The sequence below is a fragment of the Mustela nigripes genome, chromosome 1 (assembly GCF_022355385.1).
Source record: "Mustela nigripes isolate SB6536 chromosome 1, MUSNIG.SB6536, whole genome shotgun sequence".
Taxonomy (NCBI): domain Eukaryota; kingdom Metazoa; phylum Chordata; class Mammalia; order Carnivora; family Mustelidae; genus Mustela; species Mustela nigripes.
Window position 1 is genome coordinate 192,929,615 of NC_081557.1, and position 144,179 is coordinate 193,073,793.

General features: G+C 34.3%; 1 protein-coding gene across 2 annotated transcripts; it reads left to right on the plus strand.

Moving 5' to 3' along the window:
* The first annotated feature begins 26,200 nt into the window (after positions 1-26,200).
* PCDH10 (protocadherin 10) lies at positions 26,201-87,152 on the plus strand. 2 transcript variants are annotated; one of them, XM_059378401.1, is made up of 5 exons: positions 26,201-29,699; positions 31,233-31,291; positions 31,843-31,949; positions 39,664-39,969; positions 86,688-87,152. In XM_059378401.1, exons 1-5 carry the CDS (start codon positions 27,069-27,071, stop codon positions 86,753-86,755), a joined length of 3,171 nt encoding a protein of 1,056 aa, XP_059234384.1. In that variant the 5' UTR covers positions 26,201-27,068; the 3' UTR covers positions 86,756-87,152. The 2 variants fall into 2 exon arrangements, with proteins under 2 accessions (XP_059234384.1, XP_059234393.1); XM_059378410.1 differs by lacking the exon at positions 86,688-87,152 and adding an exon at positions 66,571-67,164.
* Positions 87,153-144,179: the final 57,027 nt, after the last annotated feature.

The following is a 144,179-nucleotide window of genomic DNA, read 5'->3' on the forward strand; positions in this document are numbered from 1 at the left end:
TGTGATCTACTTGTGTCAAATAAATAAATAAAATCTTTAAAAAAAAAAAAAAAACTCTTGCTCATCAAAACATATACAGAAGGAGAACAAGACAACCATTATATGAAAGGAAATATTTACATAACATAAAATAAAAATTTTATTTAAATATTCTGGACTCCTACCCAGAATAATTAAAAAAAAAAAAAAGAAATAACAAGAAAAGATAAATTGGAAAACGGGAAAAAGAACTGAACTGGCAGTTCATAAAAGTACAAATCCAATAAATTTATGATACTCATTGGTAATTAGAGATACTTAAGTGAAAACTGTCATGGAATTTGCTGCACACCTATGAAATTATCAGATAATTAAAATTTCGGTCAATGTCATGGATTATTAAATATGTGAGAGCAACGGAACTCAAATAAACTGCTGATGAGAGATATATTGCTACAGCTGCTTTGAAAATATGTTATCATCTAGTAAGCATATATCTCACATAAAACTGTGCAGTTACATGAGGACAAATATACAAAAATGTTCATAACAATAGTGTTTTTGATAGACACAAAAATATAACAAACATATGCAATAAAAATAAAATTTACAAGTTGTAAAGAAAACAAATTAAGCACAGCCACTCTCAATAATATCTATGATTCCTATACAGTATTAACTGAAAGAAGCATTACACAAACTAAAATATGTGATAATGTTTCATTTATATAAATTAAAAAAATATATAATACCATTATCTCACTACATGAAAAGCAAAATTTTAAAGAAGAGTAAGGAAGTGATTCACTGTAAGTCAGAACAATTCTAATGAACACGGAGAAAATCATTAAAGGAAACAGTGTACTTTCAGATTGCTGGGAGTGTTCTATATCTTGATATGGGTGGTGGCTACCTAAGTGATCACTTTATAATTACTAATTATATTGTACATTATGTATTATATATTTTTCTGTACTTTTGTTATATTTCAAATTTTTTTAGCATTTTAAAAATTTGACCATGCCCAATGCAATGGGTTGAAAAGTGATGTTCCAAAAATCTTCCCACCCAGAACCTCAGAATGCGAACTTATTTGGAATAAGGATTTTACAAATGTAGTTAAGAATCTCTAGAGACCATGCTGGATTAAGGTGGGTCCTACATCCAATAACAACTTTCCTTATAAGCCACAGAAAAAAAGAGACACTCACATACAAGAAAGAAGGACTGCCAAGACGGAGGAAGCAACTGGAGTTACACTGTGATATGCCAAGGAAAACTGTTAGCCACCAGAAGCTAGAAAAGGCAAAGAATTCTTCCTTAGAGGCTTTGGCAGAAGCCAACACTTGATTTTGGATTTCTGGCCTCCACACCTTTGAGAGAACAAACATACATCGTTTTAAGCCAGTAAGTGTCTGGTAACTTGTTGCAGCAGCCTGAAGCACTAATACATGCATCCTACAGACAATATTATACAGAGTCCTTTACATTTTGGGCTGTGGAAACGGCCTTGGTTACAATTCTGACTGAATCACTTATAACCCTTGGACAATTCATAATAATTTGTAACCTCAGTTTTCTCATGTGTAAAATGAGAATAATATTATTAACCTTAAAATGCTGCATTAAAGGGTAAACAAAAAAAGATCTCAGTACATTAATACATGTTAAGGGCCTGGACAATTACACACATTTATGTAACAGTGTGCCACAAATAATAGCCTATTCTTCAGAGAAGACCACCATGAGATGAGAGATGAATTAAACAATTTTAGTAATACTATAAGATTAAATTAAATCAAGTTGTCTTATGTCTTATTTCAGGAACACCTACCAGCTGGTCCCAGAGAAGGCTTAACTACATGAAATAAAGATTTTTCTAGTCATACAGGTTTTTACGACTCTGGTCTCTTTGAAGTTACTCACTATTGTGGTTAAATACATTCTGCTCATATGCATCAGTCTTATACTGTTGGTCAATATGAAATGATACTAGACAAACAGAAATAATTTCAATACATTCAGAGAATCAGGTTATTCAGCAACCTAGAAAAATCCACTTAAATGAAGACTTTTTAGGAAATAAACTATTGGTCCCTCCCTAAAAAGTAATCATACCCTTTTTCTATTCTATAAACTTATTTGAACCTCTACAGCAAAGCACGGTTCTAAAGGACAAAATCATCTAAAAATGTAGTCACCAGGGTGCCTGGATGGCTCAGTGGGTTAAGCTTCTGCCTTCGGCTCAGGTCAGGATCTCAGGGTCCTGGGATCGAGCCCCTCATCAGGCTCTCTACTCAGCAGGGAGCCCGCTTCCTCCTCTCTCTCTGCCTGCCTCTCCATCTACTTGTGATCTCTCTCTGTCAAATAAATAAATAAAATCTTTAAAAAATAAATAAATGAATAAAAATAAAAGTGTAGTCACCATCTCAATGGACATTTATGGTATCATTTTCATATAAACAAAATTAATTCTAATTATAACATTATCACAGTTATCATAATTGTTCTTTATTTAAATTTTTAAACAAGAGACCAAATGAAACCAAAAATAATGAAATGTAAAACACAACTACTATTTCCCTTAAGGAAATATTTATAGTTCAAGAGAATTAGTAGTATTAATTTTATTAAAATATGATCATCAGCTTCTGCTTTGGAAACATAATTAGAACATGTACCTTTGGCACCTTTGGCACTGGTAAAACTGTTTTGAAATTTCTCATCTTTAGGAAGTTTTTTTTTCCACGAAAAACTTACTCATTGATTCTCCATTCTGACTAAACCTATCCATTCCCCTTCACTGAGCTTCTTACCTTCCTAACTAAAAATGCAAGTATTAAGTTGAATGGTGGTTCAGAGTAGAAATCCTGCCTATTTTTTTTTAAAGACTTGTTGCTTATTTATTTTTAGAGAGACAGAGAGCAGAGGCAGCAGGGGAGGGAAAAAGAGAAAGAGAAAGAACCTCAAGCAGACTCTGTGCTGAGCACAGAGACCAAAGAGGGGCTCAATCTCTTGATTCTGAGATCAGGACCCTGAGATCATGACCTGGGCTGAAACCAAGAGGTGGTCCACTTAACCTGCTGAGCCACCCAGATGCCTAGGTGCATCTCTCTCTAGGGAGATCCTGAATAATTAAGAAGAAATAGGTAAACTGTGATTATGAGTTGACATAGGGTCTCTTACGAATAAAACTCTTAGATCTAGTATTTAGCAACTCCGGGTCTCAATTTAAGTCATTTAATCTTTCAGACCTAAGTTTATTCATTTATAAAATGGAGATTATTACACCTACAGAAAAGGCTTAGTGCATATAAAAGCATTCAATACATTAATAGATAGCATCACTTAATAAATTTTAATTGGTCCTCAGCCTCAACACATCCTCCATTTCTGAGTCACCTTTTACGGAGTTAGCTTCATTCTTCACAAACCCTGTATTTTTGGACTACTGTCCTATCTTCTTTCTTATCTCTCATCCAAGCTTTTTTTTTTTTTTAAGATTTTATTTATTTATTAGACAGAGATCACAGGTAGGCAGAGGGGCAGGCAGAGAGAGAGGAGGAAGCAGGCTCCTTGCCGAGCAGAAAGCCCAATGCGGGGCTAGATCCCAGGACCCTGAGATCATGACCTGAGCTGAAGACAGAGGCTTTAACCCACTGAGCCACCCAGGCGCCCCTCTTATCCAAGCTTTTTGAAGGATTTTTCTGTTTCTCTTTAGTTCCTCATCTGCCATTCATTGCTCAACACACAAAAATCTGACTTCAAAATAAGGCTTTTTTAATATACATGCTGTGATTTATACATATCCACATTTCGAAATGCAATCTATATGCCAGTGACTTAACATAGAACTGTGAGATGCATACTCAATCTTCCATTCCCTTTATCTATTTAAATATAAAAAGTCATTTTTTTTTGTTTTGTTTTTAGCTTTCCATGTTACCATACAGAGTAAAAGATAATATTTCCAAGGCATCCTGGTAACCTGGTGAGATACAACTAAATTCTTGTGAAAGAGATATAAACAGAATGGGGTGAAAATTTGGCTAAGTCTCCTTAAAAGGGAGGAGTTATGTCTTCTTCCATTTTGCTACTGGATACACCATTGTGATGGAACATTTACACTAGAAATATTGAATCCTATGGAAGGGGTGCCACACCTTGGAATGGCAGAATGAATATCTGAAATAAGTCTGGATGAATGACTTTTTAGTGTTCAATTCAGCCTAAGTTGGCTTCCACTATGCTTCTTTCACAAGTGAAAAAAGTTAAGCACCTGTGATACGGGAGTCTTCCTGTGTGTAAAGCTTAACTAATTCAATCAATTCTATATACTTTAACCAAACCTTTTTGATGAGGTCCAGTCCTCATCAGATTGCTGATTGCTATTTAATATTTCAAAAGATTGCAGATTACAGGTTATTATTTAACATTTCCAAAGATCCTCAAGGTTAATGCATCTGAAACAAAAACAGTTGTCTCTTCCAAACTTCTTTTTCATATATCTCATAAACCTACATTCCCATAAATCTACATTCCTTTGGATGTTTCTGCTCTCATTTGTAATATGAAATAGTCAACAATATTACCTTGAATTGACTTGAATTCATCTCCTTCCAGAGTTTACCCCCATTTCAATAGTACACTCTTATCTCTAGCTCAATTATAGAAATTTAATGCTACATATGAATATGGTCACTGAATTTCATATATTTGAGCAGGACAATTTATATTGGCCAATGATATCAACATTTTTATAAGCATTAGTGATGTCTGAAACATGGACAACAATAGTGGCAGTTTTTCTAGAAACAACAGATTCCAATATTTCATAGGATGTCTCACCCATACACTTTTTTTTTTTAAGATTTTATTTATTTATTTGACAGATCACAAGTAGGCAGAGAGGCAGGCAGAGAGAGAGAAGGGAGGAAGCAGACTAGCTGCTGAGCAGAGAGCCCGATGCGGGGCTCGATCCCAGGACCCTGAGATCATGACCTGAGCCGAAGGCAGAGGCTTTAACCCACTGAGCCACCCAGGTGCCCCTCATCCATACACTTTTAACATTTGGAACTTAGTACTTTAGAAAATCAATTGAACACTCTGGTAGGACTGGTGATACGTTTTTCCTGATGAAGGAATTCAATCAGTATATAAATATATGTATTTTTTTAAAATATTTTATTTATTTATTTGACAGAGAGATCACCAGTAGGCAGAGAGGCAGACAGAGAGAAGGGGAAGCAGGCTCACCACCGAGCAGAGAGCCCGATGTGGGGCCCAATCCCAGGACCCTGGGATCATGACCTGAGCTGAAGGCAGAGGCTTTCCCCACAGAGTCACCCAGGCGCCCCTATACGTATTTTTTAAATCATCTTTATTCCAGTAAAAGATCTGATTTGAATTCTGTTGTTAGCAAGTAATTATTTCTCATAAGAACATTTCACAATTTCAGCTAACATAAAGTTATTAATGTGAATTCACTACAATAATCAAAATTTTGAATTACCGAATTGTTTTACAAATTAAAATTATTCTACATGACTTCTGGTTGAACATGGTTTCCCTCTGATGCCTCTCAAAACTGTATTAAAATGACATGTAAAAAAGTAAATAAATAAAATAACGAGTAAATTAATTTTTAAGAATTACATATACAGGAGAGAATGAGAAGAAAACACAGTGGATGAGAGATGTCAGGAAATTTTTTGGTAAAAGAAAAGTAGATGGATACTTGATAACTGACATAGCACTGCAAACAAAGCCAATGCTAAAGTGTCTTCACAGGAAGAAAGTCATGTCCCTCCTTAGACACCAATGAATTGTTCAGGAATTGGAGTTATCAGTAGAGCAACATGGAGAGCACATGGGATAAGACTGAAAATAAAGATTTGTTAAAAGATGGAATAGATCACTTCTCAGATCTTTCTAGTCATTCCCCCAGTCCTAAACATACCCCTTCCTTCCCTCAACACACATTAACTTTATGCAATTGGGAAGTACAAGAGGCTGTTATTTCTGGGTCACCAAAGGTGACAGAGGTAAATAAAAATAAAAACAAATGTTTTAACACGAAAACCTGCAGAGTCAAAAGTGGCATTTCCAGCCCATTTTACATCTTTCTGCAAGAGATTAGAAGATCCTGCTTTGTGCAAATTAGTCCCAGATAAGTGATCACAAACATTCATTTTTAAGAATCCCTGATTAGATTCTTCCTACTGTGAGGGACACATATTATTCTCACACTGACCCTGGTACACTGAGCATCCAGTGAACTCTTTTATTCTGATCATTAAAGCAACGTTTTAGTTCTGCTTTAAAACTGAATTGATGGTCAACAAGCACCACACATAAAACAATCCTATAAATTAAAAACATTGAACAAAAATAACAAACAGAAAATAGGATCTGAGAAGAAGAGTATATAGGAAAAGAATAATAATTCAGAAAAAAATCTTTTTTATTCCTCAGAGAGGTATTAAAAGGGTACATTAAGAATAAAAAAACCTCTTATGAGTTAAATATATAATAGCAGACATAAAAATATCCAAAAGAAAACCTGGAAGATTAAATTGAGAAAAAAATTAGACAGCAGGAAAAAGATCACAAAGATATAGAAAATAAATAGGAAAATATAATAAAGGTAAGACACTGATTTAATTAAGTTTTAGAACAACAAAATAGAGAAAGAAATAGTATCAAAGTATGTCCCCAAACTGAAAGATAACATATATATGTATATTTAAAAAGATGTATTTTTAAAAACACACACATTTTAGAGTGGAAAATGGCCCAGTGAGTACTCAGCTCAGTGAAATGTGTTTTTGTTTTGTTTTGTGTGGAGCAGCACATAGGTTGTATCATCCTGAAATTTCAGAATACCAAAGATAAAGAGAAAAATCCTAAAATCTTCTAGAAAGATAAATAAGCACAACAGGTCACATTACACAGAGCTAGATTTAGGATCAGAATGTCAGATTTTTCAAGAGCAACCTTGGGAGCTAGAAGAAATGAAATCTTCAACTTTTGACAAATAAACATTTCTGAACTAGAATTAGATCTTCAGTCAAAATACAATGTTCAACAATGTTTTTCAGAATTCTATGACCTCAAAAATGTGACTCCCAAGACAAACCCCTTTCTCCTTTGTTTCTGGACAACACATTCACCTAAAATTAAGGAAAAACCTAGAAAGAGGATAAAGATACACATAAAAGATAAACTGAACAAAAGAGAACACACAGGAAATCTCCAGATGATGGTGAAAGGAAATCCTGGGATTGATAACTATTTCTCTGACCTGCAGCTCAGCTGCTGCAGAACAGAGTAAGATGCTGGCAGTGAAAAGAGAAAACAAAACAAAACAAAACAAAAGAATCTAAAAGATTATCTGATATGTAAGTACTGAGGGAATTTTATAGCATTTCTGGAGAATTTGGAGAGATAGGTATATACAAATTAAAGACATAATTTATCATCCCCTCCATATAAAATCCATTGCACAAGAAAGCAATTATATTCATAGCATATGGCATTTAACTCAGATATAAACAAATTTCATACTTATAATAATGTAATCACCAAATAATATTTTAACCAAAATTATAGTAAGATTCCAGTGGGATAATGGAAGGTATAGAAGCATGTTTTAATATGTATGAATGCATTGTTAAAAGAGCTTCTACTCTGGGACATTCCTAGCTATATGCAGCCTAAAATTGAAAGGTCAAGAAATAAAAATATCAATGGAGTATTTAGATACATAGCTAGAAATATCCAAAGAAAAAGCTTATAAAGTTCAAAATACTTGCCCTTGGTGACTGGGTATCTTGGATGGGGAAGGTGGGAGCAGACAATTCCCATTTTTTGCACACTGAACTATTTAGTTAAAATGTATGCAAATGTATTACATTTAAAAATTATAATTAAAATTAGTTACTTTTAAGCAACTGTAACCTGAAACATGCTAAAATCTAAAATATTTCTTAGGAACATAAATGTTATGATTAATAAATAAGTTGAAACTGTCATATCAAAGTGATTGAAAAAGAATGCTTTCAACAACAAAAAAGGATGTTTTCAACTATTTTTAAGACTTTGAAAACTGCTTGATCTCTATGTATGTATACTTCGCATATATGGTTTTTTACACTATTTGTTTCATATACTCTTTTCCACTGGGCCAAAAAAGTTCAATACTACACCAAAATTTTCAAAAATTCCAAATTAATCAAGTGTGAATTGATAGATGCTAGACAGCAAAATCCCAAATGCTGGCATAAATTTTGCCTTTGAATCAATCTCAACTAAAAAGTAGCAAAACTGAAAATAATCTCCAAAAAAATCCAGTATTTTACAACACAAAAAAATCATTGGTAAGGGGAAAAAAAAGCAGTCTTCATCATCTATTCGAGTTGAGGTAGGAAACACAAACAAAATGTTGCTCATTCTATTACTTGTGCATTCAATTCTGCAATTTATGTTCTCCCTGTCTTGTGTTCATTTTAAGAAAAGTTACCCCGCTTTTTTATTAAAGTGAGAGGGAAAGGAAAACATTAAAGGGATTGGCCTGGTATAATGCATTTGCAAAGGTGAAACCTTAAAGTGAAATCTAATGGGGCACAGGATATCAAATGAGCTTAAGGATTTAACTATAACCAGGGAATAAAAGGTTATTCACTTTGCAAAATCAAAGCAGTCTCTGACGAATCTAATTAATGAATAAAATTATTGTTTCTTTTACAATAGACCTTTAAACTATTTCTACTCAGCAGTCTCAAAATGATCTCACTAGGAGCTACTGGAGTTATGGAGCTGAAATGGCAGCTACTGTTTTTCTTAGTTTCCTTTATTCCATAAAAGGATTAGTAACTTACATTGGGCTTCAAAACACTTCACTAGCAACTCCCCTTGGCTTTGTTTCTCCCCAAAAAGTTTAATCTAATTTAGAGTATTCAAAGGGGGAAAGAATCGGGTTAATTTTATAAAGTAATTAAAAGCATGATGCTTTTTATTCAATTGCTTCTAAATTAGGACTGCCCTTTCAAAAGAAATATTAAGCTGAAACAGGTAAAGTTCACCTTCATAAACACTACAATTAACTGGGGACAGAAGGATCTATATGTAAGCCAAGTTCTCCACACCTGTGATTTACCAATATCCACAAAATAGATTAAGCAGCTCTCAAACTACATTTTAAACTATTCAGTAGAGGTCAAAATATTAAATCCCTTACTCTTAAAGATCAATGAAATCTATTTTCATATTTGAATACGTCTTTATCAAAAAAACATATTCATGCTTTTCTGGTAACAAAATAAGTTAGATATTGGCCCTAGATTTGACCATAGAGAGACTTCAACAAAATATTACTTATACAAAAGTATATAGTCTGGAATTTTTTAGTGAGTCATTTAGAATGACTACACCTAAATCAAATGAGTAGAGAGAAATGTAAAAAGGTAAAAAATCCTCTGATTCAATTAACTAAAGGCAAGCTCCCTCTGACTTTTTACAACTCAAGATTCTTCTGTGGATACAAGTAGGCTAATTAAATAGGTAGCTTTGTGCTGCTTAATTACTCACATTTCTCCCAGAAAGATATTATATGAAATTTAACAATTATTCTATAGAAACTAAAACACATATTTATAATATGTGATAAAATTATTAGAAACAAGACATCCACAAGCACATATGAGATAATTACATATATGGTGTACTGTACCGAGCTCAGTGTACGTAAATGCAAGAATGATTTAAATATGATTCTTTTAACATTTAGAATTAAAAATATATTCATTAACTGCGTTATCAATCTGTAAAATAGGAAAATCTTTATATAAAAAATAGGTTTGCAGCAAACCAGGTACAGCAAATCAGTAAGCTAAATATATATGAAGCATCTTTTTAAAAAATGTAGATTAAATACAATCTATAATGGTACAATTTATTTACCAAATTCTAAAAATATAATCTATACAAAATAATTTTCTTTATGAAAGAACTTTAAAAATAACTAATCAAGGACTTCACAAACTTATTAAATACATAAATGTAAAGGATTATTACCATTAATGTAATTTAGTATTAACTTTGTATAAATGTGAACCACTGTGTTGAAATCATTCTGAAATATATTAAAAATGTCTCTTTCTTATTAAAAGGACTACAAGCAAAAACATTTAACTTTTTCTCCTTGTCTTCATTATGTACATCATCACATGTGTAGCACTTAACTGAATTCATACAGATACCTCTCCCTGTTTTCTGATGTATCTGGTGTATCAGAAATATATAGTGATACTTCTACCCATATCCTGCCTGTCTTCCATCTCTTCTTATCTCTATACAGCTATAAGCCAGAAAGAACTAAACCGTGGCTCTCAAATCAGGTATTCAGACTAGTGGTATCACTTTACCACTTTTCTTTCATATGAAATTTTTTAACTAGAAAGTTTTTGTAAGCACTGAGCACAATGTGCCAAACATATAGGACTTCATTTCACATTTTTGAATAAGTGAGTAAATAAGTATATGAAGTTAGTAACAAATAAATATGTAAGCTTGGAAGATAGGAATTTTGCTAAAATAAAACTTGGAAATTGAGGCAGCAGGAGAAAATCTTTCAGAGCATTAAAGCAAGAGTGAGCATTTTGTAATCACAGAGTATGCATTCACAAAGGAAAGTCTTATGCAAGACTTCTGCTTGCATAAGAATGATATTTTTGCAAAGAGCAATGGAGGCAGGCTCTTGGAGCAGTCAAGTTTGATAAAGTTCTTTGTTGTCAGTTTCCATGTGAAACTTACGTGTTCAAATGACAATAACTACATTTTCTTTCTTGCTTTTAATTTATTTTTATTATTGTTTAGCCACTCCTCATGGAAAATAAGGGTTATGATAATGTAACCAACAAATTCTCCTAAGGTCTTCTGGGAACTCAAGATCTTAAACCACAGTTTTACCTTCAGTGACACATTCTTAAATACTACCTTCCATTACTGCCAAAGGGGGAAAAAAAAAAAAAACAGGAAACCTCCTCTCTATCCAAACAGCCCCTTATACCTTTTCTTTAAAAACCTTTTTGCCATTAGAATGACAAAGTTATCTTAGTGGTTCTCCCACTAATTTAGTGTTTGGGGCAAATCCCCTAGTGGGAAAACATTCAATTTCATGGCTAATGAGAAATCTACTTTAAAGCAACTCCTGAAGGAAATCTTAAGAAAGAACAGTTAAGGTTGTGTTTTTCTCTTCCTATGGCAAAACAACCATAGTCACTTAATAATAACACACTCTATGTCATCTCTGAATTCTATAACCCTCACAAATTTCAAAGGTACTTAATTTTAAAGATCCTCTTAACCTGTTCAGTTTTTTCTTTTCTCCATAGCACTTTTCACCTTCTGACATGCTAGATGATTTATTTATTTAATACATTGATTTGTTGTTGTCTGTACACACAAACACTAAAATGAGGGCAAAACATTTGTCTATTTTATTCACTAATATATCCCAAACACCTTGACACATGGTAGATGCTGAATATGCATTTCTTTAAGGAATAAATGAATGAACCAAAACTTCCTGCCATTTTTTATTTCATTATATTTCATATTGAAGCATAAAGATGTATTAACTTCTGGGGAAGGCCCTATATTAAATAAATTTGAGTTCATGAACTTGAAATCTAGATTATCATACAGATCTATGTAAGCACAACTGAAATAAATGATTTTTTCCTAGGCTCTAGACAAACACGCAAAATAAGTCCGCTGTACTCACTGCAATATCTATCCGCATCTTGAACATGTTTATTCATTTATTTATTTTTATTAAACCTAGGCATCTGTAGTGGGAAAGATTGAGATCTCAACTAATATAATAATAAAACATTCTCAGAAAGACATAATCTGTGGGAATATGATAGCTCCAAGCATAATATGTCTTTCATGTGAAAAGATATTCATTCTTAACATAACTATTTGACTCAAAAGCTATCTGAAAGAGTAAACTATTCAAAAACAGGGAGGCTAATTCCTGGGGTCCATTGTATTTCTCCAATCCAAATGGGAGGAGATTTGGGGTTTATTTTCATGATTTCCATTTGTTTTTCAAATGAATTTAGCTCAATACATTTAACTAAAGTCTTCTTACATTTCTGGAAGCCTATGCCTACCTCTGGACTCCAAATGCTTAAGGTTATTCAGACTTCCAAATGCTAGAGAACCACATCTTATCAAAAAACAATAAAAACTGTTGGAAAGTACTTCAGAACCACTCAAGTTTTGAGAACTTATCTTTTTGACCTTGAAAAAAATCTGAAGAAACTGTTTCTGAATTCCTCTACATCTACTTATTTCTTATTAGAATTAATAATATTTCAGTATCAGCTTGAGAGAACCAAATGATCCTAAAACAACAGCCCAGCATTAATGTGAGCATTTGCAAGCAAGCAAATTTATTTGAAAATTATAAGTTACATATAGGCCAAAAATTGCAAGATAACTGACTGCATTAAAATAAATAAATTATGGTAGGAAAGGGACAAAGCAAGCAAGTAAACAAACATAAAATATCCCCACAACAGAGAAAACACATATACAAAGTAAATACCACTTATTGGTTAGCAGTATAGTAGCAATACTGGGTAAAGTCAGCCCTACACTACTAATTATTGACTTGACCCTCAGCAAGTATCTCAGTCTACTCCATTGTCAATTTTCTCCTTTATATGAAAGGATTTGGGATTAAATAAAATGGTTTTAGGTTAAAAGGGAAAGAGATTGTTTTACAAAGTTCAACATGTAAAACAAAGCAACAGGAAAATCCAGGGCACTGGAGTTTGACCTGCTTGCCTCTTTGGCTCTCACCTCCACTCTGCCACATCTTCCAACCCTGCATGTCTCTGAGTAACCTTCATAAATCCTTTGAACACACTTTGTGAAAATTTCCGGAAGGAATGGTGTCAATGGACCACTTTAATGCCTAATGTTCTTATTCTCCATAAGATGGGTATGGGTATTGATCATCAATTTAAAGTTTTTCTGTTTCTCTACAACATGTATAATTTTATAATCATAGTCATGAATATAATGCTTTCAGAGTGGAGATGAGGCATAAAGAATAGCAATTCTCTACTTCTTCTCAAAGATAGATATCACACCTCAAGAAAGTAAATCAAGAAAGTATTGAATTTTTATAATTAGCAATCAAAACACATTTGCTTGTAACTTTTAAAACAGAAGATGTAAAGACAGAATAAAAAAATCTCCTCTCACTGGTTTGATATATAATTCTAAGAGAATTTTCAGTTTTAAAATTCTGATGTTAATATTAAATCAACTGGTCAGTGAATATTATCTGTTTCTAATGTACCTTTAATAACATTACCAAAAAAAAAAAAAAAAACTTTATATCTTTCAGAATAAACTTAAGCTTTAAAATACTTCCCAAGAGCATATTCTTATTTGAGGAAGTTTATCTGATATTTTTATATCAAAAACAAAAAGATGAGGGGAGTTTAGAATGGAAGTTAGAATTATGAAAAGGTTAAATATTAAATTGTTAACCAACTGAGATATCTCCTATCTACCTGCAATACAACATAGAATTTAGCTGTGTATACTGCCACCTATAATTCACTGAAATAAAACACATTCTTCTCAGATAAAAAAGAAAATTTGCAAATGTTGCTGAATACAATACAAATTCAGCAGGGATTCTGTGATCATCAGCAATTTAAGAGAACAGCACCCTATTAAAAAGATGTTCTTAAATGCCATAATGTTTAATTTTAACCTATTTTATTCATAATTATTTAAGTTAGAATAAACTATAAAATCAACAGCATTTCTATCCTTATATCTAAAATTCTTCTTCATATGTAAAATTTCAGAGCACAGAAATAGAGGCATTCCTGTTAAGTCTTCAATCTATAATCAGATCTCACGCTCCCATGAGTGTCCTTATTTTAAACATAAAAATGCTACATAAGTCATAAGAAAGTCAGCTAAGTCTAAGCCACCAACTTTAAGAGTAAGAAAAAAAGGAGCATTTGTTTAAATGAGCATTTATTTTAAATTTGTGAATGAATTTTCCCATCCTAGATTAATTCAGGTGTGCCATTAAAAGAATCATGACAAAGATCAATAGATTTTTTTTTTTTTTTTTTGAGATTTTATTTGCTTACTTGACTGATCACAAGCAGTCAGAGAGGCAGGCAGAGAGGCAGGCAGAGAGAGAGAGAGAGAGAGAGAGAAGCAGGCTCCCTGCTGAGCAGAGGGGCTAAGGTGGGGCTTGATCCCAGGACCCTGAGATCATGACCTGAGCCCACGGCAGAGGCTTAATCCACTAAGCCACCCAGGCGCCTCAAAGATGAATAGATTTTTAAAATAAACCGTGTGTTCTAGGTTGATATTTACCCTTTTTTTTCTTTTGCTTTTCAGAGATAAATCTTATGTATTTGATTATAGAAAAATAGTTAAATAAGAAATGATATACTAAAACATGAAAGAAAAACAGAAACATTTCAGACAAATTTTAATTTGAATTTCAGTAAGAAATAATCATAAAACAACCAATATCTTAGTTTTCCGATCAGAAGACATCATCCAAGCTATCTATGCATGTTAGAAATACTCTCCACTCGGAGGGTGGGGGCCCCTGGGTGGCTCAGTCGATTAAGCGGTTAAGCATGTGCTTCCAGCTCAGGTCATGATTCCGGGGTCCTCAGATGGAGCTCTCTGCTCAGCAGGGAGTCGCTTCCTCCTCTGCCTCTGCCTACCACTCGCCCAGCTTGGACTTACCTGCCTTGCTCTCACTTCGCGCACGCGCTCTCTCGCTCACTCTCCAAAGAATAAAGAAAACAACAACAACAACAACAAAAAACTTTCCACTCAGAATCTGAAAAACAGGTTATTAGTTCAGGATTCCCTAACTGAGTAACCTTTTACGAGTTTCTGGGATCTCAACACCAAAAAATGGGTATTTTTCTAACCCTGGTAATGAAGAAAGGCTAACAATATTAATTCCCCTCCTCCTAATTCCCCTCCTCCCACATCAGTGTCAAAAGGGAACTCACATTGCAGTAAGGAGAGGTCCAAAAAGTTCAAGCCTCGATTTCCCCTTCCAGAATCTCCATCTGTTGCCACCATTGGCAGTTTTGGTTAATTGGGGTGGGGATGCCAGGAGCGCCTCAGAGGAGAAGGCTACTGTTCTCCGTTGGAGGGCCTCACGTAGTGGAAGAGCACAGTTTCTGCTTTCTCTCACGTTTTTGTTCCGGAAGTGTTTTTTTTACTTGCCTTCAGGAGTAAACCCGAAGAGCACAACGTTAAGCCCTGTTGGAAGAAAGGTATCTGAGCTACATAAACCTGCCGCGTTTGAAAGGATTTCAGTCTAAAACCGAAACCAAGTCTCAGAGGTTTTGGAGATGGAGAATCTCACGCATGCGCTCTTAGGGAAAACTGGGATACTGATTTGCCGTAAAAGCCCCATTTAAAAAAGAGGAAAACTTATTTCTGGGCCAATGGACAACCGCGAAGAATCTCTCCCTCTTCTCAAGCCAATAAATTTACTGCTTAGATTCTGGCTGGACTCCCCACTCTTTGCACACCTTGTCCATTGCAGCGACCTGCGGCCCTCAGGGTCACAAAAGCTTGGTTAAGTTTTGCCTTCAGATTTGTAGTTCTTTTGCTATTCCTGAATAAACTAAATTTCTGGTAATTCGAGTTTACCTCTTTTTTCAGTTGACAGATGCTATAATAAATCTAATTATCCCATGGTTTTATATCTTTTAATTAATGCTCAAATCCTGCAGGTAATTCAATTTCATTTATCATGAAATATGAAAAAAATAAACCTTTCTTTTCACAACAGACATCAAACTTCTCCTTTTTAAACCAAGCAAACTTATAATCACCTGATGTGCCATCTATCCTTTTCCATTGGTACTTCTTAAAAATTTTCCTATACCAAAAACAGTTTTAACTAATATGCTTTTTTTTCCCCCTAAAGTGTATACTTTACCTTTACACTGAAATCTTTCATTCTGGTCAACTAATCCTGACTTTATTAGTCTGTGAAAAACCTCACAGGATTATTCTGAATCTTGCATATGTAAAATTGTTATCAGACTAATTACAGAATTATTTCCAAACTCCATAACATCTAAACTACAATATGGGTCTGGCAATTATGGAATAAGGAAGCTGGGGATTATGAAAGATATATATATAGGTATATATATCTATATATATATATATCTGTACACACTAAGGCAACTGATAGCCTTTTCTTGAAGTGACATAATTCCATTTAGGGAGATTAAAGAATAGAGAAGCTTAGAAGCAAGACAGTGTCCCCTCTGGCTTGAAATTCAGTGTATCACTTAGAGTCTACAAAATTAATCAACATTTTTTTAACTTAATCCTGAAATACTCTTCTAAAATTATAGTATCTTCTGATTCTGTCTGAGGCAGCAAATGTCCTCCCATCTCATCTATGCTTACCCTTAACATCTAACATTCTAATCACAGAGGACTCCTTAGTTTGTCATGACCTTATAAAAGGAATAAAATAATTCAGAATATTGGCCATTTTACTTACTCTATTCATATTTGTATATAAGGTCAACACAGTATATATGAAATAGGGTGAAAATTAGAAAATAAAATCATAATGATACATCACTTTTGAGTAGTAATTGGAGAGAGAAGAAATGTATTTCATTAGTTGTAAGCACTTACATGGTGAACTTTCCATCTTGGGTTTCTTTGCAATAACCAACTTAAAAAGACCTTTCTCAAATACAGATTATTAAAAACATAGATTGTGGAATTGAGCAAAATATCTTAGAAATATCTTTTAAGATGAATAATAGTAGAAATTTAAAAGGTCAATCATTCATTTATTTAATCAGCACATTTTTATGAAGTACCGGTTATGCTGCCAACAAATCCATCAAAAATGTGACCAGTTAGCTGAATGTCTGTTAGGTTCCTTAGACTTAAGTAATACTTCTCTCTCTTATCTGTCCAGCAGAATGAAAATATGTTCTTGTTAAATTAGATACTTAGGTATTCTGAGTAGGAAAGGTTAAAAAATGGTTTGAGAAAATCAGCAATCAGCACTTCATCATTAGATTAACAACAGCCCCAAGGTCCTCAAATATATATGCTAATGAACAAGCAATAATATTACATTTTATCATAATTCTAAGGCTGAACTTTGGCTATTAGCCCAAACCATACCAAAAGCATTACTCAGGTATGTATGCTGAATGAGGATATCACCCTTGTCTACTGACCTTAAATTTGGCCAAGTTCTTGCGGTGGTGATGGAGAGGAAAAAAATCCAATGAAACAAAATTAAGGCCTTCGGACATGGCAGACTTAAGGAACTGAGTCCAGGGTCAGGATATTGCCCCATAATTGCAAAGATTATTTTGCTGTTTTATGATCCCTACAGAAAGCTTTTTGCTCTCACTGCCTTCACTTCTCCACTGTGCAAACCCCTCTACCCTGCTTCAGATAGTTTTAAATCATAACAAGAGGCACTTGGTTGGCTCAGAGTGACTGACTCTTGATTTTAGCTCATGTCATGATCTCAGCGTCCTGTAATCAAGCCCCAGGTCAGGCTCTGTGCTCAGCATAGAGTTTGCTTGAGATTCTCTCTCTCCCTCTCCCTCACCCTCTGCCCACCCCCACCCGTGTGTGCTCTCTCTCTCTCAAAAATCAATCAATCATAACCAAAATGCCCTTTAATGAAAATCTTTGCTTAACTAATTGGTTTTATTGTAGTCTTTTCTTTATTCGTTATGCACTTGGTGGTCATAGTCATATGGTCATATAAAACTATATGTTTTAACAGTTTTTTTTCATTCCGTTCAATGAAGTTATTCAAACCTTTTAACGTATGTTCTTTATATTTCAAATTGAGTATGAATCCTTAAAAAAATATATCCATGATTTACATTTTTTCTATTCTTTCAGTATTCCTATGACTGTGCTCCTATCACACTAGCACCCATGCATATTTTTGTTTCTAAAATTCTAAGAAGCTGCTGAAGAGAATACAATACTAGTAACAGCAATATTAGGCAGAAAAATTACAAGGAGAAGGATGCTGAGGAGAAAGTCAGATACGATTGAGGCTTGAGACTCAGAATTGAGTCTAATTCTAACAAACTCATTCTGTCTTAAGTAACTGATATTCACTAATTTGTTTTTAATTTTGAGAATTTTAGTACTCATCAGCATGAATAGAATAGTAGGTATAAAGGCTTTACATTAAAGAACTGGAAGAAAAATAAGTGAGCCTATCAAATAAGTGTACTTTAATCCTAAAATTTTGATAAAAACAGAAGAAAAACAAATTTGCACAATGAAAGAGCATGTTCTTAACAAAATGATTTTTAAAATCTGTCTACATGTCAATATTATATAAATTAAAAACATAGAAAATTTAAAATTATCTGGAAGAAAACAAATAAAAGTTTTAAAATAAAACACGACTATGAGAAAAGGTCATTATTGATTTTTATGTCTTGGTACCTAATTAAAATGTTGGTTTAGTCTTTTTCTTGTATTATTTGCATCCAATTTTCAAAATTATAATTTCCTGTAAAATAGAAACAATGTGAAATTGTTTTTGCACCTCAAAGTAAATAGTTTGTGTTTCATGAAGGAGATAAAATAGTTAGGAATCAGTGCCAATTATTCTCAGTAAGCATCCTATTTAAGGACACTTTCTTCCAAACATCTTGCTATAATAATATTTAACATTTATTGGGAGTCTACTATGGGCCAACAGTTTTACATTTTAGTTAAGCCTCACAATGATTCAACAAGGTCAATATATATTATCATATTTTAACAGATGTTCAGCATGTTAAATACACTTTCACAGAATTTCAAAGGAATTAAGTAAAGTGTTCAAGTTCTCAAATATTTTGAGAAGCAGGGATTTGAGCCTAGTTTGACTTGATTCTCAAGTTTATGTTCTTCATAATTGACTATACCATTGCCTTTCACAGTTGGGTACTTTTAGAAATGAGTAAGATATAGAACCTACCCTGTAGAGTCTACATTGCACATTCTCTGAGTGACTGGATACACTTCTAAAAGAAATATGATATTTTCCCCTGTCAATACTTATTATCAAAATAATAATACATATTTTACTTACAGCAGGTAAATAAGATTCCATAATCATCTTCATTTGATTATTTCTTTCCATATTAAAATTATTTTAAAGTTGTTTCCTTTCATTTTCTGCTGGCACAAAATTGTCAAATAAATTTCTTTAACTTTAAAATAGAAAGTTATAACAATCTTTTCCGAGCAACACTGAAGAAATTAGTATAAAATGATATTAGAAATTTTGCTCAAAGAAAGTTTTCCTTTTAAATTAAAGACAAGTTCAGAAACCTATACAAAGTAAACACTAATATTTGAATTGTAAAAAAACTGATATACTTCTTGGTATTTTCCTAGCTTTTAACAAACTCTAATAAACTAAGACAATACTTCTGGAACCATTGATTAACATTGTATTTTTCAGGACTGGATGAAGCAGAGCTCCCTTCCTTTTGGACATATTTGTTTTATCAATTTCCATTTTCAGTTATTAAAACCTACAATTCACATGTCAGACACTTTTGCATGAGAAAGAGGTGGGTGCTAGAAACCATTCACTCTTGTAAGAAAACATATTCAAGCTTGGGTTTCCTGACAATACTCCCTCATACATACACACACACACACACACACACACACAAAATAGCTCCTTAAATTCATTTATGAATTTCTCCATGGCTCAACTTAATTTACTAGCCATTTTGACTAGGATAAAACCAGCACTATTGCCGTACAAAATCTGGATAAACCTCACCTCTAAATTAGCTCTTTTTTGTTTGTTTGTTTCACCTCTTAAATAAATCTAACTCAAACTAGAAAAACATCATGGTATAGGAAAGTGAGCCTCAACATGAGCATCAAAAGGCCTGAATGTGAATTTTGTATTCATTCAAAGAGTTACTTAAACTCTGAACATCCTTAGTATCTTTACCTATAATGTTGAAATGATAAACTCATTCTAAATTCTCATTTTGTATACTTATAGATATGGGGAGGGATATGATAACTCATGTAAGAACGCTTGGAAAACATTGGCTGTTGTTAAAAGTCATTAGTCAAGGGGCGCCTGGGTGGCTCAGTGGTTAAGTGTCTGTCTTTGGCTCAGGTCAGTGTCCCCCAGTTCTTGGTTCTTGGATTGAGCCCTGCATCAGGTTCCCTGCTCTGTGGGAGGACTGCTTCTCTCTCTCCCACTCTCCTGTTTGTGTTCCCCTCTCTCTCTATGTCTCTTTTAGTCAAATAAATAAAATCTTTAAAAAAAAAGTCATTAGTCAATTTCATCTAAAAAGCCTCCAAAAACTGTAATAAAATAAAGCACTTTACAGTGTAGCATCCTAGGCCCATTGAAATAAGACATCAGGAAAATCAAGTTTCTGATTTATAAAAAGCTATACTAAGTAGGGTGGCAATCAAACCAAAATAGATAATTTTTATTAAAGTATCTATTTACTGTTTACTATTATAATTCCAATTATTAATTATTAATGTAATTCTCAAGTTATGTTTGATATTCTTTGCCTGGTGTCTGTCTCCAATAACATTTTCAAACTCTTCAGAAAATAATGCTATGGCTTATAACCCTAATCACAATTTGGGTAATCTCATTTTGTATTTATAAACTCAAGGGGCTTTCCCTGAAGAACACAATTTATACTTACCAGACAAATGCTAGCATTATGCTGACTGTATCATTGTCAAATAAGAAGTAAACACACTGGGGAAGAAAAAAACACAGAATTCTAAACATCTTTTTTTCTTACTTATATAAACTTAATCAGGGCTTGCAATTACTTTTTGAAATTGTTCTGAATCGATCTTAATGTTTCAACCTTCATTTCTACCATTGGGCTCCATCAGTAAAACCCACACATCACTTATATTAGCAAAGCAGCTTGCCTTTTAAATGTGATATCTTGTAGTTCTTATTTACAATCCTAATCACTTCATTGATTTCAGTAAACTTGCAGTAAGAGTGATTATTAATGCTGTCAAAAGCAGAAGCTGTGATTCAATTTTTCTCTTTTTCTTTTTTTATAAACCTGGATAATTAAGATTAAGCCTAATAATGTGGCTCTGGAGGCCTCTGGGTAATTAGAAGTTTCCTGTGGTTGAGTACATAATACAGCAAAGACAGTCTTCACTTAAAATTCTACCCATGCCCTAAAATACTTATATAAGCCAAAAATGGTTAAATAAAAGTGCTAGGAGTAGACACGCATCATAACACAGAGGTAACTAAACTTTATTTTTTCCCAGACTCAAAAAACAAGCACCACATAAAATTTAATCTGATTTTTTTCCCTGTAATTTATGACACCCATAAGATCTATTCTGTCTACTAAGACCAAAATAAAATCAAGGTATATGACCTTTTTACTAACTCAGGTGTGTCTTTAACACACTAAGGAATTAAACAATGTTCTGGAAAAATAGGATAAAACAAATATGAAGAAGGTAAGAGACATTTTGGAGAAACCAGATTTTTCAATATCAAAAGCAATAAAAGGAAAAGGTAAGATGAGATTATGCATTTTGATTTTCAGAGAATGAGGTCATGATGTAATAAAGCTTGTCATTCTAAATTAGATCTATTTATTTGCATTCTGAAAGGTGTGGAACAAAACGTAAGTTTCCAAAGGACTATTAATCACTCAAAGACACGATATGTGAAGGAGCTGCTAGAATATTAGTATGTTCAATGTTCACCCTCTGTCCCCTACTCAGAAAAAAATATATATATTTGGAACCCATATCAGACACCATTGCCTAATTTAAAAATATTCCTGGACCTCTTATTGATCAATATCTCTTATAGAAAGAATGAGAGTGTAGCATCTGAACTGAAACAGTATTATTAGAAAATGATATCGTGAGCATTAGGATGTATAATTCATGTTGCTTTCATTTGCTCAGACCATTGTAAAAATCCATAAATCATTTTCTTCTTCATGTATTGCTTAAGTGCAATTTGTCATTTTGCATTAGAGGGCTGCTTCAGCTCATCAGTGCTTTTAATTCACTGTTTAGAGTTTAACAAAACGCTGGCCCTGTCTGATAACTGAAAAGACATTGAAATGTGAAGCCGCACCAATATTAACTAGGTTAAACAAAATGGAGAAGAACATTTCTACTTTGAACATAAGTAATGTTTTAATGGAATAGCTAGTATTCCCAATCCCCAAAACATGGATTGGTTTGTTCTCTGTTGACCAGAACATTATAACACAGTACCTAAAGAGTCACCTAAATGCTTATAATAGCATAAGTTATAAATCTTTTCTAGAAACTCTAGTCAACATTCTCTTTCTAAAGTAGATGATCAAAACTAACACAATGTCTTGCCCCCAAAGCCTTGCCTTCCTACCTCTTAAGTTAGGTTATACTACTACAAATAAACCTGTCTCATGGATACCCATAAGAAATGCAGTAAGGTCCAGGTCCTCTAAGTTTGCTCTCTGCACTCTCCTTGCTGGGAAGATAAATGCCAGTATCATGTAGCTCAATCCTGGTTGGGTCGAGTGTTTGAAAGACTTCTCATTGACAATTTAAAATTTTCTCTTCCATTTCTTAAAAAAAAAAACAAACAAAAAAAAACCTTCTCAAAGCTCTGGGCACACTGCAATAATAAGAGGATTTAGAAACAAATTGCTTTCAAGTCAAGTTAAATCACTGCAAACACTCATTTATCCAAACGCTGGTTAACAAACTTATTTCCCTCCCGCCTTTTCCAGAAAAGGGTAGAGAAGAAAGCAACCCTGTTACCTAGTTTTGAAGTTTGTAACTATGTACATAAAACAAATTTGTGGGATCCTTAGCCCCCCACCCCCAGTTTCTGATGTACTTAGAGGCCAATGCAATACATGAGTGTGCATTATCAGTCTCATACACCAAGCAGGACTTTTATGACAATTGATTTTGATACATCCCTCGAAATAATAACTACTTTCCCCTTCTAGTTTAGGATGCAATTTGTTTTAGCCCATATGGTTGGCTCCCCTGGAGGGGGTGTTGCGGGTGGGGGATAACGTGTGCTCACTAGGTGCTAGGTGTTACTGCTCCCTCTGCGGTCCATAATGGGAGGAGGGAGGAGAGTGGGATGCAGTACCACAGTATATTCTGCACTTCAAAGAGGTCGTGAACCCCTCTACCGAGGTTCTCATTTTTGTAATCATGGCCTCACTAAATTCCGGGGTTCACCGAAGGAAATGTAAAAGGAAAAGGAATTAAGAGGCCTTTTTAAAAGGCTTTTGTTTTGTGGGTGGCGGGGTGGGGCTGTGTAATGGTTCCAGGGTAAAGAGGCGGGGAAGGCTATTGATGCCAGTATCTGAATCTTGCCCTGAATAAAATACTCTCTCAAATGCCCTTGGATGGAGCTACCTAGAGGGAGGAGGACGGCTGGGCTCGGGTATGTTCTCCCTGGCAGAAGACCCCGTTGTCACCCCGAAGGTCCCGGGCAGCCTCAAAGACTAGAAGTCAGAGAGGCGAGACCTCTAGGGGACCCGGGCCGGCGTCGCCGGCGCGGACACAGGCCTTCGCGATCCAAGAAATCCTGCAGAGCCCCCAACAGGCGAACCCTGCCAAACGAGAAAGCGCCAAAGAAAAATTCTCTGGCTTGTCCTATGCTGCTTTCGCCGCTAGGAGACGCCTGTAATCCACGTTTGCAGAGAGAATTCCCGGCTCAAACACAACAGCTACCAAAAAAAAAAAAAAAAAAAAAAAAATGCAGCTCAAGTGTTACAGTGGATGTAGTGATTATTTACAGGCAAATCTGGCCATCTTTCCACGTTCTCATCTTCACCTCTGGAAGCTCTGTGGCTCTCAGCGAACGCCCCAAGTCGGCTCAAACTTCATCTACATTTTGAAAACACAAACCCTCTTCCTCAAACAATTTCTGGATCTGCATTGTCATTCAGCCACATGTCTCTCACATGCTAACACGCGTGCACTCGCGCGCACACACAAGTGTTTCCAAACGTATAAATGAAAACATTAGAAAATTACCGTCATTTTAAAAATGCTCCAGAATTCTGATGAGTCAGTTGGAAGAGCTCAAAATATTTCATTTCAATCCTGCAGATCTACAGAAAAGGAAGGGGGGTAGAAAATACAGATGCAATGCCGTTGTTAATATTCAGATACACTATAATCTCCTTTTCATTGATCCACAGGTTCTTTTTATAAACTGCCACTCCATTCTCAGCAGTAGACACGATGCTAAAAATCATTTTAACTGCAGCGGTTTTCTCTTGGCTATGGCCAGTAGTCAATTTACTGCAGCTGAAAAAGGATTAGCCATTTTTGCTGGCATCTTTTCCTTCTAACCGCTCAAAGGCAGGACCCATCTCCTTGAAAGAGCCAAGAGTGGGGGTGTCAGGGCACTAGACACGCACTCAAGGGACTCACAGAGCCATGCCTCAGTCTGTAATCACGCCTGTGGACACTCGCTCTCCTTAATTCCCTGCCACGAAGAAATGTCGACGTACCTCGGGGTTGGGTAAAGGGCTCTCCTTTTCTCGCAGGTTGTGGCGGTGTTACTCTCGGGTCATTCATTACCAGGAAGCCGCAGGGGACCATTCTATATTGTGGCATAGGAAAAAGACTGAACAGGGACAGCTTTAGTGAATAACAACCCTCTACAGCCCATTAGTTAATATAAAAAATATGCTTTAAAAATCTTTTTCTTGGAGAATTGACATTCATTCCACTCTCTAGATTGAAGAGTTCGCGCTGTATTTTAACTTCACAAGAACTGGATGCATGGATGCGCTGCTCTGCCCTCGCGTCACGGCAGTGGGCACTCAGAGCTCCTGAAGCGCATCCTTCGAGATCGGGGTGTGTGGTTTGGCGCTCCTTTGGGGCTTTGCACAGTCTTGTGCACCGGGCCAAGGAGGATGGATGCGAGCACCATTAAGTGTGCAAGCGCATTTTCCGATACCCGGAGCCCCACAGACTAGGGCACTGCATGCGCTCGGCTCCTGCCCACCTACCCATCCTCCCCCCAGCCCGTGTTCTCAGCCGCTCCGCTGTTCCCATCCAGCGGTCTTGTCTCAAACTGGGCAGCAATCGGTGCCCCGGTTTAGTATGGGGGTGAGGAGGGGGATCTCCAAATGTCAGAAAAAGCAGAAAATAGCCTGAGCGCGCCGCCGCAGCGCAGCACTTGGCGGGGTGAGGCGCAGGGATATCCAAGGCGCCGCGCAGCGCCCAACGATGCTCCGATGCCAGCGAGTCGAGCGTTAGGCTGGCGTGCTTGAAGGCAGTGCTCAAACGAAACTCCTCAGTCATTGATCAAAGCGCTCTCAGTTTGAACTAGGTCCCCAAGGGAATTAATCTATTTAGTAAGAATGTCATGGATATACACCGAGGAAGGGAAGAGGCAAGTCTGAGGGGTCTGAACATCTATAGTACCTGTCCTCCCACATCCCTTAGCGTGAATCCCTGGGCGTTTCAGGACCCACCTCCACCCCACACTCCAACCGCTTCACTCCTTTCCACACAGCCCCTTCAGACCCTCACGCTTAGTTTTACACAATCAATATCTAAAAAAAAAAAAAAAAAAAAAAAAAAAAAGTCAAACTCTGCCAGAGTCCCTTAATTAGGTAACCCCTGTAGTTAGTGGCCCCTCTGCAACTTTTTCCCTTCCCGGTGATTTATTTCCACGATCAGTAGTAAAGGAAAATACCTTAAAGGAAAAAGAATGTTAGCGTCATTGGAAACCCCGATCCGAAGAGAGGACACCGCTGCTGTTGCTATTATGTTTTCGCATTTGCTGATGCAAACAGGGAACCTCTCTATTCCCTCTCCATTACCTGCGGCTGGGGACTGGGAACTTTCCGCGGCAGAGTCCCCAGCCAGCGCCTCGGGACCTGCGGGGCTGTTCTCACTCTCACACTCACACTCACCCCGACAGCCAGCCCGGACGCGGGTTCCATCCCGCCCCTCCTGGCTGCCGAATGACGCACCTGCTTGACAGCCAGTTTGGCCAATTAGCGGCGACTCGGTGGGTGGTGCTCCTCACCGATTGGTTGGCAGAATGAGGGCGCTGCGCAAAAACAGAAAAGCGGAGCGTTCGGAGCTCAGAAACTGCCAGCCGAGATCACAGGCTGTAGGGCTGAAGCAGGAGGAGGGAAAGACTGGAAGGAAGAGAGACAGGTTAGAGGGAAAGAGGCTTGGGAAGAAAACAGCAGGAAAGAAACTGGTCATCACACTTATAGAGAGGCAGATGGTGGTGGAGATGAGGACAGAGAGACACAGAACTATGAAAGCCAAAAAATACAGATAGAGCGAAAAGAGGAGAAAATGCCAAGAAGAACATCCATCCGGAGAAATGAAGAGAATGAAAGTTTTATGCTGCAGAGCCGTTCTATGTTTTTCCGGCACAAAATTCTCTTGCTGTTTTTAAGCCCTTTTGCATTTGCCAGCCGTTGACATTGAGGCATGTTCAGCGGTGCCAGCAGCATCTCCTCTTCCTTCTCTTCCTCTTCATCTTCCTCCTCCTCCTCCTCTTCTTCCACCTCCTCCTTCTTCTCCTCCTCCTCCTTTTCCTCCTCCTCCTTCTCCTCCCATCAGCAAGAAGACAAACCGAGGACAGTCTTGAAATATCGAAATTTCCTCCTTGGGATTTGCCAGCGCCGCGTTGCGCCAAGACTGTCGGAATAAAGGACGCTGACTATTGTATTATTATTTTATTAATTGGTCAGTGGGAAGATTACAGATGAGGAAAGGGGATGCCTGTCACCCTTCCTGCGCTAAGATTGAAAAATGAGGCTGATTTGGGGGAAGCCCTAAAATGAAGCAAAAGGAATAAGATTTTTAAGGACAGAAAGCCACAGGAGCCCCCCACATAGCGCACTTTTATTTGTATTTTTTTTTCAGATTTTTTTTTTTTTTTCGTGGTGGTGGGGGAGGTGATTGGGTGGCTGGCTGGCTGCGGGAAGCTGCTTCCTTTCCCTTTGGAGATGATTGTGCTATTATTCTTTGCTTTGCTCTGGATGGTGGAAGGAGTCTTTTCCCAGCTTCACTACACAGTGCAGGAGGAGCAGGAACATGGCACTTTCGTGGGGAATATCGCTGAAGATCTGGGCTTGGACATTACAAAACTTTCAGCTCGCAGGTTTCAAACGGTGCCCAACTCGCGGACCCCTTATTTGGACCTCAATCTGGAGACCGGGGTGCTGTACGTGAACGAGAAGATCGACCGCGAGCAAATCTGCAAGCAGAGCCCCTCCTGCGTCCTGCACCTGGAGGTCTTCCTGGAGAACCCCCTGGAGCTGTTCCGGGTGGAGATCGAAGTGCTGGACATCAATGACAACCCCCCCTCCTTCCCGGAGCCGGACCTGACGGTGGAGATCTCTGAGAGCGCCACGCCGGGCACCCGCTTCCCCCTGGAGAGCGCATTCGACCCAGACGTGGGCACCAACTCCTTGCGCGACTATGAGATAACCCCCAACAGCTACTTCTCCCTGGATGTGCAGACCCAGGGGGATGGCAACCGATTCGCGGAGCTGGTGCTGGAGAAGCCGCTGGACCGAGAACAGCAAGCGGTGCACCGCTACGTGCTGACCGCGGTGGACGGGGGAGGAGGGGGAGGAGGAGGAGAAGGAGGGGGAGGCGGCGGGGGAGGGGGCCTACCCCCCCAACAGCAGCGCACCGGCACTGCCCTACTCACCATCCGAGTGCTGGACTCCAACGACAATGTCCCCGCCTTCGACCAACCCGTCTACACTGTGTCCCTACCAGAGAACTCGCCACCCGGCACGCTCGTAATCCAGCTCAACGCCACAGACCCAGATGAGGGACAGAATGGCGAAGTCGTGTATTCCTTCAGCAGTCACATTTCGCCCCGGGCGCGGGAGCTCTTTGGACTCTCCCCGCGCACCGGCCGGCTGGAGGTGAGCGGCGAGCTAGACTATGAAGAGAGCCCAGTGTACCAAGTATACGTACAAGCCAAGGACTTGGGCCCCAACGCCGTGCCCGCGCACTGCAAGGTGCTAGTGCGAGTATTGGATGCTAACGACAACGCGCCGGAGATCAGCTTCAGCACGGTGAAGGAGGCGGTGAGCGAAGGCGCCGCGCCGGGTACAGTGGTGGCCCTGTTCAGCGTGACCGACCGCGACTCAGAGGAAAATGGGCAGGTGCAGTGCGAGCTGTTGGGGGATGTGCCGTTCCGCCTCAAGTCTTCCTTCAAGAACTACTATACCATCGTGACTGAGGCCCCTCTGGACCGAGAGGCTGGAGACTCCTACACCCTAACAGTGGTGGCTCGGGATCGGGGCGAGCCGGCGCTCTCGACCAGTAAGTCGATCCAGGTACAAGTGTCAGATGTGAACGACAACGCACCGCGGTTTAGCCAGCCCGTCTACGACGTGTATGTGACCGAGAACAACGTGCCGGGCGCGTACATCTACGCGGTGAGCGCCACAGACCGCGATGAGGGCGCCAACGCCCAGCTAGCCTACTCAATCCTCGAGTGCCAGATCCAGGGCATGAGCGTCTTCACTTACGTGTCCATCAACTCTGAGAACGGCTACTTGTACGCCCTGCGCTCCTTCGACTACGAGCAGCTCAAGGACTTCAGCTTCCAAGTGGAAGCTCGGGACGCCGGAAGCCCCCAGGCTCTGGCTGGTAACGCCACTGTCAACATCCTCATCGTGGATCAGAACGACAATGCCCCTGCCATAGTGGCGCCCCTCCCTGGGCGCAACGGGACTCCAGCGCGGGAGGTGCTGCCCCGGTCGGCGGAGCCGGGTTACCTGCTGACCCGCGTGGCCGCAGTGGACGCGGACGACGGCGAGAACGCCCGGCTCACCTACAGCATTGTGCGGGGCAACGAAATGAACCTCTTCCGCATGGACTGGCGCACTGGGGAACTCCGCACCGCGCGTCGGGTGCCGGCCAAGCGCGACCCCCAGCGGCCTTACGAGCTGGTGATCGAGGTGCGCGACCACGGGCAGCCGCCCCTGTCCTCCACTGCCACCCTGGTGGTGCAGCTGGTGGATGGAGCTGTGGAGCCCCAGGGTGGGGGTGGGGGCGGTAGCGGGGGGTCAGGGGAGAATCAGCGCCCCAGCCGCTCTGGCGGCGGGGAGACCTCGCTGGACCTCACCCTCATTCTCATAATTGCGCTGGGCTCGGTATCCTTCATATTCCTGCTAGCCATGATCGTGCTTGCCGTGCGTTGCCAAAAAGAGAAGAAGCTCAACATCTACACGTGTCTAGCCAGCGACTGCTGCCTTTGCTGCTGCTGCTGTGGCAGCGGGGGCTCGACCTGCTGCGGCCGCCAAGCCCGGGCGCGCAAGAAGAAACTCAGCAAGTCGGACATCATGCTGGTGCAAAGCTCCAATGTACCCAGTAACCCGGCTCAAGTGCCGGTGGAGGAGTCCGGGAGCTTCGGCTCCCACCACCACAACCAGAATTACTGCTACCAGGTCTGCCTGACCCCTGAGTCCGCCAAGACCGACCTGATGTTCCTTAAACCCTGCAGCCCTTCACGGAGTACGGACACTGAGCACAACCCCTGTGGGGCCATCGTCACCGGCTACACAGACCAGCAGCCCGACATCATCTCCAACGGAAGCATTTTGTCCAACGAGGTAAGGCTGAAGCGAAAGGACCACCATCTCTCATCTCCTCCATCTGAAAGCCTTCTCTAGCCCGGCCCTTGTATCTCTGGTGCACTGTGTATTTATATTTAGGATATTAACTTATTTGTATCTTTGTGGGGGCAGGAATTGGGGGGAGGCTATCCCACCCCTTCGTATGTAACCTAAACTTCGTGTTGTCCCTAATTTTCTGCGCTCCACCCCTCCACATTTACTTTCATTTCCTCCCCTTGGTGCTTTGCCACCTTGGACCCTCCTTCTTCCCTCTGGCATAGTTCCTTTAAAATCCTAACCCCTTCTCAGTCCTTCCCCTTTTCAGAATTCTGAGGGGAGCGAGGGAACTGCGATGGAGGAACTTTTTGGTACTGGCAAAGGTTTTTTTGCGTTTGTCCCAGGCATTAATAAAGTTAATTCTGTTTGCTTTGTTTATCGATGCTTTCAGTCGCGTGTAAAGTAAGCTATAGATTGTTTAACTTCGCACAGTTGTCTAAACTCAAATGCATGTTTTAGTGAATAAGTTATCAGATCCTTGTCCTCTGAACTCGGGTTGCAGAAAAGCCTTCAGTTCTGCTCTGGACAGCATTTACATACGCTCCTCAAGTCCAACGCCCACACAGTGTGAATTTGAATGAAGTTGCTTTGGCACAAATCCCTGTAAGCGTAAACTAACAAAAGGCTTAAACAATTGTTACCTTAAATACATCTTTTAGCTAATAATCACATTTTGCCACTGTTCTTGATAAATCACTGCTGTTGGCTTTCTTCCTCGAAGAATTTGGCTTGTCAATTCTGATTTCTTTTTAAAAATGGAGAAGTGGCAAAGTTGGAAGGAGGGAGGGAGGGGGAGAACAGAGTTGATTTATGTACAAGAAGGTTTGGAGCAGAAAAGGTGTGTGGATGGTGGAGGTGGGGAGGAAAATGCAGAGGGTGTTTGGAGGGGGATTATGAATTCCTTTCCTGGCAGGTTATTTTATTTATTTGAGTCTTAGATATTATTAATTGACTTTCATGAATATTTGTACAGCTCATTTGTATCTTAAGCACATTTTGAAAATAAACAACAAAATAATTCCATAAAATATCCAAACTTTTTCTTATTGAGCGTGCTGTTTTTCTTGTGTCAAACCAGTATGCACCTAAACACTTTTTTAGGCCACTGGAGAGTATACCTAGGTTGATTCTATTAGGGATAGAATAAAATAAACTCTATTAGTTTATGAGCCCTAGCTATGAGGTCATTTGCATTCTCTCCTTAATGACACACACACATGCACACACACGTTTAAAATTGGCCTTTTATTTTTGCAATTTTTTTTAACTTTTACTGAAAATCTAGACTGACATGTCTCTGCATTTTGCCCTTACCTTACCCAGTAATCACTAGGATGAGGTCTTAGAACAGCTTGAAAATACATAAAACTCCACACAATTACTTAAATTAGACTCAGTTCCTAATCTCAGAAGAAGACTATTAGTTAAGCCCTTAGCATTCAAATGCTCTTGATTTATTTATTTTTTTTCTAGACTAAACACCAGCGAGCAGAGCTCAGCTATCTAGTTGACAGACCTCGCCGAGTTAACAGGTATGGACTTTTTTTTTTCCCCTAGCCGTGTGTGGACAGTTTACTACCTACTAAAATTAGGAATTAGGTGTATTGTCCAATATTAAAATATAAGACGTATAAAGCATCTCCAGCTAGGTCAGAACATAAATACTGATTATGTTGGGGTTCCTAGACAATACATTAAAAATATGGATATAATTCATCTATATAAAACTTACTGAATATATTTAAATATTTTAATATTTTATCAATTTATACTCCTACACTGCTTCTGATAGCCTCCCTTTTCCAGGTGGATATATACTCTCTTTTATGAAAATGATATACACATATGCATAACGCTAATCATAGAATGACTAAAGTGACATGTCTTAAAGGCTCAAACTGACTGTTCTGCTCAGTTTTAAAGAATTAGGCTTAAAGTGATGAAAACTAGCTTTCTGCAGAAATAAAGCCAACTGAGAGGTTTATGAATCTGCAGCACCATTGGTGACCATGTGGTGGCAGAAGAATGTTTTCTGTGTTTCTTCACATTTTTTATTCTAATATTCACGTTTTTGTACTTCTAGTTCTGCATTCCAGGAAGCTGACATAGTAAGCTCTAAGGACAGTGGTCATGGAGACAGTGAACAGGGAGATAGTGATCATGATGCCACCAACCGCGGCCAGTCAGCTGGTAAGTGTGTTCAAAAGGCAATGCTGACTTTTAGTTTGTTGTTGTCGTTGTTAAAAGTAAATCTAGAAAGAATGATGTCCCGGGTAATTTTCTGTAGGTTCATGGTTGGTAAGTCCACAGGAAAATGGTGTCATCCTATGTTGATAATTGTATATTCAAGGGGCATTATAAAAATCTAATGTTCCTTTGGGTAAAGTTAGAGATGCGTTGTGAAATATGATAGAAAATGAGCTATTTCTTTCTTATGCAATGTTCTTTAGTGTAATCATATTGCATAAAAAAAACCCTATAGATTTCTCACCTGGTCAGGCCTCAGTCTTCAGTCAAGTAAGGTATTATTAGACTTGTTTATGGATGAGGTAACTGAAGATGAATGAAATTAATTGACCTGCACAAAATCACAGAGAATAAGTGGTGATTGGGAAATAGAATCCAAATTTATTCCTTTTGAGAGCAATGCATTTTGTAAGCCACTGAGTATTGAATGAGAGAAGGAATGGTGATTAAAAGTCATGAATAGGCTGAAAGCAAGATTTCCAATGCTGGGTTCTTAGCTTTCAGGTCATTAGTAAACATTTCATAATGTGTATTTTCTCAGGCATCCTAGGCTTCCCCATATTTTCAACAGGGTCCCTGACCTGTCAAGTGTTGACTCTCATGTGTATTTGTATGTAAGGCTAATGATACCCCCTGATGGGGTTGCAGTATAATGCATATATTTTACATTGTTTATTTTACTTTTTTCTATATAAATTTAACTGTTAAATTTTATAAGATGCTGATAACTCTGTTTACTAATCCGTAAAGAAAACACTTTTAAAAATAAAACATATACCTTATAATGATGAAAATGATTTCACAATGGTTGAATTTTTTTCCCCCTTCATTTGCATTTCAACTAAGAAAGGTGCTTGTTGATTTTTTTTTTACTTTTTATTTTTTGATTGAGTTTTGTGTTTTTCTGACACATAAAGAAATAGAAAGGCAAGTTAACCTTTATAACTTATAAAAATGTCTATCACTGGGCCATCTCTAGATTCAACTCTGTTCACTTGATTTTGAGCTTCATTTTGGTTAATGATGTAACCACAGAGAGATAGAGCCCTCATTTTCAAGGTAACCTTGGTCCTAGAGAGCACACATTCCTTAACACACTTGGTGGACCTCTGAATGGTGCTGAGGCAGTGTGTCAAAGGGCAGTACCCGCCCATGGTCTCCTGGCAGCAGTGGTTACTGCAAGCCTCTCACTTGGCTAATGTGTGCTGTGTCTGAGGCTGCCTTAGCCTTGGGAAACACAGGCAGGAGGAGGGGGGAAAAAAGGCTGCTCAAGGGTCTCTTTATATTGCTGCAAGTCATTAATATGCAGACCTAATGAGACTTGAGAACTGCCAAGAATCCCCGGAGGTCCCTGCCCCTTGCGGGCCTTCACGCTAAGTGAACAGAGCATCTATTTAGTGTCTGGGAACCTGACAACAAACCAGATCTTGCCAGAAGTTTATATTTGAGTACAAAGTCCCTTTCATTTTTGGCCTATATATGGCATATGATTTATTGTTATCTTTAAAAAGCTATATGTTTAGAATTGTTCATTCCCATTCATTTTTCAGGGTTTCTAATTTAAGTTAGCCTTTTTAAACTTTTAAAACAAAATGTTTAATATTTAAACAGTATCTGCTGCATGTTTCCTTGGGTGCATTTTATTCTTTTCCCACTCCCCCACCCCCTGCTTTGTTTTTTTCTGTAGCACTCCAGTCTCAATGAACATTTTAATTAGTTTAGTCCGTCAGACATAATGAGCTATAATAACCTAACCAAAGAAAGAGAAACGAATAAACATCTGCAAAAAGTGCTAAATTTGTAAGATGGTTGGGAATAGATTCTAATCAATGCGCCTACCCAGTACCTATTTTATTTCTCAGAGACTCAGTGTTGCCATTTTGGTAATGTTTCTTTCAAATTATTTGAGATGTCAAAGATTTAAAAGGAAAATGAAAATGCCAAATTGTGTCCTGGAAAACATTTTTAAAAAGCAAGGCAGTTTGTATTTTTCTTTATCAATTGCAAAAAACATTTCCCTATCCCTTTACATTCTTAAACATGAAAAGTGTTACAGAATTAATTTATTTTTGTATTTCTTTGGTGGTTCCAGGGCAGTTGCAACATACTGAGCACAATAATTGCTGTTTTGAGAATTGTAATGACACATTTGTGTTAAGAAGTAATCTCACCTTTGTGTATTGAATAGCAATCAGATTTAATGTCTAATTTTATTGTAAGAATGCTTTTGAAGTGTTTTCTTTTTTAAGTATAAAACCCTAAATGCAGAAAATTGAAATACATTTACTTTTATGACTTTCTCCAGTTCACACTAATGTTGTGTACCATAAACTTTATAGCAAGCAGCTGTAATATTTCCTTAAAGTTAAACCCATTTCAGGTGAATAAGTAGCTCTGTTTTATTTTCTTGTAAAGCCAGGTATTGATGACCTTCCAATTTTGTAATATTTAGGAAATATTATTCACAGCACATCTATTTCCAGGTTTACGATATGGAAAAAATTCATACCATGACAAATTTTACTTAGGCAATTTTTAGGGGGAAAACACCAGGTTATCAAGGAAAAATAATACTAGAAAGTCATAGACCCTGACTTCTGTCTTTCAGTCTGTACCTCATTCCATATTACATACATTATATATACTACTGAGCTTAGTGCTTCACCTGTTTAAACTTCTTTACTTACTGTTTTTTCTCAATTTCTTTTCCTATGTTAACATTATTTTGTATTTATTTATTTAGATATGTCTTCTATTTATTCTTCTATGAATAGTTTTCTTTTTTGTTCTTTCTTCCCTACCCCCATTGCTTTTCTCCTTTCTAAGCCATTTGCAGTCACCAATCTTGTTCATAGAAGGGCTTTAAACACGGAGGCAGCTGCACAGAGAATCACATAAGCTTTTTCAGTTTTCTACTGCACCTGGCTCCATGTGTGAAATTCTTCGGCTTGACCACTGCTCTGTGGCATTTTCTTTCTATAGCCTTGTCAAGGTGCTTTCCGTTTTTTTCAGTGCACTATTGATGTATTGGTTAGATATGGCAGAAGTCCAGGGAGATGTGGTAAATATATGCATAAAAGAGGAAAATCACAAGAGGAAAATCTGATTAATCACAACTCAAATAGCCAAAAAAATAAAAAAAAGTCAAAGTGTACTTAAAAGAAATATAGTTTCACTTTTGTTTAGTATCTTATTAGATTAAAATAATTTTTTTGTGATTTGCAACACTGATATAAACAGTTTAGTTGTATATTCTTAAACATTTTAACATTATTGCAGATACATCTGAGGAGATTTATTCAGTTGTAAAAATGGTTTTTGCCTCATTTTTAAATATTTGCAATATGCATACCCCTGGAATTAATTGCTCCTTCTTAAAAAGCATATTGAAGAAGATAACCCTAATAAGTGATTCTGTTAATGTTACTTGTTGTGGTGTACCTGAAAGTTGTCAAGTCACTCGTTCTTGTAAATTCTTCTTTCAGCGACAGTTAGCTTCTAAGTGTGTTTATTTTTTAATTAATTCTTGAGCTTGATACATGATACAGGTCAATATTAGGCTATACATAAAAACAAATAAAATGATTTGAATCGTCAGTATCTTCAAACTAGTAGGTAAAGTATATCATGAAATGTGCTCAGCCATTGCACAACTGTTACATTATCAACAAGACAATTTATGATTTATCGAAAGTACAAATTTCTCTTTCCCAACTCCAGTAAGAATTTAGATGCTTGTTGATTAGTGTCTGGACTTACAAATAAAATGAATTTACATGATTGTTTTCAAAAGCTTATTCAGGTTTCTGGTGAAAACCTGAACTACAATTGATGTTACAGAAAGATTTATAATTGGAAAAATATATGACAAAATATTAGATAAAATAGAGAAAAATATAAACATTTTAAATGATAAGTAGGGAGAAATTTTAATGTACATGTTTTGACTTTTTCACGAGTGAATTATGCTGATAAATATCTGACTATGAGCTATATTTTCCTAAAAATTATAGCAACTTTTGTGGTTGTAATTAATATCTCTCCATTTTTTTGGTGCTAAGTGGTTAAAGGAGGACTGGAAATTTCTTCAAAAAATTCAGTATTGATTTTCTTTAAAATTAATTTATCATGTTATGAAAAATTAAACATTTTTATGAAACTTTGGTGCATGAGGAAGAAATGTACCCATAACTTCATATTAGTACATTCATCAGAAAACAGCACAAATTGAATACAATTATAATATTTTTGAAATGACAATTCATTCTCAGTGGTACTATTACTGCCTCTGACTATAAGGAACAAGTTACTTGCTGGTTAAAAAATATGTATTTTAAAATTGGTCTAAATATATCTTTGCATTAACAGGCAGTCTATCACGTCAGCTGTCATGCCTTGTAGAACAGATTATTTCTGAGAAGTTGTAAAAATAAATAACTAGGAGAAGAAATTTCAAATTATATATATATATATATATATATATATATATATATATATATACATATTTCTTAGAAAATACCAAAACTTCAAAACTGAGGTTTGGTTGGCCTGTATTTTTCTGCTGTACAAATCTTATAGGTTCTATAGTAAGGGCATTTGAATAAGAAAAACTAAAATCAAGTTAAATTTATTTTCTCTTGGGACTTCAATTTGAGATATTAAAAAATTCCAAGAGCAATGTGAAAGGCATGCATTTTAATATGTCACCTGCCCTATAATACCAGGCATTCCTGTATATCATGTAATTTATCACAATAAAATTGAAATATAATTCTGTTTATTTGGTTATTAAAGAGTATGTTTAATGGGCCTGGGGATAAATAAAAAAAAGGTAAATACTGTTAGTCTTTTAGAGACTCCCTGAAGTGAGGAATGATTATAGGAACATTTATCGGTTCTCAAACTATATATCTAAAAGGCAAATGATTTGAAATTTATTGATGTACTGTTTTTTATTTTTCTTTTAATTTTGTTGGTATGTCTCATATTTTTTTCCTCATGAGAAATCGGTACACTTGTTTTATAAGTAAAACTGGTGAAATATATTCATGCACAATTTGTGGCACCAAATTTCTCATTCTGGTCGTATAAAGCTGTGTGTTATTACTATGGGAATCACACTTTAAAAGTACTAATTCATAAATACACTAAGAACATTATTTACAAGTGTTTTCTTTCTTCTGTCAAGTAAGATTATTCTTCCAACAAAACTTTATCATATTTCACATTTTTCTTGTTATGCACACGATATATTTTCTGTACAGTTCCTTAACTCATGAGAATTTGATTACATCATCTAAGGGAATTTTAACTAGCCTTTAATAACTAAAGAAGCCAAAAACCAGAAAAATCATTAGCTTCAAGGAAAAAAAATGGGCAGAGCTGCGTACACACTATCTATAAAAACCAGTCCTACTGAAAGTAACTTCTAATATAATCAAACATTTTAATAATGTTGAGAGACTAGTTTATTACAATCTTTCTATAAGAGAGATGATCATATTTAAAAATATGAGAGTCTGGGTACAGGTGCTCAAAAAGACTTAGAAGATTATTAATGGTTCTGTGTAATATATTTAAAATGATATTTATCAGTCCATGTGAGGAAAACTTGCATTAACACCAAATTTGCATTGTATACCCATCTTTATTAGGGTCTAATAATACAATTTGATCTTACTATTTGAATTAATTCCACCAACTTCAAATTTAGTGCCTTGAATTTAATTTACAAACAAATGATTGCTCATAATAATTGGACTTTTAACAGTAGTTCCATCTATCAAAAATTCTTCTTTTCTCTATCACACTGCAAATACAGAGCAGTTCTAGTACAGTATACAGTATTCAAAATACAAATCTCTCTGGTTCTATAGCTTCTGCCGATTTTGTATGTCAATTTGTATCAGGGACATTGTCCTTCCCTTACTCTTTTCCTTTATACATAACTCCTTGAAGAAATTGGATAAAAAAACTGAGCTACTCTGGTGTCTAGAAAAACATTGACTTGTTTTACATGCTTTTTTAGTCTGGGTCCTTATCCTGGTTTCAGCTCACGTTTTAAGTTCCTCAACAGTTCACTGATCAGTAATTTATTTCCCGGTTTATGCATGACAATTATCAATGGAACATTATAATCGAAGTCAGACTCGGCATTATACATAGTTTAATTTAAAATAAAAAAGTCATAAAGTGACTAAACTATTAATAAAGTGAGATTAATATAGGATAAGAAGCTTTGTTTTATTTCTTTAAACATAATTTACATAGTTCACTGTTCTGAACTCCAAAATACTTGTGGATAATCCAGAAGATTAATACTCTGAAATTTTTTTTCTATATTTTATTCATACAGATGTTACCATACACACACAAACAAGTAAAGCAGTTTGTGACACAATACCATCAGGAATTTATAAACTAAAACTGACTCAAGAGTTCAAATCGCTCATGGTATTTATAAGAAGAAACAATCAGATGGGTTCATTAAACAAATATTAATCTGTCAGTTAAAAAAAGAAATCTATACTCATTTGAGAGTTTCTTTTATACAGAATAATCACACTCAAATTACTTTAAATTGATCCTGTTTAAAAACAAGCACAGTAAATGTGTTGGTATGTTTAGAAAAATATTAAAATGTGATTTGGGTTTATGTACTTGTTTTTCTGCGTGGGGTATTTAACAAAATAAATATCAAAAAGTATTCTATAATGCTCAAAAATTGTTATGCTTTGCTTAAGAAACTGAACTTTTTTGAGTCATAATCAGGTAATGTTGAATAATCTTGTTAATCTGTGGGAGACAGTGAAATTTGAAGATTTCATTTGAAATCTGAATATTCTCGGATTAGTAGGGAAACAGTTCTTTTGTTGACTAGGACAAGTGTTTTTCCAATATGGGACAAGTAATAAAGCATTTGTCAATAGTATCTGTACCTGACTCAAAATACACTTGATTACCCTGGTTTCACTAATTACAGTCGTTTGTTCTGGGTTTGTCTGCTGTGGTAAGTGATAAGTGGTTTGTAGTAATATGGGCTACCAGAATGTCATTAAAATATACCTTTTAGGGTCATTTTCTGAGAACCTTAGGAAGCATGCTTTTGGCCCCTCATGTAGTGTTTCATTCTTGTTATTTATGAGTTTATCAATATGAGTGCTGTATTTCTGTTGAATTTCACTTTTTTATTTCATATCCAGATTTCATAATCTATATATCATCATTTGTGCTTCACATAATTCGATGCTTTTGTCTCTAAAGAAGAAAAAATGTTGGATGACTTATCATCATTAGAGATTATGGATTATAAAAGAATTACCCTGTACATTTTTCTCTCTTATGAATTTCACCAGAGATTAAAAAAAAAATTGTCCTTTTTCTACTCACCATTCCCTAGTTACTTAAATAATTTAGGGTCAGACTTTTCTCCCAATACTCAGAGAATTTTAGAAACATCTATCTCAGGGTCCTCTTTGCTAGAAGTCTAACTCTTTGGAAAACAGTACAAAGACATATTTGGTTCTTATGAGGTTAAGGCAAGAAAATTTGGGCAAACCACATTCACCCAGCACTCTTTATGTTACCTGTAAACTCTCACATTAATGAAACCTGAATCTGGAGTTTCTTTTTTTTTTTTTTTTTCCCCTGGTTAAAGGTATGGATCTCTTCTCGAACTGCACTGAGGAATGCAAAGCGCTGGGCCACTCAGATCGGTGCTGGATGCCTTCTTTTGTCCCCGCTGATGGACGCCAGGCTGCTGATTATCGCAGCAATCTGCATGTTCCTGGTATGGACTCTGTTCCAGACACTGAGGTGTTTGAAACTCCAGAAGCCCAGCCTGGGACCGAGAGGTCTTTCTCCACCTTTGGCAAAGAGAAGGCCCTTCACAGCACTCTGGAGAGGAAGGAACTGGATGGACTGCTGTCTAATACACGAGCGCCTTACAAACCACCATATTTGAGTAAGTATTACATAAAAGGCTTTATCAAAGTATTCCCTTTGAGGGAATAAGTTCAACATGCCATTCTTCTTAGTAAAAATAGAGTTCAGGTTGTTTTCCAAAACAAGATAAAAGTGACTCTTGGATGTAGGCAGCACTTTACTATGGAAAAATGAATATACGTATCAGGAAGACAGGTTCCTGTGTTAGGACATGGTTGTTGACAACAATCAAACATAACTTTTGATGCTGAAAACATTTTCAAATGTGTTTCATATTTCCTTTGAATATTGATCTCTTGTTTACTTGATTTCCATGTTTTTTTTTTTTTTTTAAAGATTTTATTTATTTATTTGACAGACAGAGATCACAGGTAGGCAAGAGAGGCAGGCAAGGAGAGAGAGGAGGAAGCAGGCTCTCTGCGGAGCTGAGAGCCCGATGTGGGGCTCGATCCCAGGACCCTGGGATCATGACCTGAGCCGAAGGCAGAGGCTTTAACCTACTGAGCCACCCAGGCGCCCCGATTTCCATGTGTTTTGAAGGGCTTAATTAAGATGGAAGAACATCTCTTGACACTTGAGTCACTATGAGATTTTATTTATTTATTTTTTTGATGCCAGCATTATCACATAATCATCCTTTTTCCATAGTGACATTAAACATTTTAGGCTACGTTAGGAAATCAGTGCAGCCATCACTTTGGTCATTCAATGTAATTTAGAAATATGTTGATATGGAGTAAGTCTCTGATCAGACTCAGAGGAACTATGTGAAGGAAACATAGAAATAAAGCAATAATCTTCATTTACTTAAAATAATATGTTCTTCTAACATGGAGACATTGAAACCTGTATTCAGCTCTTTCAATATTGGGACCATATTCTCTAAGTGGATTATTTTATACAACCATTGTGTAAATAAAAATGCTTAGAGATTTTGTAGTGTATTTCCTTTGAGGATCTTGGCAATGAAACAATCCTATATTCTCTACTACATAGTTATCTTTTCCTTAGTTAATGGGTAAATGCCACTGACAATTCAATAGGTTGGTCGAACCATATAAACTAATGTTTGATAAAGGTGAAGCTCATAAAAACTCAGTCAAAAGATGACTTTTATCTTAAATAGCAGCTCCAACATACATGATGTTTTCTTTCTTTCCTCTTCTAGTGTAAAAAGTCATAGAATCATAAGCTAGGAACAAAAATGAGACAGATTGCTGATGTGTCATTTCTTTTATGATTTATGGATGGGAGGAAATCGAAAAAATACTGAAAGGAAAGAAAAAAGCTAGAAGAACATATATTTTAGCTCTTGTGAATGTAAAGATGAAAGGCATTTCATTGAATGCATTGGGGACAAGATTGCTACTCTAGACATTGATAAGTCCTATGAATAACGGAATAGATCTGCCACAGGATATATACATTGTGATGGCAACAATGATTAAACTGTTTTATGAAGGATTGCCCCTAACTTTTCAAATTACTCAGAAATACCATTACCCCACACATGATATAGTAAGTATTTTAGCATTTCAGAACCAAATAATTGCTCCTAAACTATTAGGAGTATAAATATAATTGTATAAATACAATATGTATGCTGTATATTGTATTGAGTATAAATAGTTGTTCCTAAACTATGCTCTCTATAAACTATTGATACTTGTTTTGCTTTATCTTTCGAAGTTAAAAAATACAAGGAGAGCACATATACTTAAGGAAAGTGTTGAAATGTCAAACATAGTAACTATGATGAAATTTGGATGCTTGAGTCCTAAAGTCTAGCTCACACATCTGCACACATTAGTGATTTCAAATAGCCTAAAATAGTTATGTGTGTTGCTAGAAATCAAAGAATGCATATGTTATTTAATTAAGAAAATTAAAATTTGTTTGCACATGATGCAGAAATGGTAAAATAAGTTAGGTTTTAAAAACTATTTTATTTTTTCTGTGTTAGCCAACTCACACCACTTAAAATTTAGGGTTTGGGCTGAAGTGTGACCTGGCTGAAAAATAAGCAGAAATAGAAGTATTTTGTTGTTTTTACTTATACTATCCTTAGTTCTTCATAGAACTTCAGATTTCAGGGTTTAATGCTGTCTTATCTTAAAAATTATATCATGGTTCTGATTTAATAGACATAGACAATTTTATGGTTAATTTGATGGTATAAACTACAAATAACATCCCTGACCATTTTGCCCTCCAAATTCACATGAGAATAGTTGTTAATACTTGTACTATTTATCATCAGGCATGGAAATATTCTCACCTTCTACATTGAAAAGAATGTCCCTTACATAATTAAACTAAGAACTTGGCACCTATAACTTGTTTTTAACCAGAATGCCTAAATAATTATTGGAGTAGTAGTTTTCTTTTGTTGGACATGCATTTATTTTTTTAGTGAATATAAAGTTTACTTAATCTGAAGAAAGTAGCTGAATATTTTTGTAGAGCTCTAAAGATAAAGCCTAATGAAGCTACCACTGTCATTTATAAAATTATCAGGAAATGATAATGCTTAATAATACAAATGAAATCATTGTCTATATCCAGGAACTTCCCATTTCTATACTTCTGATTATCAAATTTAAAATTAAAAATCACAAGGAACCACTTCTACACAAAAGCACGTGTATGCAAATGCTAAAAAACAGTTTGTGTTTTTTAAAATGCCCAAATACAACTATGTTTCCTTTTTCTTTTTTTTATAATGTGTAGGGAAAGATCCACAAAGATGATGCATTTAATGAAATGGAAGTTATTTTTTAAATCAAGAATAGCAATTCAAACTTGTTAGTCACAAGCACTATGAGCATGCTTGCTCTTATTTTTGTTATAATGTCGTAGTTTGTTAATACTTTGATGAAAACCAAAGGGATACACTGAAAGATTAAAGAAATAAATACAAACGTGTAAAAAATGGTTGTATTCAAAACTCAGTGTTTTGATTTATCTTAAAGTGCGAGTGAATTTTAGCGTAGCTTTACCTTTTCAAAGTCATAAAAAATACTAAAATATCACCTTAACTTTTAATAAAAATTAATCACTGTTTTTGACACTTATTAAAATAAAACATGAAAAAAATATTACCTGGAGTTTAAAAATAATACCACATTTTATTGTGAAGAATTCAAGAATTTCTTTAGTATTATAGACATCTTATTTAAAATAACAGTATTTCAAATGACACAACGTTATACAGAAAAAAAATAAGGAGCATAAAAATGATTTAAGTTCAAGAATAAAATACATAAAAGCTATATTATTAAGAAAATTTAGAAAAACCCAATAGTTAACACAACACCTAAATATGACTCTTGCAATCATTTTTACTTATGATTTTGACTTCACATTTTGAACATCATTGCTTACAACTTTTGTTAGTAAATAAGCATATCTTTTGGTTCTAATCAGCATAAACAGTACAGTAGTAAAGGTGTAAGGTTCATTGGAAACTTGCTGATTTCTTGTCAATAAACCTAATCAGTGCCTAAGAATTGACAACAATCAAAAGACAAATAAAATGAAATTTCACCTAAAATACATTTGTGAAAAATCCTTCTTTCATTTATTTAAAGGGTCATACAGTAATAAATTATACTGAACGAAATGAAAAACATACATTGACATAATTTTTTAAACCCTTAATCCATGAAATTTTCGAGACTCACAGGGCTGTAGGGAACTATTTATTGAAGTGTCATGGTTCATCCTCTGTTCACATTACACAGCATTTAGACTAGTCGGTGTGTGCCAAAAAATTACTGGTTTTCTCCTGACCTAATTTTATTTTTGCCTACTTTTTGAGTCCTTTTGAAACTTCAATTCGACTCAATCTTAACATAACACAAGAAAAGATGTCGGAACTTTGAACCATCCCATTTGAAAAATTGCTGACATTTTACCTAGACTTTTTTCAATAAACATCATTTTGAGAAAGTTCTTTTGGGCATCTATGTTATTTCTATGGTGCACTTCAAGTTTTTAGTTGATTAAAATTGTAGAGCATGTTTTAAAATAACAATCCCTTCATTGTCTCAATCTGCCTTCTGTGCGTTTTTGTAATTTAACTCAATAGTTTGGTAAGAGCATACATAAGATTCAAAATAAAACAACTTTTCTTATTGATACACATTACCCTCATATTTACGAATCCTTGTATATGTTTTCTCTGGGATTTCTATATTCCTGTAACGTCATAAACATAGCATCAGTTTATCAAATAATGAAGTCCATAAATAAGCATTATTATACAGGGCCTTTTTAACGTCTGTCTCTAGGTCCATACATCACTAAATGAATGGACATCTTTTTCAGGATATTGTTTTCCTAGTACATATGTTAATTTTAGTACATATGTTCCCTTTTTCTCCAAGTTGTGTTACTTTTTAATAATATCTTATTTCTGAGACTTTGGCTTCTCTCACTCTTCTTTATAAGAATAGCTCTAGATTTGTGAACCTAACTTTCTCACTTTTTTAGTTTAAATCTTTGTGACAAATCCCTGGTCTTTGAATCACACCAGTCCTTCTGTTTTTCATTAAATTCCTTTGTTTAGTAATTAAAAATTGATCTCTCATAATTAAAGTAGTTTACTCACCTCAGTTTTGTGAGCAGGAAATAAATGATAACTCAGGGTCAGGAAAAAACCCAATCCCAGTTCATATTCTCTGTATATCTACTGTTAGATTTAATGTTCACTGAATTTTATATTTTACTTCTTTGAAAAATGATAATCTATTCATGATTTGTATTCTTACTGCAGTTAGCTGATGCAACAGCTGCCTGGAACCTTCCTGTAACTCCAGATAACGGAGATATTATCACATTATCTTATTTCTTCTGTAGTTGTTCAGTAATGGTCTACCTCAATTAATACGACTTCAAGTGAAAGCTATAAAAATCCTTCTGAGGTGGATGTTCATTTTGCATCTACACATCTGGCAATTTCTGTAAGCATTTTGTTCACTTTCAGACATCAGTGCTTCTCAGTGACTTATCACCTGTCATTTAAAACCTGTGCCTTTGGGTGCATTGGAACTGGTTGGTATCCAATACTCTCTTGGCGTATTTAGACTCATTATCCAGCTATGCATGTTATAAATGCTAAAAAATTACGTGATAAAAAAATGAATGAATGGCTGAATGAGTATTTTGAAGTACCCAAATAATCTTTAATGCTGTCATTATACTATCATTCACACACACGTCTGTACACAGTTTTGTTTTGTTTTTTTCATCTCTAAGCAAACTTTATTTTCTTCCAATTTTTAAAATATGTTTTAAATTAGTTATCCTTCTCTCGTGGCTATTACAATACTACAAGTTTTTATAATGGGAAAGAGATTGTGAACTCATTCAAAATAATGATATGCACATATCCAAGGTGCTTTGTAAAATATGATGGAGTTTTTCAATACTCTGAGATTTTAAACACCTTTTAATTCATTCTAAAAACTTATATTCTAAAAAGGTGTTAAATTTGTTTCATACTTGTTAACTCTCTTAGAATTTAAATACTCCCTTTCGTACCAGATCTTTGAGATAATCTTTCCTTGACATATTTTACTTACTAGCAGCTTTCATAGTTTAGGTCTTATCTTTCACTTCTTTGTAAAGCTAATAGATACAAATTTTCATCTAGTGTAGTTACTTATTTTTCTTATATAATTCCCATGTAGGAATTATTTATTTGCATGTTATTAATTATATTTTTGAACTGACAGATACTTGGCTAAATAAAAAATATATTTAAGGTTTTTAGAGAAGATTTAATTGAAAGAAGTAATTAATATCTTTACTCAATATTTTATAATCCTTAGTATATGAGTCTCCATCTACTATTTAAAGAAGTTTATTTCATGTATACTTTGCATTTTATTGAGCTAACATTTAGCATGTTAATATTATTTATATACCTCATTTTATATTACAGATCATTTCCATCTTCTTTCTTATTTTGTAATTGGAAGTAAATCCATATAAGCACTTGCCCATCATGTGAGCCTAACAAAGGAAGATTATCAATTAAAATATAAATAGAATTATTCAATGAAAAGGATTATCTACTTGGGATTTTTTCCCCTGGCTCATCATACTGAAGATGTGTGGGTCAAAATTCAAATGCATTAAGTAAAGTAAAGAATCTGGAATATATAAATTCAATTGCTTATAAGCATCATTAAACATTATTTAATACTCAATGTGCCAGACAATTTTTGGGTGAGTCTGCTTCTTCTAAAGTCCTTTTAATAGGAATTAGATAGCATCATTTAGACAAATATAGCTTGGAAATTTGGACTGTGAGGTTCATTGTTCAGGATTAAATAATACTATCAAATTAGGACTAAAATCAACATAATGGGAGTCAATTTAATGTTTCCCAAAGTATAATAAAAATCTTGGAAGTTTTCTATCGAGATCCAATAAGACTCCCTAATTACTTCATTAGTGGTCCCTAATCACCTACATCAGTTTAGGTGAGGACAGTATGGAGGATTTGAAAACACTGAATCCCAAATGTAATTACACACCAAAGGACATGGATAAGGACAAATTATAAACTAGAAATTTTCACAGATAAAAGTCAGGGTTTTATTTCTGAATCTTTCATCAGTACATTTATGACATTATACTTGTACATTATACCTAGGCACATACCATTTTCTTTTTCGTAGGAATATCTTTCTTTTAGCTATGAGATTGAAAAGATTATATGCGAATTTAATTTCAACAACATTTCCATTATCTGTACAGTAGAGTGTAATTACAAAACTTCCATAATCTGTAGAGTGTTATTAAATTATCAGTGACAAAAAAATGATCAATGATAGCTTTTAAATCATTGAATTGGACAGGTGATTGTAAACATATTTTCTGTGTTTCATTTCATGATTCTGTTGTGTGGATACATTTGTGCATATAGATATCTCATATAGAAACATTATATTTTTAATATGATTTAATTTTTAATTTAATCTCCCTATTATTTTAGCATGATTAAGTAATGGTTCCTTCATTATCAGAAGCTGCTAAACATCAGAATAGTGGTTTTTGAGAAACAGATAAGTGATGTAATAAATTTTGGTCTGTTTCTTTATTTTTAAGATACTGATTGTACTTTTTGAGGACCAGTGTATTATAGTAAAATTAATCATGACAGTGTGGAGGAAATAGAGGCCTATATCCTGAGGAAAGCATTATTGTTACTGTTTGTAAATATGTTATAATAAGTAGGACTTTTTTCCTCTTTTCATGCTGCTATTAGACACAATCCTACCCTAGATTTCAGTATTACCTGTGTTGGATATTCAATGGTGTATCTTACACGTACTAGACAAGTGAGTTAGTTTGTCATCTAGTGGTGTAAGATTCATTTTATGCCAATGACTGTATTTCAGCTGCCAGTTAGATAAAGACTGCATTATTCATAAAAAGTGTTATTTGTAAATATTCTTTGTTATAATTTTCAAATAAGTGTCTTAAAAAGGAAAAAAGACCCAAGCCGGGGAGAAATACATAAATAAAATCAGTATCAAATATATATTTCTTGAGTTTAATTTTGAATCATGCTAGATAAAGAATAGCCATAATGAAGGGAGTCTTTGTGAGCTCACTAAACATAACATTGGTTTTTGTCTCAAAGTGCGACACCTGGTAGAAAGTTCTGAGTCAACAATGACAACAGTATATAAAGTGTACATAATAAGTTTCTGGGATACACTTGATCGTGTATATAAGATAAAACATTTCCCATGTAGGTTTAATCAAAATAGTGTTAGGAATTGGTCCATAGATATGAAGGTGAATGTTAAATAGTTTAACTGTTGCTGTCGTTTCATTCTTACAAAACATAGAAAATCTGGAGGCTGACCTATAAAATTAATATGAAATTATTGTGTTCTTTCTTCCCTACTGTTAATAAACCTAATGCCAAAACTAGTCCTTTTGCTAGTCACTGGTGGTGTGGGTTTAAGATTTATTTGCCAGAGAAGTACTCATCAGATGATTATATTGAAGGTCATGAAATCAAGATATGTTTTGGTAGCTGTATCTTGATTCTTGAATTACCTCAATCTTTTTGATAAGAACAAAGGTAATAGAAAACAATACTATGTAGAACCCACAGAGTTCTACTAAATTATACTTTTAAACATAAAAATGATGGGTAATTTCATGCATATACAAAAATTGAGTAGTACTAAACTCTCCATATTCTCCAGCCTGAACAATGATCAATTCTTGGCCATACTTGTTTCATCCAAATGCTAAAACACCATCTTTTCACTCAGATTTTTCAAGCAAATCCAGAGATCCTACAGCTTACTCCATTAATATTTCAGCATATGTTTATTAAAGATTAAGTTTATTTTTAACATAACCACAAGAACAGTATTTCTTTAAGGAAAGTTCTTACTATCATTGGTTGTCTCATTATTATTCAAATTTCCATAGTTGTTTCATAAATATTATTTACTTTTACATTTATTATTTATAATTTTCTCATAAATATTATTAATATTACCTACATTTTATTAACTTGATTCATAATTAAAATAAGCTCCATACATAGCAACCCATTTTTAGTTTTTTATTTTTAAATTTTTATTAAAGTATAAAATACATGTAGAAAGGTGTAGAAATCACAAATGTATAACACAAGTTTTCACAAAATAAGCTCACTTGTATAATCAGTGATCCCAACATTAACTTGGTACCATGTCTAGTAGTCAAAAAGTCCTAGTACTTCAAAAAGTACCTCAAAAAACCCTGTATTCTGTCCTCTTCTACTACCACCCCAGGAAGTGTCACTATCCTGACCTCAAACTAAAAATGAAGTTTTCTGGGTTTTTAAATTTATATAATTGAATAAATGAAATAGAATATTTTTGTTTCACTAAAATATAATAGCCAGATATTCTCTCTGATAATATAGGGAAAGCAATCAGCAGAGCCTAAAATATACCAATATGTAAACTAAAAAGACAAGTTAGTTAGCATGTACTCCCCTTGAACATGATTGCTCTTAACTATTTTTGGAATTCTTACCATGTCTAGTCTTTCACAAATGCTTGGTACCTGTCTTTATATCTTTCTTATTTGTGGAAACATTATCTGTTAACTTAGTGGTATTTTATAAAAGCAAATATTTAAATATGTTCATTTGAATACCAGATTATATGTCTGTATTTCACATTTCTTTGAGTCTAGGTTAGAGGATTGTGGCAAATTGGCACTCAGGATGCTAAAAGGAGACTTACTAAAATAAAGAGATTAACCTTTTGGAAAATGGCATATCTAAAGAGAGTTTAAAAGGATTGAGGGACTGTGAATTGAGAAGAAAAGGGGAGAGGTGACTTAACAAATGTTAAGTGTTTAAACAAATACTACATAGATAAGGATCAGTTAATCTGTCTTTATTGAGAGCAGAAAGGAAAAAAATGGATCTATATTGCATCCTGAGAGATGTGAATTACACATTATGGGAAATATCCTGACCCTGACATTGGTATTTGCTCCTGAGAGATGTGGAAACGCTTTACCTAGAGAGCTTTACAAACTACAAACGTAGGCATATGTCAGCTGTGATTTGGTAGAATGGCACTTTCTAGCCCTGATATGTATTTCCTGCGGAATACGCCTTTCCCAGCACTGGGGCTGGTGAAGGAGTGAAGAGGATGAGGCTCGGTTTTACTGGAGGACAAAGGAAAGGCAAGTGAGAAAGCCTAGGTTTTTATACATTCCCTTCCCTTTCTGTTTCCGTGTAGATGGCTTGTATTCCTGAAGGATTTTGAAAGGGAAAAAACTGGATTCGTAAAGCCTTTTTTGTCCCCCTCACATTGAATTGCAAAGGATGGTTAAATATCCAGGACCAGAAATTTAGAAATCATAGTTTTAGAAGGAAATTTGCGGACATGTGTATAGGGCAAACGTCGAGTATAAAATGTCTATTACATTTATAAATATACAGAAAGATACGCAATATATAACATAGATCATGTCTTTTGAAAGTATGTGTTACAACTTAAAAATGTATATAATAATAATAAACAAAAGGAAGACAGATGACTAGATTTTAAATATCTGACTTTGTCAAATACTGAATCTTCATTGAGCTGCTTTATTTCTCTTATAATCAGAATTCTCCACTTGTGGTATCATTTTATCTTCTGCTGAATTTTAAGGAAAATCCTTGATATCAGTTACTGTGAAATGGCTCAAGATTAAATAAAAAAAATGAAACAGACATTAATAATGATTCAACGTCAAGTTGCCTCTTTTTTTTTTTTTTTTAAAGATTGTATTTATTTGAGAGAGAAAGAGATAATGAGAGAGAGCAGGGAGAAGGAGAAGCAGGCTCCCTGGAGCAGGAAGCTTGATTCCAGGACCCTGAGATCATGACCTGAGCTGAAGGCAGATGCTTAAACCGACTGAGCTACGCAGGTGCCCCAAGTTGGCTACTTCCTTAAACCTAGTAGTAACATGTGCTTTCTTAATTATTTTGAAAGATATTGCAACACACTGTATATGATTATTATATTTTGGTTACTTTGGAGAGTAAATTAAAATGTAGCATTGGCCTGAAAACAGAAATCATGAATGAATTACATACTTAAGAAAAATAAAATGAAAAGAAAAATAATCAAATGGGAAATTGTATTAGCTAAACATTAAGTCTAAATCTAATAACAGTAGTAGCTACTATTGAAGGTCCATTTTACAGGCAAGAAAAGATGAAATAAGACACGATAAAGGCACTGATTTCATAAATACACAACCAGTGTTATAAGGTGATAGTTATTTTTATCTATCAAGGGTAATGAAGTAATTTTTGAATTATATATAGGAATAATTTGTGATTATATAAATATACTTAATTATATAGAACCAAAGGGGCTGTTTGGTATTAGAGAATGTAAAAATGCCTTTTATTGATAGACTGGAATGAATTCTATCTCCTTTGAACTTTACTAAGCTAAGTATTTGGGAAATCAGTATTTTTTAATTATTTATGGGATGGTGTGAAGATAATTATTTCTCAAATTATAAGAACAAAATATTGACTCATTGAAATACTGAGAAAGGTACTTTTTTTGATGCAGGCTTACTTAGAATTATTTTTAGGAAGTACTTGATATTAAATGATTTAATTTTCATCTCTCTCATTTAATATCGAGCTTGGAATCTAGGGACATAATTCTTGGGAATTTAAATTACTTGCTTTGTAGGAATTCTTCATAGAAATTATATTTTCATAATGCTTATAGGGAAGTTGTGCTAATATATCTAAAATGGGGAGATATAATCTTCCCCTTAAATAAAATCATTTAAGATAGTTTATAAAAAATATATTATATTGCTTTGAGGTTAATTTATTCTATTCTAATTTATTCTAATTTAATTTAATTCTATGCCCTTTATTAATCTTTCAGAGTTTTTCATATTTCAATTACTTCCTAATTTCAGAAGGATGTTGATAGGTCCTATTATTTGTAATACTATTATATATTGTAAAGTAGTGCCATGGCAGTGTAGAAGTATAAGGAAAGTGTTTAGCTAGCTGTTTAGGCATGTCTTCCCAAGCTACTGACAAAAACAGGGTGACCCACATTCAAGAAAACTTATTGTTGAGATCCTGTTATATTCCAAGCATAGTGGTTTTCAGTTTTGTTCGCCCTAGAACTATATTACATAAATGTTTTCTAGGCCAACTATATAGGAAAATGATTATGGCTCATGAACTCATAACCATCACATGCGAAAATAAGATTAATATCTTAACTTAAATACATATGTAATAACGGAATCAATTGAAATACTTGAGAGATATCCAGGAGGAAAACAGAAATATTATGAGAAGTTTGGTTGAAAAAGTAAAGGGCATAAGGTCAGGTTCATTGTTAGTGATCATATATAGCCTTATGCATCATCATTAAGTAGAAGGATACAGTATCTTCTGCATAGATCGACATACTCAGATCAGGTCATCTCAGTGTCACCTGCTCTGTGCCAATCTAGAAGTACGCAAATATATATTTAATTATTGATATCTCCCCACCCTATACCTCATGCTAACTACCAGCCCTCTTTAGAGGTAATTTTGGGGAAAAAAAGAAAAAAAAAAAGAACCATATTATGACACTAGTAAAAAGTTCTCAACTCCCTCTTTAAGATGTGCATGAAGCACAACCTTACTTACCTCATTGGATTGTGGTCTTGGCAAATACTTGAAAAATATTCTAGTTTTGTTTTCAGGGTAAGTTTTCCCAAGCGTCACCAATTTTATCGATTTTGACTTTATGATAACTCAAAATTATTTTCAGCAAATACCACTTTCTGATTTTGTTCTTATGGTATATGTGTACTTCCTTTGGACTTGTAGCCCATGATATAATTACAAGAGTAGGTCTTTATATCTGTCCTCCTATCAGAGATGTGATGTGGTATAGTTAAGAGCTCCGTTGTAGGGCTGATCTGCCAGGGTTCCAATACTGATCCAGCCAGTTATTAGCTGGGTGACTTCTATAATTTCTTTAACCTTCCTGTAACTCATTTACCTCATCTGTGACATAGATCCTCAAAAGCTCATTGTAGAGATTAAATTATTTAACATATCTGAAGCAGTGAGTGCTTGGGCCCAGAGGAAGCACTCATTAAGTGTTCAAGGCAACCATATATTCAGTTAAAATTGGAACAATGACATCAGCCTGAGTATGGAGAAAATTAAAATTCTGGCTCAAATAGAACTAATTATGCTTTCTTTTACTCCCAGAGAAAAATCAGACTCCAAATGTTCTTTTCACAATATATCACTATTTTACATCTGCAGTATATATTCTTTCATATAATACATATTTTTTAAAAGTACAGTATCCCTATTTTTCTTTTATATCTATGAAATCAATGAAACCGATTGAATAGAACCAAAGGTGTAATGACCACCATTTTATGGTGATGTTAGTGACAAAGTGTGATTTTAAAATGTCATGTTCTCATTATTTTACTTACCTTGTGCATTTACAATGAGTAAAGATACTTGATCGTGTACGACAAACAGTAAAAATAATCTGACAAAGAATACACTTTTGAGATGATAGATTCTTATTTCAGTATAAGCAGCAGCATATTATATTTGAAAATAAAGAATTTATATTTCTTCAGGCCAAAAACAAAAATTTTAAGTGATACGAATAAATGCCCATATCTAATTTGACACAATCTAAATTTTGACAATCGTACTAACACATTAGAATAAATTCTGGCCTTAGGCAGGGCATTGTTACTCCAAAGAGTTCTGATATCCTTGTGTCAGAGACGCAGATGCCCAAAGATCATCACAAAGTAAATGTGAAAATGGAGTCTTTCTATAGGATATATGATAGATATCTCTGTCTGTCATAAATCAGTATTTGAACATGCAGAAGCTCAGATATTTTCTTGCCTCTTTTTCTTCACTAAAATCCCATTTGATAAACCTAATTCTCTGAGGCAGCATTGTATATTTAGGTTTTTGTAACTTTGTCTTTAAAAGTCACATAGAACTAGCAAGTGATGTCAGATGCTCATTTGAGAAGTGCCTAAAAATCTACCCAAACTTTACTTTTTGTTTATGGTTTTTTTCACTGGGCTCTCTGTGTACATACAGTCCATGAGTATGATTCTATGTATTTTCTGTCTCCTGCCTTCCAGGTTGGTTTTGCATGTATATCACTAATCTGCCTGAATAACAATAGCCCTAACAACTAAGTTTTAGTGCCTGATTACAATTCAACATTCTATATTCCTTTTATGTGCATATTTCATATGTTTTCATATGAAAATAAAAACTTCTCATCGTTTTATAAAATGATGAAAATTCCTGCACTTAATAGTACTGTTGCCAAACTATGGGGAAAAAAATGAAATTTTAAAACAGATTTAATTGTTTTTTCATTTACATATCTATGAATGAAATCACAGCGTCAACTGCAATTAAGCATTTTCTCTCTTCTCAAAATGCACTGTTTTTCAATGATTCTACTTTAAGTTTCTCAGCTCATTAACAGATACAGATACAAGATATTTACTTTACTATAATAAATGCCTTTGGCTATCATTGGAAAAGATCTCTCAGAGTGTAACCAAGGAAGGATTTATAGAATTCTACTTTGCCGCCATTATTGGAGCACTATCTGAATGATTTTAACTGATAGAGAAAAAAATGTGTTCTTGGAGTACAGAATTGAACAAAAGTGCAGAAATAGAGAACAAATGTATATGAAGAAGTAAATAATATAGGTTGCCAAATCTATAACATAAATCCAGGGGGAATAGTTAGAATTAGTTTGAAATAGTTTAGGGAATAGGGAATAGTTTGAAAGTTATGTTTTGGAGAAATTAAGACTCATTTTATGTAATAATACCAATAGTAATGGTAGCTAACAATTCTTAAGAATTTATCAGCCTAGCACTCGTGATTCTAAAAACTTTTCAGATATTAATACATATAAACCTTACAATAACCAAATGAAATAAGTATTCTGGCCCATTTAAAGATTATAAAATTAAGAAAAAGAAATGTTCAGTAGCTTGTCTGTGGTCTGATGGCTAGAAAGAGAGAGCTAGACTTTATTTGAGACCCCCTGATTCTAGAAGGAGCTTTTGTTTGTAACTCATTCACTATTTGAATCCCAGGCTTCAGAAAGCGAGCACTGTTTAGAGGGCATCAGAAAGGATGTGTTGGGTGGTGTTTTTGGTTTTGTTTTTTTGTCAGCAGAGTGTTATTGGCATTGTCAGGCTTTGTGGCAATAAGAGCCTGGTGGACGACGACAATGAAAGGATTACTATTAGAGAAATTTTGAAAAAAAAAAAAGAAAGAAATAGAAAGTATTAGAATTCTCAATGTAGCAATAAAAGATAAAGAAAATAGTTATCCAGGACCATTTTGAAAACTTTAGACTGAATGATTGGGAAAAGTTTGCACCCCCACTGTACTACTACTGAGGATCCCGTGCTGGAAGGCAATACATGTTTTTGTTTTTATTTTCTAAGATTTCATTTATTTATTTGAGAGAGAGAGAGAGTGTGTCATTTATTTATTTGAGAGAGAGAGAGAGAGAGTGGGAGTGCGGGTGAGGAGCAGAGAGGGAGGGGCAAGCAGACTCTGTGCTGAGTGCTCAGACTTAGAAAGGGCTGCATCTCACAACCCTAAGATCAGGAACTGAGCCGAAACCACTGAGCCACCCAGGCACCCAGAAGGGACTACATTTTGATTGGAAAACTAATAACCAGCTAGGAGCATCCCTGAAAGTACGTATCAGTAAGATGGAGAAGATGAAATATGTGTACTTTATTAAATTAATATTTAATATTTTTGGAAGTGAAAAGTAGATACAAGGAAAGATGATAACAAAATATTAGTAGGTTGAGGTTATTTTTGGATAGGAAAGATCTGATCAACGCATGTGACTTTTAATCACTTAAAATATGTTATTTTAAATGTCATAATTAAAATTGGCCCTGTGTTTTCACTATTTCTGTGAATTGCCAACCAGATGTTCCCAGGATGAGACTTAATTGTGTGTCTCTGTGAAAGAATAAACCAGAAGCTATATTTTACTTAAAAAAATCAATTTCACAGTTGAAAAGTAAATTTAATGTTTGTTTATGATCATTATCCTCCTTATATTTTTGTTTGTTAAGATGTTTGGGAAAAAAATGTTTCGTGCTTTTCTGTAGGTATTTAGCTTTTATTGCTACTGATACTACTCGAGGCTTGAGATTCCATACAGAATCACGTCTTTGAACAGCTCCTTTCACCACTTTTTTCTTTCACAATTAACTTTGTATTGAGTGATCAGCTCCAAAACACCCAGGTAATCATGTGATTGCAAAATATTTTATTAAATTTGGGAGATTTAGGGTGATGGAACGCAAACTATTTCCAGATTCATAAAGTATAAACTCTCGGTCTTCACTGGGCTCTGTGAGGAGATGCAAGTGTACTTTCTTTTGCATTCCCCAATCCGAGTCCTTTCTGACTAGTTTGCCAAAATTAACGAAGACCCTTCTGTTTTTCCATCTGGCTTCTACCGCCAAGTGGAGTATTAATTTATATTTATAGACATTTGACTTCAATAGCCTCCTCTGAAAATTTTGGGAAGCTCCCTGTTGTGACCACAATATTGTTCTGTAGCTTAAAGTTTGTTTTATGTTTAAACCCTGCCTACAGTCTTTGCTTCGTGTCATTCAATGATTGTCACCTTCTTGATACACCATTTTCCCCAGGTCCTTGTGCTTGGACACATTCTGTTCTCCCTCTGGAATTCTCTCTCTTCTCTAAAAGCACTCATTACATCCGTGTGGCCATCTCTTACTCATTTATCAAAATTCAACTCATTTTACCTTTAATAAGCAGCCTTTCCAGACAAAGACAGATACACCTTCTTCTTATAACTTCTAGATTTTTATACATGATTCTCTTTTTAAAATATCTTGTAAAACAATTGTTTTTACTATTGGATTGTTAAATCTTTTAAAGCAGAATCCATGTGTATTCATTTTAGAGTCTCAAGTCCCAGAATTTTGTCTGGAGCAAAGTAAACACCCATAAATGCTTATAGACTACACCAATGAATCAACAAATGAAACATCCTAAAGCTAAAGAAAGCAAGTGCTATTTTTTTTTCTCTTTAGTTATCTAGATAGGCATCTTCCCAACTTACACAAATTAATATAATGATAATAATGTCTTAATACCAAAACAAATAATCAAACAAACCCCCAAACCTAACCATTTTCATTCTTAACATAGACTTCCCTGATTTCACCATCTTTCAAACTTCCATAATTTCCATGTCCTTTTATTCTGGCCTTAACTATATTAGTCCTTTTATTCTTTTTTTCTGATTGATCACTTTCTCTTTAAAAACTCCTTAAGCCTCAGGGTGACTGGATGGCTCCCTTCGTTAAGCATCCAACTCTTGATTTCAGCTCAGGTCATGATATGAGAGTGCCTGCAGCAGAAAGTCTGCTTAAGATTTTCTGTCTGTCCCTCCTTTTGACCCTCCCCCACACGCAGGATCCTGCACAAGCACACCTGCTTTCTCAAATAAATAAATAAATCTTTAAAAAAAAAACAACCAAAAACCCTAAGCCTCATGTTTCACCATCACCTACTGCTAATCTCACTAATATATTTTTTCAATGGTCTGTTGTGTGTCATTTGCAAACACGTATGTAAAAATTTAAGTAAATATAAGGTAATTAGACATGAGCATAAATGGAAATCCATTGTAATACATGTTTACAGGCAGGGACAAGAGATTATTCATAGTACAGGATAACTATGGCTACAGGTAATTTATCTGACTTTCCTTTAGCTTTGGGGAGTTTCAGTGTAAGAATTTTTAAGTGTTGGATATTTTCACTCATCATCATTATTGCATAAATTATTTCCAGATTGGTTCTTAGATAGTTATTTTTCTGTGGTCTTGTGGCAACTGAATATCTCAGATTTTTTTTTTGAATAAGACAAAATTTTTATTTGTGTGTGTGTGTGTGTGTGTGTGTGTGTGAGAACTTTATTATATATGCAGGTAGGTTTGTACAGTTATCATGTTTTAATAATGTTATAGATATATATAAACATACATTGTTAATACTATTTAACTAGAATCTGTTACAAGCCTCAGCAAAGGTTGATTATTTAAAATTTGAACTCTTTCCTAGATTTATTGTGATATTGTTCATAAATAGTAAGTGCATAGCATGACTTTTATTTATTATGTGGTTAAATATTTATAGTAATTAAGACGAACTCTATTGAAACACAAAATGTAAAGTCATGAGAGGTAATATAACTATTTAAGGATCCAAATCTTGTCACTTAATTAGTACATAACTAAACTTTAATAAGCACGATATAATCTTATTTCAATATTAGCATTTCTGAGATTTTTTTAAAAGGTGAGTTTGGTTCACTATCAGTTTTCAAAGATTTTATTTATTTATTTGAGAGAGAGAGAGAGAGCATGAGAGAGCAGGAATGGGGGCAGGGAGGCAAGGAACAGAGGGAGAGGGAGAATCAGGCTCCCTGCCCAGCAGGAAGCCCAGAGCATAGGCTGAGATCCTGACCTGAGCCCAAGGCAGATGCTTAACTGACTGAGCCACCCAGATACCTCGCCTATCAGTTTTCAAATCTTTATTTATCTGATGGTAGGTTAAATTGAAAGGGCAAGGGAGAGGTGGTTAAATGAGTTTCTAGGGAATAACTAAAATTAAAATGTACACAAAGGCTTAGATTTTAAAGTACTTAAAATTATGTTTATTATGCAAAAGAAGAACATTTTATCTAATATGCTATATCTATCTCACAAAAACAAAGATTTCATTCAAAACAAGGTTAAAATTTAATCCTGATACAAGGAACTAATTTAAATGACCATTAAGTGTCCATCTATGTATGATATTTAATTCACTAAATATGAATTTATATTGTAGATAATGGAGTTTCATTTCTCTTTTTCTAAATTTTATTTGTATATATTTTCTTCTTTTGAATTTCAAATCTTAATTTAAATTTATAAAATTTTTTGATATCTTAATTTTAAATCATTTTAGATGGAAAGACATATAGAATATATGAATTACAGTGTTATAAAATAATTAGAAAACATAATGCAACATTTTTCTAGGAAACACTGTAATATTGGCCTCAATTTTAATATTGACATCTGCGGTGTCATGAAGCAGACAACTTAGGGTAGGTGTGCCAGGTTTAGCAAATAAAAGACATGACACCTGAATACTGCATGGGACATATGTATACTACAAGATGTTCATTATTGATTTGAAATTCAGATGTACTTGGGCACTCTGTATTTCCTCTGCCAACCTTGCTCAAGGGGTTTTGGAAGTGCATACGTAGTCTTGGGTTTCCTAACCTGTTTTAGTGTGAGTGGTCAGCCTTCCAACCCCTCTCTGAGCCAGTAGTTCCTGTTTTTAATCTGCTATTTGTTTTGACGTAGAAGCAACTGAATCATGTTAGGGGAAATCATAACATTAACAATATTAAATAAACGGCCATTTTTACACATAGTTTCTAAGTCGTGTGTATTGTGTGTGTCTTTCTTGAAAATAAACGTGTATAAATTGTATTTTAGTGACCAATCTAGAAGATTTTCCACTTATTTCCATGGCTTAATTATCTAAGCTTTTACTTAAATTATTTTGAAATTGTATCTCTGTTTCAGTAGGTTAGTGGTGCTTAATTAGATGTATGTCTACATATTTTTTGAAGGAAGGTCTTATGTATTTATTTTTGAAGTTTTTCCTTTCTTTGGTGGAATTTATGCTTGGTTTTCATATAAAAGACAAAGTTGCACACATCACTAATAGTTGATCGAATATCACAGTACAATGATGTTTGTTGCGGAGAGATCTATATGATCCCTATACCTGTAGGAATGACCAATCCCATTCAGGCATTTTTTCATGCCTTCTGCTTTGAAAATTAATGCTAATTTCAACCTTACAGCGAAATAACTAATTTGATCTTATAATGTTGTTTTGAAGGAAATTAGTTGAAATACAAGTGTCTAAATGTCAGTAAATGTTATCACTCATGATTCTCAAAGAAAAAAAGAACTATTTATTCTTTAAAGGAACATACAGATATCTTGTTAGAATTCTAGATACATAGAATAATGTTATTTATTTAACTTGAATGGAAGTATTCTTTGTCATTACTAAAGTCAGATAGTTGAGTGGATTGTCTTCAAAACAAATTTCAAGGATACTTCTGCATTGCCAGGATAAAAAATGTGATTTTCAAATCAATGTTCATATTTTAGTGGATTATGATTCCAGGAAAATTTTAACGATATCATAAACATAAAGGGCCACATATGTTAGAGTTCTATTGCCTCATTATATACCAGTGTAGGGTGGAAGCATTTAAAACCTAATTCAGTCTCCAAACTCCATTTTAAGACACCAATGAGGTAAGGTGGTTTAGTTCATCAAAGAGAGCCTGATGGAGTGGCCAGAGTGTGCTGGGTAGGGTCATGTCCTATTATTTTTTCCCTTCAGAAAAAAATTTGTTAAGCTGCTGAGTCATAATTTTCCACATTTCTAGATGAGTTTGGAATAGATACCTTCAATCTATAAAATTTTATGCAATATCTTGCCATAGTAGGTTTTTACTTTTCCCCAAACATTTTAACTTTAAAGTGTAATGTTTTTAGCATTTAAAAACAGGTATTTAGAATATTGAAAACTCTTGTGTTTAGATGGAAAAATTATGCACGATTATTGTTTTTAGCTATCTTGCTTAAATCAATTTAGATAATGATAATAATCAAAGTGTATTGTCTAATTAAAGGAGCTGATACACTATCACTGGTTTTTGCTGTAGTGTTCAAATCACTCTTAATTAGTCTAGTTAATTGGAGTCAAAGATTTTTTTTATATATAATTTTTTATTTTTTAAGTGGGTACGAGAAGAATAAATGAAAGAAAATGGGATTGGGAGGGAGACAAACCATAAGTGACTCTTAATCTCACAAAACGGAGTCAAAGATTTTTAAACCAAACAAAACCATGATTTTACATCTATCCTGTCAAAAATATTAGTGGTACTTGTGTGGTTGCAGTAACCCACGGTCCAGAAACTTTCTAGTGAACCAGTTGTAAATGTACCAACACCTTTGTGTGAAGGTAATTTTAAATTACACATCCCACATACACACAAACACATGCAAGTATATAGAAACTTCTAAAAGCTTATGGATTCTCTATCTAGAAGGAACCCATGATGTTTTAGGGGATTCATTTCCTCATGCAAAGCTATGTGAGAGTCATGGTATATTGTCACAGTTGTGGAATGTACTTCTGGACAAATGAAGCTACTATTTTCAAGGTTGTTAAGTCTTTTAATTAACTATAAAACTTGGCTTGAAAATAAACTTTGAGCAATAAATTCTGAAATTTTCACTGATAGTAAATTCAGTTCTTTGCACAGTGCATACACTTGAACTTGGGGGTCACATTACAGCTTACAAAAGGAATTCCTTCTTTGCACATACTGTTCTTAGCAAATTCATTTTTAATCCGTAGCCTCAAATTACTATGCGGTCTTCATCATAACTAAAATAGAGCAGTATGGGTTATGCTGACTATTGTTCAGTAACAAAAATTCAATGGAGTACATATTAAAGATCTAATTAGCTTTATTAAATGATTCACAATCAGATGGCATCCCTTCTAGCAAATACAAGAGCCCTCCAAGGAATTTTACAAAATGGAAGGTTTTTATAGAAGAAAGGTGGGGCAAGAAAGTTGTTAGCAAAAGTAAAGGATTGTTCCAGGCAAGGCTGCTTTCCCTTGGGGGAATAAGATAGGGAGGGGTCTTAACATGCAGATTACCTCATCTTCCTTTGGGGAAGGGAGAGGGCACTTGTGTCTGACTCACTGGTGCTAATGGTTCATCAAAGAGTTTTTTCTGACTGGTTAATACTACATTTCTCCTGGAGACTGAAACTGCATTTAGATTAGGTATGAGGCTCCAGTTTAGGAATTTGATCTAAGTGATGTCATTTTGAAAGATGAAAATGACAGGCAGTGGTTTTCTTTTTAATAGTAGTTAAGGGTGCTAGAATTGCTAGAGCTAGAATCCAGTCTCTGGAAAAAATGGGCTCAACATCCTAGGCTCCTCTCTTAGAAAAGATCCATTTTACTCATTCATTCATGTCAATTTCTCTACCACAAAACTACACTTGCCAATTTCTTACCTCTTTAAATACACATGAATTTATCTTTTAACAAACATTCATTAATTGCAATTCACATTGTAAGCACTACATACACATATAGACTGACCTGAACACTTGGCTTTAATGTGTATCTTTCTTGCGTGTGTGTTCTGAGGGATTATTTGAGTCATTTATTTCACAAAGTTTTCTTTCTAAAAGACTAATCAAGTTTACATATGGGAACCACTTCTCCAGATGAATTCTTGTTTTCCAAATATATTCTATAATTCCTTACTGCTTGACGGAAGGAAGAAGGGACATTTAGCATGAGGATGTTGTGAATGTTACAAAATAAATGTAAGAATACAAGTTTATGCTGCACTAAGCTAGTACTATTGGACAAAAGACAACATATATTAACTGAAGGCTTTCAGTCTTTTTATAATTCATAATAAACTATACACTTGAATCAATTTTTTCATTATGTATATCTTTTTTTTTTTTAAATATTGTATTTATTTATTTGGCAGAGAGAGATCACAAGTAGGCTAAGAGGCAGGCAGAGAGAGAGGAAGGGAAGCAGGCTCCCCGCCAAGCAGAGAGCCTGATGCGGGGCAAGATCCCAGGACCCTGAGACCATGACCCAAGCCAAAGGCAGAGGCTTAACCCACTGAGCCATCCAGGAGCCCTCATTATATATATCTTAAAATTTAAAATCTTTCTGTCATTTTTTTGTGGAAAGGAAACATCTACAATGTGAACCATGTACAATTATATTTTAAAATATAAAAGCAAATCTAATACTCTTCAAGGGGGAAGGAAGGTAAAAGACAAGTCAAGCAGTGACCCACATTTAGTAGTTACCGCTACTATGCTTATTGCTGGACTTTACAGTTAAACAATAACAACAACAACAACAAAATTAGCAAGATTATGAAAGAGAATCCTCGAAAATATCTCAAGAATAAGATAGAGGAAAGTTAAAAGAATTGATTATTCAACTGGACAGACCTCTAATGGAGGCTTGCTTTTAAACGATATTTCAGTTTATGATATGCTTTTACTCAAGGAACAGAGGGCAGGTGTTTCTGACTTCTCTAAGGGTAATGGGCTTTAACTCTTGTCTGCTAGATTCACTTTACATATAAAGAAATATCCTGACCGTGAGGCTCATTAAACATTTTAATGTGCTTTGGAGTAGGTTACTGATCTCAGCCTCTGGAAGTTTTTCACTGCAGTGGAGTCTCTGGGATATTTGAAAGCTGTTCTTTCTTTCAGTCACAGAAATAGGTTAGGTCCCTTCTCATATTTATATATTTCTTTAGCTTCTGTGCTTCATACTTTCATAAAGTATAAAAGGTACTTTGCTTCCTATTATGCAAGTACATAAATATGAATATTTAAATTATTATGTTGTCATTTTAATATATTACACCAAACTATTTTTCACCAAGGTAATTATACTATTATACATGGTATAAAATAGGATATCAGTACTGATATTTTTACTATTGTCCTTGTAACATACATGCTTATAGACATTGATCAGAATTTGTAGAGTCCCAAAGTTTAATATTATACTTTACAAATTATCAAAGGCAGTAATAGGAGTCCACAATATGAGGAAAAATATGCATCCTGGAACTTTCATCAAAAAATATGTTAAATATATGCGTACATATGTATTAAATATATACACATGTATGTGTGCTAAACTACAAAAATGTAAATATTTGAGTATCTCTTTTCCTTAAGAGTGATTTTTTTTCATCCATAGTTCAAACAATAAGATAAAGCCCTTAAATGTGAGATTTCTGTGATTTACTTTGAAGAATAAATGCAGTGAATGAGTAAGTAGAAATAAAAAGAAAAACTAACAGTTCTTTTCCTATTACTTTAGTTTTGACTGAAAAAATCTTTCATCTTTATCAAGTGGCAAGTTCCCTACATATGCTAATGAATAGCTAGGGGGAAAAAACTGCATTTATGAATTCAAAAGAAAAAGCAGAAAATTTCCAAGTATGCTTTCATAATTCCAAAACACACGTAGAATACATCAAAAGCATAGAGATTCAATGTATTTGACCCATTCTCTATACCTTGAAATGCTTCAGCAAATGCATAGCCTTAACATTTAACGCTGTGGAATAGCTATCTTTGGCACTGACTCTAAAATGTAATAACATTGCTTTTTTATATATATGTATATATTTGTGTGTTACTTGTCCAACATTAACCCAGACAACCCCCAAAGATAATGAGTATTTAGTATTCAAACTCAGCTCTTAAAAGCCTTGAAACCAAAATGTATGTGACTGTAACTGTAGTAATAATATTTCATTTTCTCTAGTCTGTCTGGCAGGTACTTCACATTTGGGAAATTTGCTTCCGAAATGGAGGAAATCTTCCCTCCTTGTCCTACTTTGTTCTGACCTTCAACTTCAGCCCTTAACACTTGTCCTATTCAGATTTACATTTCTGAATTAACAGATAGGTGGGAGAGATAATTTAATAAAAAGCGATTATATTATTCATACAACTGCTGGAATACATGCACTTTTAAATAAAAGCAACATGCTCATAACTCTAAGTAGTAATTAAAATATGCATTTAAGCTTATGTTTAGACTTAAGATATCAAGTATAATCTGTGTTAAACTCCTTTGTTCTTAAAACTCTGGACTATTTTAATAATATAATTTCTTTTTGTATTTTGCTTGAATCAAATGAACATATAATATCCATGCTAATAGCTTTTCCTATAAGTAATCTTTTAACTTAATTAGAAATATTTTATTGATTTAAATATGTATCAGGTTGGCTAATTTCTGCACTATACTATGATGTAGTTTTTCAGTATATTAAGTTTTGCACATAATAAACTACATTATAGGTTGAGGACAGGTCACTCGAGTTTCTTTTGTCCTCGAACTATAAGTGTTCGAGATGTTTCCTATAAATTAGTTTCCTATAAATGAGCATTTTAAGATGCTTCCTCTAAATGAGTATTTTAAGAAAAAACTTCATCCTATAAATAATACCTCTAACTTATTTTTAAGAAAAGTAGTATTTTTATAAGGTGTTCATATTTCCTGGTTGTCCATGAAAGCATAAGGTTATGTCTTATGTAATTTTTAATAGTGTTCCCTTTTACTTACAAAACTGTTCATCTTGGACAATAAATTATTTGGTCACTGTAATTATTTGTCCAATTCATTTTACAAATCTGAATTTCTACAGTGCTTCATTATTTGAATTTACTGAAGAATTTTAAATTCTGATGGGTATAAACCAAAATATTTAAATCAGACATACTCAAGTATATCATGAAACAGGAAATTTGAATTCAGCAACATAGGAAAATAGGATTTGACTATTTAAAAAGACCAAATTTATATTTGCTTTTATAGAATATTCTCTGTAGCATTATGACGAGGTAAGTTATAATAACTACCATGTTAGAGCTAACTCGTTTTATAATTCATGATATTATTATATAATATTACAAACCAAAATATGTTTTGTTTTTGATACTAGTTACTATATAGTACATGAGTATATTCATTTTCACTTTATTTCTGTCAATGGTTGGTGCCTCACTTTTACAATTTTAATTGATGTGTCAGCTAAACAGTGGCCTAGGGAAGAAATTTTTCATAGTCTGGTCACAAACTGAGCTTGCGAGGAAAAATAAATGAGAGAATCAGGGAAACAAATTAGGAAAAACATATAACCAGATAATCTACTTGAAACTAATGGAAATACCGTAGATGAGGAATTGGACTGACCTGTATGTTCTTACGTTTCTGTAAAGAAAGAAAGAAACAAAAAGAAACAAAAAAATCCAGCTATTCACCAGATTGAAACAATTCAGTTATGCTCTTTAGAGTAGTTCTTAATTTTTAATTCTCTCTCTCTATATATATAATTTTATTATAATTGATTTTAGGCAACCAAATTGCCTCTTACCACAATTGTACACAGTTTTCAGTACCTTTTTATCATATGTCTGCTATGTGCCAGATACTGACATAGGGGATGCTGTTTCTGTTCTCATTGTGCTCATTGGCAACTATAAAGATTATGGATAGGTGGGAAGAAATACCCATTATCATTATAAATAAATAAAATACTTAACATCATAAAACCTAAATGATTGAATTTAGAAATTCTACTTCTGAACTCAATACATTTTATAAGATTGGGCCAAATTCAGTATTTTTTTCTCTTTTCACCTTTACCTTCTTTATAAGAAAACTGATTCCTTTTAGGGGATGAATTTAGATATTTTTTTTTTAATTTTGTAGACATAAATAGATTTGGTTTTTGCATAATTTCAAAGATGAGATAAAGTAAACCTAGAAAATGTGAAATATCCTTTAGCTATTTAACTACATAAACATTTTCTGTTATAGTTTTCTGTATTATATATTGATTTAATAAATATAATTTAGAATTTATTGCACCAAACATAAACCAGTTGGTTGTTCATAGTAACAACTCTAGAATGTTTAAGAGCCACACATATTTTTCTACATTCGACCATGCATAAGTAGTGAAGTGAAGTAGGGATTGTTAAGTATGTCACTTTAAAAAGTTAGTCTGCACATTCCTGGTCATTGGTATATAAAATATACATCTCCCACACGAAAACTGATTTTTTAAAAATTAAAATTGTCATTTTTAGAAAGCCAAGCACCAGAATGACTTGACTATTAGAAACCAAGTTTACCACAGAAATACTTTGACACTACATGGGTCTGGTATAGGGACACAACTTATTTCCAGTTGTATTTGTTTCTTTTACAATGACATGCACTTCTAAAACTCCAAAACCCAGGCTCCTTTTCTTAGAGTATTTTTCTTTCTTTTTCACAGCACGGAAAAGGATATGCTAGTCAATTCTACAGGATTTACCTGAAGCAGCATGATTTGCACAAAGTCGACCAACAAAAGCATCAACTTTTCAACTTCATTATCTTGGCCATCCAGTTAGTTGTGTATAACTGAGTATTAGATTGCCGGCGGAGTCATCGTGGCCAATTATAGGACCTAATTGCTCTCAGCAGGCCTGAGAAATGAGTTGAAACGTGCAGAACTGTAGAAACTTTAGAGGCAACTGTTTTTGCCTCTCCGATCAGTGTGTGCCTGTTTACAGCACTATATATCTCTCTCTCCAAATGTCACTGAGCCCTTTAGATGTTTATATTCACCACGAGAAGCCAGTCATAGAGATAAAGGAAATTTGTGCATTATAAATGCAATATCACTGTTTTAAACTTGACTGTTTTATATTATTTTTGTGTGATCAAGTGTTCCCCAAACTATTCCAACTTTACAAGAGAGATTGTGATTATGTTCTTTTCACCTGTGGGTTATAAAAAATGTTGTATTCTGAAGACCCACAAAATATCAAAGACATTCTGTAGTTTATACACCGTGTTGCAAAGTGTTTACTGTACTATTTCAAAGATTCTAAATAAATATAAAATATATATATTATATTATATAATTTTCCTAAAATGTGGTACAACTCAGTTGGTTTTTAAATGGATTCATACAGTCCACATCATACAGTAAAGTAAAAGGTAATTCAGGGTCCCAAAGATAAACTTACTAAGAAAAAAAAATCATTAATAATTTCATCCCAATTTTCATATCTTACTCAACCCTGTTTTTCCTTGTTTAAAAGAAAATGAAGCTCTAAGCTACAAAATTTTGTCAAGAACTCATACTGAATTTTCAATGCCAAAGATATAGCTGTCGATGTTATCAAAAGAGCACTGAACATGTAATAATATCAAAATCTCTAACAATCTACATTCTTTCGATTCTATTTCTATGGCTTTGAATTTAGAATCATTTAAAGTTTTTATAAGGAATCTATAAATTCTCCTGTATTTGTTGTTAGAAAAAAACAAAAGCAAACATTGGGTGTCTGTACATTTTGTGATGTAATATCTGACATTGAGATGACTATTTTAAGAAGTCCTCAACCATAGAACTCACACGGAATTTTATTTTACATAGTTTTACATAGTTTTGTGTCTCCCAATAACACATGAATATAAAATCTATTTATAACTCTATATGAATATATAGAGATATATCAATATCTGAACTGATAAAGAGTAAGTGTAAGATTTAAGGGATCTCTAAATTTAAAATAAATAAATTTGGAGATAGAAACATGATGTTATTGTTTCAGTATTATCTTACATGTGAAAGTTTTATAGCTTAAATATAGCCAGTGTTTTATTAATGAAACAAATTCTCCCGGAGTCAACCTTGAAAGGTTAACCTTGCCTTTTATTTTGGGGTCAATGAAGTTAATTATTAAATCTGTTAAGATGTACTTCTCTTTCTTTTACATAGTTTTCTTTTTCTTTTTCCCTGCTGTTGTTTATTGCTTAACTAAGAGAGAAATTAAGAGAGAAAAATCCGAGAATTTGAGATAATCTTCTTAGCAAAAACCAGAATTCTCATAGCTCCCCTCTAAAAAACCTTCAACATATGTGAATGTTTGTCCAATACAAATTACAGATCAATTTGGTAATATTTACCTTGTCAACTGATCTTGTGAATTCAGTGATAGTTTGAGCTGTGCTATATTATTAAGGAACAGACTAAAACTGAACACATAACAAATGTTTCCCACCCAGTTTTATGGTCATTTAAATGGGAATATATTCCTTCAATTTAACATTAAAATGCATATACATATTTATATGTCCTTGATATGTATATATTTGAGTGGATTTTGGCATCACTCATTTGACTGTTATCGAATTATAGATATTAATACATCATAATCCTAATCATTTTATACATTGAAATAATATGTGTAGTGTTCCAGCCTTTTGGGGACCCTTTAAAATCTATAAAACTAATCCATCACATATGACACAAAAAGCACACCCATTCACATAAGTGCAGCAGTAACATTTTCTCAAACTTTTGGCACTACTACATTAATATTTTGAATGATAGACTATTTTAGTAAGGTTCTATTTCTATATAATTTAGCTGGATAAACGTCTGTTTGTTGTAATTGCTTTTTAAACAAGAAAATGATTTTCTTGTTGAGTCACTCTGCTTTAATTAAAACCTTTCATTCATCATTTTACAATTATGGGGAAAAACACACATCCATCTGCCTTATCACATGCATTAAAAATAAGGATATTCTCACTTTATGTATTACAGTTATATTCATTCATTCAACCTTAAGAAAGTTTCTTTAATTATTTAGCCCTTTATGTCATTGTATATAATCTCACTTGGGCAAATTTTTTATGCCATATATTTATGCATTAGTTTTTTATGTCATAGTAACAGTTCTAATTTGCATTTAAATTCTTAAATTATATCATTAATCTACAAAAACAAACAATAAGAAAAAACAAATAAACTTTACCCAATTTTTGGGAAAATTAGAATTATTTAAAACAAAATATTAAATTTTGTTATTAATCAATTTTCTATTGCATCCAGAATAAATCAGAAATTACAGTTGAGTAAAGATATAATTTTGGCAAATTGGCTAAAGTGTTATCTACCAATGATGGTGGAACTATAAAACAGAAAAACACAATCCTCCAATAGTAAAGGTTTCCAAGTTAAAGTTTATTAGAGTAGCATGAAAAGGAATTTTAGAATAGTTTTTCTATTTAATTCAGTTGTCCTAATATCCAGTCTTATATAACTTTACACTTATCAAAGGAAAATAATATCTAAATTATTAGAAAATACTTCATCATTATTTCCAGAACAAATAATCATGATATTTACTCCTTGATAACATGGTTAGTTTTAAAATAGTAAGAATGTCAAAATACTTTCCTGTGGAAACAGTGTCTTAATGTTTCAAAGGTATGTCAAATGACAATTTTTAGAGATATTTTATCCACATGTGAAATTCTAATTTTTACCTTACAAACATAATTCTGTGAAATCATTTTAAATCCAGTACTTAAATATCATGTCAGGATTACTTAACAGAAATAATGGTGTCACTATAAGTGTATCATCTTTCTTGGGAAATATGAAGGGAATATGTATATTTTTTTTTGAAGATATTAAAAGCAATGCCTTTATCAAACATTGCAAATTAAGTACTATAGGAGATTTAAATATTTTAATTACTCATCCTCTTGCTTTATTTTCTTAATAGCGTTATAATTTGACATCAGATCTTCTGTAATGTAGAAACTCTCCTATTTCTCCGACAAGAGGAGGAACAAAAATCATCAACAATTCTCAACAAAAACTTAATAACTGCGTATGCATTGTACCATTTCACCTTACAAAAAGTATTTGTTAGAGTAAAGGTAATATTTAATATAATTACCCAGAATATTGCAAATGTTAGGCAGGATAAAGAAAATTATGATACTGAAGGATAAGAGCACTGTTAATTGTCATTTCATGTGATTTTCTTTCTTCCCCCTCATATTTCTATGTGTGCTTTTAATACCCCAGGAAGTCAAAAATATTTAAAACATTGGTATACTTGATAATTTTTCTGAAAATCCTATATTTTTCATATTACAATTTCTTGGGTTCTTTATCTTTTTCAGCTAATTTTGTAGTGGTAAAGGCTTTGCACTTAACATCCTTTTTATGTTCCTTTTTAACAAGGAAAAACAGAAAATGACAAAATTCCATATTTTTTATGTCATGGAGTAGTAAAATTATTTTATATATTGCTAGCACTTCAAAAAATTTCCCTCTGCTAGGTCCAACAAAATGCTGATATAGTAATTTGTGAAACTACTGTTCAATAGAGCATTTTTTTTTTCTTCTAAAACTTGGCATAGGTTTTAGATTATAGCATTCGATGAGGATGCTGGTAGATGGGTGCCGCCAGAGTATTGCAGGCAATAATATGACTAAAATTCTAATACCTTTAGTGTGCATGCATGTATTTCTAAACACTGTTATTTTTTAAGTATTTGTAAAATTAGAAAAATGACTTTTATTTCTTGAAAGCTTGTCACATGCTTTGTTTGAAGTTTTACACTCCAGATGTTTTTGAGTTGCATGAAAATTTTGCATTAATGATGCAATATTAAAATTTCACATGAGACTCAAAAATTTCTGAATGATAGAACTCAGACTTCCAATACATTCTTACATCGTGGAGCTGAAAGTAAGCAGGGAATTTCAGCTCTGAACACATTTTGAGACAGTTATCTGTGAGTGAAAACAGGGTATTATAACAAAAGATGAGTTTAAATCTTAACTATAGTGTTTGTTACTGTGAATGCTATAATAATACATAAGTAAAATGAGTGTAAATGTAATATATTATTTTATACTGCTGTATACATATGAAATAAATAAAACTAGGATACATATTATGCCATTTTTCCATGCATGGATCTTCCACTGACGCCCGTGGGAGCTTTGAATAAAAATCAGTGGCAAAATATGGCCCTAAGTTTAAAAACAACTAATGCTGATTTAGTAATTTTAGTCTTAATATAACAGGTCTAAGGGGACATCTGTTCAAAACTGAGTCTTATTCAAAGAAACATATGCTAGGTTTAAAGGATTTCATGATATTTATTCTTCTGAAAGTAGACATTTAGTTCCATATGATTCTCATGATTCCTACAATGAATATTTTAAATATTTCCACCTAATGTTAAATATTTTTTAAATTTTTTTTTATTTGTAGCAATACCAAGGGTCCACAGGGAACGATATAGAGAAGTTGTACACAGGATATGAGTGCCTTCAAGCAATAAGAGGAAAACATTTTATCTAAAATTTTAGAAATTATTTCATATTTAAAGTCAAAGGAATCATAAGAAAAAATAAAATACAGATGGGTATCATTATTCAAGAAGAAAATATAAATTATGGAATAGATTTTTTTATAATATAAAAACAATCTAAATGAATCTTACAGAAATTTACAGTCTGAAACAGATAAAAGGTAATAGAAGAAATGTACTTTGTAATCTCATCTGTGGTTTATGTAACTGATTTTCTTGAGTTCAGACTACATGAATCTGGACAGAAATTCATTTTATGAAGCAATGAGAGACAGGACTAAGTTCTTCTCATATTTGGACATCAAATAATGCCAACCCGATGGTGGAAAAGTACTAATTGAAATACACAGGAATGATGATTCTCAATGTAACGTTGACAGCTATAACTGCAACTTACTTTGTTCCCCTAGACCTGTGCCTCCTATCACTTACTTTTACCCTTTCTGGGAATCATATCATGGAATCTTCCATTTAACCAAGACTATGAATTTTCAGACACAAAAATTAAATTTTATTAAATTACACACCTATAGTAAGGTCCAACAATGAGGGGAGGTAAGGATGGATGGAAGTAGTATCTGCCTTCATGAAAATTCTAGTTTGCCTTGAGAACCAAAGAACTCATAGGAAAATACTGAATAATTAAATGGTCAAATAATTAAGTAATCAAATTTGTGGTCAAAACCCAACTGTGGACATGAGAGTAATTAAATATACTAAGATGAGAACATAAAACAAAACTATAAGTAAATAGAATAGTAAAAATGTAGAATAGAAGAGTATGAAAGCACATCACTCATGGTAAAAAAACAAATAGTTCTTTGTGAAACATTTTTTCTGATACATGTGTGAAATAGGTCACAATGTGAAATATATTTCTTGCTGTGAATCATTGCCCAAATGTTTGAAAAGCACTGCACCATATGATCACTATTTCAAATTAAATTTATTTAATGCTGTAGAAAGTGAAGGAAGATCTTTTCAAAAAGTTCTTTCGCATCTGAATCTTGATCTTTATCTTTGTAAAATATGAAGTACACTTAGCTGTAAAAGTCTTATGAGAATTCAGTGGACTGACATGTAAAATGCATAGCACAATGCTAATGCACATTAGGTAGTGTATTTTACTATTAATATCACTTTCATCCTTTTATCACTATTCTTGATTACCAGAAGTATGGAATACAGTCTACAAATGGAAATTATTCCTTTCTCAAAACTCTAGACTGCTTTCAAGTTGTATTTCAGCAGTGCTTATTGCAAAATCTCAACATGCAAGCTGACTTGCCTTGGGTATCCACTCATTAGCTCAGTTCACCTTTGCCTCTATTTATTGGTGGTTTGGAGTCCAGGAAATAAAACTCACAGCTGCTGAGTTCCAGTCATTTCCCTTTGCTATTCTCAAATAGCCCTCTATTCCTACTATTGAAAAAAATATGTGTGTGATTGCACTAGGATATATTTACCTGATTTTTTCCCCTTCAACCCCTAATGTGCTTTTTGAATAACTTTCTATTTCCATGCAAATAAATGTTTGTTGGAATTACTGAATAACTGACAGAATGATATTTTTTTGCATGTGACTTATATTATGAAATGAATTTGGGCAGTGTGAAATAACAAAAATTCAACTGAGTAAATTTTAAAGATCTGACTTCATTGACCAATTCATAAATCAGGCAACATCCCATCTAAAAAGTAGAAGAGAGCTCTGAAGTGCTACAGAAAGGGAAAGGTTTTTAAAGCCAGGACAAGGGAGTCATAAACAAAATAAAGGATTATTTCAGGAAAGGTCACTTCCCTTTGGGGAATAAAAGGATCTTATTATGTGGGTTACTTCACTGGTGCTGAGCAGAAAATTCCAGACGGACTAATTAAGATTGCATTCCTGGGGAAGGTTGAAACTGCAATTAGGTTAGGAATAAAGCCCCCATTTGGTGATGTGGGTCTAGCAGAAGTGACTTCATTTTGGACCTGTGGCTTCCTTTTTAACAATTCCTTCCTTTTGATCAGACTGTCAGCTTGACTGAGAGACGTGATCAAAATTCAAGGCATTAGCACCACTCTCAGCTACCACTTGGCAGTTTCTGCTGTTTCTTTTTGTGGTATCCATAGGTCATGGTTCCAGGTTCACAGCCCTTAAATTTGTTATTCTCTTCGCTTCTTTTCTGGAATTCTAGTCTTAGGGAGATCATTTTCTTGGTGGTTAGCAACTGTGAACATGCACTTAAGGCTTTTGAGTGAATACAATGCACTAGGGCGATTATTATGATTATAATAGGCAGGATATTTTTAATGTTTGGAGTGCACTTTGGAGCCATGGTCCCCAAAACCCAAGCCAATCAAAATCAAATGAGTCAAAGACCCCACTAAAGGGGTCTTTTTAAGCCAAGTGGCTTGTTCAGGGATCCAAGTACCCAAGATTCAACTTCCTCAGAAGTGTTAATCCAGGTTCAGCAGGTAGTGGTGGCCACAGCACAGATACCTCCTTACTCAGCTGAAAGAAAATCGAGGACTTTCTTGTTATCAAGAATGACCGTGTTCAGAAAGTCTAAGTCTGAGTTGTTGTGTAGCTATTGTCTTAGCAACAGATTCTGCACTACCTTCAAAAGTTAAGGAGAGGGTTCTGATCATATTCTTATTTACATTTATTCCTAATCAGGGAAGTATGGCCCTGCCAAAGGAAGCAAATTCTGAGTCAAATTCTGAGATGAATACATTTGCCCCTTCAGGGATCGGTTAGGATTTCAGCACATTCAGAGAGTAAATCTCATAGCCTAAAATAAAGAATCATTCTGAATACCTTGCAAAGACGTGTGCTGCTGGAGAGATCTCTTAGTGATTGGGAGCAGATCCAATCTAGATACTCGTGGGAATGTGAGAGTGTGATTGTACAAAGGTCTACATAGCTATATGAGTTGAATTGCGTAAGTACAGTTATAATTGGAGAAAGGAAAAAACAAGGCACTAGATGTTCTGTCATAAAAGTTGAACTTGGTAAAAGACTTCTAAGAGGGACTGTCTGAAGCTCACCATCATTAGCGTGGTCTGGAAAGTATGGATGAGGGTGTTAGATTTCCAGGCCAATGCTAGAGTAAAGGAAAGACGCAGGAAAAAAAAAAAAAAAAAAAAAAGAAAGAAAGAAAAGAAAAAAAAAAGCTTTCATGTTTAGTTAAAGGAGGAAGTTTTAATCTGGTGTGTTGGGTGGAAGTAGTCTACCCTAATGTCAGCTACTTGTATTCTTTGTCAGTTTGATTAAGGGGTCTTCAGTGTCTGTACAGGACCAGATGTTAGGTAAAGCCTTCTTTAGCTGCGAGATGTGTATGTACCGTAGACTCGGTGCCTTCCAGTTTTGCAGCAGTGTTGGTGGTTCAGCGTGCTTGGTAACATCCCTTCCAGTGAAGTTCAAGAGGAGTCTTCTGATGATGATGTTTCCAGAATATCTAGTCACCAGGCTTCAGACAATGGCCACGAACAGGATCCTTTGAATTAGGATCTGGGAGGGGTTCTTTAACCAGTTGATACTCTTTAGCATAAGGCATTAAATACTTACAGTAGCTCACCATACTAGCAAGACAATGAGGGAACAGCAGAAAGTTGTATACCAATAGACATTAGTGTACCAGTGACTATCTCACATAAAGTTAGTTTATGTTTCCTAAAGGGGGTCTGAGAACAGTCAGCAAGGCCAGAGGCAATACTGTAGGTGAAGGGAGTCCAGTAGTTTCAACAAGCATAACGATTTTGTGTTTGACAATACCATTAGTTTTCCCGACCTTGCCTGATGATTGAGGATGATAGGACTAGTAATCATTCCAAGAAGTCTGCAAGGTTTTCATTAAGGCTCAGATGATTCATCCAGTGAAGTGGGTGCCTCTATCACTGGAGACTGCAGAAAGTAATCCCCAAGTGGAATCACATTCTCTAATAATTTCTTTTTTACTCTGAGAGCATCAGCTTTGTAGCAGGGGAAAGTTTCAACCACCCAGAAAACATGCAGAAAATGACAAGTACATATCAATAACCTACAGTAAGTGGCAACTGAATGAATTCCAGTTAAGGTGCTTGAAAAGACCAGAGGGAGTAAGTCTGAGGCCTCATGGGACAAAAGTAGTTTCTCTAGGATTATAGATTTGACAGGTTAGATGTTGGTAGTAAACTATTTGCACAATTTTATGGAAGTTGCTACATCAATGTCTATTCATAATTTCAGTAATGTTAAAGGCACCGTGTTGGATAAAGGAATGAAAACCTAAAAATTGGGGTTTACTAGAGGGCCAGGAAAAGCCAACCTCTTGGGTTTCCCATTGCCCCAACTGTTTATTTAATTTACAGCCATTGTTTGCCCATCTTATTTTTTTTGATTCAGGATCAGACAATTGCTATGTTACAAGCGTCTCAAGATGACAAAAGTCTAGCAATGAGGGGTTATTTTTTGCTGAAGCAGAAGGAGTTCACCACCTGAGTTGTGACTTTTACAGATTCCATTGTTACTGTCTCTGCATGAAAGTTAGCTATATTTCCCTGACATTCAATTTCAGTCTTTTTCGCGTGGACCTCAATTTTGATGACAGCAATTTCAGAAGGTAAAAGAATAGCAGTAAGAAGTTCATTTACTCATGGTCCTTTTTTGATTAGGGTCTCAGAGGACATAAGAAAATCCCTTGGTTTCCATAACATCCCCAAATCATGGATTGCCCCAAAGGCATACTGGCTGTCAGTATAAATATTAACAGTTTATCCTTCCGATAATGGGCATGTTCTGGTAAGGGCCTGGAGCTCTCCTTGTTGGGTTGGGAGAGCTCTGCTTGTTGTGGGAGATTCCCCTTTCAAGTAGTCTCTGATGGATAGTAAGACAGTATGATCTTTAAACAAACAAGATTAAATCAAGATAATAAAGGAGTGCCATGTAAACCTTCAGTATTCAATATCTGTTGCAGTGAATGGATCCCCCCCCAACCAATGGTTGTAATTGTAGTTGAATTGAAGTTGTCATTTCTTAGGTTGGCAGACCCTGTTCCCTAGATCTGTTCAATTTTTTGTTCAAAATTGTCTTATTTTCTTTTTTTTTAATTAATCAAAGCTTTGTTTCCTCATAATGAAAACTAGGTTTTTAAATTTACCACCAAACTAAAGCAGTTCATATTAATCTGTGACTAAATTAGTGTTTCTAAAGGGGTGCTTAAATTTTAAAATATATGTAATTAATTATTAATTAATTCATGTAAAAATTTTATTGAGAATATTGTATAGATGAAGACAGTTTTTAGTTTGCTTTATCTTACATATTTACTTTTCTTTGAGAGAGTAGTTGCTAATCATTGGATCATTGCTCACCTAGTCTGCCTGGAATAAGAAACATTTAATGAATGTTACAATTATCTAATTTGGAACACCATCTCCATCTGCTTGCTCCTTTATCATGATGAGTGACTCTTCTCTTAATCAATGAAAAGAGGGATGAAAACAAGTATTGGTGTAGTAAACTACATAAGACTGAAACTGAATTTTATTCTAGAAGTGTGAGAGTTTTTAATATTCTTGTTGTGTTTCCTAATCAATAATGGAATGAATGGCCAACTTCAAGATTTTCTAGCAATATACTTTTTTTCAAAATTGATATTTGTGTGTGTGTGTGTGTGTCTGTGTGTCTGTATGTATGTGTCTGTGATGGGGAGAGATATTAACCAATACTAAGAGGCTCATGGAAGAATGCATGGATAAAATCATATTATAGGCAAACATATATTCTATACATTCTATTAATTAATCTTTATACTATCAGAATGTCTGGTTGGAAGGTAATGATATATTTGATCTTCAAGAAGCTGGCATGACCTTTTCCACATGTGGGAAATCAATGATCCAATTTCTTCTGGCATTTTGTGGTCACATCCTTATTTTATACTGGCTACATGGACTACAAAGAGACAACACAATGGTATAATAAAATGTATTAAGTAAAGTTGAATTAGAGAGAGAAAGTGAGAAATAAGAGAGAAAGAGAGGGAGTGAGGATACAACCATTGCCTTACTTCATTCTCCAGTAAGCTTTAAGAGATTGAGAAACAGTTACGATTTTTAAAGTTTATGTAGTCATATACATATGTAAGTTAAAACAAGGAGAAAGCTACTGAAAATAAATGATGGTTGGGTAATTCTAATTAAAATATGATAAAGACTGAGGTAAAGTGAGATACCTTAGAAAGGAGTAAAACAGGAGAGCCTGGGTGACTCAGTTCCTTAAGCATCTGCCTTTGGCTCAGGTCATGATCCTCGGGTACTGAGATTCAGCCCAGTGTCAGGCTCCCTCCACAGTGGGGAGCCTGCTTCTCCCTCTACCACTGCCCCACAGCTCATGGTCTCTCTCTCACTCTGCTGTCTCTTTCTTTCTCAAATAAATAAATACAATCTTAAAGAAAAAAAAAAAGGAGTAAAACAGAGAAAGGATATATAAATTTTATTTTAAAATATACAGATACCAAACTATCTCATTGGGATGTTTCTGTAGAGGTGTGTTTTGTGTTCATTGTTTCTCTGACAAGGATGTATGGATTTATATGACAGTGTTTGCAAATATTTTAAGTTTAAAGGTATCTCAATAATCTTGAGAAAGTCCACTTGCAATTATAGGGACCAGAACAGGGGAGAAAGTGGAAATGCCATTAAGAGTTCTTGCAGAATCATGTTAGATGACATAAAGTTAGATGACAAGTTTTCAGCACTGTGATTATTAGTCAAGAGTATTGCTGCTGAGGTGGTAAGTATGTTTTCAATTACAAGTCAGGTAAGTGGAGTGATCAAGGATATTAGGTATTTTTAAAATTTAGATATGTAGCACAGTTTTAGTTTCGATATAATACTTCCTTTAACACTCTAGAAGAATCTATTCCAGTATTAGATATAATAATAATTAAGAGATGAAACTAAATGCTGCAAATAATGACACTTTATGATTTAGATCATGTTATGAGATAACTCATAACAATAAAAACAGAAAAAAAAAGAGAAATTGGGATAATGAGAAACCTATTGTTGTAAATCTAGCTAGTAAGCAAATGAGCACAAGTAACTTACAGACTGGACTAGTAAAAATGGAGGTGGAAGGACAGAATTGAGAGACAATTGAGAAAGCAAACAGATGGTACTTTCTCCCTGGGTAGGTGGTCAGATGACTGATGAGGGAGAGGGAGAAGTAATTATGACTGGGAGTTTTGGTTTGTCTGAGTGGATCATGCTGCCTTCAAGGAAGACAACATAAAAGAAAGAAAAGGGTAATTTTATTTGTAGGAGAGGTTGTTAATTTTCTATCATTCAATTTCTGCTATGCTTGCTGTCCAACTGGAACCCAAACTACATTATATTTAAACATATCAGAATATTTTAGATTTTTTACTCTTATAATCAAATGACAGTCTCTGCTATATTTTACTTTGTTTTCTCTGTGGTAACATTATTATTATGACCATTTAAATTAAAACTCTTAAGTTGAATTTTTTTATGATTATTTGGAAATAATTCTACAAATACATAATATGTAAATTAGAAATATTTTGAAATGTTTTCTTTTTTCTTCTGTGCAACTTTGGCTAGTGTTTATGCCAAAAGTGATCTTGACTAATTTAAAAAGGAGGCAGATTAAGTCAAAACCTCTGTCTCTTTTTGTGACATACCTGACACTACATAATGAAGAGGAAGACATATAAATAAAAATAAACAAGACATGATAATTGTAAAGTAGTTATTTATCTTTTATCTGTTTATCTTTTTTTATCTACTTATCTTCTATTATCTGTTTGACCTGTATTCATCAACTCCTATTTAAACTCTATTAGCAATTAATTTTCTTTTCTCTTTTCTTTTTAAGTGGACCCCATGGAATAATAAACTTTTAGTGCAGAGCAGGTCCTTGAAAATATTCTTGTCCTTAACTTACCTATGAAGCAAATGAGATAAATATAGACCAACTGATGGAAGAACATAACCATAAATGTAAGGTCCAAACTCTTTCTCTTGACTGAATTCTTAACCTATGCCAGGCTACATCTCTAGTCTCTGTGTCTTATTTTAACTTGAAATTCTAGGAGTAACTATATTTGAAAATATAAAAATAAGCTATAGCATCTAGAACTTCACTTTATATTTTTGAATTTCAATGCTCTCCCTACACCACATGCTCATTTCTAAGGATGATTCCCATGTAGAAGGCACCATGAAATGTGGCCTAAGAAACTAAAGACAGTTCTGACTGTCCTTTTTGATTTATATTTAGAATAAACTGTTTTAATATATGCATTTTTATTCCTCTTAACCGCCATGTTATGTTGGCAGTGAATAAGCAAAACTAGAGTCAAATAGAAGTACCTCTCCCAGAGAAATGTTATTAACAACTGCTGCTTCATTGAGAATAGGTATGAATAAACTGACTTTACAAAATCATCATAATCCCAGCTAATAAATTCACCCAACCTAGCTCAACTTACTTCAACTAATTTAGTCAAAATAAGTAGTCAAGTAAAGGGTGATTTTAATTGTCAGCTATCCATCCCATTGGCGAGGGAGAGATTTCTACCTTAGGGTTTTGGAGATAGGGAACATGCAACATCTGATGCTAGAGAGACAGACAAAATTGACAACAATTTATGAATCACATATACTCACAGACCGGGGAGGACACCACACAAAATAAAGGGCCACACTATGGGGGGTGGGGTGGGGAGGCTATAAGAAGCAGGCTTTTTTGGTATCAAAAGGGAGGGGTTCTGCTTCCGCCTCTCTCTCTGCCTGCCTGCCTACTTGTGATCTCTCTCTGTCAAATAAATAAATAAAATCCTTTAAAAAAAGGGAGGGGTTCTCCGTGGTTTCTGCTGGAGGATGTGACCAGGGAGAATTCAATGGAGCTAAAGGAGAAATGAAACCACACTACTGTAATCAGCTGTAATCAGCTTCCCCCTGATAGGCAGAGCTGTTTGGCCAGGGGATTGTTTCTTCCTGAGAATGAGGAAGGTGAGGTTAGACCATTCAGGGTACTCCTAGATAGGCCTGATGGCAAGGTAGAACATAATATTGGGCTTTAATTTTAGTCCTTACACTTTAATTGACTCCTTGCTATCTTGATACCAATTTTTACCTTGGTGATGAACTGAGATTTTTAGGTAGTAGAAGTATCTCTCCAGGACATGAAGTAGGCACTTGACCAGGAAGAAGACAGTGTGAGGAGAAAAATAAATATTTTGAGTTGCTTCCTAGGCATTTCAGAGTATGATAACCCTGTTCTTGCAGAGAGTCTGGATGTTTAGATAAGGACCTGAGCTTAGCATTCCCACCAGAAGTTCCCACTTTGCTCTTCCTGGGACACCTTTTAAACTAACCACTTAGAATTAAGCCAGTGAAAAGTCAGTGATGTCCACTGCAACCCCTTTTTAGGTACTTGCTACCCTGTTCTCAATCGCCTGCTTACTCATGGCCTGGGACAGGGATCTGCCTTTCCCTGGCTCTTTGACCACAGTCCTGAGATTTGTAAGTAAAAATCTCGTGACTTTACTTCCTTTGTGTGAGTGTACTAAAATTGTTTTTGATCAGAATGACTGTGGTTTCACTTTCACAAAGTGGGAGCTTAGATACTGAAGGAGATATCTGCCAAATTTGTGAGGATGGCTTATGCCTCTTCATTCAGCAGATCATAAACTGTATATTTTCAATTGAATGCATCAGCCATGGGTCTCCCCAACACAGAGGCCCACATAGTGAGGTGAACTTCAAAAATATGAACTTTAGAGGTTTTTCCCTTTATGGCCAATAAAGGAAATTGAGGAACATGTGTGGCATTAGTACAAGGAGTGCATGTCCCTAGGGAATGTGGATTTAAACCAATTCATGCCTGTGGCAATAACAGAGTGTTATTTGCTTTCTTTGGAATTCTTTGAAGGAGGCATTAAACCTCTCAACTAAACTGTCAGCCTGAGGCCTATAGGGGACACGGAAGTTGTATTGAATGTCTTCTTCCAGAGCCTAACAGTGTCTGTTTTGAGAAGTGAAATGAATGCCTTAGTCATTATCAATAATCTCTGAAATTCCAAAGGGGAGAATAAGAATGTTCTGGTGAGGCCAAATTGTGGCCTTAGTATACATAGTGACATCTGTTTCCTTGATTTATATTTTAGGTCTCTGTGAAACAAGAGATTGCTAGAGTTCTTTACCTCTAAGGGAGCAATTCTTATAAAATATACCAAGAGTTTAGAAAAATGTACATATGGAGCCATTTTCTGGCCAGGGTATCTGGTGCTAAGATGACTGCCTCATATATAGTCAACTGTGCTGACCCTTAGATCCTGCATTATCTGGGACATCCTAGATAAGGAATAAAAAGCAGAACATTCCACCAGGTTCCATCATATGTAATGGTGGCAATATGTTCCATAAAGTGTATAAACTCCATTAATGATTCACTAACTTGCTCCTATGGGGCTTTCCATGTTGCTTAGGGGGCTGGGAGAGGGTTGACCTCCTTTAATACTGTGGTAACTAGCAAGGATCTGAGGAGAGGTGAGGTTAGACCTTCCTGAAGATGGGATGTGTCAGAGGGTCAGATTTGACTCCAGCTTATAGAATGGAGGGCTTGATAACTCTGCAGATCTTGTGAGTGCTGGTTCCTTGACCCAAGGTGTAATGACCAGCATGGTATGGAAGAATAGATGCTCAGGGTCTGTGAGAGACTGTTTGTAGAGGAGCTCAGTATGTGGCCAACAACTACCACTGCTAGTCAGTTTGTTAGTTGAGTGGTCAAGCCCCATGATTAGATGATTAACCCTTTGGCCTGCTGGTAGCCAGCAGCATGAAGACAAGTCCAGGCACATTGGCTAGGGACGTTTCATTGAAACAGCAGTTGTGTCACCTCCTCCATTATTTGGGGAGAACCTGGTACCCCTTGTTCTTTCCCCTTGTTCTTGTTCTTGTTCTTCTTCTTCTTTTTTTTTTTTTTCCCCAATCAGTGCCTGGTGCATAGGTTGTCTGAAATGTATACTTGGGATAGCAGCAAGGGGAACGGCAGCACAGGAAATGGGCAAAGTATCTACACTTGCCCAAACAACTCTTATTAAGTGACTTAGGTGTCATGATTAATTCTCGCTAGGGAGGTGATCTTCTTCCTTTCCACAAACCTCATAATAAGCCACCCCTTGACTCTCCCTGAAGGTGGACAATCACAATAATGTCCAGATGGCTGCCCCAAGTAGTTAGTGATGGTTCTCAAGTTAGATGCACTGACCAGAGAGCTCTAGCTTATCTTTGTAAGTGGAACAGAAGCACCAGCTGATCGGGTAAAGTTTTATATTGTCACTGCCATTACAGGCAGAAGTCCTAGAGGCTCTTGCTAGACATAGACTGACTCACAGTAGAACATATGCTAAGGAATTGTTAATTAACAACATATCTCTTCTTGAGGACAAGAGCATTCTGTGGTGGGAAGGGAGAACAATATCTGCTAAAGACAACACAGTGGCCAATAGGCCAAAGTGCAAGTCCACCAGCAATGACAGTTTGGTCCCAGGCAGCCATACCTATATCATGAAACCATTTAGCTATCCAGGAGCAGTTAATTTAAGCTGACCATGTGTCCTTGGTCATGATTGTATCATCATGTAAAGAGTTGTTTTACTTACCTCTTCATCACCCCTTTGGTGAGGGAGAAATTTGTGTCCTAGAGTTATGGGGTTGGAAAATATGTAGCACCTAATACTGGACAGAAGAAACCAACAGCAATTTACTAGTCACGGCCTTGGAGTGGAAAGTGGCAGGAAGGATGCTGCGCATGGCCATAAGGGGCTACATTCAGTAACAGAGTGAATAGCCAGGGACTGCAGGAGGTATGCTTTGTAGTATCACTGGGGAGGCATTCCTTGGTTCTGGTGAGATAGGATTGGCTTGTTTGAATTGGCTTGTTCTATAAGCGAGCAAGGAACTGACACCCACCTTCAACTGGTTCCCCTGATAAGTAGGGTTGTTTGGTTAAGGGATCTTATCTTTGGGAGCAGAATGGACTGAGAAACTTGGGAGTTAGGTTATTTAAAGTCTTCCTTGTTGTACCAGATGTCAAGGCAACACATACACTGGGCTTAATTTTGTTTATACCATAAGAGTGAGTGGTATGCTGTTGGACAGGACCAAAATCTTGAACAATTTAAGTCTTGGTTAGGCTTGCTTCCAGACAAATTTGTCAGATATTAAGCTTAAGTTCTTTGAGAGGTTTCCTGCATTGCCTTCCAAAATAGAACATTTTCCAAAGTAGAAACTAAACTTTTTATGAGCATAGGTCCCCCAGCTCCTATGGAAACTTATGGGAGGATCTCTTTGTCATCAAGTTCTGAAATTTCATAGTTATCACATGATTTGATGTAGATCTGTTTCCATCTGAATTTCGGATTCTTGAATTATTGCTTTCATCATTTCTTCCCTTACTTCTTTTCATCTTTTCTTTATCCCTTAATATTTAGATATTGAACCTCCTCTACTGACCTACCAATTTTCTTCACTTTTTCTTTCCTACTTTCCACAGTTTTTTTTTTTTTTTTTTTAAGATTTTTATTTATTTATTTATTTGACAGAGAGAGAGAGATGGAGAGAGAAAGCACAATTGGGCAGAGAGGCAGGCGGGGGGTGGGGAGCAGACTCCCTGCTGAGCAGACAGCCAGCTGTGGGGCTGGATCCCAGGACGCTGAGATCATGACCTCAGCCAAAGGCAGAGGCTTAACCCATTGAGCCACCCAGGCGCCCCCACAGTTTTTTAATCTACTTTCTCAGAAATGTTCTTATCTTTATCTTTCAAACTTATACTGAGCTTTTTATTTCATTATATTATTATTAAGACCAAGATATTTTTTTAATGTTTTCTCAATATTCCTCTCTAAAGGTATTTTGAACTCTTTTCATGTATACAATATTTTCTCTTATTCACCTGAAGAGATTAATGATAGCTTATATTACATTTTATTTTCTTGCAATAGTGTCTCTTTCCAGGAATCTACAGTAGAGATTTTTTTTCTTTTTCTTTTTCTTTTTTTTTTTTTTGCCAATGTCTGATGATGCTTAGCTGTGTGTCTGTAATTCAAAATGATACTCTAAAAGGCTGAAGGTAAACTCTGCCCTTGTGTGGAAAACTTGTTGAGTATTTTTGTCTATAGGGTGATCTTGCTGGATCATGTAATTGAGGAAAACCCAAAGTCAGTATGTTTGGTATATTTTTCTTCTTAGACTAGTTAGAGGTATCCAGAGACATATGTTCAGATCTTCTGCCTGGAAGTATAAGCCTTTGTACTTGCATTCTGAAAGTTAATTGGAGAAAGACTTCTGGAGACCCAAGAGCCTAAGTTTTCTGGGTATGATGATCTCACATTAAACCGTACCTGCTGTCTTCCAATGTAGGCACCTCTGTTTTAACCTCCTTAGAGAATAAATTTCCTGTCTCCTAACCAGAGAGGATAATTGATCACCTGCATATGCACAGTCGATGAGAGAAACCTGGAGTCTAATTGCTTCTCAATGACATTTTTTGATCCTTCTCTTTATTTTTATATTCACTCCCACTTCAGAACTAATTTGTTCTATTAATTCCTTAGCCTTGGAATATTCTGTGGGATAAATCAGATTTCTTCCCTCATACTCTTAACTTCCAGCTCAAGATTACATATTTTTAAAACTAGTACTTTGATAGCAACTCACTGATCCACTTCCAAACTTCCAAAATGTTGTTATAACTGTTTGCTCACTTGTTTCTTTGTCTTTTGCTTGTTCTTATAGGCTTTTCTGCAGAAAATGTTCTTTTCATTTATGTGAGGTTTTATGAAAAGCAAAGGTTTGTGAATGAATTCATCTCTTCTCTCTCTTTAAATGGAAGCTTAAAAATAAGCTTTCACATAATGAGCTAAGTCTTACAACACAAAGTCATGAAAAAATCGGCTCTTAGATTATGGAGAGTTTGTGGGATTCTTGCTAGAAGTACATATTTCTTTATTGTTAGAACCATATAAAAGACACATATATGCTTCACATTTGGTTACATTTGGGAATTAATATTTTAAATGTAAGATATACATATTTTCTCTTTATATATCAATAAATGAAATTATAAAAAATAATATGCAATTTCTGTTTCCCAAATGTGACTATTACAATGATTTATTTTTCTTTTGGTTTGTAACAAGTTTAACATTATTTTGAGTTTTAAAATTGATAAACTTTAAACTTGAGCTTTAGATTGATAATGGTAAAACCAAGTAGATGATATGCATTGTTATATTTGATATAGATTAGAATTGTAATTATTTGTTCAATTGTTTTTAAGATTATTCTATTGTTTTTAAGATTATAATTATGTGTGAATATACATTTTGAAACCTGATAGTGCTTTTCTCTTATATTAGTTTATTCACCATATTATTCTATTTTGAATAATGCCTGAAATTAGTGTCCAAAAGTATCAGGCAACTTGCAAGCTTTAGTACTTGAGGTCAATTTAATTACACTGTGCATGACAGAAACTAGGCCATTTGGGTATTGCCTTTGCCACCAGCAATTGACACCTGAGTGTTAATGAGCCGGTAATTAAGAGCTGGCACATACAGACGCATTTTACTGTTTGGGACTAGGATAACCATATGCTACATAACTTCTGTGCTAAGTATTTTGCCTGCTTCAGAATTTACACAATTATGTTTGTGAGGTTTTTTTTTTTTTTTTTTAATCTTTCTTTTGCCATGGTAAAAAACAAAAAAAAAGATTAACAAAGAGTTGCTTTAAAGATTTAAAATAACCGTACTTGTCATTTTCTAGTTATGAAACGTTTGAAAACTACTAAAGGCATATTTGGAGAGCAGATATCTGGAAAAAATAAATTTGTGGAGTGGCATTTACTTTCCCTTTAAAACCACAACTACAGGACTTACATTTTCAAAAGTCTTCTGTAATATAACAAAATACCAAAAGCAACTTAACATGAATGTAATATGTAGGGTAGGCAGCCTCTAGGATGGCCCATAATGATTATCACCTCCAGGTATTGAACTCTTGAGTATCCCCCTTCTCCTGAAAGTAGTTGAGTTATGGAACCCACTTCTATGAAACAGAATTTGGTTCTGGTGTTAGATTATATAAAGGTTATGTTTTCCGTCTTGGGACACTACTTGTACACTTTCTCATTCTCTTCTGAATTGCTTGCAGAGATGTGGAGGCAGCTCTGTGGTGAGACCCATGTGTCACGAGATCGAGGCCCTTCAACAAACACATGAATGAAGTCTGAAGCAGACGCCCTTTCCCAAATTGCATCTTCAGAGGAGACCACACCTTCTGTCCACAGCTTGAGTGCCATCTCAAAGGAGACCTCAGGCAGAGGTTCCCAGTTAAAGTACACTATGGGTTTTGAATCATACAAATTAGGAGAATAGTGTTTTCCAGCAACATCTAACTAATACCATATGGAATTGGCAATCCTATTGTCTGCCATAGCAATATGAATTATTGATTCTTCTGATGTGATGTGTATAATCAAACAATATGTATAATGTACCTGCATCATGTTTTTGCTGTCCTCTCCAATTTTCCTTTCTCACCCTACCTCACAAAAATAGTCCCCAACACTTTCTTGATTAATCTTCTATTGGTTTAAAAAAAATAAAACTGTTCTTAGCAGATGAAAAATGTATTAACTTTTGTGAATTTTAGTTGTGGGAATTACTTCTAATTTTCTTCTTTGAAAGAGTTTGCTTTTCCATCGAACCCTCTGTAGGACATAGAGCCTTTTATATGCAGATTGATATAATTATGCTTTGAAATAGCTTTGAATTCCCTGTAGCTTAAACTGAGAACATGAAAGGCCAAATGTTATATCGAACTGAAGGATATAAAAGTGCACGTACATCAATCCAAAATGAGATATAGAAATGAACAGCTCTTTACACTGTGATGTCAGTTTTTGACAGATTATTGAAGGATCTTTATAACTGCCGAGACTGCTTTGGGTAGCATGAAAACTCTGCCTGGGGATAGTCTTATCGGTTTGTATTTTTTATTCTTTCAATACCAAAAGGTGAGTAGATGTTAAGTGAAACAAGAGAAATAGTCTCTGACAAAAGCTTTAACTCTCTTCCCCAAAGATGACATCTGGCCCCAAATGGTAAAACGTAGTGTGACGCGATGATGGAATCATCCACCCAATCTGTCATGCTAGAGCTGGCAGCCTGGATGAGGAGGTTACATTTTAGGAAGTCGACAGAAAACCCACTTGGCAATCATCACCTCCGGAGAGATCCCAGTGACAGACAAGGGTCTCTTCTGCTCAGGAGGGGAGTTTATTGTGCTGGTGACAGACATGTCAAGAGGATTTAAAGCACCCACATCCTTTCTTGTAACTAACAGGAAGATAAAAGGATAAAAGGAACCCAGTGAATTTTTGTATGTTCAAAACCTTGAAATCAATGCCATGTTTATTTACAAGCAGATTCTAAAACACCTAACTTTTATGTTGAAAGAGTATGTACTGCTCACTCTTAATACCCTAACTGCTTTGCGTTAAGTAAAAGTACATCTTAGAATTGTTCTTTATATCACTCATGAATAGAGCTTTTTTTTTCTGCTTAAAGGGCAGAAATTATAATCCAAACAAAAGAATGAAATATGCATCTCATCTGGGTTTGTTAGTAAAGGGGGATAGGTCTTAAAATTGAAGATGAAAAGTTCCTAAATTCTGGTGTTTCTAGAATGTGCAGATATTAAGTAAGTATAATTGAAATCAGATCAAGGGCAAAGGGTAAAACTTTGAACAAAATATATACTTTGATACTAATACTGATTCAAGCAGAACTGAGTGGATGATGAATTTAATACTTTTGTATTCAATCTAGGCTAGGGAAATGTATTGTGTTTAGTACTTTGCAAAGCTTGCCACTTATTAATCTGCAAAATATATATGAAAGGAGATGATGTACTTAAACAGTAGTTGTGAAAAAACATAATCGTTAATTAGTTCTGATACTATAATCAAAAAAACATATATACCCATATACTAAAATGCTCTTTTCAGGAAAGGATTGACATGAATTTAAAAGAAAATTCAAAGGCTTTAAAAATGTAACTTAATGTATATATTAGATTAGTACCACTCTTAACTTTAATACTATAGAGAATAGACAAACAATATGAAACGGGCAGCATGATGCCTCTGAAATTATTTCAAACTAGATTATCTCCTAGCTCTACTCCTAAAAACCTTATGACCTTGATAGAGTTCTGCAGTTGATTTAGAGACTCAAATCAGTTCTCATATCTCAATTAGGGTCATGAGTCAAGTTTTAGTTGGGAATAATTTAAGAAAAAACAATCTCCATTTTATAGAGAGAATATATTATGACCTGCTGGGGAGGGGGGTGGGGCATGGCATACTCATTCCGTAAATGCATGTGAAATCCCCTGTTCAGTAGAAGTTCTGGGTAGGAATAAAAGTAAACTAAAAAATTCTTACAATACTGTGAAGGACCTACTAAAATGGTTCTAATTATTAGTGATAAGGAAGGAATAGTTATATTTTAAGTTATATTGGCAGGTGTGACTCAAAATATTTTCTTGATAAAGGTGGTAAAAGACCATCTCTACCATGAATTTTTTTTTAAAGATTTTATTTATTTATTTGACAGACAGAGATCACAAGTAGGTAGAGAGAAGCAGGCAGAGAAAAAGAGGGGAAAGCAGGCTCCCTGCTGAGCAGGGATCCTGATGCCAGGCTCAATCCCAGGACCCTGAGATCATGACTTGAGTGGAAGGCAGAGGCTTAACCCACTGAGCACCTGGCACCCCTCTACCATGAATTTTTATACAATTTCAAATTGTGGCACAAAGCAAAGTTAACACAGAGGACTCACATTAAAAGCAAAACTATGATAGTTTTAAAACTATAATAAAAGCTAATATTTATTAAGTATTCCATCTGTGACAAGTACTGTGCTATTCATCACAACATTTATATGAAAAGTGATACTTTCAATCAATTCGCAGTTGATGAAATCATGAGAAGCACGTAAACTTGATTATTTCTTAATTATAAGGTTAGTGAGTATTGAAGCTTCAAAATGACTTCTGACATATGGATCCTACTATCAGCTGCTTTAAATAACATGGCAGAAGAAAAGATAAAATGAAGCAATTAAGCAAATAATGTTTCATTAGAAATGCCCATAATAGGTATATGCTGAATTTTAAAGGTAAACTAAGATATATACATTCCTCTCACATTTAAACCACATGGTCTTGTGGTCTAAAAAAAGCTCATGTTGCAAGTTTTAGAAGTGATAAAAAAGACTAACAGATTTAAATTGTAGGTTGTATGCTTTTCCCTACATCTCACACTATCCTGATTCTATGTGCAAGTGTGTCTGTGTGTGTGTGAATAAAATGAGGTAGGAACTTGATGGTCACAATATCAGACATGAATAAAATAGTACACAATAGAGCACAGTCGAATATGTTGCAGTAAAATGTGATTTAAAGATCTCCTTGCCTAAAGTTTCCCAAAACGTGTTACATGAACCTTCAGTGTCACTTGATCAAAGGTGGGAAAAATGGTAGAAGTTAAGGAATTTTCATTTTCAAATGGATATTGCATGCTACATCCATTTCTGAAAGATTTATAATTCCCCCCACTGTGTTAAAAGTCTCACAGGAATCTTTTAACTTAAAAAGGTCCTGTTTAATGTTTTTTAGCCTAGTATGTGTATATGTATACACACACATGTATATAGGCAGGTATGTTATATGTATGTTTATATACATAATGCATGTACATATATAAAGTTTAATAGACATTTCACCTCATCATCTAAAAGGGTGTCTATCATCCTTCAGATATGCTGTGAAAAACAATGCTTTTTGTTTAAAAACAGATTATTTGTAATTGATTTGTACAAAATCAAGGCTAATAAGGAACACTTCAAGACACTGATAAATTGCATTTATTATTTATTCTTAATTAAAAGGAATGGAGAGAGGGGAATTAATATAAGCATTGGGAAAATATTTTGGAGATATCTATTTTTTAACCTTTCTAACAGGAAGCTTTTCTAACATGATTTACCTAATTAATACTTGATGTGTGCAATTATCAGTAATAATAGATCATGTCTACTTTTTCAAGTTTGAAAAGTTCATCTAGGATAAGTATACATATACTCCCAGTTCAAGAACCAAATGATATGAAAATTAACATAAAACTTAATAAACTTATTTTTCTGAGAAATACTTTCTAGTAAATTGAAAATTTGACAATAACTTCTATAGTTAGTTAAATTTCATCAAATCAGATTGCACATAGTCTAAGCATTGCAATGTAATCTCATTTCATACTATTTTCTATTCCTTTCCTTTTCAATATTAAATAATCACGACTTTCTTCAAGTCTGAAATCCAAGCCTGAGTCACCCGTAGTTTGCAGTGGATGACCTTGCTTCTTAATTCAGAGGGATAGTTTAGTCATCAGAAAGGATGATATAACTTCTAAAAGTCTCCTAATTTCTACTTCACCTGCATCCGTCCTTACATCTTAAAAAGAACATTTTTTTCACTGTTTGTATTTGTCAAGGCTCCTCATAAGCAATAGGATGTCAACCTACATGGGCTTAAGAGGAAAGAATTACTTTCATTCAGGTAACTGAAAGGTCTACAGATGGGTGTATTCAAGGATCCAAATGTGAAGACAAATTTTTAAATTCCAAGGTTAATCTATTCACTGAAGATTTTAATCCCACTGCTTCCCTCTTGCCTCTTGGACATCTTGCTCCATTCAGTTGTCTCGTCCTTTCCTTCTTCCTCTCCACTGTTTGTTCCTCAGTATATAAACATGTTCAAACTACCCTAACTTAAAAGTCACATCCTTACACAACATCTTGATTCATATATGTATAGTCTCACACTTTGTCTCACTAGCCCAACCACTCTGATGTCCCTTCACTTCAAACCCTCATGTTTCTCAGGCCAGTTCCACAAATTCAATACACCTGGATATTAAAGCCTCATTCTGGATCCTGTAGAACTTGTCCCAGTACTGTTGACTTTCCCTTGCCACAGAAGGGGTTAAGGTACTCTCCAAAGCTAGAGCCTATACTTCATTCAATTCAATTCTCAGAGAATCCTTGCTTTCCAGCTCTTCTGTTCACTCTTTAAGGTCTCACTTCTAGCTCAAATGAGCCAAGGCCTCCTCTTACTAAGGTAATAGCAGGCATATGTTGCTTTATTGCCCCTCATGTAAGTGCACCTTTTACAAATTGAAGATTTGTGGCAAGGAACTCCATTGTGCAAGTCTTCTGGTATCGTTTTTCCTACAGCATTTGCTCACTTAATGTCTCTGTGTCACATTTTGGTAATTCTCACAGTATTTCAAACGTTAATAATTATTATTGCATTTGTTAGGGTGATCTGTGATCAGTGATTTTTGATCCTACTATTGTAATTGTTTTGAGGCACCATGAACTATGCCCACATAAGACAGCAAACTTAATTGATAAAGGTGTGTTCTGCTTGCCCCACTGTTGGGTGATTCACACCTCTCTTCCTCTCTTCAGGCCTCCTATTATCTCCTAATATTTCACTGATATTAAAATAATCGTGTGAAAGGAAGAGTCACATGGCTCTGACTTTATTTATTTATTATTTATTTATTTAATGGCTCTTACTTTAAATCAAAGCTAAAAATGATGAAGCTTAGTGAGAAGGTATATTTAAAGATGAGACAGGCTGAAAGCTAAGCTTGCTGTAACAATTACCTAGGCTGTGAATGCAAAGGAAAGTCTCCTGAAGGAAATTAAAGTAAAGGCATGAATGATAAGATAACAAAACAGCCTTACTGCTAATTGCGGAGAAAGCTCCACTGATCTTGATAGAAGATGTAACCAGCCACAGACGTTCTCTGAAGCCAAAGCCTAATCCAGAGCAAGGCCCTAAATCTCTTCAATTCTATGAAGACTCAGAGAGGTGAGGAAGCTGCAGAACAGTTTGAAGCCAGCAGAGGTTGGTTTATAATGTTAAGGAAAGAAGCGTTTCCATCGCATAAAAGTGCAAGGTAAAGCAGTCAGTGCTGATAGAGCAAGTTATCCAGGAGATCTAGCCAAGACAATTAATTAATAAAGTAGATCTAGGTAAGACTACATTAAACAACAGATTTTCAAAGTAGATTCTCAAAGCAACATCCTTCTATTGGAAGAAGATGCCACTTTGGGCTTTTGCAGTTAGAAAGGAGAAGTGAGTACCTGGTTTCAAAGCTTTAAAAGACAGCCTGACTTTGGTTAGGGGCTAATGCAGTTGGTGACTTTAAATTAAAACCAATGCTCATTTATCATTCTGAAAATCCGAGGGACCTTAATAATTATCTAAATCTACTCTGCCTGTGCTCTGTCAATGGAACAACAAAGTCTGGATGACAACACATCTGTTTATAAGATGATTTACTGAATATTTTCAGTTCACTGTTGAGATTTACTGCTCAGGGGAAAAAAAAAGAAAGAAAATAAACAAGAAGATTCCTTTCAAAATAGGACTTCTCATAGACAATACATATGGTCAACCAAAAACTATGATGGAGATGGACTGTAAGATTCATGTAACATACATTCTGCAGCTCATGGACCGAGAAGTAATTTCTACTTTCAAGTATTATGATTTAAGAAATACATTTCATAAGGGTATAACTGCCATAGATAGTGATTCCTTTGATGGATCTGGATAAAGTAAATTGACAAAACTTCTGAAAAGGATTCTAGATGCCAGAAAGAATATCTGTAATTTATGGGGAGAGGCTAAAATATCAATATTAATATGACTTTGGAAAAAGTTGATTCCAACCCTCATGAATAACTTCAAGGGGTTCAAGACTTCAGTGGGAGAAATCACTACAGATGTGGCAGGAATAGCAGGAGAACTAGAATTAGAAGTGGAGCCTGAAGATGTGACTGAATTGCTGCAATTTCATGATAACACTTTAAGAGATGAGGAGTTGCTTTTTATGGATGAGCACAGAGAATGGTCTCTTGAGATGGAAACTACTCCTGGTGAAGATGCTGTGAAGGTTGTCGAAATGACAACAAAGGATTTAGAATACTACATCAACTTAGCTGATAAAGCAACAACAGGCTTTGAGAGAACTGACTTCAATTTTGAAAGAAGTCCTTCTGTGGGTAAAATGCTTTCAAGTTGAAATCATTCATGAAAGGAAATTTTAATAGATGTAGCAAACTTCACTGTTGTCTTATTTTAAGAAATCGTCACAGCCACCCCAACCTTCAATAGCCACCATCCCGATCAGTCAACAGCCATCAGCATCAAAGCAAGACCCTCCAGTAGCAAAAAGATTATGACTTGTTCAGAGCTCAGATGATAGTATTTTTAGTGATAAAGCATTTTTTAAACTGGGTGCCTGGGTTGCTCAATTAAGCAACTGTCTTTGGCTCAGGTCATGACCAGAGTTCCAGGATTGAGTCCCACATTGGGTTCCCTGCTCAGCAGGGAGTCTGCTTCTTCCTCTGACCTTTCCCCCTCTCATTTTTTCTCTCTCTCACTCTCTATCTCTCAAGTAAATAAATAAAATCTTAAAAAAAAAAAACCCTTTATTTAAAAAAAGTATCTTTAAATTAACGTATGAACATTTTTTAGATATAATGCTACTGTGCACTTAGTAGACTCTAGGGTAAACACTGGGCAACCAAAAAAATTAGTTGACTTGATTTATTTAAATATTGCCTTTATTGCTGTGGTCTGGAACAGAATCCACAATACCTGTACAATATCTCTGAGATATGCCTGTGTTTGCACAAAAGTAAAGCCACTATCTGAACACAATAAAATATACTTAAAAGATCTATGACCTGGTGCAGTGAGAGAAGGATAGACAACAAAAATTTGGATATTTGACCTGCCCCTTTAACTACAGACATTCCACTTTTGTCTATTTTGGGTCTAAGATAACAGATAATATTTTAGAAGATTTTTACCAGTAAAATATTTTAACGCCATTAACTTACAGGATTAACTAGAAACAACTTCGGTTCAGACCCTGACCAATAATTATAATTCAACCTTTCCTCTTCCTAAATATGCCTCACATTTTTCAGTCTAGGAATGCCAAAATATTTCTTCTTAGTTGAACAAACGTTCCTCAATCTCTTTGCTCCTGGCACTTGGTATTCATTTTGTGTGGAACAGTCTCAGTCACATTTTATTGTCTAATGTATCCCTAATCATTTTTCACTCCTCAATGGTTTAAATGCTAATTTCTCTGTGACATCTTTGACTTACCAAAATAATTGTCTACACTTCTTTTACTTGATCTTTTTTGTTCTTTTTCTAGAAAGTGACTTGAAAACAAAACAAAAGATGACTTTTGCCTTCACGGTGTTTATAATCTGGACATATCTGAGAGTCACATAAAAAAGGCTTAAGAATGAGGAAGACAATTTACAAATCATTGTTTAAGTAAGATATGTTACAAGGTAAGAAATTATGGAATAGGTCTATGTAGAGTTTATTGGAGAAGACTTATTTAGAGAGATTAGTTTTAGAGATTACAGAAAACAAAGGAAATTATGTAATGTGAGCTCTATTATAACATCAGTAATAAGCTGTATGTTCTTTATAAATATAGTAAAGGCCACGTCACTTTATTTTGTTAATGTAATAATGTGTATATAGTAAAACAATATGTTAAAAAATTGAACAATTTAATATAACAGTTGTGGAAGGATTTTATATTGCTGTATGAATAGTTAATCTTTTATTTTGCTGAATAGAACAGTTACCATCTTATCTGTATACTGTCATCAAAATAAAACCTAGACTTTTTAGAACATTAGAACAAAAGGCATTCTGAGGTTTCTTTCCCATTCTCTGTTTTTTTTTTTTTTTTTTAGATTTTATTTATTTGTGTGACAGAGAGATCACAAGTACACAGAGAGACAAGCAGAGAGAGAGGGGGAAGCAGACTCCCCACTGAGCAGAGAGCCTGACATGGAACTCTATCCCAGGACCCTGAGATCATGACCTGAGCCGAAGGCAGAGGCTTAACCCACTGAGCCACCCAGGTGCCTCTTCTTGCCCATTTTCACCTAAACTATTTGGGAAGGATTTTTCTATGTCCAAGGTTTAGTTTGACAGTGGTGTTATCATTATAAGGAACTATAAAGAATTCATTTTATCATCCCAGGAGTTTAGCATTATGGCCAATATTAGTATATATTAAATATTCATTTTAAGTTAAAAACCTTTATGAAAGAAACAGCTCAATTCAGGTTGGTGAGAAGTAATATGAGAAGTAATACAGTTTTTTTTCCCCCCTAGGATGCTATATAAAAGTAGAGAAAGCTTATTTTGACAACAGAAAGAATATGTGGACATCTTTCCAACTTTTTGAAATTGTTTCTTCATAGTATAACTTAATTGCCTTTAATGAAATGATATGAGTTCTTTGAATAACTGTACCCTCTAATTTTATAGAGAAAATTATATTTAGTTGACTTGTACAACACGAGTATGAACTGCAGGTCTGCTAATACATGGATTAAAAAAAGACAAATCCCGTACAGTACTGGATTTCTTTTTTCTGTTCTTTATGATATTTTTACTAACATTTTTTTCTCTAGCTTACTTTATTATAAGAATGCAGTGTATAATACATAAAACACACAAAATATGTGTTCACCAACTTTTTGTGTTATTAGTAAGGCTTCTGGTTGACAGTAAGCTAATAGTAAGAAGGAATTCCTGTATGTCTGTTTTTTGTTTTTGTTTTTTCCTTTAAGACAGAGTAGAAACTTGAAGAGACACAGTAGTTTCAGTTGTAGAAGCAGAAGAGTCAGTAAATCCCCATTGTGTTCAGTTGACAACAATGATAGTTGGGGAAGGCAAATAGTAACAATGTTTCATAAATCCCATAGGGCAAAAAATGATACCTCACACTGAAGTAGCTCTCTATTAGTCACAGGCTCCTGTGTTTGAGCTCCACATCAGGCTCTCTGCTCGGTGGGGAGCCTGCTTCTCCCTCTTTCTCTGCCAGCCTCTCTGCCTACTTGTGATCTCTCTCTTCCTGTCAAGTAAATAAATAAAATCTTTAAAAAAAAATAGATTTTTTAGACAAATCTATGTTCAGTGTTTGGTTTTGCCACTTTCTATCTTGGTAATTGTGGGCAATCTCAGTGAGCCTCAGAGACTTCATGAGTAAACTAGTGTTTGTAATGCTTTTCCCCCAAGCATTTGCTATAGACAAGCTATATATAAAGTGAGAGTAATCAGATTTTTTTGTTGCTATGATGTTGATGGTGACAAGCATGGTGATTTTTAAGTGAGCCACCATACCAACCCTGGCTAAGACTATGTGATACAATGATGAGTAAGATGGTTCAGAACTTCATATTCAAATGTTCCTACATTGTACAAGTATTCCATGATTATGAAAAAAACTATAATGCAAACTGGACAAGACTGACTGAATTGTGTTCATCTGGTCTGCAGATTTCACCTTTTTTTTTTTTTTTTCATATCAGTTGGAGCAGAGTAACATCTTTTTTACTTAGAAATCAATACTTAGATGAGTAAACTTGGAGGACATCCAAAGAGAAGCTGTATTCCTTCAATCATCAAGTATATCTTATGTTCTGGACTCTGTTTAAACGCTATCATAAACAGTTTTACAGAATATCTGAACTACAAAGGAGACATCAGAATTTTCACTTATGAAGGTAAGAATAAAGTCAACACCCCCAGATTAAAGTAAATTGCAACTGACAATAAGGAGAAATTGTAAAAGAGAGCCAGAGGTATCTTAAAATTTCCAGGTATTTGTTTTGCTTTTAACTTTGTTCAAAAGTATATTTCATCACTGTAACTTAGCTTATACCTCAAACATACCTGAGGACTCTTCATTTCAATAATTGTGATACTCACTACCATTTGTTGTATATTAACAACATTCCACTCATTGTGTTAACTAATTTACATTACATTTAATTTTTACACCACACACTATTGGTCAAAACACATTAGAAAGAAAGAAATCCTCTCTAGGTATATTAAGCAGGAAGAAATTTATTACAGATTATTAAATGCCTCACATAATCCTAGGGAAGGTTAAGGAAGGGATCTTTGATTGAGAATTCAGGAACCCTTGTTAATATTATGTGGCAAGACCAAGTCCCTAAGAGAACTACCACCTCTCTTGATCAGAGAGAGTCTCAATACTGTCACTGCTATAGTCAGGAAACTGCCATTCTCCAGAAACCACCACTACTTTGGATAGGAAACTTTAGTAAGCAGTATGGTTCTCTAAACTATATAAACAAACTAATATACCCTCTGGTTTATATTATACATGTAAACATACAGAGACTCAGAAAAATCTGCCCTCTCTATAGTCAAGGGTAGTATGCTCATTACCTGTTTTCCTAATCACTGAGGAATATGTTTCTTGAGCACATTCTCTGGTTTGAGTTTTGCTGTGAGCTCCATAGTATACAAAACCATCTTTCAAGTTTGAAATCAAGACTGAAATGAAGCAAAATATGAGGATTCTAATGAAGCTTTTATTAAATTATATGGGCAACAAATGCTGAGTTTATTTTTCCATCAAAGAAAGTTAAACATCAGTGGTAATTGATCTACATACTTAAAATGCCAAAAGAAACTTCTGATAATGATAAATTCATTGATTCCTTTACTAGTTAACTATGGTTGTCCAGAGACAGATTTTATTTATTTATTTATAGAGAATCCACTTCTCTTTTATGTATTTGTGTATTACAGATAACTTAAACTACCAATGTCACTTTGCTCACACACTTTAAATAGTACAACTTCGATATTTCATTACTTGGTATACAAATATCCTGAGCCATCTAGTGAATTATAGAAGAAATTATGTGTTCAACAAAGGAGACTGCTGAAATCTGTTGTGCAAATCTGCTGCTGATCTTATACTTGTCATTTCATAGCTGCATTTTTAAAAAATTTTCAGACATTGTATCAGACTACATGTTCTTGGCAAATAAATATATAATATATAATACAAGGTCAAGGTTTATACAAATATAAATATATAATACAAGGTCAAATTAAATATGTATAAAAATTTATGAAAGAAAGAAAACTGCCATATGCAGATTAATAAACTTGGTATCCTTTCAAATTAATATTCTTTATTTAGTGGACATTATTGGAAAATTCCTAAAGATTTTTATAGGAGAAACATATTAAAAAGTTTACATTGTATAGTCTGCCTGATTTCTCGTGAAAAAGCCTCACTAGCCATATCTATTATAACAGCTTGCTACTCTGCCTTCCAATCTTCCTGTCTCTATTTCCTTTCATCCAGGGCTCTGTGTTCTCTGTGTGAGTATCCCTTTATTTATAATGAAGATGAAGATGTAGTTTGTGGTCCTCTGTGTAATTAACTCTGTCCTAGGTTTCAGGATGGAAAGGTCTGTTCTTAATGCAACATTTTTTTTCCTTGTTAAAATTGTAAGAAAGTTTCAAAGGTTTAAGGTTAATAATTTAAAAAATTAGTTGTATAAAACACAGCTTTAGAATTCTATCTATTAATGTTGCACAAGTAATATATATAAACACATGCACATATGTATACTTACATATATATACACACAAAAGCACATACATACATATTCTTACCTTGCATCATAAAAAAAAACTGATTGTCAATAGATTGCGTATTTTAGAAGAAAATATTGTGCAATATCTTTGTGACTTTGAAGTAGATAAGATTCTTAAACAGACCTAATGATAAGTGAAAATAATTTGGATTCATCAAAAATAAGAACTTCGATCTTCACAGGACACCAGACACTCGGTGAAAAAGCAACCCATAGAAGGGAGAAGATTTTACAGTACATATTTTCAAATAAAGGCTTTTATCTAAAATAAAGAACTTTTACGAATAGTGAAAACACATACACCCCATAGATATATGGGCAAAAGATTTCAAGAGATACTTAACAAAATAAAAAATTCAAATAAACAAAATCAGTAAGCATAAGTGACTAACTGCATTGGTCCTCAGATAAATGCCAATCAAGACCACAGTCAGATACATTATATATTCACTGTACTGGCTAAAAGGAAAAACTGACAGGACATATTCGGTGGCAGGATGTGGAGCAGTAGGGACTCTTACACAGTATGGAATTATGGGTAATATTTACTATAGAGCATAAACATTTTAAGATCCAACCACTCCAAAGAAGGGTTTACATGAGTACACCAAAAGACATGTTTGAGAATATTTGTAGAAATTCTATCTGTAGTAAACATACACTCAGATATACAAATACAGAAACAAAACAATAAAGCCTAGAAAAACAAACAGGTTACTCTGAGAAATCAAACAGAATAAAACTATTCAAGTGGCCATCAAAAATAGGTGGCTAAATATATTTTAATTATAAGTATATAATGAAATATAGCAATGAGAATAATTCACCTATAATTGTACATAATGATGTGAGGGACTCTCACAAACAGAATGTTGAGCTAATAAAATATGACATAAAAGAGTACACATTGTAAAATTCTGTTTATCTAGCATACAAGAAGAGGCAAAATTATATACGGTGTTAGAATTCAGAGTAATGGTTATCGTTTGTTTAGTAATATCGAACAAGTGTAAGGAAGGATTTCAGGATGTTGGTATAATTCTATGGCTTGATTCAGGTGCTGATTATTCAGGTGTGCTTAATTGGGGAGCAACTCTATTATTATATGTGCAGTTTTAAGTTTGCAGTTTAATTTCAGCAAAAATTTAAAGACACTAAAGAACACAGTTATTCCATAGACATCCAAAACCTTCTCTGAGATGTTGGAGAATTTTGTTGTGGAAATAAGCTGCATCTGACAGAAAAACAGGTAATATCCAAGACAATTTAAGGGAAAAAAATGACAGAGCTAAATCATCATTTGGGCATAATTGCCATGTAACATGGAGGTACAAATGTAGCCGTTACCATGTAACTCTAGGTTAGAAATAGCTGTCGTTAATAGAGGAGTATTTTCTCTCATATGGAAAGAATTATGCATTCCACTGCTCCCAACTCAGTAACATTTACTACCAGTTGTCATTTTAAATTACCAATAACTGAAAATGGTAAATTAAGAATGGGTAGTTTGTTCCTGATGGAATGATACCACCAACAAGTTGGATTCTATTTATTGCTCACTAGGTAGTCACAGCTATATGGTTGATTTGTGTGCTATAGGTACAACACGCTGCAGAACATGTGTGCCAGAAACAGTACATTTTATGGTTTCCCAAATTAAATTGTATTTGACTCTCCTATCACATTTGCCAGAGTGGAGAGATGTCCAACTAATGTAGATTCTTTCTCTTATGCTACTGTTCTTTTGACAAGAGCAAGAAGTTGTACGTGTATACTCTTGTCAGTAGAAAAAGATTTATGTGAAACAGAAGCTTTTCTATTGCTCCAAAAGTAGAGATTGTCTTAGTTACTAAATTCAGCAAGCATTTTGAATTTGTTTCCTAACTTGATATATTGGTGGCATTTAAAATATTTTTTCACCAGATGCTTATCTGTCCTTTTAATTGTGTTCTGAAGAATTATTCTTTTCTGACTTTCTTAGGTTTTTTTCATTTGTTTGTTTTTAGCTATAATTTCTCCATCTCATTTTCCCCCTCCTTTCCCATTTAATATTGGGTTTCCCCAAAGGTCTTTCCTGGACTTTCCATCTCCCTCTGCATTCTCTGCAAGGTATCTATCCATCTCCACGTTTTTAGCTACTACCTGTATGCATCTTAAGGCCTAACAACTTATCTTAGCTCCAATCTAGGATTAACTACTCATAGCTATTGTTCTGTAGGCACTTTATAATCAAGAGGAATAAAACCAATTGAATTGTTATAGCAAGCATATTATTTCTTCTGAAATACTGACACGAACTTAACTTTTTCTTAAAATTTATCATTACAACGTAGGTTCTACCTCCAAAGTCTCCTCGATATACCTGTCCTCTTCCATCCCGATATATTTAAACTTGACTGAAGCTTTTTTGTACAACTTACTGCAGTTTTTCTTTCTTTCTTTCTTTTTGTTTTGTTTTGTTTTTTTAGTAGAACCAACCTTAATCTTTTTTTCTTCTAATACACAAGGCACCAAACTTTTCTTTTTCTCACATTACTTGCTTTACTAAATTCAATCAGAGATTCCCCATGTTATAGCAGGTGAAGTATAAACTCCCACCAATGTGACAACACCATTTCAATCTCACCTTTACTACTTTGGGTCACACACTTTCCACTTGGGGAGAATAGATTGCCCTCTCTTCATGTTTCTTTGACTTTTCCCATATCAATGTTTCTTGCCTAGAATATTTTTCCTTTCTAGGTACATGGAAAATTTCTCCTCTATCTCTTAGGTTCAGGCAGTTTTCCCTTGCTCTGTGTTGTCACTCTGATAAGTTTAAGTGCTGAGAATAAAAGGATACACAGAAAGACAAAGTCCCTGCTCTCAGGGAGATTAAAGTCCATCCAGAGCTGGAGAGAGACAATAAACAGGTGAACAAATAAATACATGAGAAAATCACATATTATTATACATGCTTGGAAATAAATAGAAAGTTTCAGCACTTGAACATAACTAGTTGGGGAAGGAATTTTAGAGAACATCCTCTATGTTTGAGCAGAGAACTTGAACTGGGGCTTTGTACCAATAAGTAATGGCATTTAACTAGCATAAAAAAGAGTGTTTTTCCTCATTTGAGAATTCCAAAGGTAGGTGGTTGGTATGATGGTTTAGCTAGAGGATGATGAAACCAGTGACTTACTTATTCTTAGTTTGCTGGCTTTTTCCCTGGTGCTTGTTTCCTCATGGTTACCTAATAGCCACTGCATTTCCAACCATCCCACTTCTGTTCCAAGCAGAAAGAACTAGAGAATAGTTACATTTGTTGCGTGTCTTTAGGGAAAGGACAGATTTCCCAGAGAAGTGTCCAACAGCTTTTTACTTACATTGGATTGCCACAACTGGGAACTATGTAAATGTACTAATAGCAAAGGAGTTTAAGAAGGAGGACTTCTTTGCTATATTTGGCTTTGAATGAACATCATCTTTGCCTCCATGCAAAATTTTAACCAAAAAGAAGGAGATAAGCACATGGATTTAGCAACTATTTCGTGAATGCCAAAGACCTTAGGTTGAGAAATAGCTGGCTGGTCATGTCAAGCATCCCAGGCGGAGACAACCTCCAGCACAGGCACCTGAGGTGGGAGAGTCTTTTGTGCATCTGAAGAATAAAGGTAAGCTATCATGACTTGCTAGGAGTGAGGACGATGGGGTGTGGTGGATGATGGATTCAGAGGTACAGGATCCTCAGTTACTTAAGTTGAGGAGTAACTTTTTATGCATTTCTTTATTCTAAATACCTTGCACAGTCTTAGGCTGATAGTAAGTTTCTTTTTTTTTAAAGAGTGAATTAAGGACAACACTTTATATAAATATATGAAAGAGCTCTGTGATTTCCTTGTTTATAAATAACTTTAACTGTATTAACAGGAACATACGTTAATAGGTCAAAATCATCTCATGAGTGGTAATCTTCATTTTCAGCATTATTTGTCTAGAGTTAATCATGTCATTTGAAGCCATAAAGGCCTAATTTTAATTGTCAATTACATCAATTCCATAATTCCTCTCTACATATGTTGTTTTGGTTTGTTTTGTTTTGGCAAAAGAAGTCGTATGAAAAAAATATACATATTGGCAAGTTAGTCTCAAGTATCAAAATAATTTCATAAATTTTCTATTTATTTTTAACTGTGGAGTTATGATCATATTTGATATTTCACAGCTGTGAAAAATTCACAAATAACTTTGTTCAATAGTATTTGATTAAGAAATTACAGACTCTGATTTTTAAAAGTGGGCACTGAAATTTGGGTAAATGGTCTATTTAACCAAATGTTACATTGAATATGTGATGTATTAACCCTAATTTAAGTGGTGTGCAATTTTTTATCATATGAACTGAAAAGAAGTGATTGACCCTGTTATTTTCAAAAGCATTACTCTAAATTGCAACTAGTGTTACACCTTACATCAAGTAGTACATATTTCTTTCTTTGTTATTGTTCTTTTGAATTTTTTAAAATATAAAGCACAAGTTCCAATGAGGAGAATATTAGCCATAATTTTCCTTATAGTCATAATAGAGAGCTATTTGTGGAAAAGTTTATAATATGCTACAATTGATTAAATTCAGCACCATACTATGTGTTACAACATTCAGAAAGGTTTTGTGATTTTTAATAAATTCTACAAAATCAGTGAATCATTTTCATTTTGTTTCACTTAATTAAGAATAAAATATGTTTAAAGTGTGTGTGTATATATGTACACACACAGACACGTATATGTCCACACACAGAGTATATCCACACATGTATATATCCATACACACACACACACACACACACAGATATGCTTTACATAATTTTTTTCCATGTGACTCCTAACATAAAGCATCTTTGGTAAATTTTAGTGTAATTAATAATAATTTTTTTTCTAAAGCATGGAGTTATTTTCCAGGTTCCCATGTACCTTATACTGAATTATTTTGAAAGTCTAATTTTTGTTTCTTTTGTTTCCCATCTGGTCTTCTTACATTATCATCTTATGATCTGTTTCCAAAATAATGCTGGGAAATGGAGTGTTGATTTCTTCTTTACTAAAATATATTTTCATTATTTTTAAAGTAATGAAAACATTTCTATTTTTGTTCAGTTAGCTGACAACACCTTTTTCCATTATTTTATTTTTAGCTGGCTAAGTTTAAACTTGACTGTGTGCCTTTTAAAATTCAAAGTGAAATAATCAGACCATTTTACTTCCATTTGCCATCAGCTGAAGGATTAGTTACTTCAACTAGAGGACAATATAATCAATAATGTCTAAATTTATGCCCAAGATGACCATCCTTGAAGATATCCTTTTCTTTCTTGGAAGCATAGTAAATTCCATCATAAATTTGGCCAGGAAAAAGACCCTTGATTCCTTTTAAGTGTCTGTCACTCTCTTACAGTCCATTTTTATGGAAGGGAGGTAAAATGATATATCACAAACCATTAGTCATGAAAGGTCAATCATATCTCCTAAAATATACTATTCTACCACTTAAGTCCCAAATAGTTTTTATATACACCTAACAGACTATTTCTTATCATTTTCATATTAAAGTGATCACAAAATAATTGTACACTCAAACTTGGAATTATCAGGATGATTTAGATCTACATTATTTTCTTGGATTAAAAAAGAAAATTAATTTAGCAGGCTTATACTTCCTTTTGTTACTGACCTATAATTTCTATCTTCATATGCTTTCAGAAAATGCAAGCTACAGTACCTAATAAAGATTAAATAATAATTCTAATACTTAACAATGCTTTCCAGGTTCACAAACAATTGAAGCTGATAGCAAAATTTTACTGTGCTTACCATACTTGTTCTAGAAACATGAAACTTCATCAACAATTGATATTTTGAGAAAATACAAAAAAATGACATAGTATATAATCTCTTATAACTTGAAGCAAAATCTGTTTCATCTCCATAAACTGTTACGTTTGGTTAGTCTGAAAAAAGAAAAAAAAGTCATGTATATTTATTTTTCTGATAATAAAACCACTTAAGTAAGATACTATTTTCCTCAATTAAACATTGGCATTCCCTTAGGTACCACACTATGTATCTTTATAACTTCTCCCTACCTTTTTCTATTCCAAACAAATTCAAACACATAATTTACTTCATTAGTCACAAAACTGTTCTATTTTTCCAAATTAGAATTCAGCATTTCCCAGTGAAATATCTTTCTGGTATTAACTTCTTAATTTCCATAGGTATTTTCCAGAGAATAGTCCATGTAAGAGGCCTTCATGTAAGGACTACTTGAAGAACTACATTAAATTGTATTTTCTATAGAATGAAGACTTCTACTTTCTTTAATCTCTCATTGCTGTGTCAAATATCATAGTATTTTTAACTATCTTTCAAACTTTCCTCTAAGAACTTTCTTTTGAAGTACATTGTTCAAAAGTCTATACATTCTCTTAGGAGAATTATGACCATTACTCATGATAGCAGACAAATTGCTATATTCTATTCCTTCATCTTGCATCACTGTATCAGAGTGTATTTAAATGTGATGCTTTTCAACCATGTATGCTCTGACACCATTAATTTTCCACTTTTCACAACACATTGCTCTCTTGGTTTTCATGGTATTGTATTCCATTACTACTTTATGTTTACCTCTGTATTGAATCAGTTTCGTATATACATGCTTTTCCCTTTATTTATATACTTCTTTTCTTGAACTCTTCCTGTGATATCAGTTTCTCTTTACTCTTGTTGGGTTTAAGACTCATATCTTAAGCGATCATTGATATAACTATTCACTAGGGATTGAATTTCATTGTTTCTCCATATCTGCCTATCCTTTAATCCCCACAGGGATATCTTAAAATCTCCCTCCCAGTTTTTCCTTAGCACCTCAGGCCATGTTATTAGCTGTCGCAAAATGTCAAAGTCTGAAATCTGGAAGCCATTTTGTATCCAAAGTGTCCTTGCCTTAGTTCAGAGAGTTCCCTTATTCACATAGCTTCCTTATCCTTTTCTCTGTCCATGATTTCATATCTACTTCTCTTCCCTTTACTGCTGACCTTTTCAGTTTATTGTTAAAAATATTGGCACAGTATTTTCAATAATGTGCCAATTAGATGATACGCTGTTCCCCTTGCCTACCCTACCTTTTCTCTCTGTTACTAGTTTCATGTAAAATATTGCAAAATGTTTCCTAACTTCCAGGAAGTCTCTCCAACATCCCATCTCAGGTTTCCATAATGACTTTGATTGCCATTTTCTTGAATGCAAAGTGTTGATTGTAATTTCTGGAATATGACTAGATTCCAGTGGTGGACCACAAGACAGAGACATTGCACTTCCATTTGAATTCTTGTGACTTAGTGGAGTGCATTGGGCAAGGTAGGGACTCAATAAATATTTGTCAAAATCAATGAAGTGAATGAATGTATAAATGAATACCTACATTCTTCACAGGCAGCGCTTGTCAAGGTAAATAGCTATGGTAAGGGAGGTAATGCCAGAAACTTACATTTTCTTAGTTATTCAGAGGTTTTATATGCTAGGTAAGTATTAATGCTGTCTCATTTTATATGAAATATTTCATTTTAAGAATTTATTTAAGGAACCTTGTTTCACAACTTTGTAAATCTCTTTAGTGTCTGCCTATTAGAAGAAATTTGGATTTTCAGCCTCTCCTTCCACACTCAATCTCTTACTATATATTTATGTCTAACCAATACGAAGTAAATGTCTCTACAAGGCACACAGATATGTAGTTGAAAATGAAGGGGAATTTCAGTAGTCTTTTGGGATAATTATGGGTATTTTTCTTTGACATCATACTAAAACTTGACAAATAGTTGTTTCTAAAGGTTAGTGGTAATGCAGAATCTGAATTAGTGTCGATAAACTTCAGATTCTATTTTTAAGAAAAGAGCTTTGACATTGTGGACCCCATTAAAAGTGTCTCAGAGACCTTGAGAATTCCTGGAGAATTCTTTGAGAATCATTAGCATGTAGAATCACAAAATTTTAAAGCAGATTGTACTATATATAAGGCATAGTATTAGGTCTCCAGAAGATTACCATCAGGAATGCTAGCTAGTTGAGACACCACAACATTAATGTAGGAGAATGTTGGTTAGGACAAGGGCTAAAATAGTGAAAGTCGTGGAAAGCTGGTTTTAATAGGTTTTGACTTTGTTGGATTTAAAGAAGAAAAGAATTACCCTGAGCTCTCAATATTTCATTACCTGAGATATTGTTGCTGATTTCAGTAAAAGGATCCCTAGTTTCCAAAATTGTCTCTCACATGTTGTTTCCTCTAAACCTCCTGTATTTTAATCGCACTTTCCTGGAGGAAAGCTAATTTGATAGTGTTGGAAAATGTGGTCCTAAAAAAACCAACCAACCAAACAAACAAACAAAAAAACTCCAAGTAAGTGGATCAGTAGAGTATCAGTATGTGGGATCATTAATAATGTGAAGAAATTTGAATATGTCATTGATTTGAAATAAATTATTAATTATGTCCTGGAATTAACAACTTATTCCTTAGTTTTTTCATCAATAAGATAAGTTGTACCTAGAAATTACCTTTAGGTCTCTTCATATAATACTATGATAAAATACTACCACACTATTAGTATTACATGCTCCCTAATATTAATATAGTTTAATAATTCATTACACATTACTGAGAAATCATCATTAATTAGTTGAACATTTTCTTTAAGTTACAATGAATATCACTTCCTGTCAGTAATAATATATTAAGTTGATTATATTTCAGGTATTATTCTCTTAAACAAAATTGACTCTTAAAAATATCTATGGTTTGTCTCCCTCCCAATCCCATCTTGTTTCTATAAAAAAAAAAAAAAAGAAAATATCTATGAATGAAGTCAAAAGGTTAACACATTCAATACTTAACTGACATTCTTCCTAAAATATCATCAATTATTCCATTACGATCAAGATGAACATTTATTTTATTTTAATTTCAATAACCTACCTAAAACAAAAATAGAAATAATAAATCTTTTTTTTAAATTATTAAGCATACAGGCATTCATTTTCCTAACTTGTAACAACTCAAAGTCTTCTCTATTGCTATTAGAACACCTATTCTGGCTCCGTTTAAGTATTTTGAGTGAAAGATAGTTTAGGAGAAACCCATTAAATTTTTCTTTATTAATTATGCTATTAAAATTTATATTTAGAGTCAAATTCTACCTATTTATGACTTCCACTCATTACTCCTCGTGGCCTTTGGAACTTCCATGAATATCTTCTTCTAACAAAAGATTCTTCAACTATTTGTTGATACTTTTTAATCCTTTATACTTAAAGTTTCTGACACTTAGGACTTGTTTTCTTTTCTTCAAATTAATTAATTACAGAATATGAGTTTTAAACATTTTTAAAAATCAGGCCAGCTTCCTCTGAATAAAATTAACTTACCCACATCTCTCCTAAATCTTGGCCCTCCAAATCGCACATAAGAATAGTCCAGAAGTGTAAGGAAATGGTCCAATTTCATTTTTCTGCATGTGGCTGTCCAATTTTCCCAGCACCATTTATTGAAAAGGCTGTCTTTTTTCCATTGGACATTCTTTCCTGCTTTGTCGAAGATTAGTTGACCATAGATTTGAGGGTCTATTTCTGGGCTCTCTATTCTGTTCCATTGATCTATGTGTCTGTTTTTGTGCCAGTACCATGCTGTCTTGATGATGACAGCTTTGTAATAGAGCCTGAAGTCCGGAATTGTGATGCCACCAACGTTGGCTTTCTTTTTCAATATCCCTTTGGCTATTCGAGGTCTTTTCTGGTTCCATATGAATTTTAGAATTATTTGTTCCATTTCTTTGAAAAAGATGGATGGTACTTTGATAGGAATTGCATTAAATGTGTAGATTGCTTTAGGTAGCATAGACATTTTCACAATATTTATTCTTCCAATCCAGGAGCATGGAACATTTTTCCATTTCTTTGTGTCTTCCTCAATTTCTTTCATGAGTACTTTATAGTTTTCTGAGTATAGATTCTGTGTCTCTTTGGTTAGGTTTATTCCTAGGTATCTTATGGTTTTGGATGCAATTGTAAATGGGATTGACTCCTTAATATCTCTTTCTTCTGTCTTGCTGTTGGTGTAGAGAAATGCAACTGATTTCTGTGCATTGATTTTATATCCTGACACTTTACTGAATGTGGCCCTTGCATATGCTAGATATCATGATTTATATAATAATAACTTTTGAATTATAATGTGAAAGAAAATATTTTATTTCTTCATATAGCTCTTAAAATTAATATTAAATCAAGAAAAATAATAACTTTGAAGCCATGAGTGGCTCAGTCAGTTAAGTGTCTACCTTTGGCTCAGGTCATGATCTTAGAGACCTGTGATTTATTGGCATTGGGCTCTCTGCTCAACAGGGAGCCTACTTCTCCTTCTTGCTCTGCTCCTCCCACCCCCCCAAGCCTGTGCTCTCTTTCAAATAAATACATAAAATCTTAAAAAATAATAATAATTTGGAAATCATAAACAGAACTGACAAATTTAAAAATATTGTCATTTCCTGAGTTTGTATTTTTTAAAAATGCTTGACTTGATGATTATGATTGTATATTATTATTTTATGGCAACAAAATAAAATTGTAAGTGCTATACTGTATGAAAAATATATTAACTTTATATGTCTCATAGAAGGCTGTAGAAGTTTTAAATAAAAAAGATGTTTAAGATGTAAAAGATGTAAAAGTTATAGAAGATGTAGTAATTGTATTTTTTATTTGTTTGTTTATTTTGTCTGCTTATCATGGTTTCCCATATATTTTCTTCTAGAGTAACCCACCAAGTTTCCTTTAGAGAATTTTCCCACCATCTGTGGTATTGGTGTGATTATAATTCACTGAACCCAGACTTGGGGTGTAGCCTTTGGTGGAAAGGTAGAAGTTTCCCACTGTCTAAATTTTTCTGAAATGTGAGGAGGTTAGTAGTTAGTAGTTAGAAAAGTTAGTTTCTTTTTCTTTTGGGATTTTATCTCATAAGGGTGTTAAGGTGGGCTGCTGGAAGTCTAACCTCTCCAGAAAATAAATGCAGCCTATTTGAAGAAGAAAAGAATGCAAACAAGAAATTAAAAAAAAGAAAGACAGGCAAAACTAAGCAAATGAGAGAGAAAGATATTTGATGACATTATTTTTTTGCATTTTAGAATCCAGATGAGATAAATGATTTTTTTTCATGAATTACTTTGCAATGGTATTCTATTCTTTGCTACAAAATGCATCTTGATTAAAACAGAAGGTACTTAATAACTTTTCTTCAAATGCATATGGAATAAATTAAATCAATTTTGAAATGATCTATGGTAAAAATTTTTACTTCTTCCACTGTATAGGATTTGAGTATCTAAGAAATATTACCTGGTGGAGATAATGGAAGATAATTCCATGTTCCGATTCTACCTTTGTAATACTATGAGAAAGTCCTCTAATGTCTTTTATAATAGGTCATCATCTGTGCCTTTTCTTTTGAAAAGTGAATATAAACTCTGTCATTTCATTTAATATTTGATTTATAGAGTTTCCCAAATATATTCTATATTACTTTTTTATTATGGAATAATTAACAGTAGGAGTAAGGAACAGATTTCTATTGGGAGCTTATAGATCACTTCTAAGTTTCTAAAAATATTCAATACTTTGTTAAGATTTGGCCACAAAGCCGACAATTAGCTCCTTTCTTTAAAAAATTGATTACACTGATAATGAGCACTTATCTTAAGTTTGGCAAATTTACTTAGTGGTTAGTACTGAAAATGAAGTTTTCTGTGTCCTTTCCATGGGTTCTGAAAAAGAGTAGAAGCTCTTCTAAAATAAGCTTCTACATAATGAGACATTAATCGGTGCCATTTAGCACACTACTGCTACAGTGGGCTAGTTCACATGTGGCAGTAAAATTTCAGAGCAAATGTGCCTTTTGAAGTATCTATATTTTTACTAGGCATTGATTTAAGTTTCAGAATGAACAGAACACTCTATCAGCTAATTTCCATATATATTTTAGGTTTTCTAATATAACATGGTGTTAAAATAACTTTATTTTGAAAAATCCTCTATTTATTTAGAAAAAACTTCAATGGGAAAATAAGTTTCCAGAGACTGCTTCACTAATACTGAAAGGAAAAATGTGTTTTTTTATTGTATAACCTATTTTGTATGTACCATACAACAGGAGGAAAAGTTATCTGGTAATATTTTGGATATTACTACTCTCAATCTGATTTAACAGAGACTGGCAGAAAAGACTTCATGCTTTGTTTTCCATTAATGAAGTTAGAGATGTAAAAGTTCTTTCATTTGCACACTAATTTTGTTCTTTTATTTTATAAATTCTTGAATATATAATATCACATATCTTTTATGACATTGCTGCTATTTAATGATTATTTTATATTTAAATCCAGAAGTTTGTACAAAAATAATAGATCTATTATTCACCATTGGACCATACACCTTGGTTATGGACTAAATTGCTCTTAGTTATTGTTATTGTCTACAAAAAAACGTTTACAAAATTCTATTTGATAGAGGTTGCTCCCAATTTCTTTCCAACTCTTATTTTTATAATTTATAATTTTATAAAAATATAAATTATTAATATATGATTCTTTAGATCCAAGATCTAAATTTGCATATCTGTGATTAGATATCTGCCTCTGCATAGGAGGACCATTTATGTGGTCAGATAGTACACTGCACTGCTCTAGAGTACTCCTTAACATAGCCAACATGGAAATGATGCCCTCTAAAGATGTAGAAAGCACAATTTACACAAAATGTCTAGCAGACCTGAATGGATCATGCTACGTTCTGCTCTTACCCTTATCTCTTTCCTTAGACTTCTTGCTCAGGCCTAATTTCTTGAGATTGGAATTTATGTCCAAGTATCACCATCCTGATTGCTCAAACTTTTGTGGATTTTTGGTCTCTCTCTCTCTCTTTTTTTTTAAATTTTTTTATTTATTTGACAGAGAGAGAGATCACAAGTAGGCAGAGTGGCAGGCAGAGAGGGGGTAGCAGAGTTCCCTCTGAGCAGAGAGTCCGAAGTTGGGCTCAATCCCAGGACCATGAGATCATGACCTGAGCCAAAGGCAGAGGCTTAACCCACTGAGCCACCCAGGCGCCTGATTTTTGGTCTATTAGCAGTGATGCTGACAACTGACAATTGCTTAGTGTGGAACTATAGTCTTGTCTTTTCTACTCTCTTTATGGCAATGCTATGCTGTATGACAGAAACACGGCTTGAGTAGAATAGAAATTTTCCACCAGGAATATATGAGAATTTCAGTTGCTCCACATCTCTGTGAACACTTGGCAGTATCAGAATTGTTAGCTCATTTACTGTGTGTCATTATATATAAAGTAGTTTTAATTTGCAGTTTTCTGGTGACTGTTGAGCATCCTTTTAGACATGTCATTTGTCTACTAGACTTATCATTTTTATATTACCCTCTTGGGGTCTATTCCCTAGAACTCCTGCCATCTTTTGAGAGCTCAGAAGTATGTATTTCGTTAGCATGTACAGTTAACTGTGAATTTCACCTGGGAAAACTAATGTTACATTCATTAACTTCGATAATCAGACGAAAGCTATTCAGCAATGTGGTATTTTGAGTGTTAGTCCACTACATTTATTTCCACTGTTAATTCTATGTATTATTTATTTCATATCCTAAATCATCTATTGGTGGAAAAAAAGAAAAACCACTGAATTAGAATACTATGATATTAAGATACAAAGATCGTAGAATTTAAAAATTAGCCTCAACATAAACTTCAACAGACCTCCAATTTTTATTCATATGACCAAACAAAAATATTTCAAGCAAACAAAAAATATATACATATCAAACTATATATATGATATTAATATTTTATATACATTATATATAACACATATGTAAATATAATATATATCATATATTATATATATACTACTAAAAATTAGGGCAGAAAACAACACTGTATATAGATGAGTTTGTGAATGGCCATGGGGCCATAATGATCCTCAAGTGGATAAGTAGCAGAGGGAATGCTATAACAAATACACACCTACTGATGATAGTCAATTGTTGCCTATTTTTCCACAGGAAAAAGGAGAACTACCTTAAATTCACAAAGAAATGTAGAATATTTGTATTTATTTAATTAAATATAATACCCTACCCTTCCTGGGTATGCAGTGCATGAGTTTATCATAGTAAAAACAATAGGTATACAAACTACAAGAAATATTCTAGAAAGATAAGTTATGATAGAACCAGCAAAGTGGAACTGCAAAAATACTGAATCACAGGTGGGCTGGATTATAGGAAAGGACTTCAAGCAAGCCTGAAGCCTATTTCTTTTTCTCCAGTTAAATTGCCTCATTTCCTCCTGAATGAAAGTAAACATAGAATGTGCTAGAGTTTAAGGGCTTGGGAAGGTTATCTGAAATGCAATGTACTGATCTGTCCTCTGTTTTGTCTGTATCGTTTCTTTTTTTACAGAAAGGTTAAAAAAAAAAAAAGTCTTTATATTAAAAGGACTTCCAGCCTTTCATTGTTTTTGTTGGTTTCCTAAATTAAGTGCTGTCATTCCTATGACAAAATTGCTATCAAGAAAATAAAACAGAATGACATTCTAAATAGCGACTGGCATTACAAAAGGCGATAGTACTTTAGTTTGGAGAGTAAAAGAAAAGTTTCTCACAGGGAGTGTCATTGGAGTTATGACTTGCTCCTAGGCAAGCAGGCGAATTCAAATGTAAGGAATTAAGTAAATAATTCAGGATTACATTTAGATAGTTATAAAGCAACAATAACAGCACTAACATAAAAAACTACTGCCTCAATTTCCCACAGGGAATTGGAAGCCTGAGTGCATATATTTTAAAAAGCGTAGATATGATATGTTAAATTGTATTTAAAACAATTTTGTTAGATAACTAATATAGCTAAAGTTGTAAGTGCTTTTCTGAATGAACTGTATTATTTAAGTTTATTTCCTGGTCATGAGCTAAGTTGTATGTTGTAATGAATGAGCTTTTATGTTCTGAATGCCCATATAAGTTAAGTGCCTTTAAATAACTTCTGTTTGTTTTTCTCTTTTCCTATGACTCCGATCACAAGTTTGTATTCTCTTTTCAAATCAACACGAATTTTTATATGAATGCTAAAACTTTCAAGCTTATTTGCAGGAAAAGTAAGAGATGTGATTTTTTTTTTTTTTTTAGATTTTATTTATTTATCTGACTGACAGAGATCACAAGTAGGCAGAGAGGTAGGCAGAGAAAGAGGAGGAAGCAGGCTCCCCCCTGAGCAGAGAGCTCCGGGCTTGACTCCAGGACCCTGAGATGACCTGAGCGGAAGTCAGAGGCTTTAACACACTGAGCCACCCAGGCAACCCAAGAGATGTGATATTAACGAGTATTTGTGAAAATCAGACATTATATCCTATTGATGTTTTCAAGACTGACTTAATATTCAAATTTAGTGTCTTTCAAATAAAAAAAAAACTTGTTAAGGAAAGGATTTACACTACAACCTATTATGCATAAATACATATATAGAGACACAGAAATAAACATAATTGAAACACAAGATTCCAAGCACTTTTTGGCTTTACTATATGTGATACACCCTGATATCTACGGGTGCATTTTCTGTTTTATAATTTTTTATGCTGAGGAAAAACTAGGTAATATATGGCAGATCCGTATATTTGAAAAAAAAAATGTTTTTTCAGTTTGAAAAACTGTTTGAAAAACCTTGAATTTAATAAATGCCAAAAATGAGGACACTTTCAATTAAAATGGATTTATAAACTGCATTTACACTTTTATTTTTTTCTGCCATATTTTCTTTTTTTTTTAATTTATTTTTTATTTATTTTCAGCATAACAGTATTCACTATTTTTGCACCACACCCAGTGCTCCATGCAATTCGTGCCCTCTATAATACCCACAACCTGGTACCCCAACCTCCCACCCCCCACCCCTTCAAAACCCTCAGATTGTTTTTCAGAGTCCATAGTCTCTCATGGTTCACTTCCCCTTCCAATTTCCCCCAACTCCCTTCTCCTCTCTAACTCCCCATGTCCTCCATGCTATTTGTTATGCTCCACAAATAAGTGAAACCATATGATAATTGACTCTCTCTGCTTGACTTATTTCACTCAGCATAATCTCTTCCAGTCCACATTGAGATATCACCTTACACTTTTATTTTTAACTATAATTATTCATCTATAGGGTGGACAAATTTTTATTCCTTTGAAAGAAAGACATCTTTCTTCATAAAGCATATCATTGTCCTTCTGAGTAGAATTGCATACCAGGCCTTAATTAATGAGTGGGTTATGGTTAACTCTAATACATGTTCATAGACTTATGTGAGATTCATTTTTAAATAATAAACAAAAATTATACAAAAAATATTTTTTATTCTTTTCAGAATAACAATACCAAAAAAAAAAAAAAAAAAGCTTCTGGATCAACTTGCAGAAAGTAGAAGCAAATTCTGTGTTATTATTTAGAATCCTCTCCTTGTCCACAATTAGGAGCCCCTTTTCATCTACCATAGTCACCTTACTCAACCCATTAAATTTTAGTGACTTTTGATCAGATCGAAATATCCAGTTAACCTCAGAAGACAAAGTTTTGCATTACTTTATATTTAACATTAAGGATATTAAGAAACACTGCAGGCACTCAAATGAGTTAGAAAAAAATAATTTTGAAAATGTTTGAATCAATTCAGTAATATTAAAATAAGTACCTTTTCCTTTAAAGTGCTTCATGAAACATTATATTAGCTTAAATATCATGTGTTTTTATACACCATATTCATGATCTATAAACATATATTACAGCAAACATTTCTTCTGTTCTATGACTTTTTCTTTGCTGTATTTTCCTAGCAACCAGACCTGCACTGGGCATATACTATGTACTCAATAATATTAATGAACAAAGTGACTCTATAATAGCCTTATATAATCATGTTTTCATAAATTATGACATATGTTAAATGTTATGTTGACCAAGAGGAAATAGCCTTTCAGGAAAATAAAAACTTTAAGAAAGAAACAGTGCCATTTTAATGAGTTATTGATGAATTGCTCCAGGATAGCAGAAAAGCATTTATACACTGGAGCTAGTTTAAAGACAGGTGACCTTTTAAGAGATTAGTTAACCTTTCAGCAATTTTGGAGAGTTACTGTTTTGAAAGATAAAGGTCAGAGTAGAACTCAGAATGCAGTTATTGTCTTCTCTGTCTCCATGCCTTTAATTTTCAATAAACTAATTCCAACTGTAGAGTCTGTTCACAAATAGATTTATTTTTAAAATAAAAGGACAATATAGGTTACAAGTATTTTTCAGGTACTCAATATGAATAATCCAGACATGAAAACTCAAAATCTTAATTTATTTGTAAATTTCACCTTTCATCTTTGTCATGCTATAAGTTACTAAGACAAAAATGCTTTTGAAGAAAGATGCAAGATGCTTTTAGTTATTTTTTTCCCTCCTTAAGAAAAGTTCATTTCATTTTTTTGTTTAATGCAAAAAAAAATTCTTTTTATCAGATTTAGTCATTCTAATTCTCTTCATCAAAGCCCTTGTATTCCTAAACCTGGTGTTATATATCTCCTTAGATGTGTTAACACCAAAAGGAAAATTGGGCTGAGTGCTTAGAAAACAGTTTTTCTGTGCAGGGTTTCATATACTTTGTGCAGAGAAAATAACCTAAAAATATTTTACCATTTGTAGATTTTGGTCTGGTTGTGATAAGCAAATGATCATTAACCTGACCTACATGCTCTCTTTCTTCTCTGTAGTTTCCTATATCCATATTTTAAAATGCATATGATTTATTTTTTGACCTATTCATTTCAAAAGAAACTACCCTATAGTCTGAAAATAAAGAAAATGTGGTTTTCTGCAAGATTTGATGATATTTACAAAGAGGTTAAGGCAATTTTATATTACCTGGACATATAACTTAGTTTCTGATGTTTTATTCATAGTCAACCATGAAACAAGTATAGATGATACAGTGCCTAGACTTAAGAAAGCATAAAATAAAATGGCTAAAAGTCATATTATAACAACTATAGTCCTGTTTGAATGAACTAGCACTATATTGAGATGGCAATAAACATACAAATAGAATTTTCATGTATTCAAAGATCTATCAGTACTGTTACAATAAATTTCACTTTACGTGGTAATTATTGTTCACCAGGTCTCATCATTTCAACATCAATGCATTCTTAAAAATGAAAGAAACCCTGAATGACATTTGAATTGTCCAGTCATTCAGTAAAGTAGAAAGTAAAATGAGAAGAAAATTGAAGTTAGGTGAAAGATGTTTTAAATAAATAAGAGGTTTTTTTTATTCTTTAATATGTAATTTAGCATTGACTTTATTATTGCCCTATGTGAAAGTCTCTTTGGGTGGGGAAATAACATTGAAAACATGGGCATAATCCTCATTTGTACACCATTCTGTAAGAGGGCCATACTGAGGGCACCAACCAAGTGTTAGAAAATAATAAGAAGTCAGGAAGTAGTTTCTGGTTTGGTAACCAGCTTCTTTGATCTCAACATTCTAATATTTCTGAATGTGTGAACTTTGTGCTTATGGGTCAAGATGACTGCAGTACTTGCTAAAATTACATCACACCATAGGCAGCTCAATGGAGGAACACACAAAGACAAAATGGGAAGTGGTGTGCAATATGTATCTTTAGTTTTCAGTTGACTCTAAGTGTGCATTGTACTTAGTTTCAGTTTTTTGTTTCTATTTTTGAGCATTTCTAACTATTCATAGTGATTAATATATTATTTTCTTTGAGGTCTTCCAAAGATCAGAGGAAAAAACATCATTTTCTTTTGTATTACAATCAAATTTATTGTATCTGGCAATCACTTGTCTGTGTCCACAGATCCTCTTATCAATCTTAGATACATTACGTTCTTAACTTCTTTTTGCTATGTCTTAAAAATTTTTGCTATCTGTCATCTTAGGAATTCTTTCATCACTCATCAATTATTCCAAGCCATGCTAAGAAAAAAAGATAGTATATGAAAAGATGCTATAATAGTGTCACCATCCTTCGGTGTTCTTTTTCAGTTGTCCCAGGTATTATATCATTATTTCAAGAAGGTATAAAGAAAGTTGACAGTCTGCTGTTACCTTTTACTGAACACAGTTGAGACTTCAGATTTGCATTTTCCACTTATAATGACAAAGAGAAGAAACTTGGTAAAGTTAAATGTTTTGTAATTATTGGAAGATAGGTGCAAGGAGACAGAGTTGTCTTAGAGCTATACAATCCAACATGTAGTTATTAATAGTCACATGTGACTCTTGAGTGTCTGAAATGTGCTCAAATTAAGATGGGCTGTAAGCATAAATTATGTACCATATTTTGAAATTGTAGTATAAAAAAAAGAATGAAAAATATATCATAATTTGTATTTATCTCATGTTGAAAGGATATTTGGAATGTATTGGGTTAACTAAAATATATTATTAAATTAATTTCACCTATTTCTTTTTACATTTTTAGTGTGACTATAAACTTTTTAAAATTATATATGTGATTCACAGAATTCTATTAGCACTCTTCTAGACTCTAACAGTGATAGTGAAGCATTTTTGTCAAAGATTTTAATCCAAAATTTGAGGGAAAAAATGTGAACAGACCCCTTGTCAGAGACTGGTGTATGTCTACTCCAATGTTTACTGTCCTCTATTACTTTAGAAATAAAAACCTCTAAGTATTTTAATGAAATACAGTCATTCAGAATAAATACTGTAGTTCCTGACAACCTTTTTACCTGGGGTGTGACTAAGTTCTGGACTGTAAAGTATGTGAATTATTAAGTGATACCTTCTGGAAAAAAATTTATTAACAGGTTATCACCAGTTACAATATGCTTCCAGTGAACATTCTGAATTCTTTCTTTCTTTCTTTCTTTTTTTTAAGACGGCTCCATGCGCCAAGTGGAGCCCACCCTGGGGCTTGAAGTCATGCTCCTGAGATCAAGACCTGAGCCAAGATCAAGAATTGCTTAACTGATGGAGCTAACCCAGGTGACCATTTTGAATTTTTTCAAGTCATTTTATAAATAATATTCTAGACAAAAAAGTAAAAGGGTTTTTTAAAGCTTTATTAGAAATTTTAATAAAAAAAGATAAGTTCACCATGAGTATAGCTGTCATCTTTCACCATACAACACTATTATAATATTATTGGCTATATTCCCTAAGCTGTGCCTTTTAATCGCATGATGTATTCATTCCAAAAAACTATTAAAAGTAATAAGTGAATTCAATAAAGTTAAAGGATACAACATTACTATCCAGAAATCAGCTGTGTTTTTATACACTAATAAGAAAACAACTTATTTACAATTTCACCACAAAAAAATATGCCTGACCAACGATGTGAAAGACCTATACTTTGATAACTATAAAACATTGATGAAAAAAACTGAAGATGACAAAAAGACAAATGAAAAAATGTTATGCTTGTGGGTTAGAAGAACTAATATTGTTAAAATGCCCATACTACCCAAAGTAATCTACAGATTCAGTGAAATCCCTATCAAAATACAAACAGCATTTGTCACAGCACTAGGACAAATCATACTAAAATTTGTATAAAACTGAAAAAGACTCCTAATAGCCAAAGCAATGCTGAGAAAGAACAACAAAGTTAGAACTATCACAATTGTAAATTTCAAGATATACTACTCAACTATAGTGGCCAAAACAGTATGGTACTGGCACAAAAATAAAGGCATTCTTAAACTTTCCAGTTAAGGTATCTTAATCTATTATTTGCAATAGTATTTCTGTGTTAACCAGGCTCTTCATAACCACCTCCATTTCTCTCTCCCTGTCCTGGAAGGGGTTTGAGTGTGAAAGTTTCCATAAACCGTGCATGGAGGAGGAGGCTCCGTGACATAATACAGAGCTTTTTCTTGGTCCTTGAGCTGGACTCAGCTGCAAGGCTTTTGGCTTGAGTGATCTCTAAATTGCTGGTACTTTTATCTGTCAGGATGGCCACTGATGACATTTTCCATTCTCTTGTTGGGTGAATGCCCGGTGCTTTCTCCCAGCCAAACCCAGATTGAATCACACGGACTCAGCAAACTTCTCTTGAGTTTTAGCCATGGCCTCCACCTGGAGTCTGGCTTAGGATGTCCATCCGTAATCATCCTCCAGAGCAGGGTCATCTCTCCCCTTCCGTGATAGACCTGTGGGTCTCAACTCAGCCTTAAGACGTACTGAAAATCGGAGGATATTCCTGATGAGCAGAATTTGTAAGAACTGTTGGAGTGCTTCTCTGGTCCTCTCTCACCCTGCCATGTCATGATGCATTTTTGGTTTGTTTTAGACCCTCCCCCAACCCCGACAGATTTTGGGGGAATGCCTGCTTAGTGGTCACCTCCAAAATTCCAAAACTGGATCCAAGTACAATTTCTTGCCTTGCTATCTAATTTATGTATCATCTCTCTAGGATTTTGTCATGGAGGATAGCAGCCAGAACAAAGTTGTCTAATTATATGAATTCCCCCCATTTTTTTCTCTCTCTCCTTACAGGAATGGAAATATCTGTTTTACTCTTTATTTGTATCTGGTATAGACATCCTGTATAGCATCATAGCCTTTTCCTTGTCCCATTTGAATTCATCTCTTTTATTTCTTGCAGTTAAAAACAAAATAAGTCAAAACAAAACAAAGAACAACAACAAAACAGCAAAAACAAAAAAAAAATTCCCTAAGCAGGTTTATGGTAAAATCTTAGCTAAAAAACAAAAATTCTTTAATCCCATTATGAAACTGCCTATGATTAATTAAATAAGGTCAAGAACAACTAAGAGAAAGTTTTTTTTCAGAACATCCATGTCCAAGGTGATTGGTAAATGCTCTTCAGTACACAAAAAGTTTTACTCAGTTCCAAACCTCAAGACAAGTACATGGACAAGCAGCGACATAAAGCATTAATATGAGAGTCTTAGACAGCATGTGACATGACAAGGGAGTTCTATGGGAGATTAAAAGAGCTAATAATGGCTTCTGGTCCAGAGCAGGCAGCACAAGGGTGTAGAGACTCAAAGGTGGCCTTAAATAAGTGCTCATTTAGCTAAATATAGAGTAGAATTGGAAGGTATTTAGATTTGATTATGACTGCAATTAATAACCAGTGTTCAATCTATTGAGGGCTACATTGGATACCTATTTCTCACTAGGAACATATAAGAAAATGGTATGTAAATTATCCCATCTGGTCCTGATGGTTTTTGGGAATGGCCACCATTTACAGTGATGTGGAAGAACTCTGATATGGCAGGGATCTAAAGAACAGAATGAATAAGGAGATACTTGAGATAGACTACATACTTAAAGAATGCCTAAACATTGCATACTAAGAGAAGTGGTAGGGGACAATAATGATGTGTTTGAGATCTATATGGATGCTGTAGCTGTTAAAGCATAAAGAACATGGGTGACAGTGTCAGTCACAGGAGTAAAACTCACACACTTCAAAAATGAGAATAAAAATAACTAGCTGACACATCCATTGTAATGATTAAGAAAAAATTTGAAGAGAAAATGTAAACATAATATCTGGAAAATTTATAAAACCTCAAGTTGTTTTAAGTATTGATAATACTAACTGATTAAGTGGAAATGAAAAAGGTAATAAATTTGTGGATATAAAATTAAGGCACTGTGAGACTGTTGAAACTATTGTGAGTCACAAAAAAGTAAACAAACTTTTGAGATGGACATGGGCAAACCAGCAGCCCAAATATCCATTCCTCTACTTTGGGCAAAATCCCAAACCAGAAATGGGTTTGTGAGGCATTATGCCCTGGCAAGCCTTTTTATTTGCTTTCACTCTAGCCTAGGACAGGGATAGACACAGACATGCCTTTCTGCTGTTTGATTGTGTGCAACTCCCCTGTGAATGTCAGAAAGTAATTTTGCCAAAGTATAATAGTTTGTTGTCAGGCCAAAGGAGTTTGGATTGTACAAAGAGAACAAGAAGGAAGTAGTTTTTATAAAAATTTTTACATGGATATATTTACTAATTCTAGTTAATTTTAGATCACTTTACAGAGAAATAGCCTTGGTTCTTCCCTTGATATATTGACATTATTATGCTCCTTTAGAAAATATTTTTCAGAAAAATGTCATAGGTTTATCTTTGCCTCTTTCAGTTCCTATATAACCCAGCATGCCCTGTGAAATGCCATCTATAGTTTTTCTGACAAAAACAGCACCCCCGTGTCTGGAAAATTCTCCTAAACATGCATTCAAATGGAAGCTCTTACTTTCTTAGAGTCTTTGGTTTGGAAGTAAGTATTTGATTTAGGCTAAGGCTGTCATTCCCGCCTCCATTCACAGCTGCTTATCCCAGGCATGGGGATCTGGCTCAAATAGTGCAAATCAGCAAGATTTCCCAGGACGGTGACCTGCACTTCTTTTCTGGTAGTAAAGAGATGTGAGGTGCTAAGAGCTTTTGGTAGACCTGGCCCCTATCAAGTTAAAGTATTTGGTTTGCAGATACTTCAAAAGAAGGACATCCAGAAACACAGACAACAGAGGAAAAGGGGGTGGGGGATGGGGAGAAGGATGAGGGACAGAAAGCAAACTGAACAGATGGATAGAGTGATGGCTGGAGGGGGAGGGAGAAGAACAGTTCTTTGAAATTCCTCCCCCCCTTTTTTAAAGAACATATTGAGGTAGTTTAATCTCACTTACAGTTGAATAAAAAAAATTCACAAGTACATCTTTGTTTTCTGAAATTTATATTAATATTTCCACAGTGCCCATGATGATTCTTTAAAAAAAATTTTGGTAAAGATTTTATTTATTTATTTGAGAGAGAGTGTACACACACAGAGCAGGGAGAGGAGCAGAGAGAGAGAGGGAAATGCAGACTCCCTGCTGAGCCGGGAGCCTGGTGCCATGAGGTGCCATGACCCCAAGATCATGACCTAGGCAGAAGTTAGACACTTAACCAACTGAGCCACCTAGGTGTCCTCCCCATGATGAGTTTTAAATGACAGTTTAGCAAACATGTTATTTTGTGAGAGATTTATATAGTGTCTTTCTTTCTACGTTGAATTAATAATTTGGTCACAAAGAATTACTAAGCACTGACTTCAAGTATTTTTTTACCTTTTTACAGATTCAATATTTATTATGTGAATAAAGAATTAGTCACCTCAAACCACTGAGCTAGGACCTGCATTTGAAAACAAGTTGACATAATTATATTGCTGGAATTTTTCTCTCTCATTTTATAAATCACAACCTATTTTAGTATTTTCTGACTGTAGTTTTCTATACTTTGTGTCTTATGTTCTCAGTCTAATATCTTCTAAATTTCATATTAGCAAGATAATTTAACTTGCATGTTTATACAGACTATCATCACTTTATCTCTGAGACTTTCAAATTAGTGTTCTCTTACAATGAATCATGCAGTTGAGCAAATTACTAATCTGAATAGGAATCTCATTGAATTAGTAAAAGTATTGAAAAAATGAGCAAATATATTACATGTTTTAATATTTTGTCAGCTCTGTTCAATTAAATACCTGATTATAACATTTAAAATAACAAAGTTTTAGAATATTAAAAAGTTGTAGTGTTACTAAGAAAAAGGTATCTAGCAGATTGTTTTCTGTTTTTCTCTTAAAATTATAGTTTTATCACTTGGAATGTCTTTTTTTAACCCGGCCAATGAATTGAATTAATGCATCTGCAGTTTAACAGATTTTATTTTATTTTATTTTTAAAAATATTTTATTTATTTGACAAACAAATCACAAGTAGGCAGAGAAGCGACAGTGAGAGAGGGGGAAGCAGGGCTCCCTGTTGGACAGAGGGCCTGATGAGGGTCTCTATCCCAGGATCCTGGGATCATGACCTGAACCAAAGGTAGAGGCTTTAAACCACTGAGCCACCCAGGTGCCCCCGTTTAACAGATTTTAAGAACAATCTAAAGAAAAAAGGTTATAACCTGCTTATAATTTTCGTATATTAAAAAATGTCATTAGTGGACATTCCTAGAATGTCATATTGAAGAAAATGAAAATATGTTTATTTCATTGAACATTGTATTATTTTTACTATTATTGAATTAATTCTTGCAAATGAAATACAAATTGATAACTCAGTTAAATACTTATTATTTGATTAAAAGATTATTTTCTTGAGGGTGGTGGGGTTATGGACCTTGGGGAGGGTATGTGCTATGGTGAGTGTTGTGAAGTGTGTAAACCTGGCGATTCACAGACCTGTACCCCTGGGGATAAAAATACACTATATGTTTATAAAAAAATTAAGAAATTAAAAAAAAAGATTACTTTCTTGCTTTTCTTCTTGCTTTAGCTGTTCTTTTGTCCCCCACCTCCTTTCCTCACTTTCTGCCTCTCTTCCTCCCTCCCTTCGTCTAATCCTTCTTTCTCTCAAAAACAGTATTAAATGTTCACTCTGTGCTAAAGATTCTGCTAGAAAAAAGGAATGAGTACATAAGAAAATGCAAACAGGGCAATTTCTCTTAAAGGGTAGGGACTTGGTCCTAAGGTTGGATAAATTCACATTTGAATGTTCCAGATTGAGTGTTCTGGGAGTCAGAAAAGGCAGTCTCAGGGAAGGAAAACTTAGACTGATGGGTGAATTATGCAGGTTGAGAAAAAGTTGATAATGTGATGGAAAAATATTTCCAGGTAGAAGACAGTTTTCTCAAAAGGCAAAGAGGTAAGTTAGGACATAATGAACATGATACCTTAATGGCATTGAAAATAATTCAGTAAGGTACTTGGCATGTAAAACTGGCTCTTGCTCATGAAAAACTTGCAAATCATGTTAAGTTTTGACTTAAATCAGAAAAATTTAAGGATTTAAACAACAGATGAGTATGGTCAGACTTGGGGTTTATAGTAGTTTTGGTGATTGGGTGAAGGATGGATTGACTGGTAGGCTTGAGATAACTACAGGGTCCAAGGAGACCAGTCTAAGTTTGTTGCTCTATTACGGCTGAGAACATGGCCAGAATAGGATAGCAACAACAGACACTGAGAAAATTAAATATTGTTGAAAGGAATTTTGGCTTCTCTGCACCACACCCAGTGCTCCATGCAATATGTGCCCTTCATAATACCCACCATCAGGCTTACCCAATTCCTCACCCCTCCAAAACCCACACTTTGTTTCTCAGAGTCCAGAGTCTCTCATGGTTTGTCTCCCCTTCTGATTTCCCCCAACTTACTTCTCCTCTCCATCTCCCAATGTCCTTCATGTTATTCCTTACGCTCCACAAGTAAGTGAAACCATATGATATCTTTGGGGTAAATACCCAGTGGTGCAATTGCAGGGTCACAGGGAAACTCTTATTTTTAATTCCTTAAGGAATCTCCACATTGTTTTCCAAAATGGCTGCAGCAACTTGCATTCCCACCAGCAGTGTAAGAGGGTTCCCCTTTCTCCACATCCTCTCCAACACATGTTGTTTTCTGTGTTCTTGATTTTGGACATTCTAACTGGTGTAAAGTGGTATCTCAATGTGTTTTTGATTTGAATCTCCCTGATGGTTAAGGATGATGAACATGTTTTCATGTGTCTGTTAGCCATTTGTATGCCTTCTTTGGAGAAGTGTCTGTTCATGTCTTCTGCCCATTTTTTGACATGATTGTTCTGTGTGTGTTGAGTTTAAGGAGTTCTTTATAGATCTTGGATATCAGCCCTTTTTCTGTAGGGTCATTTGCAAATATCTTCTACCATTCCATGGGTTGCCTTTTTGTTTTGTTGACTATTTGCTGTGCAGAAGCTTTTGATCTCGATGAAGTCCCAGAAGTTCATTTTTGCTTTTGTTTCCTTTGTCTTTGGAGATACATCTTGAAAGAAGTTGCTGTGGCCGATGTCAAAGAGGTTACTGCCTACGTAACTCCTCTAGGATTTTGAAAGATTCCTTCCTCACGTTGAGGTCTTTTATCCATTTCAAGTTTATCTTCGTGTATGGTGTAAGAGAATGGTCAAGTTTTATTCTTCTGCACATAGCTGTTCAATTTTCCCAGCACCATTTGTTGAAGAGACTTTTATTTTCCCCCACTGTACATATTTTCCTGCTTTGTCAAAGATTCTTTGACCATAGAGTTGAGGGTCCATACCTAGGCTGCCTACTCTGTTCCACTGAAGACCCACATTTTTAAAATGTATTATTTTAAGCAAACTCTGCCCTCAATGTGAGCTTGAATTTACAACCCTGAGATCAAAAGTTACATGCTAGACCCACATTTTCTTTTTCTTTTAATGGCTTAAGTGAACTAAGTTTCTAGAGATGTTTTCATGAGATAAAAGTAAGTTAAACTTTCATTTTTTCATTATAGAGATGTAAATGTCTAATCAGGACCATAAAATTATTGTACACTATGATAAATAAATTTATAGAGTGTTTTGGGAAGCTTGGATTCCTTTTCAAATTATATATTTTTTGAGTAATAAATATTTGCATATTGTTTTAAAATTTATTCATCTCAGTCTCTTCATAATTCTAAAACACAAAGTATAAAGTAGTTGTGATCATTAATTTTATGTGTCAGTTTGACTGGCTAAGGGATGCCCTGATAGCTGGTAAAACATTATTTCTGGGTATGATTATGAGAGATTAGCATTCGAATGACTAGACCAAGTAAACAGTAGCACCCTTACCAATGCAGGTTGATATCATCCTATCTGTTTAGAGCCTGAATAGAACAAAAAGACAGAAGAACGTCAAATTTTCTCTCTGGTTGAGCTGGGACATCCATCTTCTTTATCCCCTAGACATCGTACATCAGCACTCCTGACTGTCAGGCCTTTTGACCCAAACTGAATTTCCCACTGGTTTTCCTGGTTCTATAGCTTGCCCATAGTAGATCATGGAAGTTTTCAGCTTCCATTAAAGCATGAGTCAATTCCTATAATAAACAAACAAACATGAATTTTATTTATCTGTCTATCCATTGGTCTTCTATTGATTCTGTTTCTCTGGAGGATGTTAGCTAACATATCAACTTTTACAACTATGCTCTTGAGTATTTTGAAACTTTTCATTGTTTCTAGAATTATTTACTGATATTTGATAATACTTGATTGGGTTATTAATCTCTTGTGGAATAGATTGTTGATTAGATATATGTTTTGGATTTATAGCCTTAAAATCTTTCAATTGGATTAAAGATCTATTAGCAACACTTTAAAATGAAAGTCCAAAAGCTATATAAAAGATTTTAATATTGAGGTGTCTGGGTGGCTCTGTTAAGCGGTGGCCTTCAGCTCAGGTCCTGGGATCCAGCCCCATGCTGGGCTCCCTGCTCAGCAGAGAGCCTGTTTCTCCCCTCCCTCTGCTGCCTCTCTGCCTACTTGTGCATTCTGTCTCTATCTCTCTGTCAAATAAAGAAAATCTTTTAAAAAAAGATTTTACATCCCACTTGTGGAAACTGCAAACAATCCTTACGGTTATATATTTTAAAATAGAGCTCAGAAAATTAAATTTCTCTTCCTTTCCTTAACTGTGTAATATTTTATATGTTAGTAGTTTTCAGTTAAATATTGCAAAACAAAAATGTTTCAAAAATTATTTCAAATTATTTTTCATGTATGATGATTTAACCATTTTGTATAGTTTCTACTATAGGAATCAACAATTTTTTAGTTAATGAAATTTATATAGAAATAACGTAAAATTGCTAAGACATTTTATAAATATATACTATCTTGACATTTTCATTTGTTTGAATATTCCAAATTGATATTATACAAGATTATATGAAATTTCCAGTTCATCAGTAGTTAAATTCATTACCTTTTTAAAATTCCATCTTGTTCTCACTGAAATTTATTCTAAATCACATCATTAGATCAAACACATTCCCTGAAATCTGGATAAGAAAAAGATTAAGCAAGTAACACTGAAAAGCCTAATTAGTGTATTTCACCTTCATCATCAAACATAAGTAGAGAAATGATCAAAACCTTTTAATGGTCAGAAGTTGGCAAGTTTGTGGGCATTATCTTTCATCTGAAATAACTCTTTCCTGCATTATCTCAGAAGGTTAGTTTTTTGGCCTTGTTTGGAAGAGGTTCAAAATTTAAGATTTAAAAGGAAATTATGGAAAGATTTTTTAAACCTTATTTCATGCATATATTTTTCATGATTAGAAGTTTATGAAGTGGGAGAAATTAATGATCCAAAATTATTAAAAAGAAATAATTTGAATTTAATTGAAATTAAATCATGGTTATATCTATAGTTATTATTTTATTTTTTTAAGTTAACACTTTTTAAAATTTTTTTGATACAGAATAATTTAAGTTACATTTTCAAATGGAAAGTTTGAACTTTTGACATATACTCGAATCCTGAAGAAACTCAAGTTAAAATGAAGAAAATTATGGACAAATTAAATATAGAGATTTTTAAAATATATAGATAATTTTGTAGCAAAGAATTTTTCATAATATTAATTACTAAAATTATTGTTTATTGGTTAAAGGAATGTTCAAGCATTTCCTCTATATCAATTAACTCATATAATTATCTTGTATTAGTATTTCCTATATATACAATTGAAAAAATTGAGGCAAAACAGTTATGGGATTGGTCCTAGATAATTGTAAATGCCAATATTTAAATATGTGCTGTTTGTGCTTCTATGAGTACTTTTAATTGTTTTATAAAGTATATAAAATATATAAGATGGCATTAAGAGTTTACATCTGAATGAATTGAACCATACAACCATCTATGAAGAAATAAGACACTACCAATACCCCAGAACCTCTGATCTCAAGCTGCTTTAGAATTATTAGTTCTTTCCTCTCACTGGTACACATTACTAAATCTTCTAATAAATTTTATTAGTTTTTGCCTGCTTTTGGATTTACATAAGAAGGATTATGTAGCATGTGGTCTTTTAGTCTTTAGTCTTTTGTGTTTAACTTCTTTTGTTCAACATTGTGTTTGTGAGATTTATGCACTTATGCTGAAGTAGTTTATTCTCATTGTTCTAGAGTATTACATTGTGTGACTATGTGAAAATATATTTGTTCATTCTACTTTTGATGACATTCAAATTCACAAGAGCAGTTATGAATATCCTAGCACCTGTTTGGTTTTATTTGTTTGGTAAACCTATGTGTGTAATACTAGAAGTTAAATTTGTTGCATTATAGGTTAAGCATATTTCACCTGAGTAGATACCTCAAAAACATTTCTAAAAGAATTGTACCAATTTACACTCTCACCAAGAGTTTATATGGGTTATATGGGTTTCAATTGATTTTTTATGTCACCATTGTTTGATATTTTTCATCTTTTTTGTTTTAACCATTGCGGCATGGTGAGTTCTATGAAAAGTGTTTTTTATTTGCATTCCCCAAAGACTGATGAAGTCGAGTGTCTTATGCTTATTGGCCATATAGGTATCCTTTATTATTGTCTTTTTAAAATTTTTCTCAATTTTGACTATTTATTTCTATCAAGTTTGTGTCTTTTTCTAGAGTTTTGTTTGTTTTTTTGGATATTCTTGATAGAATAACTTTAATAAATATGTGAATAGCAAATTGTGAGACTGACTTTTTAAAAAGATTTTAATTATTTGAGAGAGAGAAATAGAGTGCACAGGAGCAGGGGAGGGGCTGAGGGAGAAGGAGAAGACTCACTGCTAAGCAGGGAGCCTGACATAGAGCTCCACTCCAGGACCTTGAGATCGTGACCTGAGCCAAAGGAAGATGCTTAACCTACTGAGCCACTCAGGCACCACAAGACTGATTTTAAGATCTAATTTCCTTTATTATTCTACAGGTAACTACCATAGGTAAATTTTCTTTAGCATCCTAAATGTAGAGGCATAAAACAGCTATATTACTGTGCTTACTATGGGTCAAGAATCCAGGGAGGGCACAGCAGAGATAGCTTCTCTCTGCTCCAAAATGTCCAGGTCCTCACCAGAGAAGGTTTGAACAACTAAGGCCTGGAATCATTAGGGAACCTCTTCCCTTAAGTGTCTGACACTTCAGCTGCCATGATTCTAAGGCAAGGTTCAGTTTGAACCATTGAGTGATGCACCTTATGGCCTCTCCACGAAGCCTGTGCTTCTCACCGTGTCCAGTGGAGTTCCGAGAGAGGTTTCTGGGAGGGAATTTCCCTAAAACAAGTATCTGAAAAGAGGCAAAAGTCACGTGATTTCTTCTGACCACGCTGCAGAAGGTAAATTGCATCACTTCTTCCACATTCTATGGTTGAAACAAATCCCAAGGCCATCCCAGATCCAAGAAGAAGGGAATTCAATTCCTCCTCTTGGAGGGAAGTATGTAACCATACCTCTATAGTATGGTTACACTATAGAAAAGCATCTGGAAAATAAGACACCTTTGTAAAATATAATCTTTCATAGGATGGATTTTTTAAAATGTGTCATGCTTTCTAAATAAGACAATTAGTTTTTGGGTTTTTTTTGTTGTTGTTTTGTTTTGTTTTTTTTGGTTTTGTGTTTATCGATTCTGAGTCATTCTCAGTTATTATATTATCTTTCATTATAGCCCGCCCCTCATTTTCTCATTTTCCTTCTTTTTGAAATCCAGTAAGGCAAATTTAAGACCATTTTATCATCTGTTATTTTATCAGCTCTTATTTCTGCTTCTTGTAAAAGTGTGCTACAAATCTGAGTAATTTCTTCAAGTGTGTACCCAGTATCATTACTTCTCTTGTCATCCATACTACTTGACTATTTAACTTAGCCGTAGATTCTTATTGTAAGATTACATTTGTCAAGTTTAGAAAATGAATTTGACTCATCATCAAATATACTTGGACTTGTTTCATAATATCTTATCCTTAAATCATAGCTGTGACTCCACCTTCCATTTCTTTTAAACCTTTACATGTACCTATTTGTATTTTATATCTGACTACTTAATACCTTAATTTTTTTTAATTTTATTTATTTATTTGACAGAGAGAGATGACAAGCAGGCAGAGAGGCAGTCAGAGAGGCAGGCAGAGAGAGAGGAGGAAGCAGGCTCCCCGACGAGCAGAGAGCCCAATGCGGGGCTCGATCCCAGGACCCTGAGATCATGACCTGAGCCGAAGGCAGAGGCTCAACTCACTGAGCCACCCAGGCGCCCCAATACCTTAATTTTTGAGCAGATTAATTGTGCTGTGGTATTGTTTCTATTCAGCCTCACTCATAGTTGCTTCCTTGTGTCTTTGATGATTTAGGGTCATGAGCCTTTAAGGCAGGATGTTATTTGCAGAAAGCCTATGAAGCCTGCTTTAATGTCTCTTCAGAGAAAAGTTGCTGTTTTAGGTGAGTTGAGATGCCACTATCTCATCTCATTTTAGGCTACTTTCTTAGTTTCTTAGTTTGGGAATTCCCGTAATACATTCAGACTTTAAATTCAAACTCCAACGCTCCATGTAGTTAGGTCCATATTTTCAAATTTTATTGGGCTATAGATACCCCAGTCAGTATCATTAGAAACTTCTGTTTCTAATCATACCTCTTTCTAAGTGGGCATATTTTTCCTAGTTCCCTTGTGATTAACATCTTTGTTTTCTACTGGTCTCAGATTTAACCCAACAAATTTTGTAGGCCAAAAGTACTATTTCCAATTCTCGAAAAAGTAGTTAAATGGCAAGCCTCTTGGCTCTGATATTAAAAAAAAAAAAATACTCCCCCCCCCAAAATACTCCCCAAATAGCTATAGTTCAGCTACATTTGGCCACCTAGGTTTGCCACTATCCTCCATGTCAGAGTCAAAGGTGCTTTTTTGTTTGTCTTTTGTTTTTTAACTTAGGAGTTCAATTACTCTTTTTAAAAATGTTATATTAAATCCAGACTTGTTGGTATTATGAATCAAGTTAATTTTTTATTATTATTTTATTTTATTTAAGTTTTTTTTTTTTAATTTAAATTTTACTTAGTTAACAAGATTAATTTTTAAGATATCAAATCTGCTTAGTATCAAGAATAGAAATCCTTTTGGGGTCTATTTTTCCAAACACTTTAAAAATGAACAATCTATCTGCATTATTTATATGGAATCAAGGCCGTGTGATTTTATGAATGTTATTCAGACTTCAGTATCACAAAAATTAATTTATATATGACTTCTAATCATTAATTTAAGCATTTTGAGATACAAAATCTTAAAAATGTGAACGTGTTTTAGTTTTTCTGAGGACTATTTGAAAATCTTCCAATATGAGTCATTATGCAGTTAAGTATAGGTTATTTATTAAGAAAGTTGAAATTTAATTACAATAATCTTCATAGCTCTTTCATGACTAGCGTAGGTGATACTGCTTTGTCACTGATTATGCTGGACCTACCCCGCCAGCTTTTAGCAGGACCTTTACATTATTTCTAGTGATGATAGCTTGCATTGCAATACCCTAGCATTGACCTTTTCATAAAAGATTTATAAATATTGACTTGTAAGCAGCCTGAAGATCTGGGCTTCTGGAATCCAGAGAGGGCATTTTTGATGGTGGAGACTTGGCTTCAGGAAATCTTTCATTCTCTCTCTTTAACAAACCCATTGACCTTTAGAACCTGGGGCAGTACTAATCCTTTTGGTCTGGCATTTCTTAGCAGGAATTCACTAGAATTTCTTCTTTCTGGAAAATTTTAGTGGGTAAAATTAGCAGAAGTGCTGAACTTGTATTTTGTATATGTATGCAGAAGCCATTAAGGTATAAATACCTAAAGTAAATCTACCAGTTTGCTTCTCACAAGTGTGAGGCTATGTCTTATTAAGAGTTACCTTTCTCTGTGTGCTGCTAATTAGAATCAGGTAACCACAGAATTAGGAGAAATGAGTAAAAATTGTGGACTCTACTCTTCAATGGAGGGATAATATTTAATAACTCAGACTGTTCAAGAAGAGAGTAAAGATGCAAGTGAGAGAATAACACCCCTGACATTCAACATATTATACATATTTTGTAATGATAGTTGTTCTTTGTGAAAGGGGTCTTGCATTTAGCCAGAGATATACCTGAAAACAGTTGTATTCTAAAGTCAGGGCATGCATCCCTTATTGTGAAGCTAAATGCCATAATACTTTGCAGCTTAAAACCAGAAGCATGTATAATTTCACATAGAAATGATTTGCCCCCTCTCAATCACTCTCATACTTCATAGGTAAACACCATCCTGACTTTTAAGCTTGCTGTTTTTTTGTTTGTTTTGTTTCTTGGTTTTTTTTTTTTGTTGTTAGTATTATTTAAGTGGAAGCACACAATGTGTACTCTTTTATGTGGGTCTTTCAATATCTGAATGATTTGTTCCCAGATTTTGCCATATTTTGCATATAACTCTAGTTCATTCATTATGCATCTAGATACTAATAAGTGTGGGAATATACTATAATTGCTTTATTAATTTTAGTGTTGGTGGACTTTTGGGTTATTTCCCACTTGACACTATAAAATAAAGATACAGATAATAAAATACAGATAATAATTTTTAAAAAAAATAGAGATAAAAATATTATTATAAATATTACCACTGAAATGTATGTAGATATATTTATAGAAATGTAACTATGACTCTATAAAGATATAACTATATAGGAATATAACTATAGAAATATAACAGGAAATTTACCCTAATAATTTATGTAATATAAATCCCTTAGAAGTTATATAGAAGCCTCTGAAGATTTTCTAAATTTTTATTTGTCAAATTGAAAACATTCATGTAACCTACCATACTACTTTCCAATTGTCAGTCTAGTACTTGCCTTAGGAAAGCATGGATATAAATCTCTACTGAAAGTACAATGAAGTATGTTACAATGAGAAAAAAATGTAGTATTAACCCAAAATTATATTTGGCAGACACCACAGCCAAATCCACAAATAAAACTCTCTGGATTATCAAACATAACAATTGGTGTATATTCTATTGCCTCGGTCATATACAAGGATTTTGCAGTTAATTTGAGGTTGTACATACTGATTTCAAAAAGGGAGAATCAGGGCTTAGTTATTTTCTTTTTGAGAGTTTGGCTTTCTCATGTATTCTATTATAGGGGAGGGGGGAATCTCTCTTTTAAGTGATGTTATAATTTATGCTCATTTCCATTGCAGATTCAAAAGTAATATTTTTCACGACTAAGGTCAGGAAAAAACTCTAAGCTCTGTGATGTATTTTAGTATAATAGTTTATCTGGTGAATATTCTTAATGTTTATAAAGGGTAATTTACCTGTCAATCCAGCACTACACTGGCATACAAATTAGAGCCCGCAAAGAAAATATTTAAGCATAGAAACAGCAGGAAAATTGAAGAAGAGTAGGCAGCCTCCAGAAATGGTGCCATTGTATTTTCTCATTAAATGGAAACATTTATTCAGAGTCAAAAGATGGTATAATACATAATATTCCACTTTCTTGCAATATTTACTACAATATTTGTAGCCCATGGATACTGATTTCAACTGTATGGTTCATAATGATATCTAGATAATTACATTTAAAACGTTAATCTTGGGGCGCCTGGGTGGCTCAGTGGGTTAAGCCCCTGCCTTTGGCTCCGGTCATGATCTCAGGGTCCTGGGATCGAGCCCCGCATCGGGCTCTCTACTCAGCAGGGAGCCTGCTTCCTCTTCTCTGCCTGCCTCTCTGCCTACTTGTGATCTCTGTCTGTCAAATAAATAAATAAAATTAAAAAAATAAATAAAACATTAATCTTTTACTTCATGATCTTAACTGAGTTTTATAACTGTTAATGATTCATCTTGCTCTCAATTTGGCCACGTTACTAGCTTCAAAATATAAACACCAATACAACTGTATACATTCAGTAATCCCCCCTCCCATTCTATAACAAGGTGCTACTGTTTCATATACTGATATTATAAATCTATCCCAACTTTATTCTGCAACCAATATAAGAGTTGTCTAGCTATCACACTAGTAGAAAATTAGGATAATTATAAGATCATTGGTTTCAGGTCCCATCTAATAATCAAAAGCACCATGTTTTCACTTAGTCATAATTACATATAACACTAAAAACATCTGGAAAATCTTGAGTAAAATTTGATTAATTAAAAGATAAATTCTATTTTGAATAAGTTTGCTTATTTCTCTTCTTGTTTTTAAAAATTCAAACAAAGTACTATATTTCAAATTCAAACATACATAATTTAGGGAAAAGAGTTCATTCCTGATATTTTATGCCATTAACACCTGGCAGTGAATTTATCTACATGTATTATCCATATGAAGTAATGAAAAAAATCCAATTGCCAAATATCCAAGTAGCATTTATTTTTATCTGCTCAGACTAAAATGTGTTTATGGTATATGCAATCATTCCTTTGCAATATACAATCCAAATCACTGAAGACAAATTTTCTTCACTACCTAGTCTGTATAAATTCCTCATTTGATTTGTTAGTTTTGGCAACATCTGTGTTTTCACAGGTCAGCACTTAAAGAATGAACTGCAACCTTAATGCCTCTAAAGGGACCTCCTTTCCCCTTTGTATAATCACTAGCATTTTTGGAAGGTTGAGCAGACATTCATCCAGTGTGCAGTACTGAGTATTTCAGGAATGTACTTGCAGCTGAAACAATTATATAGTACCATGGAGAGATGTGACAATAGAGATAATCAGTCTCTCAAGGCTATAATGTGTTCTTTGTATGCACGGTTACAAGTCAGGGTGCCAGAGAAGAACACTAGGGCTAACACACAGGGCACCTGCCATTACAAACACATAAAAGGATGTGGAAATGTTTCAACATGATCTAGTAAATGGATGGTACGGCTATTTCATCAAGTTTAAATCTAATTGCTTTAGCCCTTGTCACACTAATGGCAACACCGTTCCTGTTACTGCTGATTCAGAAACAATGCCGCTGTGTCCATTATGGCAGTCCTTCAATCTGAAATGAAACACTCTCCGTATACATTTATAAAATGGCTATGCAAAGTGTAGCTAGTTAGAAAACACATGGGAATCTTTCTCTGTTTTAAAGCATATTTGAAGCACTAATAAGCCTTAGAACTCAATGAGATATATGCAGAATATATTGAGTCAGGAAGGTAGCAAACATGTCAAAGGAAGTAACAGTCAACACGCAGCATTCTTTTTGGAAAATATTCATGATTTCTTCCCCCCGCCCCACTAGTGGATACAAGTTCCTCTCTGTGATCCATTTTATCTATTGTGAAAGGAATTTGACAAATTTATTGACTTAAGAAAACTAGTAAATGAGCTTCTGATTTAACAGTAGTCAATTTTCTATCTAAGTGGACATACAATTGCAGTTCTTACCCTACTCTTTTCATTCAATCAGTTAGTAATTGCATTTGGCATACACTTACTGAGTACATATTCTGTGCTAAGTAATATGATAAGCATTCTGTTTATAGTCAAGGCCTATACACCAACCATTGTTCCTGCTTCCATAGGGGTGGCAATTAATTAGAATTATTGCCAACTACTTTTTGCAAAACATGGTGCAGAGATTGGCAGGAAGACATCCTTTCTTTCGCAGATGTATATAGAAATTCAGGGAATCATTTCTTTTTGTTATGACAATAAGAGAGTTAATAAATTACTGTTGACCAGAAGTATTTAAACAAAAAATAAATTTCTTGTCTATTGTCACTGCTGGGAAAACTGCCACCTGGAATGGGAGTGGAGTGGGAAGATACATGCCTCACATTCACATAGGATCATTAAATTCCTTTCCCCTGCATGTCCCTGGAGATAATTTTAGAAATTTGTTCAGGTATAGTTGAATTCTTATTATTACAATTTATTGGCCATTAATAAGATTTTGTGAGTTGGCACCAGTATATAATCATTGCTGCAATTATAAGCTTTCTTAGTTCTAAATAATTGACTCACATAGGGCTCTTGGAACACAATTCCACTTGCAAGTTGAATATTATCTGCTTTTTCACTCATGGTGAAGAGCTTATCTTAAAAAAAATTCATACAATTACATGGGAAAGGGATCCAAGTCTTCTATAGAAAGAAGAGATAATTGCCACCCTATTCACTATGTTATATGTAATACTTTCATTAATAATAAAGCAGATAGTTTTTATAAAAAAACTAATAAAATGGGTATAGAGAACCATGTTGTAATGTATTAAATTAAACATTAATGCAGGGGTTCTGAATAGAAGGAATATTAATATCCATATTCATATAAACATGTGTTTTCATATAGATGGTATTTTCTGTTGTAAAACATTCTTGTTCTATTTGTATTCTAAATAAGACATGACATGACATAGTGCATGAGTCTTCTCTTTATTTCATTGTCTGTCACTTGATTTCTGTATAACCAAGAAATAGTTTCAGAGTTTTATTTCATAAATTACTGTTTTTTAATCTTTTATTTAAAATATATTTTAGTCTCTTGTTTGTGAAATGCATAGCACTAAAAACCTTGGGATAGTATTAAAGGGGTCCAATAAAAATTAAATCATAATTTTAAGGGATTTACAATATAGTTAATGAGAAAAGGCAAAAAGTGAGAACTTCCTCTCACCAAATTCTAATTTCAAATCATCTTCTCATGCCACATCTCCTGATTTTTTTTTAATTTTTAATTTTTTATTTTTTATAAACATATATTTTTTTGTATTTTTTTTTAATTTTTATTTATTTTTTTTAATTTTTTATTTTTGATAAACATATATTTTTATCCCCAGGGGTACAGGTCTGTGAATCACCAGGTTTACACACTTCACAGCACTCACCAAAGCACATACCCTCCTGATTTTTTATCTTGAAACATTGGAATCTAGATTTGAAGCATTCTCAGTTAATAAAAATTATTTAGAAAGAAATTACTGTTATGATTCTCATGTCAAGAGTGTGAAAATGTTATATACCCTAATAGTCAAAAGGTTATGGTCTGGAGAAACCAACTAACCAGAGCTTATCTCCTTGGGACTCCCTTGCATCTCCGGTATGGAATTTCTGCTCCTATTAGTGATAATAACTTGTTTCTCTCCACCACTCACCACACTTGAGAAAAGCTTATTTTAGCACTCTTCTAGTTCTGGCTGATCCTTTCCAAGTCTGTGGAAGAATTGATATGAACTCTGGCTTTACCCCATCCTCTCCAATTTGTCTCCTCCAGCTCCCTGATTTTATAACCTGATGCTGCTCTTTCAGGTAATTATGTTTGCCTGGCCTTTGGTTATTTCCTCATATTTGATTAAAATGACCTTTGAACAATGACCTGAAAAGAGTTCTATTTCTGCCCAAACTTTTGTTCAACTTCCATATATTGTTTATTTTCAGGTGGGTCTTGCTTGGTTTCAGAATGCACTGTGACTGATAAATCCTGGAAACAGCTTATGAAACCACATGAAAGGTCTAGGTAATATGATATTGGAGTTCAGAAGAAGTAAATCTCCTTTCTATTTGACAGCTTCATGGAGGAGTTGACATTGGGTTGCATCCTTAGAGATAGATAGGGTTTGAATCTGTATAATTAGAGAAGATTTCTTCATAGATGAAAGCAAATATATCTGTATATATAAAAACATATAGATATATAACCTCTCACTGCAAAAAAGATTAAATAGTGCTTTAAATGGCAGCTTTGTGGAGCAGTGAGAAGACATGCTTGATAATAAATGGATATGAACTGCATAGATTTGTTTCACACACTTGAGCATATAAATAGAACATAGACTACTTCTTTTTTTTTTTTTTTTTTACAAGAAACAATTGAATGTCCATCCATTAGTTTTATTTGCAAAGAATATAATATGTTTCCTTTGGAGGCTCCTTTCTTCTTATTTGCCCAGACTCATCTGGCTCAAATATAGAGAGGGCAGGAAAATCTAATCCAATGATTCTCAAACCTCAGCATACATGAAATTAATTTAGATTTTTAGTTAACAATTCCCAAGCTCTTCCTCCAGAGTTCTGATGTTGGTGACAGGTCCGAGGCAAAAGATTTGTAGATCACACAGTATTGGATATGCTGGACTCTTTGGTCTCCCCTGACTGTTAAAGGTTAGTCCTGCACTATCCCAGAAAATTTTCCACTCCACATCGACACTTCTGATTTTCCAGATTCAAGCGTTGCACACATGTTTTCTGTTGAAGTCTAAAAGCATTCTTAGCATACTTGCATGTCTCTACATGTTCAATCTGCTTGCAATGGTTCCACATTGCTGGGATGGGAGGGACATCCAATAATGTCTTTTTATAGATTTGACCCTCCTGTGTACCTTGAGATACTTACCTGATTTGCTCTTGCCTCAAATCCAAAAACTTCTCATCTCCCAGTGAATACTTTTCTCAAGGACCACCTGTCTTCGTTGTGTGAATGTTTTCTTTTAACCAGGGACCTGTTCCGCATCTGAAAGTAGTGTAACGGTTGTTTAAATTACTGAAAATGACAATTAAATGCTACAACTACTACTAACAACCTTAACTACAGCAACAAAGTTTGTCTTACAACCTTCTTTTGGGACAAGAAATGAATATTGTGCTATATTAACCTAATTAATAAGGCCATTTGCATGGTTGCAGGACCAAGAATAAGTTCTACACTTTGTTTTTTAACCTGTGCGACATATTGTATGTATGTGTGTGTGTGTGTGTGTGTGTGTGTGTGTGTGTGCGCGCGCGCATTAGTAATTCCTTTCTCATTAGGTTTATTTTATTCTGGGAAGGAGACAAGAAAAATGAAAAAATTAATAAAGGACTGTTCCTTTCTTTCTCATCTCAACATTTGTTTCTCATGGACAGAATTCTGTGATAGATAGTAGATGTAATGATTTAGCAGAACTATAAATATTGAAACATAATTCCTGGATTTAAAGTTTTTACTTTGTGACACCTGGGTGACTCAGTTGGTTAAACATCTGACTTTGGCTCAAGTTACCCTTCCTTCTCCCTCTGCCCCTCCTCCTGCTCATGCTCTCTCACTCTCTTAAATAAATAAATAAACAAACAAGAAATAATAAATAAATAGAAGTTTTTATTTTGTTTCTGATTTTTACCAATCTTTTTATAACTTGGAATTAGGACAGAGCAAGGATGATAGGACAGGCCCTGCAAATTCTTTGTAGCATTTGTTAGGAGGAAGCTGGGGTCCATTATAGCACAAAAGAGGATTTTCCTAAAACTGCTATGGGGACCTGTGTTCTTATATTACATAAAATGTTATTTACAGCCATAATACTTGTCCCATTCTGAGATAAGAAAACAATTTTATTTCTAAATTATTGTGGCTTCTCTATTGTAGTTTAGCTTTTAGTTTGTAGTTCAATTGAAAATTTTTATATGAAATATCCAAAATATTTTGGGAGTGCTGCATTCTGAAGGGGAAAAGCTAGAAGATGATAGAGGTCTTTTTTGAGAAATACATTTGTGTTTCACTTCTCAAATATAGTTATTCTATCAGTTGTTCTTTAGGAAATAAACAAGGGGTTGTGTTTTCAAAAAGCTTTTAGGGCAATTTCATGACAGTTTCATGACTTTCAATGAATAAAACACCATGTTGGGCTTTTCCATGCTGTAAATGATGTGTTCATTTGTGAACATATCCCATGGCTACCTTTTCTTGAAAGGTAAGTTACTTAAGGATTCAGAGTTATCTTCTCAGAAAAGACATTCTAAAGCCCTAGTGCATTGTTTCTTTTGAAGAAAACACTTTTATTAGGGTCTAAAATAGCATCTTAGGATTTACATAGAACTTATTAAAAAATATATGACTTTTGAACATCAATTGAACCAGACTCTTCTCTTTTATACTTGAGGAGTTTTCTACCTTCACATGGTAGTTGTTATCTAAAAGAATGTGATAAAAAGAGAGTCCCTTCCTCAGTACAAGTCATATATTCCACATTTCAACTTTTCATGTGTTTATCACATTCTGGAATTGTAATCTTTCTAGACAACAGGATTCTTAATTTTTCTGAGGAATTACAATTCAAAAGGAAGCAGGACAAAAAGCACAGTTCAAACTTATTCTGGAAGTTTACACAAAGAAAAATGAACAAATCTTTAAAACGTCTTCCAAGATGTTAAAGGTAAACCAAATAAGTGAGTATTTTTATGAAACACCTATACTACTTTGACTGATATGTTTAAATAATTCTGAGGTGGATAAAAACACCAAAATTTCCAGGCATTATTTATTCAAAATAAAATAATTACTGAGGGGAATAGATGCATGAATCTATGACCTCATCAAATAGTGTAGAACTCTCAAGTATTCCCAACAGATAAATCAACCTGCAATCAGATCTCCAATAAAACCTATTCAGTTGCCCGCAGAAATATTTATGAATAAAACTGAACAACAACAACAACAACAACAACAACAACAACAACAAAACCCTGCAAGTTCTAACAATAAAATTAATGCTAAATCTGTTGTGAAAATAGGAAAGGAATGGTCACATAATATAAAACCTATTGTGTTGTATTGAGAACACTGCTTAGTGGTTTAGGCTTATTGAGTTATGTGAAAGAGAACAAAAACCTGCCAAGATTCTTATAACGTTTCCTACTGTCTCAGAGATCAGAATTTCTGCCAGTGAAAATTCCTAGCTATTATCCTTTTACAACAAAGTTGCCTTTTGAAGTAGAAAGAAAATTCTTGGACCATCTGAAGAACCCTCATTACAGTTTGATGGGAGAATAATTTAGTGAGGTCTTCAAATATAAAGTTCCAATGATAGAGAAACGTGTTTTGGTAACTGACATATTTGAGAGTGTAAATTTCAGTGTATCCCTTCTTAAAAATAGAATAAATGATTGGGAGTGGGGACAGGTTTTCTACCATTTAGGGCAGATGTAATTCCTCTGTGATTTATAGGTACAAGTAGATTAGGAAGTGTGAATCAACTAGTCCTCCAGCTCTAAACATGATAAGCCATTTGTTTTTTGTTCACTTTGTGTGTTTTTTTTTTTTTTTTTTGTATCTTTATATTCTCAGCTCTTTCATAGAAATGAGAGCCCAAGGAAAATCTAGGCAAAGCGTGTGTTGACAAACTTAGGGTCAGAAACTTCTTCTCCCAGTCATGGCAGAAATTCATTGTGGGCCTGAAATAAGGAATCCAGTATAAGGGAAGGTAAAGCAACGTGAAATACTCAAAGAAAAGAAAGAAAAGAAAAGCTGAACATGCACAAAAACTAAATTGTACAAAAGATACACCAAAATAAGAAGTGAACTGTAAGGGGAGAAAAGGAAACACTACACTTATAGTAAACTATATCCATGACAGGTTAGAAACAAGTAAAAATAATGCAGGGAGATCGCATTAGACACAAGATGGAAAAGAAAAAAAAACTGAAAAATTTCTAGAATATAGGTGAAAAAAACAAGGATGTAGAAATGATAATAATGAACTCACACACACTGAATTTAATTAAGAAAACTTCAACAAGTTAAATCTAAGACAAACAATAGTTGAGAGAAATAAACATCGTGTGCCATGCCTTATTCTAATATCTTAACAGAAACTAATTGAATTCTCATAAGATTGTGAGGTAGTTACTGTTGTCATATTTACTTTATAAATGAAATCACTAAAAGTTACCCAAAGAAGTTAAGTAATGCAAAACTAATTAGTAGAGTCAGGTTTTAACCCAGGCTTGAGCACCAGGTTATTTCAATAACAGTCTGTTGGTAAAAAGTATTTTTGTATTTAAAAAATCATATATATGAACAAATAAAATAACCACAGTAAAAACCTGAAAAGTGCACTATAAAATCAGTACAATGTGAAAAGCATGAAAATTCTCTTCTTTAAGTTTTCTGAGGTCTTCTTTTCCCATGTATTATTTTTATCTAGGTGCACAGCTATGTATATGCATGTGTACCTGTGCGGATATGTGCCAATAAAAAGTGCACGTGTATATGTGTGTTACAGAGAGCAGGAGAGAGAAAGAGAGAGAGAGAAAGTGGTATTTATAGGAGAAAGTTAGAAAAATGTTTTCCCATATATCTCTGGCTTTATGACAGGCCCCCTCTACACACAGAATAAAGACTGAATAACAAAAAGGAAAATTTCCCTAGCCCTATGCTAAAAAGCTGGACATCTCCTTCTTATAAAAGCTAATGCAAATAAAGCACCTAGAACATTTATTTTCAAAAAACACGGGGCACCTGGGTGGCTCAGTGGGTTAAAGCCTCTGCCTTCAGCTCAGGTCATGATCCCAGGGTCCTGGGATTGAGCCCCAGCATTGGGCTCTCTACTCAGCGGGGAGCCTGCTTCTCCCTTTCTCTCTGCCTGCTTCTCTGCCTACTTGAGATCTCTGTCTATCAAATAAATAAATACAATCTTAAAAAACAAAACAAAACACTGAGTCATTCACTTAATCAGTGACTTACATCCTTATAAAATAGAATTCTTTTTATTTTTTATTTTTTGTTTATTTATTTTAAATAGAATTCTTTTTAAATACACGTTTTCTTGTCAGAGATTTTGGGATCATTATAGAGTGCTGCTTTGATCATTCTATTTTTAAAATGGTTTAGTATATTTCAGACTAAATATATAAACATAAAGAAAGTAGTAGGCTAACAAATGTGTATCTGTGAATTATTGCTGAGGACCATATTCAACAATAACAATAACTTAAATGAGAGACTTGTATTTAGGAATCTCAAATATTTTTGTTCAAATCTTGACTTTGATATCCTCAGGGTGACATTTAGTCATGAAATTTAATATCCTTGGGCCTTCATTTTCTCTTTTGTAAAAAAGATAAAAAAGGTAAAAAAAAGAAAAGGTATAAAATAGTAAAAAAAGGTTAGCTCACAACGTAATAGTTGTAAAGATATTTGAAAAAAATTTACATTTATTAAAGATACCCTTTTAGTACATATCAGGCACAGATCCAACAAATGCATCTAGAACCAGACACTATCTGAATTTATGTATTTT

Coding starts and splice junctions, on each gene's coding strand:
- PCDH10 (XM_059378401.1), top strand. CDS start 27,069: ATGATTGTGCTATTATTCTTTGCTTTGCTCTGGATGGTGGAAGGAGTC. Junction 31,950..39,663: donor CAACCGCGGCCAGTCAGCTG/GTAAGTGTGTTC, acceptor CCCTGGTTAAAG/GTATGGATCTCTTCTCGAAC. Junction 39,970..86,687: donor TTACAAACCACCATATTTGA/GTAAGTATTACA, acceptor AATTGCTTGCAG/AGATGTGGAGGCAGCTCTGT.